The 144,179-nt window shown below is 45.5% G+C and overlaps 2 protein-coding genes across 4 annotated transcripts; both read left to right on the top strand.

Moving 5' to 3' along the window:
* Positions 1–29,165: 29,165 nt before the first annotated feature.
* Positions 29,166–54,664, top strand: ARHGAP11A (Rho GTPase activating protein 11A). 2 transcript variants are annotated; one of them, XM_075532041.1, is made up of 12 exons: positions 29,170–29,765; positions 32,089–32,159; positions 38,407–38,503; positions 39,027–39,280; positions 40,092–40,255; positions 40,424–40,570; positions 45,811–45,885; positions 47,134–47,301; positions 47,789–47,915; positions 49,079–49,187; positions 51,748–51,886; positions 52,177–54,664. In XM_075532041.1, the coding sequence occupies exons 1-12, from the start codon at positions 29,637–29,639 to the stop codon at positions 53,745–53,747; spliced, it is 3,051 nt and encodes a 1,016-aa protein (XP_075388156.1). In that variant the 5' UTR covers positions 29,170–29,636; the 3' UTR covers positions 53,748–54,664. The 2 variants fall into 2 exon arrangements, with proteins under 2 accessions (XP_075388157.1, XP_075388156.1); XM_075532042.1 differs by lacking the exons at positions 47,789–47,915; positions 49,079–49,187; positions 51,748–51,886; positions 52,177–54,664 and adding an exon at positions 47,432–47,761 and having other exon boundaries at positions 29,166–29,765.
* A 4,823-nt stretch (positions 54,665–59,487) lies between these two features.
* On the top strand, positions 59,488–126,956 carry SCG5 (secretogranin V). 2 transcript variants are annotated; one of them, XM_075532043.1, is made up of 6 exons: positions 59,488–59,572; positions 61,506–61,738; positions 109,108–109,257; positions 112,108–112,223; positions 118,702–118,758; positions 125,672–126,956. In XM_075532043.1, exons 2-6 carry the CDS (start codon positions 61,513–61,515, stop codon positions 125,765–125,767), a joined length of 645 nt encoding a protein of 214 aa, XP_075388158.1. In that variant the 5' UTR covers positions 59,488–59,572; positions 61,506–61,512; the 3' UTR covers positions 125,768–126,956. The 2 variants fall into 2 exon arrangements, with proteins under 2 accessions (XP_075388158.1, XP_075388159.1); XM_075532044.1 differs by lacking the exons at positions 118,702–118,758; positions 125,672–126,956 and adding an exon at positions 112,897–113,030.
* Positions 126,957–144,179: the final 17,223 nt, after the last annotated feature.

Raw genomic sequence — 144,179 nt, 5'->3', positions numbered from 1 at the left:
TAAATAATGCTCCTGAGAGTAGCAAGTGAAATCTGTAAAGAGCAGCTGAGACGAGGACGGATGGGCGGCAAGCACCAGTAGCTCAAAGAGAAAGAAAATCTTTATGTGAAATAACAGGCATCTAGGGAAGTGGCCTCTTGGATGCTATTTTTATTTTAAGCATTTCGGGCTAACACAGATTGAGTTAATGATGTTTTCCGTTAGCTCTGAGGCAACTCGGAAATGGCAGGGCTCAGACTAGCAGAGATGCGCTTCCTGCAGATTGGGATAGGATGAGGGGGCCATGCCAAGATTCAGCCGAGTCCTACAGAGGGAAGTAGAATAGTCCAGTGGGGGGCGGTTCTGATTCCACCTTCGGCCCCGGACCATTTGCCCAGTCCTCTCCTTGTCAGTTTCACTAGTTTGAATCAATTGCTCAATTTCCTCCGTGGAGAGGCTTTATTATTGAAGTAACCCCGCAGGCTCAATGATGGAAAACGAGCTATATTCGAGTATGGGATCATTTAGGAATCTTGAATTCCATCTCACCCCTGGTGTTTATGATTTCCATGGGAGAGATAAAAGTGTGTAGGTTCAGAAAAAGGAAATTTCAGAAACCCTACAGGGAAAGCTTGGAATGTTGCTTGCTGTTAAAAAGACCTTTAAAGACCAAAACATAAACTCCAAATGGGGGTCCATTTTTTGGATGACTGGTAATTGTTATTTAGGGGGTTTTATGTCAACCTTTTTAAGTCAATGAAGATTGGTAGAGACACTCTGAAGTCCCAGCCTGGCTTTCTCTTTAGACATGCTTCCTCCACTCTTGCCTTTTATGGAGTTATTTAATTATTATCTTCAACATTCTTTACTTATTCAGCAACCTGCTGCATAAGCTCTGGGGTGCAAGGGGGTGTGACCATGAACCCTGTGGATAACTCTTGCCATGGGTGTTTCTAAGTAACTGTCTTCATTGAGGCCATAGTCTGCAGAGGATCAGCTCCCAGAGGACTGCTCCTAGGCTGGATAAGACTGAATTCCACTATGGGGTGTGAGAAGCCTAAGTCTAGTGGAGACACTAAAATCTACAGCACTTTTCCTAAAAAGACAAATGAGAAGTTTTTAATGAGTCATATTACAATTTTATTTGACCAAGGAAAGAATAGGGGGTAGAGGAGATGGCGATGTCCACCCCTAGATGGCCTATAAAACAGACGTCATCCTTATTAGGTCTTTGCATTGAGCCCTTGGCTTCCGGTGGATGCCATGTCCTTTGACTATGGCACACTTGCTAATCCCTGCTCCCCCACCCCCAGCCCCCGGCAGGTTCTACATGGTCTATTTGCATCTACTCTGGCCTCCTGTGATCTTCACTATTGAATTATCTTACTCTCATTTTCCCATTCACTTCTTCGGCTTTTGTTTAGCCCTCCTTCTGGCATAGGCATAAAGGAATATCAAATCTTTTTAATAAAGACATCTTGTATGCTGTCAGGGCACTGACAGTTCTCTCAGACGCAGGCAGGTACAACAAAACCACGATAGCAACTGAGCAGAGTCAAAATGTCCTCCAGGTACAATGTGACAGGCCACTGTGGGACGTGCCTAGGGCATAGAAAGGAGAGCGAAGGCAATATTCAATAAGGGATGCCTAACTGCCTAGGGAAAACTCTAAGGAGGTGATACCTGAGAGGATGCTTGAGGCATAAGCTTTACCAGGCAAGAGAAGGAAGGAGGAAAGGTCTAAGAAGTTTGCCAGTGCGAAAGTACAACGGGCTGGGGGCATAGTCAAGTTCAGTTCTTTTCTGTAGACATAATCAGAGCATAGGATGTGGGGTGGGGTGTCACAGAGGAAGAGGGAGAGGCAGAGTTGACCCAACATGTAGAGGAGAGGCAGATATGAAGGGCCTTCTGTGTTATGCTCAAGAAGAGGATGCCATTCCCACTATCAGCGAAGTGATATGGGTGGGATTTATCCTGGGGCTGGAAGGGGGACCCACTGTCCTTATAAGAGATGAGTTGGAAAGGGATGATAACCAGGGCTTGACTCGCTGGGACCTCATGGAAGGTGAGGGATCCAAGATGACCCTCACGTTTCTGATTTGGGAAACCAGGTGGGTGGTCATGGCAGGAACGGAGGGGAGAAACCAGATAAAACAAACAAATGGTCTATTGGTGTGTGTGAATTGGAATGAGGACACTATGGGAGTAGCTGGTCCCCCACAACTAATCACAGGTTCAGTACGTGCAATTGTACGATTGAGATATATAAAGATTATAATAAAGTTCTAGAGAAGGAGAGATAGAAGAGAGAGTAAAATGAGTCAGACACATTTCATGGTAGCATGCTCACTTCAGCTCCTCTTGGTGGTACAGGGCAGGAGAGAGAGCACAAGAAAGAGCGATTTGTTGCAACCAAGGCTTACATATCTTTTGGGGGGCCCCTAATTACAGGTAAAGACAAATGTCACAGGAAAGGGTTGTACTATAGGTAATACAGTGATGGGAGGGGGACACTCTAGGGGTGCACCTGCTATAGGAAGAGGAGGGATTGGGGGTATACATGTGACAAGATGGGCGGATCCTAGATTCAGGATGGCTGCCTGACCTTGGTTGCCCTAGAGCTGGAGACTTGATTGAGCCTAAGTTTTCAGGGGAAGCGATCCTCTGTCCCTAACAGCAGGGAGTGAGCCCTACCCATGGTGTGAGAAACAATGGTGTCTGCTTGTCTGGAAGGCTGGAGTCTTCAGGGAGATAACTTGACAATCATTTACCAGTAGTTGCAAGCAGTGTCCTAAGACTAACATATATATTTGGGAGGGGGGGTTGAGTGGGGGAACAGTCTTTTTGTATACCACAGGACACCAGGTAGATGACAAGGAGGAACAGAGGTTATGAAGTACCTGAATAGATAGATAGATAGATAGATAGATAGATAGATAGATAGATAGATAGATAGATAGATAGATAGTAGATAGATAGATAGTAGATAGATAGATAGATAGATAGATAGATAGATAGATAGATAGATAGATAGATATGAAGCAGGGTAGTCATTGAAAAAAATGAGCCCAGAGTTTCTGAATAAAGTTGGAGCCAGTGCACATCCTCTTACAGAAGGCTCATGGGGAGGAGACCAGCCAGTCAGAGTGCAGTGTAGCAACAATGAAACATACAACTTTTCCTCTAGTTCTTAAATGCGTCCCCCCTCCCCCCACCATTATCATGATCCTAATTCTACCTTACACATCTGGCTAGACCAGAGGATGTACACTGGTACAGATAGGAACTGGAAACACAGGGAATCCAGGGTGGATGATCCCTTTAAGACCAGTGGTGTGAGTGGTGATACTGGGAGAGTAGAGGGAGGGTGGGTTGGAAAGGGGAACCGATTACAAGGATCTACATGTCACCTCCTCCCTGGGGGACGGGCAACAGAAAAGTGGGTGAAGGGAGATGTTGGACAGTGTAAGACATGACAAAATCATAATAATGTATAAAGTATCAAGGGTTTATGAGGGAGGAAGGGTGGGGGAGGGAGAGGGAAAATGAGGAGCTGATACCAAGGGCTCAAGTAGAAAGCAAATGTTTCAAGAATGATAATGGCAACAAATGTACAAATCTGTTTGACACAATAGATGTATGTATGGATTGTGATAAGAATTACACAAGCCCCCAGTAAAATGACTTTAAAAAGAAGTTGGAGCCAGTGCAACATACATTTGGGAGTCACCATTGATCAGTAAAGCTGTGGGAGTGGATGACGTCACTGAAGCCGAACATGCAGAGTCAGAAGCTGGGGCGAAGACAAAACCCTGGGACAACCCACCACTGCAGCCAAGAGACATCGGACAAGGTTAAAGGAGAGGGAGGAAAAAAGAGTTCTGTAGTGTCCAGCAAAGTGCACAGCCTCCTGTGACTTTGAGAACCAAATCACTAAGCCACCTTGGCAAGAACGTTTTCAGTGGGTTGATGACCAGAGGACTCGCGGTGCAGTGATTCGGGGCAGGTGAGGCATGCACCGCAGGACACTCTGTCGAAGTTTATTGTGAAAGAGGAGCTGAGGGTAGAAGCGGTAGCTGGAAGGACTGCAGCAGTCCCAAAAGATTGTTTTGTTTTTCTGAGGGAACTCTGTTTGTAGGCTGAGAGGGAAACCAGTGGCAGGGAAGACCCTGGAAATGGAGACGAGAAAGGCAAAGACCCTGAAGTGGGAAATTAGAGGGGCTTCAAGTACAGAGGTGAAGACGCTCCCTCTGGACAAAAAGAGAGTCCTCTCTCCTTCAAAGGCAAGAGGAAGTTCTGGCTGTTCTAGCGCATGCACAACCGTCTTCTCTAAGTGGGATCATTTCTTCGTGCAGTTTATAGCAAAGATAGGAAATGGCTCAGCATCTTCTCATTGTTAAAACCACAGGAATACAAATTCTATGATCAATATTCCAATGCTTTGTGTAGTCGTTTGGATTCCATCAGATCTTTTGTGGAAATCATCTTTAGTTGGAATGATCCAAAAACCAAACAAGCAATAAAAGATCTCTCCTAAGTAATGTCCCTTAGAATTTCCCAGCAAGACTAGAATCCTGAGTTCAGGGATTGCAGGGTTGCTAAGCAACCATGTCACTCTGCTAAAATGGTCAGATACAGGAAATCATCTTACTTTAGGTACAAATGTAACTCCACAATTCACTCTACCCCCTCCTTCCCTTGTCCCCCTCCATTTAGTGGACATTCCAAAAAGTAAACATACATATTTCTTTAACATTGAAATTTGCCAGGTTATTTAGCCCATGATACAAAAAAGAAAGAAAAAGTACTCGTGTCCATTCTAAAACAGAAACTCAGAAGATTGGAAGTTTGTAAGTGATATCATTTAGAAACACTCTCAACCACTACACAGTTACATCAGTTTTTATTAAAGTGGAAAAAAGACCATATTTGCCAGACAGAATTACAATCAAGACTTACGTATAAACATTTTTATGGCTTTGAGAGACTGTTTTCTTGAGCAGACAGCCTAAGAAAATGATAGAGACATATAGGATATATTATTTATGCTGATATTTATTAAAGTTTTGAGACTAATGTACTTTGATAGCACACTGAGACTTATGACATTTAATGCTTACCCTCTGTCATTATCAAAATTTCATTTATTTATGTTTGAGAACAGTATTTATTTTTTATTAATCATTTTATTGGTAGCTCTTACAGATATTATAATAATCCATAATTCAGTTAGATAAAGCATAATTTTATAATTGCTACCACCATCCATTTCAAAACATTTTATTTCTTCTTCAACTCTTTATTCCCTCCCTCCCCCTCTCTGAATATTATATTATATATTATTATTATTGCCATGTCTTACACCATCGAATGTATCATTGAACTGCAATTCAGTTATGCATTCCCCTCAATGAGCTATTAGCAACCCTTTCTCTCCTTTCCCCCCTCTCTCTTCCCTTACCTTCGGGGAATCATTACTCCTGTTACTGAGAATAGTAGTTCTAAGATGGAATGTAATGATTGGAGGAACGGAAGGGAAGCTAATGATTGGATTACTCACTGTAGTCTAATATTTTGCATACATAGTCTCATGTCACCCCTAAACCTAGGCAATTGTCATTTCATTATCCTCAGCTAATTTATAGACCTGCACTCAATAATTGAAGAAGAGGAAAAACTCCTAGGGTGTTGCTCAGGGAAATTACTTGGTACGGCGCTTCTATCCTTAGTCTTAGGAACTTCCAGCAAATGACTGGGCAGGAACATGAACATCAAGTATAGAAGGCACTGACATGGAGAATGGTCCGTTTTGTCATTCCACTGGGAATAAAGTGAGCCATCTCAGAAGCCGGAAAAGAGAAATCCCACAACCATCAAGAAGAGTCACCAGCAAAACCCATGGGCAATCCCTGCTTAAGTGGCAACAGCACCAGAGGTCCCTGCAGCAAGACCATGTGACGGAGCAGTGGGCTTCTCAGCCAACAGATTGAGTTTGAGCTGGAGGTTGGCTTGCAGAGTGGGGTGCCCTGTGGGCATTTATCCAGCTTACGGGGAATTTTGTAACACTTGCTCCAGCAAGATAGAGGCCAAAGAGCCATGTGGCTGAGAGGGTGAGGCCCAGAGAGGGAGGTGCCTGCCAGCATGGCTGAGAAGCACTGCCACAGACCCAAAGACTATGTGCTAGGCCAGATTTACTAGAGCAACAAATCCAGTGACACTCATGCATGTGGAAGCAAGAGCTTTATATCAAGAAGTAATTATTTATCAAGCAAACATCCCAGCCCAGTCCAGATAGTCCCATATGAGTCCATAAGTCTGATACTAATCCATAAATCTCTCAAGACTCATGCAGTCGCATGCGATGTTGCAGAATGCAGGAAGATCACGGGCCAGTGGGTGCAAAGTCTTGTGGATCCAATGGCAGTGGGAGCATCACAGGACTCTCAGAGGTCCCCGTGTGGCTCATCAACAGGAAGGTGAAGGCAGAGAGAGGGCAGGGGGAGGTTCCCAGGACCCTCCTTATGTGGAGGTCACCCCCACAGGGAGGCAGCATCAGGCTGTGACCCGATTGACAGGCTAGACTCTACCCCCTACACTTCAGTTGACACGAAACGATGCAGCTGCCACAGACTGTGTCCCTAATATTTTTTATCCTGCTAACTTCCTTAGTAAATCCCATAACTGTAGGTATTGTCTGTGAGTTTTGAGTGGCCATGGCAACAGATTACCTGGCAACAGAGAAGTAGCGTACTGCAGGAGGGGTGGTTGGGGTCAGATAAGGCAGGATGGAGGGTGGAGACCACTGCCTCATAGGAATCATCCTTGGGCAGATGTCGAGTTGGAGTCTCCTCTCACCTTGTGTAGCTGGTGAAGGCCAGACATAGATTCCACCACATTTCCTCACAGGGTATGTGTTGTCTATCACATTCTTGTCTCTCCCCTATCCCCTGACCACCCCCCCCCCCTTCTCTAGTAGGGAATTGTTTTAACAGTGGAAAAGTAAGTGATCTCTATGACTTGAACATCTTCATTTATCCCAGTTTCTTATGTCCTTCCTAGTATATTCCTGCTAAGCAGTTTCGGCCATTTTTCAAACCTCGCTTTTCATTTTCTAAGACTTTTCTTTGCTTCAAAACCCAGTTAGCACTACCTTTTCTCCACTACATCGTCCCCAGGCAGCCCCCTAACTCCTTGATTGCCCGGCATGCTGAACTGGTAAGCCCTCACAAAGACGATCTTGGCAGTGGACAAGAGATTCTGGAGACACGGAGCCACTGTGGATAAGATGCCAACCCTTTGTATCAAGACTGGAAGTTCTAGGATGACAAAACAGCAATGTGAATAGGATATCTTCAAAGACACCCAGGCAGGGTAAATAACGATGCTTACATTATATCTACTGAATCAAAGTGATATTATTCCTAGATCATGTATTTAAAAAAAACCATGAAGATGAAACAGGTGAGCAGACATTTCATAACAATAAGATCTGAAGTTGACATTTCCTCCTCTGATTTATGAGCGTAGAACTCTCTGATAAGAGCACCAATTTAAGGTGACCACTCGTGAGAATTATGAGTTGAATATATACATATATATGAAACTTGGTGAATAAACATTTCATTATGAATTGGGATTCTTGAAAAACAAGGAGCTAATACCAAGGGCTCACATAGAAAGAAAATGTTTTGAGAATGATGATGGCAACAAATGTACAAATGTGCTTGACACAATGGATGTATGTGTGGATTGTGATAAGAGCTGTATGCGCCCCCAATAAAATGCTTAAAAATAAAAGAATTGGAATTCTGATCTGGTTTTCTTGTTATGGGTTGAATTGTACAAACCCCTGCCTCCTCCCAAAGTACCAGTGAATGTAATCTTACTTGGAAATAGGACCACTGCAGATGTAATTAGGTTAGCTAAGCTGAGGTCCACCTGGAGTACACCCCTGACCGCTGCGGAGTATGTCCTGACTCACGGTGACCGCACGTGTGCAGAGCAGACCACACAACTGGCTTTTGCAAACTGTGACCCTCCAGAAGGAGATCATCAAGGCTGATCCCCCAGGGTCCCTCGAGGGGGTTCAAATGGGCAACTTTTATGTTGGTAATTGAGGGCTTAACCAGTTTCCTGCACCAGGGAGTCCCATGCTAAAGTATGGTGGGGCCTTGGGGCAAAATGGTTGCTGTCCGTAAGAGAACCGGGCAGATACACAGAACGCTACGTGATGATGCAGGCAGAGGTGGGAGTGCTGCACTGACAGGCCGAGCAACGCCGTGGATTGCTAACGTCAGAGGCTGTGATAGTCTGGGTACTTTAGAGAAAGAAATCCACAGAAACTCATGTATAAGAAAGCTTTATATAAAGGGTAAGTGCGCATCAAGAAAACATCCCAACCCAGTGCCACCCAATCCCACAAGCCCAACACTAACCCATATGTCCAACACCAATCCACAAAGTCCTCCTCCATTTCACAAAACCCACGCAGTGATGCCAACTGCCAGAGGAAAGCCGAGTCAGTGAGCATGTAAGCATCTCAGTGCTGGCAGGGTCTCCACGCGACTGCTCCAGCACCCAGGGCTGCATGGGGTGGGTCCACGCGGCTTCTCCTCAGGGATGTCTTGCAGGAAGTGAGCCTTGCCAGCTGAAGTAGGGACCTGGCTAAGGCAGCTTCACCCTGGTCTGACCATCACAAACAAGAGACCCGAGAAATGGAAAGGTGAGGCTCACTGAGCCATTTACCCTTCAATTAACCCCACAATTAACCTCACATGTGTTTATCAGCCAGGTTGGCACAATAAACTACCTCAGAGGCTGAAAGACAAATAGCAATCAGCTTCTCCCCTCAGAGCCTCCTGTAAGAACCAAGCCTGCCAATCCCTTATTACTGAACTTCTAGCCTCCAGAGCTGTGGGAACTGATTTTTGCTGTTTTAAGCCACCTGGTTTTTAATAATTTGTTATGGCAAACCAGGGAATCTGATGTATTCTTAATCTTTTCTACATGAGAGCTCATGGCAAATGTATTTTCACTTCCCATTTAAAGAGATTATTCCTTCTCCAGACAATGGATTTATCTTTTATATCTTTGTGTCTCTAATGCGTAGCCTGGGAATCACTCCACATATTTCAGGTTGTTGGCAATGATTGTTACTCTCTGCTTCCTCTAGGTTAGGGTTTATGCACACTAATCTCTAAGTTAATTTCCTTCCAATCTTTTCCAATAGAGAAGTTTAAATTAATTAAGCAGCACCCATTGAGCTGAAAGTAACTAATTTCTCAGCGTGTGTGTGTGTGTGTGTGTGTACACGGTGTTGTGGTACGCAGTTTTGGATCTGTCTGAACAGACGTTAATTATGGTCCCACAACCCTTCTTTCACTAGATGAAATGGTCTGTGAGAGTCCAATTTTCATCTGCAATGATATTAAGCAGATGTTTAAAATGTGAGAGTCCAATTTTCATCCACAATGATATTAAGCAGATGTTTAAAATGCATTTCATTCTAAGTCAATGTCCTAGAAAAGGCAGGCAAAATTTAAAAAGAAATTGATCTTACAATAGTCTCGAGAACCTTGGCAAATGCCCATGCCTTTGTGATCTACAGATGCTTGCTTTCTTTCCATGATGGGGTGTGCTGTCCCTAAAATTTAATGTGCTCACAAGCACCCACTAGCTAATAAAAGAACGGAGATTTGAAGACAGTGATGCCTGTTTATGTGCAAAAGTGCTCTAAGCTGAGAGACATTTTGTGTTCCTTGACTTCCCTCTACTGGTAAATTCTAACATCGCTCTTACTTTTTGTATTTTTAAAGCTCAAATTAATAGAAATATCAATTGCTTTAAAAAAAACTATAAAATAATGTTGAAAGCAATGACAAGTGTATTCAACCTTTTCCCAAAGGACATCTCTTTCTTTTTGAAATATTGAACATGATTTCTTAGAACAGATAACTAACCTATATAATTTATTTCTAGTGGCCAAGCCTCCCCCATATCCCTAACCCCCATCCTCTGCCTCCACCCCCGCTGCATCTACAGGGGATGCAAGACCAAGGGAATGGAGCCTGGTGGAAGAGAAAGAGTGTATTTGGCCTTAAAAATCGAATTCACCTACAAATTGAAATAGTATCTCACCACATCTTCTGTTTGTCAATGACATTACACAGCTCTCTCACATATAATGTCTCATGTATTTATTATATTCAAAGCATAGGATAGTTATCCATATACCAAATGCTAGAATTGACTCTTCCTTGAAAACAAAAGGGACATGGGGGTCAGCCCTAGACAAAATTCAGACTCATGGATTTGTTGCCTTCAACTGGTCTTTTCTTTCTTCCTGTTTCAACATTGTCCTCTGTCAGCCCCTCTGCCTTCACCAATAACAGATGCCTGATGCTGTCAAGAGCTCCCTGTAGAAAACGAAGCCTCTGAAACACATGTATTCACATTCACCGCCTCATCCCTCCGCATAATTTGTGATTAAAAGAGTGAGGACGAAAGCCAAAGCCACCAGCTCCCAACAGGAAATGATAGAAATTAGTGAGGGAGATGCTTTTACATCAGAAGCTTCCCAGAGGCCACTCAAATGAAATAATGGCGCCTTATGAATAGGGACTGCGCCACGGTCACTGGTGCCTTCCCTCTCCCTACCACTGTCCATTGATTCTAACTCAGAATGACCCTATGTCGGGGATCCCAAGGCTCTACATCCTCACAGGAGTACGCAGCCTCATCTTTCTCCCAAAGGGATGCTGGTGGTGGATTCAAACTGCTGACTTTACGATTAACAGCCCATCCCATAAGCCGTTATGCCACAGGACTCCTCCATGTTCTCCGCAGGGAAAGCGACATGCTTGGCGCTGAGTTGTGGTGTTTGACTGAGCATGGATTTGGGGAGGCAGGCATAGGCAGAGTGGACGCGCGACTCTAGTGTTTGATGGCTGTGGAAGCAGAGACACTCTTCTTAGTTTCCCCAAACCTCAGCTTTCTCATCTGTTAAATGGTCTCCCAATATTGACTCCCTGGGGAGACTGTGAAGATGAACGCCTGGCATCTTACCTACATTAAATAGAAGGACCACTTTTACCTTCTTCCTTGATGGAGTTTCTCAGACAGCAGAATAGTGTACATTTTGGAGGACCTAAGGGCAATGGTTCTCAACCTGTGGGTCGTGACCCCTTTGGCGTCGACCAACCCTTTCACAGGGGTCTCCCGATTCATAGCAGTAGCAAAATGACAGTGATGAAGTAGCAACAAAAATAGTTTTATGGCTGGGGGGTCACCACCACATGAGGAGCTGTGTGAAAGGGGGTGGCGGCATCAGGAAGGTTGAGAACCACTGCCTCAGAGAGTAACAGCACAAATAATATCAATGATGAGGCTCTGCTAATGAGTAAGTTCTTTCCTGGGTGCATGTCCTAGAGACTACTTACTAGAAAGATATGTTTACAAGCCAGGCCCTATTTCAGTTGCGCTCACCTTAGCAATTCCTGTAGGAATATGCATTACGTAGGAGGCTTCATGATTGTCTTTCTTCCTGAGCTCTGAATCTGCTATCAGTACTGCTTGGTGGGTGGCACAAAGGCACAGACCGATGCAGGGCGGCCTTTGCTGCATTGCCAGTGGCAGAGGGCAGGTCAAGCCTTTGAACCAGTCAATGTCCTACACCCAGGGGCTCAGGTGACCAATATCCTTGTGAAGCCACCAGCACTACATTGGCCATCATCCCAGTCTCCAAAGTGTAAAGACACTTCATCCACTGATTGCATTTTCACCATCTCTTGCCTCTCCTTTAGTCTTCCCGGAAGGCTGTAAGGCAGTCACAGCTCCCGCCACACCACTGAGTCAGTCCCAGGGACACAGAAGGCAGGGAGATGAATGTAAGATGGCTGGAAGGTGTTAAGTGAATCCACCCTTGTTTTAGTTGGGGCTAGAACACGGTGGTGGCTCATTTTTCTCATCTTCTACAAATTCCAATCCAAGGTCAAGGCATTGGTATTTTAATGGATCATATATTCTGTAGATGATGGGGATGCACTTTCCTCCAATGACCTTTTCAATATTCTGTAATTTGCTTGACTGATCCTGGAGCTCTGTTGTTTATTGCTTTATTGACCTCCACGGGAGGCACACAGAACAAATAGATCAACGCAGCACGAAGCTCTGCAAGGGAAGCTTGCACAGGGAGGTGGGCTGTCTCCTCACATCAGTCATAAGAATCTAGCAGAACAATAGGGCTGCTGTCCCTTTACCTTTTGATAAGCATTTGAAGTTCAGCAGGGACAATCTTTGTCATTTGGAGGGGCAGGGGGAAGGGATAGTATTTTAAAGCTCCTGGAATAGAGTTCTGGGCACACTTTCAACATTCCATCCATCCGTACAGTTCCCAGAGGACCAGCTACAAGTTGGATATAGGGAGTGGTAGTAATAGGAGCCCTGGTAGTGTAATGGTTATGCATTGGGCTGCCATCCGCATGATCGGTGGTTTGAAACCACCAGAAGCTCTGTGTTAGTCTGGGTTGATTATAGAAACAAATTCATGGACACTAATATGTGTATAAGAAAGAGCTGTATATCAAAGAGTAATTGTATATTAAGAAAACAGCCCAGCCCAGTCCAGATCAAGTCCATAAGTGTGATATTAGCCCATATGTCTGATACCAGTCTATAAATTCCTCTTCAGATTCATGCAACACATGCAATGATGCCAAATACAGGAAGATCACAGGCAAGTGGGCAGAAAATCTTGTGGATCCAGTGGTAGTGGAAGCATGTCAGTGCTGTCATGGGTCTCCATGTGGCTCCTCCAGCTCCAGGGCTCTGGTTCCATCAATATCTTCATGTGACTTGTCAACAGGAATGTCAAGCAGTGAGTCCAAGTCTCTGGCCTCTAGTGAACCATCTATCTCTGTCACACCTCTAAGGGGGAACCGATTACAGGTATCTACATGTGGCCTCCTCCCTGGGGGATGGATGACAGAAGGGTGGGTGGGGAGAGGTGTCGGACAGGGCAAGAGATGACAAAATAGTGATATGTGGTTTGTCGGGGGTTCGTGGGGGAGGGGAGAGAGGGGAGAAAGATGGGGACCAGGGGCTTGGGTGGAGAGCGGGTGTTTTGGGAGTGATGAGGGCAATGAATGTGTAGGTGTGCTTTGCACAGTTGATATGTGTGGGGATTGTGATATGAGTTGTTTGAGCCCCTAATAAAACGATTAATTAAAAAAAAACAACATTACCTTGGGGGAGGGGGAAAAAGAGGACTTGATGCAAAGGGCTTAAGTGGAGAGCAAATGCTCTGAAAAGGATTAGGGCAAAGAATGTACAGATGTGCTTTATACAATTGATGTATGTATATGTATGGATTGTGATGAGTTGTATGAGCCCCTAATAAAATGTTAAAAACAAACAAACAAACATTACTGTCTTGGAAAGTCACAGGGGCAGGTCTAGCCTGCTCTGTAGGGTCTCTATGAGTCGGCATCTGCTCAGTAACAGTAAGCTTCATTTTTAGATACTCATTCAGGGATTCCTGGTAGCACCGTGGCCTACACGCTGCACTGCTAACTGAGAAGTGAGGATTTCCAAACCACTGCTTGGGAGAAAGATGAAGCTTTCTACTCCTGGAAAGAGTTACAGTCTTGAAACCCCTATTAGGTTGTTGTGAGTTGGAATCTCCCCAATGGCGGTGAGTCTGGGTTTTGTGAGTAGTGTATCACTTCCTTTTCTTATTAACCATTGGCGGAGAGAAACATACGTGATGAATAATTCCATCCAAACTTTTAATACCCAGGGTGCTACGGGAATCTGTTTGGGTTAATTTTGGAGACAAAGTGTGAGTTCAGCGGTAGGAAAGCTCACTAAGGATCAGAAGCGCAGCCCCCACAGATGCTGCTCATGGACTTATCTGACCACAGCACAGAGTGCACCCACATTTCTTCCCCAGCCAGGACCACTGAGAGTGTTTCTGCAAGAGCTACCCTCAAAATTAGAAATTGCAGCCTACTCCTTCCTCCTATTGAAAAGTCGCAATGCACAGTGGTGTGTGACAGACACCTCGGAACACTATGGCAACACCAATAACAATGAGCCCTAGGAAGAAGAAAGCGTCCTAAACTTGATTGTGGTGATGGCTGCACAAGTGTTCTTGGTAGGACAGAACTATTGAATTATAGCATATGTAGATGAAATACTGATCAAACTGTTAAAAAGAGACAGTAAAAAACCCTATGGCAATGAAACTGGTTTAAGTTTCCATGCTTATTTGACAGTAAAAAAGCATCTTCTTTTGAATATCCCACAGAGCTAAGGATCTGTGGGCTGTACCTGAGAACTCACTTGTCTATAGTTTCCCTTCTGTTTTTTAAATTTTCAATCTTGTAGTGTTTTCTTGATTTTGTAAAAATAAGAGTGGAAGTTGACAGCTTGTCTTATTAACAGGAATTACTCATTCATTCCCAAAGCATTCATGAATCACTTCATTCTAAGACCTGGATTGTGTGTGGGAAGCAAATAAGAGCCTGGCCCTGCCTTGTCAAGGGAATTACACCTGGAAGAAGAATGTCAGGTATGCAATCAATCACTGAGCAGGCTCATGCTGGGGCAACCATTGAGTCTTTCTTTTTTTTTTAAATCACTTTACTGGGGGTTTGTACAACTCTTATCACAATCCATGCATCCATCCATTCTGTCAAGCACATTTGTACCTTTGTTGTCATCATTCTCAAAACATTTGCTGTCTACTTGAGCCCATGGTATCAGCTCCTTTTCCCCCTCCCTCCCACTCTCCCTCACTCATGAACCCTTGATAATTTAAAAATTATTATTATTGTGTCATGTCTTACACTGTCCGACATCTCCCTTCATTCACTTTTCTGTTGTCCATCCCCCAGGTAGGGGGTTATATGTAGATCCTTGCAATCAGTTCCCCCTTTCTCCCACCTGCCCTCCACCCTCCCGGTATTGCCACTCTCACCACTGGTCCTGAGGGGTTCATCTGTCCTGGATTCCCTGTGTTTCCAGTTCCTATCTGAACCAGTGTATATCCTCTGGTCTAGCCAGATGTGTAAGATAGAATTGGTATCATGATAGTGGAGGGAAAGGAAGCATTTAAGAACTAGAGGAAAGTTGTATGTTTCATCATTGCTACACTGCTCCCTAACTGGCTCATCTCCTCCCTGAGACACTTCCATAAGAGGCTGTCCACTTGCCTACAGATGGTCTTTGGGTCCCCACTCCACACTGCCCTTCATTCACAATGATATGATTTTTTTTGTTCTTTGATGCCTGATACCTGGTAATTCCTTCGACACCTCTTGATCACACAGGCTGGTGTGCTCCTTCCATGTGGGCTTTGTTGCTTTTGAGCTAGATGGCCACTTGGTTACCTTTAAGCTTTTAACACCCCAAACACTATATCTTTTGATAGCCGGTCACCATCAGCTTTCTTCACCACATTTACCTATTCACCCGCTTTGTCTTCAGCTGTTGTGTTGGGAAGGTGAGCATCATAGAATGCCAATTTAATAGAAGAAAGTATTCTTGCATTGAGGGAGTACTTGAGTGGAGGCACAATGTCCATCTGCTACTTAATACTAAACCTATAAATATATGCACATAGCTCTATTTCCCCATCCTCATATATCAATATATTTGCATATGTACATGCCTTTATTTAGACCTCTATAAATTCCCCCTAGCTCTTTCCTCTATTTCCTTTGACTTTCCTCTTGTCCACTATCATGCTCAGTCTTCATTTGGGTTTCAGTAATTCCTCTTGGTTACATTACCCTTGATCACACCCTACCAGGCCTCCTACACCCACCTCACCACCGATTTGGATCACTTGTTCCCTTCTCCCTGGGTTTGTTAACACCACTACCTTTTCCCCCACCTCCCCATCTCCCATGTTCCCCAGCACCATTGTTCCCATTGTTTTCTCCTCCAGATTGTTTATCCTGCCTATCTTATCTAGATAAACCAGCAGAGATAACAATATGCAAAAAAAAAAAAACCAAAACAGAGCAAAACAAAGCAACAAAAGAATAGAAAAGAAAACAACAACAAATGACAAAAAAAAGAAAAGAAAAGCCTGTAAATAGTTCCAGGTCTGTTTGACTTTTAGGAGTATTTTCTGGTAGAATAGGATGAGGTGCCACACCCTGGCCCCAAGGTCTATTTTTGCTATTCCCTTGGAATTTCCTTGCTCTGTTCTCCTTGCTGCTCTGTTGCATGCCCTCAGTGTGGTGGGGTCAGATTGGGCACAACTCCCATACTGAGTCTCCAGTGTTGTCACCTGTAGGGCTATGGGTCAGTGAGGGATGTCCTGTCTCATAGAGGGACCGGCCATATGGTCCTCTCTGTGCATTGGCTGCTCTGAGCAGGGACATCGTCCTCAAGGCTTGGTGGGCCAGGATGTGCTCCACTCTCTTTTCCTCCCCCTTCATTTGCTCCCATGTGCTCTGATCAGATATGTCCCTCCCCCTGCTCTGTAGCTTCAGTGCTGTCCTCTGAAGTAAATTATTCTGGGGGGAGGAGCCACGTAGTTGGGATTGGGGCCAGCCCCTCAGACCTCTCTACTGGTTCCCTGTTTCATGCTGGTATGTTGCATTCACATCTTGGAGCACTGGGATGAAGTCTGGTCCCTCTTTCCTTGTGGAGATGTAAACAATACCCTCCCCTTGGATGGGTTCATGCCCTGTTCCCCTGCTACCCATTTCTTTCTTTTTAAAAAAATCTTCAGTCAAGTTGTAATAAAAGCAGATACTGAGCTGGAGAGTCAGCAAGAGCAGGTTTTTTTTGGGGCGTGGGGGTGGAGGCAGATTTTGGAACCACATCTGGAAAGAGTCGAGGACACAGGGTGGGCAGAGGACTGGTTGAGCTGTGATGCAGTAGCCACACGGTTGAAATAGATGGTGGATCCTGGAACTGGGAGGCCCTTGAATGATTCGGGCCTTTGGACCCTCACCTTGACCAGCAAAGGCATGCAGATAGTTCGCAAGGACATCCAGGAGGGTGGCAGCTCCCTTCCGGGAGAGCACTTCACGGATGGGAGAGCACTTCTCTGTTACAAGCCATGTGAAGGCAATTCTGGAGGTGAGAACTTCAGCCTTAGAGGTGGAATCTCAAGGTCTGCTCCACTACTAATAAGAGCTCCAGGAAAACACATTGCCCTTGAGTCAGTTTTGTCTCCGGGTGAGCCTATAGAACATAGCAGACCTGTCCCTACAGGGTTTCCAACCTTGTCCTTTTAAAGGAAGCAGATGGATACATCTGTCAGGCAATGAGCTTAAATACTTACCTTCAGTTCAGCAGCCATGCACTTGAATCCCTGTGCCTGCACGGTTCCTCACCCTAAAAGCTCCAGTGAGTTCTCAGAGTGCCACTCTCTTAAGCCAGTCCAAATGTATCCCAGACACAATAGATGCCTCCCCAAGTGCTCATCAACAAATGAAATCACGGGTCTGTAGAACAAGTAGGGGCTGGAACAGTGATTCCAGAAGCTTAAAGTGCTGGATCTAATTTGAGAAACTTCCCGAGTCACCTTATTCCAAGCTGGAATGCGGGAGAAACGTTGAGGGAAGTACTTTAGCAAATACTTTATTGACTGATTGAGTTTACAGAAAAGTTGTGAGCTGAGGTGCACTTAATGATATAGGTCATCTAGTGGTACTAATTAAAAGCAAACCGAAGGCAGCAACAACGAGCTCTCATGGGGCATGTTTCACTGTTGTATGTAAGGTCGCTATGAGTCAGAACTGACTCACCAGCACTTAGCAGCAACACTTTCAGAAGCAAATAAGGGAATTCACCGAAGGGAAACAACAAAAAAGGATATTGGACAGAGAGTCATATGGAAAGAAGGTGAAATCTGGTCCATGCTTCACACTCTGTAGAAGGATAAATTCCAAATGGATCAGAGATTTGAATGTGAGAAAGTGGAAGCTCGTAAGAACTAGTGTGTGTGGGGGGGAGGGGAGTAGGGGGGCTGTGTAATTTCCTTTACATCCTTGGGGTGGGGAAAACATTCCTACTTAGAAAAACCCAAAAGCAGTGAGGGAGGAGATTGACTGCTTTAAGAATACTCTAAAGGAATGAAAGCAAAATGCTGGACAACAAAGTGTAAACAAAATTATTTGCAATATATATTACAAAGAGCAAGTATATAAAAAGGCTCCTATCAGTTGTTAAAAGCAAGACATCTTTATGGGAAAAATAGGCCAAAGAGAATGTAAACAAAAAGAGATGCTAGCAGCCCTTAAGCAGTCCAATTCATGAAAAGTTCAATTCATTTAATTCAGTTTGTTCTCCGTTGTAGGGGTTGCTATGAACTTGCATTTGATATTTCAATCACGTTAACAATTTACATGTTATTAAAGACAAAACCGTTGAACAAGATACATTCAGAGAGAGCGAGTATCAGTTCCAGCCTCTTCTCCTGTCCTTGCACTTTCACAATAGGTTATGCCTGGTATTCTGTTTGAATTTTGTTTGTCATTCCGTTGTTTATTTTTAAAATAACAGAAAGCACAGTGTGTATTATGTATTCACTGCTCCACTCCTACAAGATGGGTAGTGTACCATTCATATTCTTTTGTGCCCCCTCTCCAATATATCCTGGAGATCACTCTGTAGAAATTAATCTTTCATACCTATAAAACCTCATAGCACTTCATCATATGCATAATTATTCAAAAAGATGCTACATCTCATTCATAATTATATTTTATGAAGCATCTATGCCAAATATCATTTTCTTCTCATCAAAAATGCAAAACTTTGATAATTCATTCTATTGAAGAAGCTGTGGAAAAGCATACATGGTGTGACAGTTACATAATCTGTCAACTTGAGCAAAGGGGTGGAGTCTACACTGTCAATCAGGTCATAGCCAATAATGCCTCTGTGTGGGCATTGTGGGACACACACTTTCTCTGCTTCATCCTCCTGCTGACAAGCCACATGGATCAATGCTGATGGTGGCCAGAACCTTGGTGCTGGAGGAGCCATGTGGAGACCCATGCCATCGCTGAGATGCTTACACTGCCACTGGATCCGCAAGACTTTCCACCAACTAGCCTGTGATCTTCCTACATTTGGTGTCATTGCATGTGTTGCATGAGTCTGAAGAGGAATTTATAGATTGGTATAAGACATATAGGCTAATATTGGACTTATGGATTTGATCTGGACTGGGCTGGGATGTTTTTTTAACATACAATTACTCTTTGATATGAAGTGCTCTCTTATACACACACGAGTGTCTCTGGATTTGTTTCTCTGTCAACCTGGACTAACACATATGGGAACTCAGAATTGAACAGCTTATAGGAATTTGGCAACATTAAGTAAAATCGTGTGTCCTTTCTAAATCCTTTGACCTGGCAATTCCTCTTGTAGAAAACTATACAGAAAATAACAGCAACACAAAAGCCAGTGCAGTCCAACAAGCTGACAGACTGTGGTGCTGAAGGAGGAAGTTCAAGCTGCCCAGAAAGCATTAGCCAAAATGAAAACTCCAAGAACTGATTGTGATGATGGATATTCAATTTTTAAAGGCGACTTAATAATGGAAGTGTGTGATATGAGGATTTTATATTGAGAAAACTACTAAAAAAGTAAAGAGACCAAAGATGAACAATGGTAAACGTGGGTGAAGAGAGAAGAGTTTTTTCTTAGGGGGTATTGAGTTTATATTAATGGTGGTGGAGTCATTTGGAAAATGATATCAATAATGGTTGCACAACACAAGGATATACTCAATGGCACTGGGTTAAACATGTAGAAGTTGTTGAACTGGAGAATGCCTTGTTGTGTATCTTTTTGCCACAATTAAAAAAATCAAACAATGACTACAAAGAAGAAGAAAATATTCTAAAATTGATTGTTGTCATGGTTATAGAACTTTTCTTTCTTTCTTTTTTTTTTTTACATTTCAGGGGAAAGGAGTGTGGAGGATGTTTTTTATTTTTATGAAGTCATTTTAAATTTTATCTTGCTAAACAATTTCTTGTATTGTTGTCATTGTTGTCCCCACCTCGTCCCTCCCCTCTCCCTGTTCCTACCCCAATCCCTGGGCGTCATGATCTTGTGTAAACCACATTGCTTCTTGCTTTTCCTTATAACAAGGATGACATAAGTATCTTTGTAAGATGCAGTTTGCTCAGCAAAATGTTCTCCAGTTTTTGTTTTTTTAAAATCTTTTTGTTGGGCCTCATAAGGCTCTTATCACAATCTGTACATACATCAATTGAGCAAAGCACCCTTATACATTCATTGCACTCGTCATTGTATGATATGTGGAAGAACTGCCAATAAAATTGTTAAAAGAATAAATTCAAATTTAAAAGATTAAACAAATAGGAGATAAAATGCCTAAGAAGGAACAGTTGTTAAAGGGGATAAATGGGATAAAATCAAAATATAGTCTAATAAAATAACTTCTAGATGAAAAACAAGGCCCCAGAAATTGATGGAATGAACAGCCACTGCAATGTTTTAACAAGCTAATAAAACACTGGAAGCACTTACTTTTCTATGCCAGGAAATTTGAAAGACAGCTCATGACCAACTCACTGGGAAAGATCCATATCTGGGCCCATTCCCTCACTCCCCCCAAAAGTCACAACAGAATGCTCAAAGTATAGAACAATATCATTGATATCACAGACAAGTCAATTTTTGCTGACGATCACCTAATAACCATTGCAATAGTACATTGACAAGGAGCTTCCAGAGGTTCCAGTTGGGTTCAGAAGAGGCTGTGGAACCAGGGACATCATTGCTGATGTCAGCTGGCGGGAAGCAGAGAATACCAGAAAGAGGTTTATTTGTATCTATTGACTATGCCAAGGCATTCCACTGCCATAAGTTGAGAAGACTGGGGATTCCAGAACATTCCATTGTGGTCATGAGAAAACTGTACATAGATTAAGAGGCAGCTGAGCACATAGAACAAGGTAATACTGTGTGGTTTAAAATAAAAACCAAACCCTGTGGGTCCGAGTTATTTCCCCTCCCCATGTTTATTCAATCTGTGTGCTGAGCATAGAATCAGAGAAGCTGGACTACCCGAGGGAGAGTGAGGCATGAGGCTTGGAGGAAGGCTAGTTAACGTCCTGCGATATGCACACGACACGGCCTTGCTTGCTGAAACTGAGGAGGACTTAAAGCACTTGCTGATGAAGATCAAGGTTTGCAGCCTCAAGTATGGATTACAAGTCCATGCCAAGAAGACCCAAATCCTCACAAGTGAAGTAGGTAACATCATGAAAAAGGAGAAAATAGTGACGTTGCTAAGGATTTTATCTGTCTTGGATCCACAATCAATACTCATGGAAGCAGCGGCCAAGAGATCAAAAGATGTGTTCATTGGGTAAATGAGCTACACAAGGCTGATTTGAAAAGCAGGGATCTTACTTTGAGGACTCAGATGCATCTGACCCAAGCCGTGGTATTTTCAGTTGCCTCATGTGTATATGAAAAAGCTGGGCAATGAAAAAGGAAGAGTGAAGAAGAATAGATGCCTTTAAATTATGGTGCTGGCAAAGAATATTGCACAGCACCATGGATTGCCAAAGGAAGAAATAAATCTGTCTTGGAATAAGTACAGCTAACAGGCTCCTTAGAGGCAAGGATGGGTATACTTTGTCTCACATGCTTTGGACATATTGTCGAGAGAGACCAGTCCCTGGAGAAGGATGTTAAGCTCGGTAAAGTAGAGGGACAATGAAAATGAGGAAGGCCCTTAAAGAGATGTGTGTTGGTTTGCGTACTTTAGAGAAACAAATCCACAGAAACTCATATATAAGAGAGAGTTTTTTTTAAGAGAGAGTTTTATGTAAAGGTTAAGTGTGCACCAAGAAAATATCCCAACCCAGTGCTGCCCAAGCCCACAAGTCCAACATTAACCCATATATCCAACACCAATCCACAAAGTCCTCTTCCATCTCACAAAACAGATGCAGGAGGAAAGCCGTAAGCACATCAGCGCTGTAAGCATCTTAGCCCTGGCAGGGGTCTCCACATGGCTGCGCCAGCATCCAGGGCTGCATCGGGGTAGGTTCATGCGGCTTCTCCTCAAGGATGTCTTGCAGGAAGTGAGCCTTGCAAACTAAAGCAGGAAACTGGCTAAGGCAGCTGCACCCTGCTCTGACCATCAGAAACAAGAGACCCGAGAACTTGAAAGGCGAGGCTCACTGAGCCATTTATCTCTCCGCCCTTCAATTAACCCCACATGTGTTTCTCGGCCAGGTTGGCACAGTAAATTAAGTACCTCAAGATGATTGACACATTGGCTGCAACAATGGGCTCGAGAATAGGAATGATGGTGAGGACAGGGCAGTGTTTCCGTCTGTTGTGCATAGGGTCAGACCGACCTGATGATACCTAACAGCAGCATACCGAAAATGTTGGTTTAATGCTATGAACAGAATTATTTATACATCTATGCATTCAAAAAACCAGACTCACCGCCATTGAGTCAATACTGACTCATAGTGACCTCCTGTTGGTTTCTGAGACTATAACTGTTTACAGGAGTAGGAAGCCGAGTCTTTCTTCCACTGAGGTGCTGATAGTTTTGAACTACCGACCCTGTGGATTGCAGACCAACACATAACCATTACACCACCAAGGCTCTTCATATATACATATATAGATATAGATATAGTAACAAATATATGCATATATATCGATACATATAATAATTGATACATATATGCGACCACACATGCAACCACTCACACTAACAGCATATATTACCAACACACAACTCCTGAATTCAGTAAGTTTGTACATGTACCTGTGTGTCTATCTTCTTCATTGCATAGGGTCCCTGTCAGAATGAACTCAGTGGTTTGGGTTTTTATCTATCACTCACTGGAAAGGAAGAGCATAAAGGTCTGCATGTTCTAAGGGAACTGGGCCTTATTCTCGTCTGTGGGTTGCAGGAGAGAGCTTCCAAAAGTTAGTGGACAATGGAATGTAGAGAACAGTATAGCTCCACAAACATTTGGACGCTCCCCTGTAGATGGATGTCCTGCAGTTTATCTGGCCAGGCTTCCATCGCTGGGTATTTGGGCTGTTTCTCGTCATTTGCTATCGCAAATAGTTCCTTGTGCTACATCTTATGATTTTGTCAGCACAGTATATATCTGACACGGATTTCTGCAAATGGGATTGATGGGACATGCCAAGAGTGGAAATAACTGCCATATATTAAATGACTTTGGGGTATTTGGAGGGCAGAAAGAAGGGAGAAACTGGGGGTTGCTTACAATTCTAGTCCTGCTTAATTTACAAAATCTTATGAGAATTAAGTGGCTATATAGTCCAGGTAGACTAGAGAAACAAATTCATAGGCACTCAAATATCTGTATAAGAAAGAACATTATATACAAGAGCAATTGAATATTGAGAAAACATCCTAGCCCAGTCCAGATCAAGTCCGTAAGTCCGATATTAGCTCATATGTGAAATACCAATCTATAAAGTCCTCTTCAGACTTACAAAACAGATGATGCTGAATGTTGGAAGATCACAAGCCAGTGGGTGGGAAGTCGTGTGGATTCAGTGGCATTGTAAGCAGCTCTGTGCTGGCAGGGGTCTCCACGAGGCTTCTCCAGGTCCAAGACTCTGGCTTCATAAGGATTGGTCTATGCGGCTTCTCCTCAGGGATGTCTTGCAGGGAGTGAGCAGAGAGAAAATGTGTCTTCCACCTCCAAGAAGGGAATACAGGAGTTCCCAGAATCCTCAGAAGGCCATGCCCAGACAGAGGCCTCATTGGCTATATCCTAATTGACAGCTAGACTCCACCCCTACACTCTTAATCCTCAAATTGACACAAGATTATGTAACTACCATATACGTCTGTCTGTCTGTCTGTATCTATCTATCCATCTATCATCTATCTATCTATCTATCTATCTATCTATCTATCTATCTATCTATTTGAGGCCATTTTAAAGCATTGTTTTCTGGGTTTATTGTTTGGGGGTATGTGTTAGTCCTGGTAGACTAGAGAAATAAATCCAGGAAGACTCATATGTGTATAAGAAAGTGTTTTATATAAAAGAACAATTGTATATTAAGAAACATCCCAGCCCAGTCCAGTTCAAGTCCATATGTCCAATATGTCTGAGACCAGTCTATGAATTCCTCTTCAGACTCAGGCAACACAGACAATGATGCAGAATGCAAGGAGATTGCAAGCCAGTGGGTGGAAAGTCTTATGGATCCAGTGGCAATGGAAGCATCTCAGCACTGGTGTGGGTCTCCACGTGGCTCCTCCAGCTCCAGGGCTCTAGCGCCATCAGCGTGTAGCTCCATGTGGCTTGTCAACAGGAATATCTTGCAGAGAGACAAGCAGAGAGAGTGTGTCCCACCTCCAGGGAGGAAGACTGGAGTTCCCAGAATCCTCAGGAGAAGATCATGCCTACACAGAGGCTTCATTTGTTACCTGCTTGACAGGCTAGACTCCACCCCTTCGCAAGTTGACAGATTATGCAACTGCCACAGGGTAGAATATTATTCCTGTCATTCTGGTTCTGAGAAGGAAAGTTCAGATAACAAAAACCTACTTCCATGTCAGCATCTTTTAAATATCTTAAAATTATAGTTATACATAACATAAAATTGTCATTTTAATTATATTTATATCTATAATGCAGTCCATATTAGCTTTTCCATTGGATTTAGGATTTTTTTTTCAGATTTCTATATGCTTCTTACTTTGATGCCTGCTAAAGCCTCAAGGGGCCCCTAGATGGTGGTAATAGTTAACACCGCCAACCCACAGGTTGTAGGTTTGAATTCACCCAGAGTTGCCTTGGAAGAAAGATCTGGCAATCTACTTCCATGAAGTCAGCCCCTGGAAACCCTGTGGAGCACAATTCTACTCTGATGCACAGAGGGTAGCCATAAGCTGGAACAGACTCCACAACTAGTGGATAGGAAGACAGAGCCTCCCAGGAAACATTTTTGCAATTGTGTTGGTAAAATATACAAATCAAGGTTCTTAAGTTACAAACCAACAAGCCAAGAAGTACTACTTCAGCGATTACATTGTTTGTGTGTAATGTTAGTGTTAATCTTTGTTTTCCTTCGAGGGCTCAGAAGGGCAACTAGCAAGTGTTCTGGGCTTGGAGCAGATATGCCCTACTTCGTCTTTAGCCACTCCAGGATGCTTTCACCAGCTAAGCAGATGGCTAAGGGGAATGTTGACAATATAGTACCACTGCACAATTTTATTTCTGGAAAATAACATTATTTTCTCTCTTCTCCACCTTCCTTTTTTCCGTTTTGTTTTTTCCTGTTGCGCTTTTTTCTTTTTCTTGTTAGTTGCCAGTATGACTGGGTCAGTTAAAAGTGCCAACCTTTAGGTTAGCAGTGGAGCCAGAGACAATTTAGCATGGTGGATATGAACAATCAACTCTGAAGTCAGGCTGCCTATGTTGGAATCATTTATTCATCATCATAGAGTCAACTCAGACACATCGCGATCCTATAGGACAGGATAGAACTGTCCAAACTAGTCTCTGAGACTGTGATATGGGAGTCGGAGTTCTTACCTTCCTCAGGCTGACTGGCTGGTGGTTTTGAATTGCTGACTTTGTCATTAGCAGCCCAACACATAACCACCACCACCCCCCAAAAAAAACCCCAAACAAAATTCACTGCCATCAAATCTATGTTGAAAATTGCTCCCATGAATTTCTGAGACTCTTTACAGGCATAGAAAGCCTGTCTTTCTCCCAAGGAACGGCTGGTGGATTCAAACTGTTGACCTTGCTGTTAGCAGCCCACCATGTAACCGCTACAGCAGCAGGGCTCCTAAAGCAGAATAGCTTTGTCAGATATTAACCACAACCTTGGGCTGGAGGTGAGTAAAGGTGAGTAAATGTCTCTACTGCATTGCTTCATTTCTAAAATGGAGTAACATTGGCAGTCTCAGTGTGCATTTGCTAGCATGTCTGTACTTGCTTTGATGGAAGCTACAAACCTGTGTATGGATTCATTTAATGTACACTCTACATAGAGATCATGTTATGACTATAAAAGAAGTAGGCAGAAAGTTTTTTTCAGTGATGATTGATGATATGCATTGACCTCACAGCAACTAACAAAAAGGAAATCCATGAAATCTATTTTTTTATACAAATCATTTTATTGGGGGTTCATAACAATCCACAAATCAATTGTATAAGGCACATGTGTACATACGCTGCCATCATAATTTTAAAAACATTTTCCTTTTACTGGTACCCTTGGGATCAGCTCCAATCCCGCCCCTCCCCCCCAGCCTTGTGAGCCCTTGATAAATAATAAATTATTTTTATATCTTTTTCATATCTTACATCGCCTGCTGTCTCCCTTCACCAATGTTTCTGTTGTTCCGTCCCCTGGTGGTGGGGATTGTTATGTGTCAATCATTGTGATTGGTTCTTTGTCCCCCATCTCCCCCTCCTTCCCCCGACCAGCATGATGGGGGCTAGCAGGCAGTTGTGCGTATGCGGGGTTGGCATGCCATAGTGCTAAAGACAACATACTCAGCTTTAAAAGCTATGTCTGAAGTAAGATGAAAAGACAGAGAATATGCTCACCTTCATCTCTGATACACAGGTTAGCATTAACACTGACAGAATTTTCTAGGTGTGGTTCCTGAATGAACCACATCCTACAGAGTCACCCCTATCCCCAAGTTTTTTGCCAAGTTAATTTCAACTAGTTCTTCAGATCACTAGTACCTATGCCCTCTTGGAGAATCAAGGGTCATTTATTTTACCCTATAATAGAATCTTTGCTTTTTAAAAAATTATCATAGAATCTGACCATGGATTGGGTTTTTAGAGCCCAGGTGGCTGCTAACTGCAAGGTCAGCAGCTTGATGGGAGCAAGATGAGGCAGTTCTCTTAGCCATTATGGCCTCAGACATCATAGCAAGCAGCTCTACTTTTTTCTATGGCTTTACTGTAAATCAAACTGGACCAAGTGGTAGTTTTTGTTTTATAAATCATGGAATACAGATCCCTGGGTAGCACAGGGTTTGCCTTAACTACTACCCTGTTTCCCCGAAAATAAGACCTACTTACAGTTTTGCCTTTCGCCGAAATATAAGACATCCCCCCAAAATAAGGCCCCCCAAAGCTACCATAACTCTGGACAGTAGGGGTGGGGCGCAGTCACGCAGCTCACTGTTGGCCGCAGCGCAGCCGGAGCAGACAGGAAGTGCGAGGTCTCTTTTTAATAAAACAATAAATGTGTACCATATTCTTCATGGAAAAATGACATCCCTGAAAATAAGACCTAGCGCATCTTTGGGCGTAAAAATAATGACACTTGTCTTATTTTCAGGGAAACAGGGTAGCCTAAAAGTAGTTTGAGCTCCCAGAGAATAAACAACCAAAAAATCCTTTGCCAGGAGTGACTCAGTGATCCTATAGGACAGAGTAGATTTCCCCATAGGGTTTGTAAATCTTTATAAAAGCATGCTGACAGACTTTCCCCCAGTGGAGTGGCTAATAGGTTGGGACCAGCTACCTTTAAGAGATGGCCACCATGAACATTCTGTGTAACAGCTCTACAGTGTAACACAGTGTCACCATGAGTTGGCATTTAATGGATGGCAATGACTAATTCAGAATCAGGTTAAGTACAATTTTCTCCGTTGATAAACTAAACGTCTCTTAAACAAATTACTTGATTAATGTACCACCTCTTTCCCTTCAGGGCAGAGCCCTTGTCCATTTTGATCAACACTGAATATCATTATTACATAACAGGTGCTCCATAAACAATTGTCACAACAAAGCACCAGGCTTAGCTTCCAAATTGTTCCCCTTTGTTCTTTAGAATGACAGTATAATGCCTAGGAACTTGGACTTCCAAAAGAGGCAAAATGATCCTAAGAAAATGTTCTTTCCTTAAATTCATTCATCCGGCAAATGTTTACTGTAAACATTCAGATAAAATGGTACAGTGGGCAAGGCGGATACAAGTTTACGAGGGGGCAGGGTGGTTGTGTCCAGATCGCAGGTGCTGCAGTGGTTGCAGCGCTGGTCGGTGGTTCTGGAGAGAGATGTGGCAGTCTGCTGTCACAGCTTTACACCCTTGGAGGCCCCACGGGGCAGCCCAGCTCCACCAGAAAGTTCAGAGACTGTCGGCTCAAGAGCAACGGGTTTGGCTTGTAAATGACTGTATTATATGGCTCGCATTTAAACTTCCCTCCCTAAACGAATATTATTGTATACGGACCGCCCCAAAGGAAAAAAAATATCTAATGGGATCGCTAACGTTTGAGAATGGAGAAGTTGCCCGGAAGCAGGCGATGGGCGTCTTGCAGTGCAAACTATCAAGCGACATACGGACGCTTCGGCAATATATCAGCCGGGTGCCAGGCCGTGCCTGGTTTCTAACTCCCAACTCCCGGTGGATGAAGCAAGCTTCTTTCTGGAGCTGTCGCTTCCCTGGATTTCCGAGTCCTCTCCACGATGGCTCTCAAGATTTGAGCGTCACCAGCAGTTGCCTCAAATATGGACCGGTTTCCAAGGTCGAAGTTCCCAACAAAACCCCAGGATTAGGGCCACCGAACTGAGCGTGCGTGGATTCTAACCGCAGCCGTCGCCCCGCGGACCTCGTAGCACCGGTTTTTTCCATAAGAGGACCTTCAGGCCCGGCCGCCGGTAGAAATGAGACGTCCATTACGTTTGCCTGGATGCGCGGGCCCGTCTATAAGCAGCCACACGTTACACATTATGTCTTCAAAAAAAAAACAAACAACAGGGCTATGGAGGGGCAAGTGAAGCTTCGATCTCTCGTCCTGTTTCTCAGGGTTGCCTGCCAGACAGAGCGCTTTCCTCTCGGTTCGCGGCTCTCTCGACAGGCAGCCTCGGGCCACCCTCGGGGTCCTGAATTTGAAAAGAAGAGCGGGCCAATCAGAGCGCGGAGCGCCACTCGGCGCTCCCTTTCGAGCGTCTTCCCGAGCTGCGGGCGCGCGGCCGCGGCGGCTCCGAGAGTGGGCCGGGGCCGCGGCTCGGCTTCCGTGAGCGCGTCGGCATGGGCCGGCCGGGGCTCGGAGGGCGCCTGGCGGAGGAGGGACGGCGCGGCCTGTGAGACGGGCACGGCGGCGGCCAGCCCGGCGGGCACCGGGACTGGCAAAGGCCCTGCGCGGCGGCTGGTCCGGGGGCTGGGGCGGGGCGGGGCGGGGCCGTTAGGGGACGCGGAGGCGAACCGTCCCGCTGAGCCGGCCCAGGTCGGAGGGGAAGGAGACAGGGCTGCTTGACCGGCGGCCAAGTGCAGCTGGCGACGTGAAGCGGGTTCTTCGGAAGTGTCGGGAAGGATTCCGGGAGAGCGAAGTGAGGGCTGTTAGTGACAGGAAGGGTCGGTGACCGGAAGGAAAGTCGGGGGAAGTGAAGGGAGGGGGAAGCGTGGCCGGATCGAAGGGCCAGGGGAAGAGGGTCAGTGTAAGTGAGCCGAGGATCGGGAAAAGAGCCGTGGACCGGCCGGGGCCCGGGGGCCAGGGCCGGAAGACGTCCGGACGTGCCCCGAAGGCGACTGTGCCGAGCGGAAGCCTGAAGGTGTTTGGAAGTTGGAATACTTGCTGGCAAAGAAGGATTAAGTCCCGGATCCCGTCTCCGAGGGGGAGAGAGGTGTCCGGGATGTGGGATCCGAGATTGGTAAGGTTGGCCGTGCTGCAGCATCTCCGGGCTGCCTATGGCATTAAGGTCAAGGGTGGCCGTGGGCCCTGCGATCGCCGGAGACAGGAAACAGCCGCCGCGGAAACGGGGGTGAGTCCCGGGGAAGGGTTTTTGGGTAAAAAGGGGGATGTGCCCTGTACTGGTTACCAGGTCTTGCTAATGTTCATTCTGCGAGCATCCAAAAGAGGACGTGAAGTCGATTTAGGTGTGTAATTTAATCCAGATGGTCAATTGCTGAAATGTAAAAAGATGCTTTTTATATTTTCCCGAATTGTTCGGTCATTGGTAGAAGGTCAAAGAGCTTGTAAAGGAGCAGAGAGCTTCATCTTTCATCTCCAGGAGTGGCTGGTGAACCTCCGACTTTTGGATTAGATGCCCACTGAGCCACGGGCTCCAAAGAGCCTGTTTACTGTATTTTGAACTTTCTATTTTTTTCAATCACGTGGTAGTGAAGCTAAATTTACCCAGCATCCCTCTGTTTGAAAGTAAGTCTTCTAGTACGGTCAGCGGGTCAGTTCCTTTTCTATATCAGTAGATGAAGCCTAATAGATCATTAGAAATAAGCATCCAGTAATACCACTGTCTCACCAACCTGGGAAAACAAGCTTGCTGTTCGGCCTTGTCATACATTTGAGATGTAACATTATTTTTCAAAATGAGACGCCCTAATAAAAATGATCGAAAGGCTGTTAATGAATGTCTGGTTGGCCCAAGTCTGGAGATCTTGTATGCGATTTGAATAGCCCCACCACATAGTCAGGAATTTCCTTTGTGAAAAATACAGTTAGTGGATATAAAGAATTTTGTTTAAAATATATTAGATTTGAAATAGATGCCTATTACTTAGAGGACTCTATGGGAGTAGAAAGCCCCATCTTTGTGGGGTGGCTGGCGTTTTCCAAGCGCTACCCTTGTGTACATTATCACTAGCCACCAGGGGTCCTTTGAGAAGAAAAGTAGCAATAATTTGTATACCTCTTAATATAAATTCTGGAGAAATTGTTTTCTGTTTGCCACCTAGTGACAGCATGTATATTTATAATTTTAAAGTACGAGGTCTTTGGATTCTAAAAGTGTATAAGATCACAAATCTAGCAGGTTTTTGTGAGTATATGAACATTTTGTGTACATGGACTTCTAACTTCTTTGTAAGAAAAACTGACCCCTTTAAATTCTGATACCCCTGTGTCTGAATTTTGCTGGACATCTATCAGACTTGAGGTCTAGTTAAGTTTTTGTAAGCCGTGGTTTCCTCGTTTATAAACAGGGAATAGTAGTATCTCCTTGGCTTGTTTAGGGGATTTAAAAACAGTGCCATCTGTAGCTAGGGCTAGTTCTGTGCCTGCCACATGCAGCTTGTTCAACGAATGATTCTTGCGGTCTGCATTCTGATAATCTTGCTATCTAAGTTGAGGCGCCCTAGTGGTGCAATAGGCTAAGAATTAGAAAGTTCTATTCAAACCCATTACCCGCTCCACAGGAGAAAGGTGCCAGTCTGCTGCCATTAAGATTGACAGCCTCGGAAACCCTAAGGAGTAGTTAGTTGTGCTCTGGCTTACGAGGGTGGTCAGGGACTTTTTGGTTGATTTGGGCTGATAGCAACCCATGCAACCCATTTTCATAACAACTAAGTATGGCTGCTTAGAGTTTTCCAGAGCCAGACGCCCAAAATGTGCCAAATGGAACAGCAGGTCTTCCTGCTTCTGGGAATGCTCAGTCTGGGAGAAGCCATCACAAAATGACTGCCTTTGATGGAGGTGTGGCTTTTCCTTCTGCAGACCATGCGGACCCTCAGGAAGCTTGAGTCACTCCCTTCAGTAAGGCGGAGACTCCAGATACTTCCACCTCAATCCTGTCCATTAGCATAACAGAATGCCCTCCAAAACAGCAGTATAACCACTAGCATCAAGGCTAGAATTGGTACTTCACAGAAGGGATTCTGGCTAGAAGGGCCATAGCCAAATTGTGGTGCTGGCAAAGAATATTGAAAGTACCATGGGCTACCACGCAGAAGTAGAGCCAGAATGCTCCTTGGAAGCAAAGGTGATGGAATTTTGTATCATGGACTTTGGGCACGTTGTCAGGAGACCTGTCTCAGGAAGAGGACAACATGGCTGGTAAAGTGGAAGGGCATTGACAAAAAGGAAGACTCTCCACACAATGGATCGACAGGGCCGCTGCAACAGTGAGCTCAACACAAGAACCACAGTGAAGATGGGATAGAAGAAGCAGCCAGTGTTTTGTTCTTTTGTACTTAGGTTTTTAATTGTTTTGGCTGGTAGTTTATTTCTGATATATATGCACATATATAAATACATATATATGGTTTCCTGGGTTTTAATTTGCCTAATGTTTAAGAAAGCTTATGCCTAATATTTATTTGTCTTAAAGTAACTGAATTTTCCCATTTTAGGGTAAAGTATTTGGAGTGCCTTTTAATACATTGCCCCATTCTATTGTACCAGAATATGGACACATTCCAAGGTGAGCAGAGTGTGGAAGGAAGAATAAAATATTTCAAATTGGTTTTAGAAATAATTGATTCATATTCACACGTTTCAAGCTAGCAAGTGATTACAGCACATACACATATTGTTTTAAAATGACTTTGTTTAGTTTTACATATCAGTATAACTTGGTAATTTTTACTCATTCTAAGGATGCAATGATTGGAAATATAGAAATGTTAAGCTGGTTATTTTCTATTAAATCTATTATTTTTTTAGATAAATTTTTACCATATTAAGGTTTCTAAAACCCAATAATATGTATTGTTAAATTTTTGTAGAAACTTTAGATAGAGGAACATTTAAGCTAAGAAACTAAAGTATTTGTGAAAGTAAATAATTTAACTCTAGCTTTTTTGTTACATTTTTGGAGTGATTGTATCAAATTACTAGCAAAGTGACTTAACAATACCTTAAAAATTCATTAAAAAAACTCATGCTATCTTATTCCCTTTTTAATATTATCTGATTCTTTGCTCATCTAACATAAGGTTTAATTTATCTCACCCCGTGTGATAACCTACTCTTTATTTATATGTTTATGACTTTAACAAACAGATTTATTCTCCTACAGGTTAGAAAAGTAGAAGGCTGAGTTCTGGGAACCAGTTCTAGGGGAACTATTTCTTGATCAGCTCTGGGGAAGGAAGGTCCTTGTTTTCTCTTGGGCCTAGGAGTTTCTCAGCACAAGGACCTGGGTCGAAAGAATTGCTCCACTCCTGGCTCTCTTTTCTTGGTGGTAGGAGGTCCTTCCTCTACTTATGTCTCGTTTTATCTCCTGTAAGATAAAAGATGGCAAAAACCACAGGTCAAAGAAATTTTCCTTACATGAGCTCAATCAAGTAAGGATGTTATACCCCATCTGAATCCCCTTTCAATTGAGTAGCTGATCACATCCAATCACATCATTTTGTAACTGCCATATTAAATAATTACGTAACTGAGAAGCATAGTCTGGCCAATTTGACACGCTTTCCCATTAAAAACCAACCTCATTGATACTGAGTCGATTTTGACTGATCGTGACACTGTAGGTACAGGCTAGGGCTGCTCTTTGGGGTTTGCAAAACTGTAAATCTTTACTGGAGCAACTTTCTCCTGTGGAGAGACTTGAACTGCTGACCTTGTGGTTTGAAGTCCAACACATAAACCACCAGACCCCCATGGATCCGTATCCATATTTAGGGAGCTACAATTCAATCTATGACAGGAAGTGTGAACATCTTTGATTTGCTAAAAATTTTAAAAATTCAATTTAAATTGAAAAAATTTTAAAATTCATTTGTGACTCACGCTAACCCTAGTAGAACTGTCCCTTTGGGTTTACTAGACTTTAAATCTTTCAACAAATGGAAAGCCTCCCGTCTTTCTCCTGTGGAGCTGTAGCCACAGACCTTGTGGCTAACAGCCCTGCCTGTAACCCCGGACACCACTGGGTCACCTTTCCCACTCACTAGAGACTGCCTATTGGTCTGGAAGCATATGAATTCAGCAGCACTTCTCTTGACCTTACCACCATTTAGTGCTGGCCTTTCTGTTTTCCGGCACTAGGCTTTCCTGCTAGCCAACGCTAGCTAATCTGTAATGATTCTCCAGTGGACATTGAATAATCAGCAAAAAGGCCAAGTTTGATCAAAAGCTTAGCATTTGTTCAGGGATAAAGCTCAGAAGGCAGGAAAGGATGATGGGGAACAGGAAACCCAGGGAGGAAGCGGAAAGAGTGTTCTTGTGGGGAGTGAAACATGTCACAAAAGAAAACCATTTTCCTTTATATAAACTTTCAACGAGAAGTTTTTAAAAACTGAAAATATTTATTGGTGATAACAGCCCCCAGAAGTGGAATTGAACCACACCAGGGATGACCTTTCAGCCAAAAGGTCGACAGGCCAGTGGACAGTAACACTCATTAGGGACACACTCCTCAGAACAGTCCACATAGGAGACTGAAAGGGTGGTACGTGTCCGGAAACAACCCAGCAAGTGGGTGACCAACAGGGCATTAGGAAGAGTGGTATCACATTGAGGGGACAGCAACCAGTGTCATGAAACACTGTAAACTGCTGAGTGAAAAAGAACCCACTCACCCTGCAGGTCTCACCCCCATGTTAGAATGCCCAACCATTTAAGATCAGTAAGGGAGTAGGAGATAAAGAGAAATGGAAACTGGAGACACTGGGAGGAAATACATCGAGGGGATTAAAATGGATGAGTTGAAACAATGTATAAATTGTAAACTGATCGTCTACTCAGTAAACCTTCACCTAAATCACAACAAAGTTACAAGAGCCTACCCTGCAAAACTTAAAACCAACCCCACAACAGAAAAATTAATTCTGCTTTTACACAGACCATGGGAATCGATGTAAGCTTCTACTGCCAACACTACTGAAGGGCTCATACAGTTCTAACCCTCTGAATGAGTGTCCTGGTCCCACTGCTTTGTCACCTCACCCCATGTCTAGCCTTTTCCCCTCGAGTAGTGTCCCCGAGGAAGGTCAGCTTCATGGCGATGTGTCAGGGCCCCATCAAAGGAGACCTGCTGCTGCTGCTTTAATGCTCTCTGATGGTGCTGTCTTGAATTCTTAATCCAGAACTTGAATTTACTAAGTGGAGTTTGATGGCCATATGGGTATCTACTTTTAATTTGCCAATGTACTTGCAATGCATACGGTGCAGCTGGGCCCGTGTATGGGGGAAGCCAATGAGATGCAAAGTGATACCAGGCTGCTCCTTAAAATTGAGGCATTCTCTCGGGTGCTTTGGACACTGGGCTCAGGCATAGGGACAATTGTGAAGGTGACGCAGGACCGGGCAGCTTCTCATTCTGCTGTGATTAGCATCGCTTTGGGTTGGAACCTACCAGAGGGCACCTAACAACAGTAGCATCACTTTGGTCATGTGATGAGAAAAGACCCTCATTGAGATACACTGATGTGGTGGCTGCAACAGTACAGCAAACACAATGATTGTGAAGATGGTCCAAGACTAGGCAGTATTTCTGTCGCTCGTGAGGTTGCTATGGGTTGAAACTGACCTGATGGTACCATACCCAGCAGCACAAGATGACTGCTAAGTCTTGTTAGTTGCCATCCAACCCTTGGCAACCCATGTAGGACAAAAAGGTGACAAAACCACCATTTTCTAGGCTGTAGTCCTTACTGAGTGGATCACCAGGGCTACTTCCTTTGCGGCTGCTGGTCGGTTTAAACCAGCCCTGCGGCCAGCTGCCGAGTGCTTCCTGCTGCTCCAGCAGGCCTCCTTCCCTCACGGCTAAGTCAGACCAAAGCCCCACCCCCAAGGAGATGATTCCATCTTGCAGCGTCCCCATTAAAAGATTAAATCTTTGAGGGCGCAAGCAGGCTCATCTTCTGAGGAGCTGCTTATGGGTTTGCACTTTGGATTTTGTGGTGAACAGTCTATCGCCTACGGTATATACTCTAATATAAGCCAACATGAGTATAAGCCAAGGTACCTAATTACCTGGGGAACCAGAAAAACTGATTGACTCAAGCATAAGCCTAGGGTGGAAAATGCAGAAGCTATTGGTGAGTTTGAATAATCAAAACAAATGAAAATAAAATTACTAAAAATTGAGACATCAGTGGGGTAATGTATTTAAGTATTTATTTTTAAATAAAAACATCAATAAAAGGACAAGTCATTTAACATTAGCACAGTAAGAGGGAAATAGGTTCAACAGAAACAATAAGGTGTCAACAATGATATCTTGAGAGTATTCCCTCAGCTCAATCGGCAACCAAGCTAAAATGTAAAGAGTTACTTCAAAATTCCTCATCATCATCCTTATCCCAATGCAGAGCTTCAGCTGGTGTGAGGTCATCATAGACGCTGTCCTCACGGAGATCGCCGTCATCACCTTCTCTGCTGTCACTTTCATACAAAGCGCAGTCTTCACTGCCATCCATAGCAGTACTAATACCACATTTCTGGAAGGCACGTTGCACCATGTCTTCTGGAATGTCTTCCCATGCATCTCGAACCCACTATGTCAGGTTTCATGAGATTTCCTCCTTTTGTTTAGTCGGGCTTGACCAGATGACATCCATTCATGCCACTGACCCGTGTATAAAAGGGACCCCAGTTTTTCAGCACATTTTTTTGTGCTGAAAAACTCAGCTTATACACGAATATATATGGTAATTCCCAGTGCCAAAAGGGCTCTTTCACCTGAGAGGCTACTGGCTACCAAACTGGGTGATGAAGATCTGGAATGGTCTGTCATCACAGTGACAGCACTATTGGACCCTTGACCTTAGAGTTCAGGCACAGCTTGTTTTACAGCATTCTGCAGATGGTTGAGGTTTTTTTTTTTTTTGCAAGTTGAGGGTTTGTGGCAACATTGTCATCAAACAACTCTGACTCAGGGCAACCATAAGGGTTTCAGACAACTTAAAATGGCTGCGGTCTTTTTTGAAAAAGAAACTTTATGGTGAATTTGTTGGAAGTCCACAGAGAAAATAATTAGTTTTACATTAAAAAATTCTTGGAGCATCCTGCTCCAACCTATCTGATGCAATCTTCTCACAGTGCAATGTCACCCATTCCACATCCCCGTGGTTCTGCCTCTCCCTACACCCCAGTCCTCTGAACCTTATCCCCTACGCACATACTGCCCCACTGATTATAAAGGGCTGATTATTCTAACCATTTCCAGAATTGAAGGGGGACCACAGGCCACAAACCCAGAGATCCCCCCGGTCTCCATCCAGCCAGCAAGACTGGTCTCATGAGTTCTAGTCCACATTTCCACCACTATCCACAACCTTCCTCTGGGCCTTTGGCTTGAGAGTTTTTCCTTGCTGCTATCGATTTTTTTTCCTGTCCTCACTCATAAGGTGTATTGCCTTCCCTGCCTCGGGTTATCACTTTGATCCTCTAGCCCGATGGTTCTCAACCTTCCTAATGCCGCGGCCCTTTTGTACACTTCCTAATGTGGTGAGCCCCCAACCAGAAAATGACTGTCATTGCTACTTAATAATTGTAATTTTGCTACTGTTATGAATCAGGCAACCCCCGTGAAAGGCTGCCTCCCTCTCTTCCCCTCCCATCCCTGGTAACCACCAAAGAATGTTTTTTTAGTGTGAAAATCTGTTTTTGTTTTCTTTTATAATATTCTCACACTATTTGACCTTTTGTGATGAACTCAGCATAACAGTCTCCTTTTCATGACCAGCAGTGTTTGTGAGTTTCAGTCACTCTGAACCCTTGCCAGCATTTATTTTGTGTCTTTTTATTGTTGTCGAACTCTGCTGTTAATCCTGGGCTGAAGATAACCTACACTTTAATTGGCATGTCATCAGAAGCATGTATTAAAGACCTTGTCCCAACACCTTGTCCCGTTAGGAGGTCTTTCTCCCATTTGCCCTGTGGGTGCAGAGTCTGACTCAGCGACAGCTCTGTGTGTCAGATAAGGCCGTGCTCCATGGAGTTTTCATGGCAGCTTTTTTTCTGGAAGTAGATCGCCAAGCCTTCCTTCCACGGTGCTTTTGGGTAAGCTCTGTTATCAGCAGAGCTTGTTGACCATTCAAGTCAGGGACTCCTTAGAATAAGACGGATAACATTCTAGGAGACAGTTGAGGCGGCGTAATTATGAAGTGTGGAGGCAGTAAATAAACAAATCTAGTACTCTGAAGAACAATGCAGAAGAGATATAAATTACATTGAAGAGCTCATTGAAGTTGCATGAAGGTGGGGGTGGGCGGGGAAGAGGCCTTGGAGGCGGTAACCTTTCACCCCAAATCTTGACCATTTGTGACATTAAAGGTTCTGGAAGGAGAGCCAGTACACCATTCTCACTGTCTACTATCACTTCAGCTGACATCGTGCATTTACAACAGTAATAAAAAGTCAACTCTCCTACAGTTTGTGCATTAATGACTTGTCTGTCAGTAACCAACACCAGCGTGCAAGGAGAGATTCACTCTGGCTGTGATGTTAGGTTACATGTCAGCTGGTTTAGACCATGGTTCTCAGTGGTCTGGCAGTTATAAAGTAATTGGGAATTGTTTAAGTGATGTGTTGTCATCCTTCATTCTCGTATAATGCCGATTTTCCCATAATGGCCTGGTCTTTGGAATGTAACCATGTTGATAAGTGAGAGCCCAGGTTACTGGGCTGCTTGTACACTTGGGCAGGAAGATTGCTAAGTTGTAGGGCTTGGTAAGACAGGTTTCTGGTCAGCTGAAGAGATTTCTCCCTTTCAGCTTTCTTGTCGATGCTTGTACAACGTTAGAAGCGCATGTCCATACGGAAGGACTTTTTAGGAAATCAGGATCTGTTATTCGTCTAAGAGCACTAAAGGTAAATGCATTTTTAATGATAATTTTCTTTTGTAACATCCTCTGATTGTAATTTTGTGATTGAAATATTTAGAACAATTGTACGAATAACTAACTGAAAGTTTCCAGAATGCTTTCAAATTATATACCCCATTTCTATTATGTGAAATGAAACAAATGCTACAATTTCCAAGAAAAGGTTGTAAAAAAGAAAAAACCCAGAAGAAAAGGCTGCACTGTTGTTACAACACTGCTGTTGATGCCTGCTCTTGGTGGGCGACCCCTGCGTGGAGCAGAACTGCTCTGCGACTTGTCAAGGCTGTGATCCTTCAAGTGAAGGTGGCCAGGCCCAACTTCTGAGGCACTTTTTGGCTAGATCGCCACTTCATCATGTGTGCCATTCAGAGAGCCCCTGCCAAGGAGTGTTATGTACTAAAACAAGAGCTGAGAGATTTTTTTATTAAAGGAAGCTCTGTAAGAAAGGTTTTAAATTGTAATAGACTCTTAAGCTGAAAATTTGCTCAAGATTATTGCATTTATTTCAGAATAAACTGGATCATGGGGAAAGCGGCTTGGCTTCTGCACCACCTTGTGACATTGCAGGACTTCTTAAGCAGTTTTTTAGGGAGTTGCCAGAGCCAGTTCTCCCAGCTAATTTGCATGAAGCCCTTTTCAAAGCTCAACAGTTAGGAGCGGAGGAGAAGACTAAAGCTACAGTGTTGCTCTCCTGTCTCATGGCTGACCATACGATTGACATACTGAGATACTTCTTCAACTTTCTCAGAAATGTTTCCCTCAGGTAAGTGAATTGTTTAAAGTCCTACCACATAGTAGTTTAATTTTAACCAACCAAATAAGGATTTACCCTGAAGTAAAATTTTCTTTGGGATAGATTTTCTACAAGGTTATTTTTTCGTCATTGAGTCATCTTTGACTCCAAGTGCCCCATGTGGCCGAGTAGAACTGCCTCATGGTTTCTTTGTCCCGTGGAACCACTGGCTGAGTTGAATTGCTCATCTTTGTGTTGGCAGCCAAGTGCTTCGCCATTGCACCATTGTCCCTTCCTGGGCTCCTTACCCTCCCTGGTCTTTAAAGCTGTGTACTAAATGATTTCATATTCCCTTGTCAGCTTAGAGTTGCCATTATGAGTGCTTTCCTGGCTTATTGCCATTAGGAGGATTCTTTGTCCCCTGGAAGTCTTTAGATTACTGGTTTTAAAATATATTTTGCTTTTTCAATGTGCCTTACCCTACCTACTCCCTTCCTCGCCTCTATTTTTCACTTCTCTCTAATGTTAAGAGAGTCTCCAGGCCTCTAAACATGGGCTTGAAAATCAGATAAATATGTTCAATTTTATACAGAAAAGCAAAGTATGACTTTTATAGTTTTGTGATACATTCGTAAACACACAGAAGCTTGTGTAGTTCTGGTTCAGCCAATCATGAGGTTCCTGTACTTTGACTTGTGTCACTAGTGGAATTTTTCCCTGAACCTTTTGAAGCCCCTTGTATGACTGATAGAATACAAATTCATAAAAACGTGCTGAATACATGACTTTAACTCTGCTTTCATCTTTGGCCTCATCTTATAAAATCTTCCTCTTTCTTAAGATCCAGTGAGAATAAGATGGATAGCATCAATCTTGCAGTAATATTTGCACCAAACCTCCTTCAGACAAGTGAGGGACATGAGAAGATGTCTGCTAACACAGAAAAAAGGCTCCGATTACAGGCTGCGGTGGTACAGACTTTTATTGACTGTGCATCAGATATTGGTAAGTTGTCATTGCACTATTATTGAGTGACAGGATTCACTTACATGAGGGAGGTGCCAGCTTCTTCCATGTTAACATGAAGATAATTGTTTAAAAATGCTAGTATGTATTAAGCATTTTGGGGAGGTAGAAAAGATAATTGTGCTTCTTATAAACATTTTCGTTTAGGACATGTACCAGATTTCATCCTGGAAAAGGTACCAGCTATGTTGGGTATTGATGGTCTCTGTGCTGCTCCATCACTAGAAGGCTTTGAAGAAGGTGAATATGAATCTCCGGGTGAGTGTAAGAGAAAGCGAAGGCAAAGTGTAGGAGGTAAGTGGCAGTCTATCTTACGGAGACATGTTTTATCTAAGATCTAAAATACCTTCATATAAAACCTTATGTTAAAATGGGTTTGAATGTAACGAAGTATACTCCATGGTGCATGTCTTGTGGGTGCTTACAGTATAGCTATAAAGACATGTCATGCTTGCACTTAAAAATGACAATGCAGTCTAACAATGAATGTTACGTCATTAACACAAGCATCACATGTGTTCAAGGGTTGTCATTAGGGTTGCACTTAAAGCCTGCCTGAAGAATGGGTAGAATCTGGGGAAGTGGGTGTGGCTCACAGTGTTGGTATCAGGCTGGGAAGGATGCTGTGGTCGAAGGTCCTGTGTGGGAGGAAGCCGTCTATATCTGTCTGGGCCGTCTGACTTGAGTGAAGAGCCCGTGGAAAGAAGGAGGATTGTATGCCATGAGCCATGGTAAAGACTGGGGATTTTAAGTTGGATACTGGTGATTCATGGATGGTTTTTGACGAGAGGAATAATGCAATAATGAGTCTGCTTGGAAGAATTGAGACATGGAGTAAGAAGAGTCGGTCAGGAAAATATCGCAAAAAGTCAAGTATAAGATCAGGGTTTGAAGTACCCTATATACTCGTGTATAAGCCAAGTTTTTCACATTTTTTATGCAGTTTGTGGTAAGAATTAGGTGCCTCGGCTGATATTTGGGTCAGCTTATACTTGAGTATATACGGTAGGTTCCCTTTTACAACCACGTACACAATGAACATCTTCAATTTAGCACTTTAAACTCAAAATCTTAGTGATCCTAAATCTTTGCTTTTTGAATTATACTTTCTATTAATAGGACCACATTATCTAGACACTCAGGCTTTAAAGCACTTTAAATCCTAACACTCTTTCCCCATCATTTGAAACAACGTTGGTTACATACACAGCTCAAAAAAACCTCACAGCCTCATAGTGACCCTACAGAACACGGTGGAACTTCCCCTGCGAGTGTCTGAGGCTGTAACACAAATACACACACACACACACACACACACACACACACTAAAGAAAGGCTTGCAGTGTTTCTTTTTCACACGGTGGAACTTCCCCTGTGAGTGTCTGAGGCTGTCATACACACACACACACTCACACACACACACACACACACACACACACACATATATATATATATACACACACACACACACACACTAAAGAAAGGCTTGTAGTGTTTCTTTTTCACCATGATTGTCCTTTCAATGGCTCCACCACTTAGTGACTTTGGCCTTGGGGCAGTTTGGTGCTCTGGCTGACTGTGGCTCTCTCAGGGAGACATAACTTTTCTGGAGTAGAAAGCTTCAACCTGTTTCTGAGGAGTGGCTGGTGGGAAGAGTACACGAATCCAGCAGTTTCCTTACATTCTTTTTTTAAAAATAATTTTATTGGGGCTCAAATACCACAATCCATACATACATCAATTGTGTAAAGCACATTTGTACATTCATTACCCTTATCATTCTCAAAACATTTGCTCTCCACCTAAGCCCCTGGCATCAGCTCCTTATTTTTCCCCTTCCTCCCTGCTTCCTCCTCCCTCATGAACCCTTGATAATTTATAAATTGTTATTTTCTCATATCTTTCCCTGTCTGATGTCTCCCCTACCCGCTCTTCTGTTTTCCGTCCCCCAGGTAGGAGGTCACATGTAGACCCTTGTAATCGGTTCCCCCTTTCCCACCCACCCTCTCTCCACCCTCCCAGTATCGCCACTCACACCACTGGTCCTGGAGGGATCATCCACCCTGGATTCCCTGTGTTTCCTATCGATGCTTATCAGCTTTCTTCACTACATTTGCTTATGCACTCACTTTGTCTTCAGTAATTGTACCGGGAAAGTAAGCATCATAGAATGCCAGTTTAATAGAACAAAGTATTCTTGCATTGAGGGTGTACTTGAGTGTAGGCCCAATGTCTATCTGCTACGTTATTACTAAACCTATAAATATATGCACATAGGTCTATTTCCCCATCCTCATATATAAATAAATATACATATGTACATGCCTTTATTTAGACCTCTATAAATACCCTTTGTCTCCTAGCTGTTTCCTCTATTTCCTTTGACTTTTCTCTTGTCTCACTATCATGCTCAGTCTTCATTTGGGTTCCAGTAATTCCTCTTGTTACATTACCCTTGATCACGCCCTACCAGGCCTCCTACACCCTCCTCACCACTGATTTAGATCACTTGTTGTTCCCTCTTCCCTGAGTTTGTTAACACCACTTCCTTTCCCCCTGCCTTCCCCTCTCCCATGTCCCCCGGGAACTGCCAGTCCCGTTGTTTTCTCCTCCAGATTGTTCATCCAGCCTATCTTTTTTAGACAGACTTGGTGAGATAATAACATGCACAAAAAGAAGACAGAGCAAAACCAAGCAACAAAATAAAACAACAAACCAATGACAAAACACAAAAAGAAAGAAAAGCTTATAGTTAGTGCAAGGACTGTTGGTTTGCCTCCGTACATTCTTTTAGTATGCAACCATTCTAATTCTCCTTTTCCAGTTGTCCCTCCTTCCTTAACACAAATTCACACCACCACCCCCGTCCCCCAAGGTTCCTATAGACTTTTTGAGGTGCTATTGTCAATTTAATCCCATACAGATAGTTTTTAAAAGAGCTCAAAGCTGACCTTTTTCTAGTTAAGCTTAATTTTAACTATTATTATTTGGCTTTAAGATCACCTCAAGAAATTGTTTGTAAGTTTTAAAGATTATTCAGGAAAATAATTTCTAGAGCTCATCCAGCCACCAAGGCACCAGGAAGTCTATGAGAATTTGAAATTCTGTTCTATTCCATTAGCCCATTTTGAGCAGTGTCTTCTCTAGAATGGGATTGGAATACTTAGTGGCAGCTGGACACCATCCAGTTCTAGTCTGGTGGCCGGGCAGGCGGTTCTGCAGCCATGAGCCACATTCCCGACTGCACGTGGCCAGGTGAATAGACACCATTTATTGTTCCTTGAGTGGCTGCATACCAGCTTTTCCAACACCAGGCACTACACAATAAACTGAGAAATCAGAATCTCTAAGCACCGTGTTACACCAGGGACCTATGCTGTCCCGTGAAACCCAAAACCTCCAAACCCACCACTTACTTTTTTCTTATCACTGTTTTAAATGTATCATACAACCTTTGCAGGTTACTGACAGCAATTACACACATTGACTGTACCCCTACCCTCATCTAATGAGATTTTTCCATCACTCCTGCTTTCTTCTGGTAACAGCTATTAAACTTGGGTCTGTATACATTTATTTGTCTCCTCTTGCCTTTTCTAATTGGCTTCACTCCGGGTAATGTCTTCAAACTCCATCCGTACTGTAGCATATAAGCCTTGATTTCTCCTAGTGGCAAAGTAGTACTTCATCATTGGTATGAGAGGTCTTTAAATGTGGAGTTCCGTTATTGTAGTCCTGGAGACATTGCTGTGAAAGAAAAGGAATAATTCTCTTACCTTTGGATTACAGTTTTCATGAGCTTTTTGAAGCCCCTTTGTATCACATAGTGCTTATGTGCTCATTTACTGGTGGGCATTTAGGTTTGCAGCTGTGAGCTGTTGTAAATAGTGCTGCAGTGAACATTGGTATGCAAGCGTCTTTGAGTCTCTGCTTTCAAGTCTTGGGTGTGTACCTAGGAGTGAACACCATACTCCTGAGCTGGCTGTGCCTTTTGGGTTCCAGTTTCCCTACTTCACACTAACATTGTTTTTTTCCCCTTATTATTCATTGCAGCCCTCCTAGTGTATGGAATTTCATGGGGGTTTGGATTTGCACGGTTCTGATGACACTGAGCACCTTTTATGTGTTTGGTGCCCATTTAAATGCCTTCTTGGGTGAAATGTTTAGTCAACTCCTTTACCTGTTTTTTGTTTGTCTTTTTGTTGGTTTATATTTCATTTGGTTGTTAGATTCTTGTTAGGTACATGGTTTCCAAAGATGTTCTCCTCACCCTAGTAGCTTATCTTTTCACTTTTTTGGGTAGTCTTTGGTAAAGAAAGGTTTTTAATTTTTATGAGGTTCCATGTGTTTAGTCTTTCGCTGTATGTGCTTTTCCTACTATACAGCCCGACAGCATTGATTAAAGCTAAAATTGACACATCTGGATTCTTAATGAATTCAGGATTTGTTTTGTGTGTGTAGTGGGACGCATGGATCTGGTTTCATTTTTCTACATGCGCAACCAACTTTCACACCACACTATTGAAGAGGTTCTTTTCCCTATTAAAAAGACTTACTGTACCACCCCTGTTAACAATCATTTGACCACATGGAGGGGTTTCAAAGAGTTCATGCACAAATGGAATGATAGGATAATAGAATTTCTTAATGTTAGTTAATTTCCTAATGTTGGACCATCCTTGCATTCCTGGAATAAACCCCACTTGGCCATGATGTATGACTTTTAATATGCTGTTGGAACCTAGTAGCTAGTATTTTGCTGAAGTTTTTCACATCTAACTTCATAAGTTATATCGGCCCATCATTTTCTTTTCTTGTCGTTTCTTTGTCTAATATGGGTACCAGAGTTGTTTGCTTCATTGAATAAATTAGTTAGTATTCCTTTCTTCTTTGTTTTCTGAAAGAATTTAAACAGTTTTGGGGTTAGGGTAAGTACTACAGACCTGGATAAATAGTGTTGGTGGTAGGTACGTTGTTGGGAGATTTTGGTAAGTAGTGTTTAGCTGTTGAATACAAAATGGATGGTCTGTTTCATTTCTTATTTTGGGTATTTGCATCTTTTGTCGGTCTAGCCAAAGCTCTGTCCATTTTATCCACAAAGAACTGACTTCTGATCTTATCAGCTATTCGAATTCTTCAAAGAACTGTCCAAATTTTACTTCCTCTGTAAAGCTTTCTCTCACTGCCGTTTTCCCTTCACCCTAATCAGCAATGGTTACCTCTCCCATACCCTATGTCTATTATATATATATTTGTGCTACACTTCATTCCGTATCTATGCCTCTTCTCCTTTCTTTGAGGGGTTATGGGATTGAAAGTGAAGAATGGAATAAAATCATAGCCCTTAGATTTCTATTTTGAAAGAATTTCTTTTTTTTGAAATAGTTTCTTTTCAATTATATATTCAGTGACTTTAAAATGTATATGCTGATGTAAAGTGAGATGTTAAAACCACAACTTACAGTATAGATGATATTGAAAGATAAATGTTAAGTTGTGATTGATTATTTGATTACATATGCCTTGCATTTCAGATTTTGTTAGTGGAGCACTAAATAAACTGAAATCTAACAGAACGCCCTCTTATACGCCTCAGCAAGAAAGAATTGGTAGGTATTGTATATCTTTATGTAAATTATTTCCATATAATAATCACCTAACTTAATTTGGTTTAATCAAATTCAAATATTTTCTATAGAGATGTTATACTATGCTATCAGACTAGCTCAAAATTTCTTTTCGTCTGATGTTACTTTTTAGTCTAATGGTGCTTTTCTCCTGCTTGTAACTTGAATACTATTTAGCAAATAAAAACAGCTCCGGTGGATTCCCTATCTTTATACTCCTAAACAAAGTATGTGCATACCCAACTTCATTTTTGGGTTTAAGACAATTTTTTTAATCGTTTTGTTAGGGCTCATAAAACCCTTACCTCAATCCATACATACATCAATTGTGTAAAGCACATTTGTACATTCTTTGCCCTCACCATTCTCAAAACCTTTGCTCTCCACTTAAGCCTCTGTTAAGACAATTTTTATCATAGTTTTCTTGTGACTTAAAAGTATTCACCTTAGTAGAAAAACAAACTTATCTTTTATTAAATTTTCCATATTAAAGAACTTAATGGAAGTTGGCACTCAATTCTGATGAAGCACAAACAATACTTAGATCCATTCTTTTTTAACTCTTTAATCGTGTATCTCCTGTGATCACTTGATGGCAATGGTGGGAGCGAGCCCTGGTTGTCTGGTGGTTCTGCAGTGGGCTGCTAACCCCAAGATCTGTGATTGGAAACCACCAGGGGTCCCTGGCGCTGTAGTGGTGTCGTGGTGGTGTGAGATCCACATGGTTGGCAGTTCCGAACACATGACCAGCAGCACCATGGGAGGAAGGCTGGGCTTGCTACAACCCCACAGAGAAACCTGCAGGGGCTCACTATGAGCCAGCGTAACTTGATGGCAGAGAGTTCTTTCTTTGAAAGGAGTGACAGTCTCAGAGCCCCATAGGGGCAGTTCTGCCTGCCCTGTAGGGTTGCTATGAATTGCAGTCGACTCGATGGCAGTGAGTTTTTGCCCTTTTTTTTTTTTAGTGTTATGTCATCTTTTAGTCTTACCTGATTTAAGTTACTGTGCTTTAACAATCTTGCCTCTGTTTAGTACTTCATTTTAAGTAATTGCATGGTGTTAATTTAGTTGCATAGCATGTATTTGATATTATAAACTCATCTTGTCTCTTTTAGATAACTATTAACTGTATGAGAAGAAATTATATAAAACATTCGCATTTTGTCAGGTCTGGAGGAAATAACAATTTTTTAAACTTAAGGCTTTTTCCCCGTCTTTTTTTCTTTTCAGCCCAGGCATCTGTGTCACCAATGATTCTTACGCCAAATGCTAAGCGTAAACTGCCAGAAGATGCTTCTCACGGTTTCTCAAGTAAGAAACGGAAGTCCATCAGGCACAACTTCAACTTTGAGCTCTTGCCAAGCAGTCTCTTCAGCAGCAGCTCTACGCCAGTATCAGGTAGCAACTAGAATTGACCGTAGGAGCCCAAACTGTCTGTTTTCTGTGTTTTTCCAATCTCTGGATTTCTAAAAGAAAGTCTTCCCCTTTAAAATGCCTTCGCTCCTGTGTCTACTCATCCCATTCACAGCAGTCATAGAGCACGTGATAGGACCAGCCCCCTCTGCTTGGCCTCAGTGCTCCCTCTCCCTCCAGAGTGCAGCAACGCCCACCCACCCTTGCACTTGGAAAATAGCTGAAGGCAAGTCTGCGAAGTCATGCTTAATGTGACTTTTTATTGGCAATTGAAAGGAGAAAAATACATTTTGTGTTGTATTGAGTTTGGTTAGATGGCCCCTGAAGCTTCTGAACAAATGATGTGATTTTGTGGTTGATTGGGGGAAAGTACATGAAGGTCTTACATTTTAAAAATTGCTGTTGTTAATTGTTCATACTTTGAAAATAAAGTAGGTTTGTGTGATATTACTACATGTGATTTGTTTTACAGTTCACTTTGATACAAGCCCAGAAGGGTCATCTCAGAGTTCCCCCACTCCCGTAGCCATCAGTGGAAACCAAATTCATAGAGGAGTCCAAAGGAGAAGCAAGCGAATTGCAGGGAAGAAAGTTGCCAGGTAATTTATCTGGAACATTTTGTTGTCATTGGATGGACCCCCACACGAGGCTACAAAACGTATGTGGAAAATGGAATTATCTTTTATAAGCCTGTGTGTGTGTTTTCATAGAGCACCCATGTTACATGTTTTATTTTAACGTTTTCCTAAGTGCACTGTGTCAAGTTTTATTATACGTTGCTGATCACAATTTCCTGTTCATATGGAAACTTTGTGTGAGATAAATATCAGCTTAAGTCAATAAAACAAAACACAGTTTCAGTTGTTTATTTTGATTACCAGAAGACTACCAAGCTACCTATCTATCCATGACTTCATGATCATGATTTATATCTGTGGTATAACTATGATTAAAGCAACGTTACTGGATTATTTATATACTCATAAGCAGAAGACTTTAAAAATGAGCAGAAGATATGATTGACCAGTCATGTGGGAGGATGGGTGATTGGAGCTGAAACTCACTTCTAGGAATGTCAGGAGATGTGCAGAGTATATTCATGAGCATGCTCTGCCAAAATGGTTTTATGTAATTTCATCATTTCCCCTTGTTACATGTGAAGATGCATCATTTTATTTATATATGTATATATGTGTGTGTGTCTAATAAAATGTGTTATTAATCCCCTTACAGAGAATCATATTTGAACCATGATTTTTTCCTGTTTCTAGCTAAACAATTACTTGTCTATATTCACTGAAAAGTTTTCTAACTTAGTCTAATTTGCTTGCTTAAAATCCCTAGTTTGCATATAATTTTAAATTCCTCTATTAGTTTAAAGCAAATCTAGTCTAATGACTAAATAAGCATGATAGACAGGAAAGATCTTACAGTAAAACCTTTGAAAGCTAGAACCTTCAGAGAAGGAAAATTAAATTGTTTTTTATTTAAAAAGGCAGTAGAAATGCTAAGGCTGCCTTCTAACAAACTTAGTGGGGAAAGGCAATCCTGTCACATTTCAGCTCTCACAGGTTTCACTGTATAAGTACATTGTGTTCATATGTGGTATTTTAAAGTTTAACTAATTCTAGAAAATGATTTCTCTCTTCCATTATTAGCAAAATGAATTGCTGTTGATTTTCCCTCAAATCTCATGTGTCAAGTGTTTCTCTGGTGCACTGCTATAAGAATAAACTGACATGTGTAATTCTACCCGGTTTAGGGTAGAGTCAGGAAAAGCAGGCTGCTTCTCACCTAAAGTCAGTCGTACAGAAAAAGTTCGAAGATCTCTCCGCTTGAAATTTAGCCTGGGAAAAAGCAGCAGAGATGTAGTAAGTGCCTTTCACCATTCCCTTGGTGAAAACAGATTATTTCAATATTGTGCTTATATTGACATAAGAATATCAACTTTATGCAAAAGGGCCAACTTTACCTGGCTATTGGTCCATTCTCTACTCCCCTTTATAGCAAAATTCTTTTTTTAAAAATCATTTTATTGGGGGCTCGTACAACTAACTCATCACAGTCCAGCCAGCCATCCATTGTGTCAAGCACATTTCTACATTTGTTGCCATCATCATCCTCAAAACATTTTCTACTCGAATCCTTGGTATCAGCTTCTCAATTTTCCCCTCCCTTCCCCACTCCCCCTCCTTCCCAAATCCTTGATAATTTATAAATTGTTATTTTTTCATATCTTACACTGACTCATGTCTCCCTTTACCCACTTTTCTGTTTTCTGTCTCCCAGGGAGGTGGTTATATGTAGATCATTGTGATCGGCTTCCCTTTTCTCCCCCACCTTTCCCTTATCCTCGTGGTATCACTACTCTCATTATTGATCCTGAGGGGTTTCCAGCTCTGATCTGTACCAGTGTGCATCCTCTGGTCTAGTCAGATTTGTAAAGTATAGTTGGGAGAGGAAGAGGAAAGTTGTATGTTTCCTTGTTGCTGTACTATACCCTGACTGGCTCATCTCTTCCCTGCTACTCTTTTGTAAGGGGTGTCCAGTTGCCTACAGATGGGCTTTGGGTCTCCACTCTGCACTCCACCTCACTCACTATGATACGAGTTTTTGTTCTTTGCCTGATACCCGATCCTATCGACACCTCGTGATCACACAGGCAAAATTCTTACACTGGCATTGATATCCCCGGTTCCTCTTTGTCACTTTGCTTAAATGTATTCCACTCAGCCTTTCAGCAGAAGGAATTGTTCTCATCAAAGTCACCATGGAACTCAGCATTGTTCAAGCCAGTGGCCAAATGGGGTTAAGATACAAGAAATCGAGTTTCAACATATAGAAATCTTGGTGACCGAATAGAACTTCCCCATAGGGTTTTCTAACTGTAATCTTTTGGAGAGAGATCATGAGGTCTAGTTTGACTCATGCTCAAACCACCAGTCGTATGCTCAGCAGCCGCGTGCTTCTGAGTTGTGCCGCAGGACTGCTGGCTCAGTACAGTCTTGGCGCGCTGCATCGCCCAGCAGCCTTTGACAGGGCGGCTCGCCTCTCTGGCACACGCTCTGCCCTTTGTCTTAGGACACTGCACACCCGCGCTTTCTTCCTCCTTCACTGGGTACTTCTCGGGTTCCTTTGCCCTGGGAAGGAAGCTCTCGGGGTTCTCTTTTCTGCCTCCTTTTACCCAAAGTGCCATCTTACATACTTGCTTAAGTCTTCAAGCCTTCCTTACTGTTCTTCTGAACAACTTGAGTGTGTTCTTAGCATCTGCTGATTTGGACTTTCCCAGTAGAAGTCTCAAATGTAGACTGTTCCTACAGAGCTCTTGCTACACATGCATTTGTTTGCTGTACTGTTCCCCCGTCCCCATCCAACCATGCTTCCAGCAGATGTCCCCATCTCAGTTTCAGAACTTCCATTCTTCTAGTCAGGCCCCAAACCAGGCAGTAAGGAATTTTGCCTCCTTTCTGATCTCCTTGGGAATCCTGCTTCACCTTCTATTTTTACAGTGTATCCAGATTCTGACTAGGTCCTGCTTGCGCTACTTTTTCCACATTCTCTAAATTCTGTCATCTCTCTTAGATTACTGTATAAGCTCCATCAGCTCCTACTAACAGGTCTATCTGGTTCTACTGTTGCTGAAGTATTGCAACCAAAATTATTCTTTCAGACCCCGAGTTAGATCATGCTACTCCTTGGAATTCTCCAGTGACTCCCCATTTCCCCTGAATAAAAGCCACGGTACCTGCTGTGACCTGGAAGCACTGGACGGTCTGTTAGTCCAGGCCACCGCTTTGGCCTCTTCTGGCATGCATTACCTCTTGCTCACTCTGCTTTATCCCTTCTGCTCTTGCTGTTTGTCAAACAAGCCTGACCTTGTTCCAGCCTCAGGGACTGCACTGGTATTTTGCACAGCCTGGAAGGTTCCTCCCTCATAACAGTAGCTCTCACTGTCACTGATTTCCTCCGATTTCATCCTCCTGATCTGGAATTTAAAACTCCACTCTCACCCTTCACCATAACCTTCTTATCCCGCCTTACCTTTCTCTGTAACATGGCTCACTGTATGGTATAATTGACTATGTATCTTATGCTTGTATCCTCTGGAACATAAACTCCTGAAAATACGATTTGGGTCTGTGTTTTTACTCTTTGAAAGGCCTTGGGACACAGTAAGCCCCAGAGTTTGTTTGGTGTTTGATTGATTGTTTTGTTTTAATGAATGGATCTGAGAGCTTTTATCTTGATCATAAAATATCAGCTTGTAGTTATCAACAGCAATATTTGTGTTTGTTGTAAAGTCGTTTCACATGTCTCTTATTGTTAATCAACTATAGAAGATCTTGGTAACTACAAAACTTTTGTTTTAATATGTGGAATTAGCTAGGTTTATTTGTTAACCAATACTTTCTATTTTTCTTTTCTGTACAGAATGGATGTTCTGGTGTCAATAGGTCTGAAAATGTTGGTAGGCGACTTGCAAATCAACAAAGGTTCAAAAATGGGATTGAATCTATAAAAACAGGCCTACTTTTTAGCCCAGATATTGGTGAAAGACTTAAAAAGAAAGGTACGGTTGGTTATGTGATATTGTTAGGGTTTAATTTTTGCCAGAAATTAAAAATTGGTTTGAACATGAAAAGCCTTAAATTAGTAGTATATTTCCACCGGCAATTCAAGGATGTGTATAGATGTAAATAAGAAAATATTTTATACTTTCATATTACTAATTTCTCTTAGTATAGATCAGTAATTATTGGAATCAAATGCTTATGGTGCCATTATTTGTCACGTGTTTGGGTAACATTTGGAGCAAGGTTAAATATAAATGAGTAAAAGTATTCAACTGCTTTATTTTAGGTTCACAAAAGATCAGTAAGTCTGAAGAAAACTTATTAACCCCCGAGCGGCCAGATGGAGCAAACTACAGGATGTCTTGGACAGGACCCAGTAATTCAAGTTTCCAAGGAACAGATGCAAGTGATATATCTCCAATAGTAGGACACCTGGAGCTGGAACGCTCTTCCTTGGAGCCCGATCTTGTGGCTGAAAAGATGCCCGTTACTCCCGGCGCACTCGCCTCCCCCTGGGTGTACGGTGAGCAGAACCGCACCATGACTGGAAACACCCCTGCTGGAGATGAAAGTAACTTGGCCACCGAGACGCTAGTGAAAGTTCAGAAAGCATTTTCTGAATCTGGGAGTCATCTTCATGAGTTGATAAATCACAGGAAATCATCAGAAATTAATGCAGGGAAAGTGACAGTTAATGAAGCGCCTTATGTCGAATATAGCCCAGAGAGAAAGCTCTTGGAAGCTCATGATCTGACTGTGATAGAGTCAAAGGAACATTGTGAATACCACTCTAGTAAAGATGAAAACAGTTTATCTGAGAGAGACTTCTCACCATGCCAAACTCAGACAGTGGGCACGGAAGCAACTGTCAAATGTTCTGCAGCTCAGATGAAGATGGTCCACGAGAGCAGTGCTTGTCCAGCTATCCCAAATGCTTCTCCAAGCAAGCTTGAATTCCTCGCTGATGAACAAAAAATCCAGAAGCCAGAGTCTCCAGAAGATAAGCCAAGTACTCAGTTAAAAGAGGATGAGAATGTGATTAAAGAAAATGTACCAGAGCACGAGGCTTCTAGGCTGGAGGTGACTAACTCATCCTCCGTAGAGGACAGTGCATGTAATATGTCAGAGCTCAGGCCCACGGGAATGGTCAGAGCACAGCAGTCACAGGGGGGCCTGTGTGAGAAAACGGTTTCACAAAGTGTACACAGGACGGAGCATGGGAAGGTTTCAGACCACATACAATGGTTTAATAAACTTTCTTTGAATGAGCCAAATAAAGCAAAAGTTAAGTCACCTCTTAAGTTTCAACGTACCCCTGTTCGTCAGTCTGTCAGGCGGATTAATTCTTTGTTGGAGTATAACAGACAACCTATAAGGCATAAGTCAGTGGGTCTCGGAGATGCTGCTTCTCCTCTGGTGAAAGCAGTGAGCTGTGACAGCGCTCTGTCGTGCATAGAAAATGAGTCACGAAATTCCTCTATTAAAAGTCATACATCAGGTCTTAAAGAACAGAGATCAACGTCACAGGAACAGCCAAATGTTAATGCGACCTCAGAATTGAGCATGGAGTTAACTAGTAAATCTTTCCCAAAGATGAAGAGGCACCGAGACACAGTTAATGCTTCTTATGTGTCTACTAGAATTTGTAAACAGGAAGTGATACCTCATGACCACATTAAGGTTCCCTTGGATGACCTGACTAATTATGATGTAAATTCTAACACTGGCTTTTCTTTGGGGAAAAATAACAGAGTCCTTAGAAAAAACTCAGAAAGAGAAAGGCTCTGGTATAAAGGTTCCCCCAAAAATCCTATCGGAAAAGTCCAACTACTGCCAGGTAAACCTATAGACTTGTAATTGATGAATGATGGTGTTAATGTAAATAAGGTGAGCAATCAGTGAAGTGTCTTGTAAAATAATCCACGTGTTACATTTGTAGCTCGGGATGATCATTAGGTGATAGGTCTTTCTTGGAAATATTTTGATTCTACTGCACAAGCAACTTGGATTTTATACTTGTATAAATGACTAATTTTTTAAAAATGATGGCAGTATCTAAATTACTTTTGATTTTATTGTGATCTCTCAAAGCAGAGATTACTCTGTCCTATTTAATTTTTTTTTTACTCTGTCTTTTTAAAGAAATTATTGACTGGATTCATCAGTGATTCTTTTTAAATATGCATGAATGTTATCCCTGTGTGTTCTAGGGAGAGTGGCGTGTGCTATGTCTGTCTCTCGATATCCCTCCAATGTCCAACAAGTTCCTTCAAGACGCCTCTAGACGTGTAAAGGGAAAAGATTGCTCCTGCACATGTTTATGTCTTGGCTTATATGAAATTGATGTTTATTGTCCTTGCCAAAATTGAGCTGGCTCAATAGTATCCTAACACTTTATTCCTAGTTGGGGTAGTAGGCGTATTTGGTTTGTATTGTGTGCACTGTTGAGATGATCTAGGAATCATGACTAACGTCAGGCAGCATATGGTGAGGCAGAGCAACGGATGACTTTTAAGCCATACCATGTTTACAGTTGATTTGCACAAATATGTTTGTATCTGACTTGTCCAACATAGAATATTAAGTTATTTAAGGAGGAGGAATAAATAAACTTGGGAAAAGGTGATATCTTACATGCAGATGCTTATTTTTTGATTTTAAAGTAGTTGATGCACCCTCTGTACACTTCCCTGGGGTAAATGTCTGGGATGCTTTTGTCTTGTGTATACATGTTATTTATTTAGCGTAGATATTAAAGACAATTTTCTGGACTATGACTTGCTTCAGACTTTAATTTTGAAATGCCACTTGTCAAGCAAATTTGCTAAACTTAGACTTCAAGTTCTTGAATGGAAATGTTTGATGCCACTGAGCTGGTTCTGACTCGGAGTAACCCTATGTCCGATCATTGAAACACTGCATCCTCACAGTTGTTAACTTTGAACCCATTGTTGCAGCCACATTGTCAGTCTCTTTTGTCAAAAGTCTTCCTCTTTTTCTCTCTGACTATCCCTTTTACGGAGCATAATGACGTTTTCTAGGGATTGGTCTCTCCTGACAACATGTACAAAATATGACATCATCCTTGTCCTAAAGAAGCATTCTCTCTTTTTTAATCATTTTATTAGGGGCTCGTACAACTCTTTTTTTTTTTAACATTTTATTAGGGGCTCGTACAAGTCTTATCACAATCCATACATCAATTGTATAAAGCACATCTGTACATTCTTTCCCTAATTGTTTTCAAAGCATTTGCTCTATACTTAAACCCTTTGCATCAGGTCCTCTTTTTTCCCCTCCCTCCCCGCTGCCCCCTCTCTCATGAGCCCTTGATAAATTATAACTTATATTTTGTCATATCTTGCCCTATCTGGCATCTCCCTTCACCCCCTTTTCTGTTGTCCGTTCCCCCAGGGAGGAGGTCGCATGTAGATCCTTGTAATCAGTTCCCCCTTTCCAAGCCACTCACCCTCTACTCTCCTAGTATCGCCCCTCAGACCCCTGGTCCTGAAGGTATCATTCACCCTGGATTCCCTGTGCCTCCAACTCCTAAATGCACCATTGTACAACCTCTGCTCTATCCAGACTTGCAAGGTAGAATTTGGATCATGGTAGTGGGGGGGGGGGAAGAGGGGAGAGAGGAAGCATTTAGGAACTGGAGGAAAGCTGTATTCATCGGTGCTACGTCGCACCCTGACTGACTCATCTCCCCTAGACCCCTCTGTGAGGGGATCTCCAGTGGCTGACAAATGGGCTTTGGGTCTCCACTCTGCACTTCCCCCTTCATTCACTATGGTAAGGGTTTATTTTTGTTTGGTTTGATGGGGTTTTTTTTGATGATGATGCCTTATACCTGGTCCCTTTGACACCTCGTGATCACGCAGGCTGGTGTTCTTCCATGTAGGCTTTGTTGCTTCTGAGCTAGATGACTGCTTGTTTAACTTCAAGCCTTGAAGGCCCCAGACGCTGTGTCTTTTGATATCCGGGCACCATCAGCTTTCCTTGGGGCACTGGGTTGACGTCTGGGATCTCCTGTGGAGATATAAACAATATCCTCCCCTTGGGTGGGTTAGTGCCCCGTGCCCCCGCTGCCCATTTTTTCCTTATTTTCATTTTTTTTCCCTTTCCCCACCTCCTCCCCTGTTGTCTACCATGTGCATCCCTGTATTTGATCTGGTCCCTGCCATACTACACGGTCCTCATCCCAAGAATGTATACAGTAACTTTTTCCCTATGCCCCTTTTGCATTTTTTTTAATGCTTACCTCAGCAGACTCATGTTGTACTTGTCCTTTTGTGCCTGACTTCGCTTAGCATGATTTCCTCTAGTTCTTCCCATGCAGCGATGTGCTTCATAGGTTCATCACTACTTTTCAGCAATGCATAGTACTCCATTGTATGTATATACCACAGTTTTTTAATCCAATCGTCAGTTGATGGAAATTTGGGTTGCTTCCAACTCCTTGCAATTGTGAACTGTGCCGCAGTGAACACTGGAAAACAGATGCCCCAGAAGCATTCTTACTGTACCTTTTCCCCTGACAGAATTGTTTATTCTTTTGGTGGTATACGGCATGGTACTTTCAAAATTGTGTAGCAGCACAATTCAAATGCATCGATTCTTTCTTCTGTCTTCCTAATCACATTATCCAACTTTCACAAACATATGAGGCAATTGGAAACACCACGGCTTGTGTCAGACGTACCTTAGTCCACAAAGTAACGTCCTTGCTTTTCAATTCTTTAAAGAGCTCTTGTGCAGCAGATTGACCAATACATCTTTTGAGCTCTTGATGGCGGTGTCCAAGAGCCTTGATGGTGTATTCAAGCAAGATGAAATCCTTGACAACTTGAGTCTTTCCTCTGCTTATCATGGTATTACATCTTTAAGAAAATAGGATGAATGATAGAATATATTCTCTAGGTCATGCAGGACAGAATAAACTGGCAAAATCACCACTTCAGATCATTCCACAGGTCAGTTACTAGAGTGGCACATCCAGATGTTGCACACCTCCCTGCTCAGGGTAACCAGAGCAGCACTGAGACATGCCCCCATCATGTGTTACTGTATCAGGTGCTGCTCGGCAACCATCTGTTTTACTTCAAAGCTGTTCCCTGCATATAGTCATTCCCCTGACTCACAATTAGTATTTCACGATAGGTGATTGTGACTATTCATAATAAATATGTTTACTTGACATCAAGTAGGTTGCAAGCATATCAGACCTGGTAGTAAGCAGAAAATACTCATGTTTTCTGAGATACCTGTTATCTGGCTTATAGCGGTTCTTAACCTTTAGACCTATTACATTGAAATTGTACAGGGGATAGACTAGAACACAGACTAATTCAGGAAGAAAGTGACATTAGCTGTACAAATCTGAATTCGCCTTTTTGGAGGGATGCATCAATAAAGATTTTTTGTGTGTGTGTGCAAGAAAACACTACCCCATGTGTCACTCCCCTTTTTGGTTAGCTGCAAGGTGCAGTGAGGAATGGGAATATGAAAAGGCCTGGGGTCTAAGGAAACATCAGCAAAGTTCAGTTTTAGGGTTGATCTCTTATTTGTTCAAATTGTATGACCCTAAAATGATAGAATCAACATGTGTCTCAACCTTCCTAATGCCGTGACCCTTTAATAAAGTTCCTCATGTGTTGACCCCTCCAACCATAAAATTATTTTTGTTGCTACTTCATAACTAATTTTGCTAGTGTTATGTATGGGGCCACCCCCAAAGGGATCACAAGTTGAGAACCACTGGCTTAGAGGATACTTTTTATGATCCAATTTGAATTATTTTAGGAGCAACAAATGGTACAATCACCTAGAACTTAAGAAGTAGTTGTCTTGGCAAACTCACAGCCCTCTTGTAGATCCCAACTTATGGTGACCAACTTCCTCTTCCACTGGAGCAGCAAGTGGTTTTGAACTGCTGACCTTTCAGTTAGCAGCCCAATGCACTATGCCACCAGGGCTCCTTTGACAACACTGTAGTAAATGTTGGTGTGTAAGATTTTTTTATACTCATTAGCCTTTTATATAGTTAATAGAAGATTTTTAAAAATAGAATTCCATGCGGAGCATAGACATTTTGGAAGATTTTAGTCATTTCCACCTACCCCAAAAGCAGTCCATTGTAAATGACTCCATATTCCTTAGCCCAAAAAGAGGGTCAGGCTGAAGTAAAAATTAGAATGGAAAAAGACGTGTGTGAGTAGTAACGATTAGAACTCAGTATGGTCTGAGCCTAGAACCATGGGTAGTACGAATTCTGATGGCTTCCCAAAGCGAGGATCTGCATCTACAGAGCAGTAAGCTCTAGGAAAGAGCCTTGCTTGCCTAAAAGCCAGATGGTCCTTTGTCTCGTGAGTGAATTTGCCAGCATTCTTCATTGCATTGGCTACTGGAGTGGCACAGAGTGAAGCACTGGACTCCCAGGCAGAAGGTTGGTGATTCCATTGCACCCAAAGGTACAATATAGGCGTTTAAAAGGTCTCGGCCTGGAAACCCCTGTGAGATTGTTCCGCTGCACGTGCGAGGTTGCGCTGGGTGGGAATCTATGGACCTAACAGCGCTCATCGCCTAAAGTCGCTGTCGGTAAAATGCTGCAAACCATCCAGTTAATTCAGTATCTTCAGACCACCCAGTACCCCATTCCCAAATTTGAAGTACAGCGTATAACTTTACAGCATGTTTTTTACATTTAAACACATTTCATGTTCAAGGTTGCATATACCAGGCGCTCTGTAATATAATCATCAATTAAAAAAATCTATTTTCTGCAGTGTGCTGTTTAAGCCATGGGTCTGGGTTGGAATTGAAATTTGTCTTGGATAATTGGTATGGAGGCTTAGGTACAATACAATAAATCTAGAGGTTTTCAAATGATCTTTAGCATGTGTCCAGCAACCTCTGAATATTTTCCCAGTGTTTTTATTTATTTCTTTTTAAATCATTTTATTGGGGGCTCTTACAGCTCTTACCACAATCCATAATCCATTGTGTCAAGCACATTTGTACATTTGTTGCCATCATCATTCTCAAAACACTTTCTTTCTACTTGAGCCCTTGCTATCAGCTTATTCCGCCCCACCCCTCCCCTGTCCCAGTGTTTTACATGGATGCATGTGCCTCCTCATTGCCAACACTGAAAACTCGTAGGCCCTCTCCAAGCCAAGATGATTTTCCAGGCTGTTAATAAAACTAAAGCAAAACTCACTGCTATACAGTCCGTTTTGAATCCTAGCGACAGAATAGACAGTAGAACTGCCCCTAGGGGTTTCAGAGACTGTCTTCACTAAACTAGAAAGCCTTCTTTCTCTGCAGCAGAGACTGGTGGATTCTAGGCATCACCCACTGCACCAGCAGGGCTGTTCTAGACGGTGGCAAAACTAGAGACAGTGCTTTTTCAGGGGGAAGTGGGGGCAGGGCACGGAAGTAGCAATCTGGCTTATTGTCTTTGGATAATTGCTTGTGAAAGGGGCAAATCTGTTCCAAGGGGTCGATGGGGGAGAATCCACCCTAGGGTGCGGGGCCCAGCGGCCTCCACCTGCTGGAGGCGGGGCCGAGGCGGAGCTAAGATGCGAGGGAGGTGACGCAGGAGGCACCCAGCTCGCCTGGCTCAGACCGACCCCGACAGAGGCCCAGACGCTGAGCAGCAACCCCAGGTCTGTCTCTAGGTGAGTCCTGCGCTGGCCGCGGCTGCCCCTACTGCTGCCCACCGGAGACACGCGTCTCCTTGGGGTCGGTGGCTTCCTGTGGAAATCCCCCGGCGGGGGGTCGGGCCAGACAAAGGATGGATGGGGATGGGGGCTTGGCTCTGCGTCAGGGGAGAGAGTGCCTGGAGGAGGAGATTGAGTGGCTCTGTCACAGCAGAACCGGGGATGGAAGTAAGACACACAGACATCTTGCATTCGGGCTGCAACGAAGAAAGATGGAGCAGGCGAGAGGCTGGTGCTGCCTCGGGCCTTCTCACCGCAGCCGCAGCCGCAACGAACTGCTTTTGGACCCTTTATCGCTAGAAGTGACCAGAGAAGGCCTTACCCCGAGGGGAATAGATGGGGAGAGAGTGAGCATTTCTGTTTCCAGGAGGGAAATACATGGCTTTGCAGCCACTAGAATGCCGGTAAGAGAGGGGCGATCAAAGAAAGGGTTGTGGGGCTTCTGCCTGAAGCATCCACCCTAAGCAGGCGCGGGGGTTCAGAGTGAGGCCTGCTGGAGGGGACATTGCCAATGCCAATATGTTCCTATGGGGCGCTGTCAGTGCCTGGCGTTGGGCTCGGTCCGCATACATGTGCTGGCACAATTACCTTCCTAGTCACCGTGGAAGGGGAAAATGCACTCACTTGCAGGGCTGAGCAGGCTTAGTTCATCCCCCTGCCAGATGGTAGGCAGTGTGTGTGTGTGTGTGTGTGTGTGTGTGTGTGTGTGTGTGTGTGTGTGTGTGTGTGTGTGTGTCCTTTGGATCTCAAAGGTAATAGATGATTGATAAGAGCAAATGTTCCACCAACCCTGCCTTTCTGCCCTTCCTTCCTGAGGAGCCATGGGGGTGATGCGCAGTAAGCATTGGGATGCTGACTGCAAGGTCAATAGTTCGAACCCACCAGCTGCCCTACAGGAGAAAGACGAGGCTTTCTTCTCCCGTAAACTTTGCCTCTCTGAACCCCCCTGGGAGAGTTCTACCCCATCTGTGGGTTGCTGTGAGTTGGAATTGACTTGATGGCAGTGAGTTTCTTGAGTGAAATCCTTCCTAAGGGCCCCAGTGGTCTGCTGGGGAAACATCAGACTGCTAACCACCAGGCTGGGGGTCACACCCAGCAGCTGTTCCCAGGGAGAAAGATGCAGCTGTCTGCTCCTGAAAAGACTTGCGTGTCCCAAAGTCACTGCCAACTCTGGCTCATCGCAACTCCGTCGGTAGGGTGGAACTGCCCCAGTGAGTTTCTGAGATTCTAACTTTACAGGCATGGAAAGCCTCGTCTTTCTCCCATACAAAGCCCCAGAAACCCTGCAGAGGAGCGCTGTGAGTCAGAATCGATTTACTGGCAGGTTGGAGTTGGAGGCGGCTTGGTGGTGCTGTGGGCGAGGTTGTTAACCACCAGGCCAGAGGTTCCAGTGTGCCCGCTGCTCCCATAGAGTCACCGTCTTGGCACCGCTATGCCGGGTCGCTATGAATTGGAATTGACTTGATGGCAGAGGTTGTTTGGAAACCCCTTCCTCCCCTGAAACTGGGACAGCCCTAAGAGGTCACGGTCCCTTTCCTCTCCCTGCCTCAAAATTGAAGCGAGCCGTGGGGTCTTTCCCTTCTTTTTTGTGAGAAAGAGCTGGTGAGAATGGTTGGGTCTGGGTAATGAAGCACACTGCGCCATGCAAGGAAAATGGAAAGCCGGCGAGAAGTGCTGGTCAGCTGACCTTCCCAAGAATGCCTGGACAGAGGGCAGGGGGAACCTCAGCCCGGTTTGCCCGTTTAAAGCCTCCCCCTGGCAGATGTCCTGCACAGACAAGACAACTGAAGACAAACGAGCCCTTGAACTGCCTCTTGGGGTGAGGGCGTGAGTGTGCACTCACCACTGCCCATTGCGCCTGACGGGCTTACACTTGATCTTTCTCTCGCAGGTTCAAAATGGTCTCCCAGAGGGTTTCTCTCCTGCTCTCCGGCTTACTGTTTAGCCTGGCACTTGGTTGGCCCCCGGCATCTGCTTACAGTCCTCGGAGCCCTGACCGGGTCTCCGAAGCGGACGTCCAGAGGCTGCTCCACGGCGTGATGGAGCAGCTGGGCATTGCCAGGCCGCGCGTAGAATACCCAGCTCACCAGGCCATGAATCTTGTGGGCCCACAGAGCATCGAAGGTATTGACTACAGTCTGCCAATTTTGAGTCTCTATTAGCATTTTAAATGTTTATGTTGAAATATGTCTATGTTTGAAAAATTCTGTGTCCTCTCTGGTTTTCTTTTTCTTTCTGGTTCTGCAGTATCTGCAGGTCATGCCCACAGAAGACTCTAAGTCTCATGAGGGCAGGCACCTTTACTGTCTAAATCCCAGCTCTAGCCCCAGACCTGAGCACAAGGTTTGGTAGGTGACATATACATAATGGGTGCTCCCTCCTGGTTGGCTGAAAGAAGTACCATCTACGGATAAATCTGAAGCCAGACCCCTTCTTAGCCCCTACTACTCCTCTTAGGGCAACTCTGCCCAGCTGGTGGCCTCTCGGAGTCAGGGCCAGCCAGAATTTGTAAAAGTGCCCAAAAGGCAGGCCCTGCAGGATCTTGTTTGGTTCATAGGGCCAACTCCATACCTAGGCAAGAGAGCTTTGAAGCTGGCTCCTGTGAGCTTGTGGTGGTGCACCAGGGAGGAGTCTTCATTCCATGTCTTTCTCTGCTTCCTTTCTGATTCTGAATGATCTCCTCCTCCACTGAGGCAGAGCCCCAAAGCAAGAGCAAGACTCTTTCATATTAAACCCCAGGGAGCACTTCCTTATAGTTCAAGGGCTTGCCCCCTGGCAGTGGGCCCTAGGGACAGCCCATAGGGGGACAGGAGTATTTCCTTCACACAGTCTCAACACACACACCCAGCTCAATGTCATTCCTTATGCCCTGGTGTCAGAGTGGGTACGAGGTGGGCTGCCACCAAAAGGTAGGCAGTTCAAAACCACCAGCGGCTTTGATGGAGAAAGAGGGGCTTTCTATTCCCCTGAAGAATGACAGTCTCAGAAACCCACAAGGGCAGTTCTCCCCTGTCCTCTAGGGTTGTCACGAGTCAGAATCAACTCGGCGGTGGCGAGTTTGGGTTTATGGTTTAAAGATGCGTAATATTGCCCAAGACTGCTATCTCCAAACACCTGCTTTCTGCTCTGGGCTCCTGTAAATTTCATGGGTGTTCATGAGGCCTGGCTCACATGTCTGTCCTGATACCCGGGTTTTTAAGCCATGGAGCACAGCAAACTCTGTAGGATTATTGTCTGTGTCTGTTGACAGTTGATTTCAGGAAGGAATTAAGAGAGATGTTTTGAATCAGCAAGCGTGCGAGCCTGGCACAGGGCTCAAACCAGAACAAATCCGCAGGGCTTCCTGCCACCCTCTTGGGAGAGAGTGCACATTTTTTTTTCAAGTGTTTCTTTTTTTTTAATTAATCTTTTTTTAAAACAATTTATTGGGGCTCATACAACTCTTATCACAGTTCATACATATACATACATCAATTGTATAAAGCACATCTGTACAGTCTTTGCCCTAATAATTTTTTTTCTCTTTTCTTTTTTTACATTTTATTAGGGACTGAGAGTGCACATTTTTGCCAGTGCCTGTCACCTGCTGTAGCTAGCATGCCCGTCCCTTTCAGAGCAGCTCATCTGACCACTTAATACCATTCATGCTTGGTTAGTCACCTTGCTGTTGGCCTGGAGACGACTTTACAGGTTCCTATTAGCACCTGGAGGCCTGATCTATGCTAGAAAAGAAACAGCAGCTCCCTGGGCTTGACAATCCTGTGATTCTCCAGCGCCTCCTGTTAACCGCAGATGGTTGGTTACCACACACGAGAGCTAACCAAATAGTGGGTGATTCCAGCCCTTCCGGAGGCACCTCAGAAGAGAGGTCTGACCATTTGCTTCCAGCAAGTCACAGGCATGAAGACCCTGCAGAGACTAGCTCTACTCTGCAGTCCATACGGACTCCCTTGAATCAGAATCAACCTGGCAGGAACTGGTTGCTCTATCTGCCACTGCGCAGGAGCCTGGGCCAGCTCTGCCCTGAAGGTTCACAGGGATGGGCTGGAGTGGGGTGTGTTGTTAGTGGTCCACGGCGTCCACTCTGAGTCATAGTGAGCCTCTATGTCAACAGTTCTCAACTGTAGGTTGTGACCCCTTGGGGGGGGGTGTCAAAAGACCTTTTCACAGGGGTTGCCCGATTCCTCATAGTAGCAACATGACAGTGATGAAGTAGCAATGAAAAGAATTTTGTGGTTGAGGAACTGTATTGAAGGGTCGCGGCAGGAGGAAGGTGGAGAACCCCTGTCACGGTGGATTCGGACTCAGAGAGTCTGTGAGACTAAGTAGCAGCACCGCCAGACATGGTTTTTCAGGCTGTCATTTTGTATGGAAGCAGATGGCCACATTGCTCTCCCAAGCACTAAACTAGCCGTTAGCAAAGGCTTACCCACTGCACTACCAGGGCTCATCTGTTATAGGTCTTGGCCCTCTTAGCTCTTAGAAAATTCACTAGGGCATGGCCTACTGACAGACTGGCAGCTCACTTCTCCAAAGCTAGACCCACCCAGAGCCACTGCCATAGAGTTGATCTAACTCACACTGGCCCTCAGTAGGGTTTCTGAGACTATAAATCTTCAAGGAAGCAGATAGTCTCATCTTCCTCCTGTGGAGCACCTGGGTGTGTTTGAACCACCAACCTTATGATTCGTATCCTCGTGCTTAACCCACAGTACCATCAGGGCTTCTTTGTCAAAGGCTCAAGGGTGTGTATATCCCTTCATTTTGCTAAGGCAGAGTCTCATATAATGTAACCACCAAGCAGTAACTATCCTGTCACCTTTGTCATCCAGCAAGGAAGTGGTATCCCCTTATATCCACAGGTCCCCTCTGTAATCAGAGAGAGGATTATGTAGCAATTCTACACTGTAAAATTCTCTTTACTGCAGCCTGGCTGAAAGCTAACAGAAGACAGTCTTACATGATACAATGTTATGGGGGAAAGAAACAATAACCTGCCCTGGACGCCAGCGTTTATTTGATTGAGAGTCTTATTCTTATGCATGTACTATGGATTCAACTAATCCACTTATTTTGTCTGGCAGTGGGTTTTCTGGTGTTTGATCAGGCTGATTTCCAGACTTTTATCCATTGATAAACATACAAGTGTACGCCGTTTCTTCCATCTCCCTTCCAGCAGGTTCAGCAGAGCTTCCAGAGTCAGACTAGAAAGCAAGGCCGTGTGATCTATGTCCAGACAGTTAGGCTAGAACGAACGGCCTGGTGTTCTACGCCCAACATCTCAAAGTCCAGCTAATGAACACCCTGTTGATGGCAACAATCTGATCTGAAATCCAACAGGGAGATAGCGCAGGGCCAGGTACCATGGGAGTGGAAACTGACCTGAAGACGGCTAACAACAAGAACAACAAAACTTTGTGAGGACAGGCCCAGGAGGGTCTCTGTGATTCATTGTCACCGCCTCAGACGTGACACGCGGCGCACAGAGGACAATCACATACCTCTCTGGTTGCCGGGTCTGCTCTGATTCAGTTAGCAATATCAGCCTTGCAGTTCGCTAACTCCTTCATGAAGATTCTCTCCGTTCTAAGAAGATCCGGTGGTACATTGGCTCATTGCCTGGCTGAGAGCTGAAAGTTTGGGGCTTCAGTCAACCCTGTGGTTGCTCGAAGCAGTGTGCTTCCATGAAGATCGCAGCGTTAGAAACCCAGGGGGCGGTTCCCCTCTGCTACACGGTTGCCTTGAGGCAGAATCAACTCAATGGCATGAGTTTGGTTTGGGGGTTATATTAGTTCTTAAAAATAGAATTAAAAACTAACATTTTAGTATACGAGATAGCCTAAGGAAATCACAATCTGGTTATGGAGGTCGTCTGTACCATTTAAAAAGAAAACTCTCCTTTGATGCCATCTTCCTTTTGTACCCTTTTTCTTACTGTCCCATTTTTCTGCTGCAGCTCTGGAAACAGGTCTAGACTCAGGTCAGCAGGGCCCTCCCTAGCATACCTGTTAATCCTGGAGGATTTCCGAAGTCGAGGAGCTTGCTGGTCACCGGAGAGGAAGTCATTTGCCAAAAACATCCTGAAAGGATTGGGGGTTAATTTTTCTTCTCCCTGGGCATTATATATATATTCTTACCCCAACACATGACAGAAACACAAAGTAAAGACAGTTACACAGGGACCTACTGGGTGGTTGAGATCAAAGCGGATGAGGGAGCGTTGACATCTTTGTGGAACATTTCCATAATCTCTTCATCCGAAGCCCACTAGTATGGGCTGTGTATTTTTCCCCTCCAACCTTGTTTCCTATTATTTTCTCTGCTCTTTGTCTGATTGTTGAGCCCTTTATGAGGTCGATGCACTATAAACATTTTTTTGGTGGCCTTTTGCTTTTGTTATAACTTTTTGCCCTGAATTAGGTGAAAGTTGACAGAGCAGACCGGGTTTCCATTCAGTAACTCATACAGTCTGTTTCATGACATTGACATTGCCAGCAATCCCGGCAATGTAACAACACCAATCCCCCTTCCTGCCTGTGTTTCTCGTTTCTGGTCCTCCTTTCCTAAACGTTCTGAACTTTGTTTGGGGGTAAAGACGGCTCTTATCTCACGTCGTTGTATTTTTAAGGAGCATGTGCCGTGTATACCAGGGGGTACCATCCCGCACCCCCACCCGGCCACCCCACACTGAATTTCACTGGGCAGAGCGGAGCTTTTGTAGTCGCATTTCTCCCACTGGGCGAGCATCGAGCAACTCGCTCTGAGTTAGTGACATCTCCTGGGAAGGTGCGCTCTGGTTACGTGGATTTTTTTGTGGAAGCAGTTTCACTGGAACCTTGTTTTTTGTGATGGCCGATACAAGAGAATAGTGTGGGGCTGTGAAATTTTGTTTCCTGCTCGGGAAAAATGCCATAGAAACTGCTGTGGTGTTGAGCACAGCTTACAAGGACAGCGCTGTGGGAAAAACCCAAGTGTACGAGTGGGTTTCTCACTTCAAAAGAGGTGAGATATTGATTGATGACAAACCTCATTCTTGACTGGACGAAAATGGCGACGTGCATTTGGAGCTCATTCTACCAGGTCAGATGGTTAACCACACTTTCTATTTAGGGGTTCTGGAAATATTGTATAGCAGTGTGCAACAAAAAAGACCTGATTTGTGGGAGACGGAGGACTGGTTTTGCCACCACAACAATGCACCTGCTCAACAGCCATCTGAATGTGCCACTTTTGGGCAAAAGAAAAACAACCCCAAACAACCCAGCATGTCTTCCTTGCCCACACACCCGACTCACCTGACCTCACTCCGTGCAACTTCTTTTTGTTTCCGTGAATGAAGAGGATCATGAAAGGACAGCAATTTGATGACTTAGAAAGGGTGAAGGAAAAAATGAGGGAGGTGCTGCTGTCAGCCATCCAAGCAGATAACTTTGAAAAAATGTTTTCAAGAATGGAATAGCAGATTTGACAAATGTATTAAGTATATTGGAAAGTCCCTTAAAGGTGATAATATTGTTTTGTAAAAAAAATTAAATACATAGCTTTGAAAAACTATTCCAGTTTTTTTTTGGGGGGGTGGCACCCCCTCATATTGTGCCCTGCAGAGACCAGTTGTTTGGCTGAAAAATTGAGCCACGGGGTTGAGTATGTGCTTTGGTGGCGAGGAAAATGGGAGCCGAGTACTGGCCATGCCATTTCCTAGCTGTGTGTGATCTTGGCAACTTTTGTAAGCCAACGTGTACTTGTGCTGATGGGGATTTCAGCCCACTGTTGGGCACCGTTTTAAGTCAATGGTTTGCAGACCAGCCTCCTATCACTGGGTGGATTATCGACCAAACTAAAAAGCAAACCCATGGCTTTCACATTAATTCATACTCATAGCGATGGTATAGGACTGAGTAGAACTGTCTGCTACGTTTCCCAAGGCTGTGCCCTACATAGAGGCTGATTCCTGAGGATGATCCACAGCAGGTTTTGAACCTTTAATGACTTGTTCTTGAGCTCGTGTTTGATGACTCGCCCTTCTAGCAAAGCGGTTGAAGTATCCAGTTCACCTCGTATTTCAGCATCGCTCCTTTTCCCCAAGCCCTCATTCCTCACTGGCCCCATGACCTAGCATAGTGGCTACTCTTCAATTATTCCTCAAAGCAAGTAGAGCCACCAGCTGGCAGGCAGCCTAATTCAAAAGCTATTCACTTTATTTGAAGTTTAAAACTTAATGGTAGTTCCCTCTACAATTTTAGACCTCCATATATTATAAGTAATATATTAAAATCTATTGATATAGCGATTCATTCACTATAAACCCCCAGACTCCAACCTCACTGCCATTGAGTTGATTTCAACTTTAGCAACCCTATAGGGCAGGGAAGAACTGCCCCTATGGGTTTCTGGGAGTGTAACTGTCCGCGAGTCGAAAGCCTCGTCATTTTCCCCGAGGAGCTGCTGATGGTTCCAAACTGCTGATCTTGTGGGGCTCCTCATTAATTAGAAGCATTTGATAATTTTGAGTTATTTTAAATCTGTATTTAATAAAAGCTCGCCGCCGTTGAGTTGATTTCTGCTCTTAAGTGACCCTGTATGAAAGGGTAGGACTACCCCTTTGGGTGTCCCAGACTGTAACTCTCTCTTCACAGGAGTAGCAAGCCCTGTCTTTCTCCGAAGGAGTGCGGTAGTTTTGAACTACGGACCTTGCAGTAACAACCCAACTTGTAACCTACTGTGCCTACTGAGCTCCTTTTAAATCTACCAAACACTACAATAGTAAATCCCTTGGAGTTCTAAGATTTTTTTAGTAAAATAAAGAGAACCATTGTTTTTCTTAATAAATATTGCGTGGAGGAAGAATCCTTTGTAAGGCCTGTTAGCCAGCCTTTGCCCTGCCCGAAAGGGATGCAGTACCGTATGTCTCCTCACGGTGGCACCAGTTGCTTCCCATTTGAAGGATGAAGGTCAAGCAGAAGTGAAAACCGAGGAACAATATCCCAACCTCTCTTAGTTCCTGGCTACGGATGTCTGCAATTCAAGGAGAGAGTAGAGCTAACTCTTGACCCAGGCATCCTGACTAAAGCAGGTTTCTTCTTGTTGTTGTTAGATACCTTTGAGTCGATCCAGCTCATAGTGACCCTGTGTGCCACAGAATGAAACTCTGCCGGGTCCCGAGCCAATCTCCCATTTGTTCTTGTTGCAGCCACTATGTCAGTCCGTCTTGTCCAGGGCCTTCCTCTTTTCCCCCACCCCTCTGCTTTACCGAGCACGAGGTCCTCTCCAGGGCTGAGCTTTGTAGATTTCATGTCCAAAGACCAAGAGATGAAGTCTCACCATCCTTGCCTCTAAGGACCACTCTGGTGGGACTTCTTCCAAGACAGATTGGTTTGCTTTTTTGGCAGTTCATGCTACTTTCTATATTCTTTGCCGACACAAGTTCAAATGCACCGGATTTTCTTCAGTCGTCCTTGTTCAGTGTACAACTTTCATATGCATATGACGCCATTGAAGAGGCCATGGCTTGGGTCAGGCGCACCTTAGTTCTCTAAGTAACATCCTTGCTTTCCAACACTCTGCAGAGGTCTTGTGCTGCCCCCATGAGGATTCATTGTGGATCCAAGCAAGACAAAATCCTTAATGACTTCAATCTCTTCTGTTTCTCTTGATGTTCCCTATCGGTCCAGCTGTAAAGATTTTGATTTTATTGACATGGAGTTGTCATCCACACTGAAGACCTGCAGTCCTTGATCTTCATCAGCAAATGCTTCAAGTCCCGCTCACTTTCAGCAAGCAAGACTGTGCCATCTACGCATTGCAGGGTGTTAACAAGCCGTCCTCCAATCCGGATGTCTCATTCTTCTTAACATAATCCAGCTTCTCTGACCATTTGCTCAGCATACAAATTGAATGGGTCTGATAGGAGGGTAACCCCCTGCTACACGCCTTTCTTGATTTTACACCACGCAGTGTGCCCTTGTTCTATTCGCACAACTGCGTTTTGATCTGTGTATGGGTTCTGCATGACCACAGTGAAGGGTTCTGGAATCCCCGTTCTCCTTAAGGCTGGTCATAGTTTGTTATGCTCCACACCGTTGAGTGCCTTGGCATCATCAATGAAACACAGTGCACATCTTTCTGGTCTTATCCTCTTTCAGCAATGGTATCCTGTACATACTCTCTTTTGAATCTGGCCTGAACTTCTGACAGATCCGTGCTGCCACCTCTACTGGATGATCTTCAGCAACTTTTTACTTGCATGTGGTATCAATGATAGTGTTTTATAATCTGCTCATGTTGTTGGGTAACCTTTTTTGGTAATGGTACAAATATGGACTCCTTCCAGTTAGTTGGCCAAGTAGCTTTCCTCCTGCAGTCGGCATCATAGTGTGTGTTTTGTGAGATGGAGGAGGACTTTGTGGACTGGTGTTGGACATATGGGCTGATGTTGGACTTGTGGGCTTGGGCAGCACTGGGCTGGGATGCTTTTCTTTTCTAAACATTTTATTAGGGGATCATACAACTCTTATCACAATCCATACATACACCAATTGTGTAAAGCACATCTGTACATTCTTTGCCCTCATCATTTTCAAAGCATTTGCTCTCCACGTAAGCCCTTTGCATCGGGTCCTCTTTTTTTCCTCCTCCTTCCCTGCCCCCCCTCCCTCGTGAGCCTTTGATAATTTAGAAATTATTATTTTGTCATATCTTTCCCTGTCTGACGTCTCCCTTCACTCCCTTTTCTGTTGTCTGTCCCCCAGGGAGGAGGCCACATGTAGATCCTTGTAATCGGTTCCCTCTTTCCAACCCACTTACCCTCTACCCTCCCAGTATCGCCCATCACACCCCTGGTCCTGAAGGTATCATCCACCCTGGATTCCCTGTGCCTCCAGCTCCTATCTGCACCAGTGTACAACCTCTGCCCCATCTAGACTTGCAAGGTAGAATTTGGATCATGATAGCTGGGGGGTGGGGGGAGAGAGGAAGCATTTAGGAACTAGAGAAAAGCTGCATTTTTCATCGTTGCTACATCGCACCTTGACTGGCTTGTCTTCTCCTCTAGACCCCTCTGCAAGGGGATCTCCAGTGGCCAACAAATAGGCTTTGGGTCTCCACTCTGCACTCCCCCCTTCATTCACTCTGGTAAGATTTTTTTTTCTCTGATGATGCCTGATAACTGATCCCTTCAGAACCACGTTATCACACAGGCTTGTGTGTTCTTCCATGTGGGCTTTGTTGCTTCTGAGCTAGATGGCCGCTTATTTACCTTCAAGCCTTTAAGACCCCAGATGCTATCTCTTTTGATAGCCAGGCACCATCAGCTTTCTTTGCCACATTTGCTTATGCACCTGTTTGTCCTTAGCGATCGTATCATGGAGGTGTGCACCCAATGATATTTTCTTAATGTACACTCACCCTTTATATAAAACTCTCTCATATATGAGTTTCTGTGGATTTGTTTCTCTAAAGTACCTAGACTCATACAGTGGCCATGAGTCAGAATCGACTCGATGGCAGTGGGGCTTCGGTCCTTTACTTGTGAAGAAGACACAGAAAACCAGCCCAACTATGGAAACAAAGGTCTCGACCCCTTTGGGAGTTAAATGACCCTTTCACAGGGGTCGCCCGATTCATCACAGTAGCCAAATTACAGTTATGAAGTTGAAATGAAAATAATTTTATGGTTGGGGGGGTCACCACAACATGAGGAACTGTATTAAAGAGTCACGGCATTAGGAAGGCTGAGAACCACTGCTCTTTGTGAAGGTCTCACTAGCAAGACAGATGGGTGCCTGGGTAGACCTTCCTGGAAGTATGTAGAGCCCAGAGCAGGTGAACAAGCTTTTATTTTTCTATGGAGAGTGACTTGCTTACATCTATAAAAACAATGCTGTGTATTTTATAGATTGTGGATCTCAAATAGTCTTCATGCTTGTCCTGCTCACAGGGCCATGCCGGGCCTCTCCATCACATCCTTGAGACAGGCAAGGGGCCGGCGCAAGGACTCCTAGCTGCACTTTGTAAGCTTGGAAAGAAGCTTAGAGAACAGTGGTTTACCTCGGGACACAGCTAGTGTTTGCATGTGGGTCCTCAGCCTGCGCCCGCCCCTGGTGTTCTGCTCTGTGCAGCACATCCCACTGCTGGTTACAGTCACAGATGCAGATGGGGTTGATTTGAGATCAGACTGTGAAACCAGGGTTCTCTGTCAGGAGAGTCCCCCACCTGAGCTCAGGGTTGATACGCCTGTGAATTTGCTTTCATGGACTCTTTGTGGATCAGCATTTACGATGAGGAAATTGCTTGTCTTAGACTCTGTGTCTGCCTTGGTTTTTTTTTGGGGGGGGGGGTTCTGGGGGGGAATGGGGGATGGGTGTCAGGGCTCTACTACCAGAGCAGGGCAGATAGTAGACACTCTGGGTTGAAGTGACTCACTACACATACTCCTTTCAAACCAGACGAGCCTATGAGAAATCGACACTGAGACTAGTGTCGTTCCTATCAAGATTACCCAAGTGGTTGGATTCATTTGGATTCGCTTTCACTGTTGTGCTTGTTGTTGGGTGTCATCCAGCAGATTCTGCCTCCTAGCAAACCTGTGGGGCAGAGTTGAACTGGCCCGAAGTGTTTCCTTGGATGACATCTTTTTTTTTTTTTAATTTTAACAATTTATTAGGGGCTCATACAATTCTTATCACAGTTCATACATATACATACATCAATTGTATAAAGCACATCTGTACAGTCCCTGCCCTAATCATTTTTTTCTCCTCTTTTCTTTTTTTACATTATATTAGGGACCCAGGATGACATCTTTATGAGAGCAGGTCACCAAGTCTTGGGACTGGGGTGGGGAGGGGGCTCGAACTGCCAACCCTTTGGTTAGCAGCCAAGCGCCTAGCCAGTACTCCTTAACCCACTGCCATCAAGTTCATTCCAGCTCATAGCTACTCTGTATAGGGTTTCTGAGGCTTTAAATAAATCTTGTTTGTTGCTCTATAAGGTTATCTTTATTCAATTGGTTGATTAGTCTACTTCACAAAGAGGCTTTCTAAATCTTTGCAGGAGCAGCCAGTCTCCTCTTTCTCCCTCAGAGCGGCTGGTGGATTTGAACTGGGGACCCTGTGGTTAGCGACTAAATGCTTACCTGACAATGTCATCAAAGCTCCTACTTTTCAACAGTAAGAATGCAAAATTAATTATTAAAAAAAACTGTACCTGCTTACTTAGGACTGCAGGTTCATACAAAGCACCTGAAAGCATCCTGGAGCTCCACGAGCCTGCCCTAAGGAGGCCAAAGGAACGTTCTCTCGTCTACCTTACATCGCTCCTAACTCCTAGAGAGCTTTGGGGAAAACAGCTTTTCTTTTATTTTCTTACCACCCCCTCCTTCATAGCACTTCCATGAGCGGCTGGGCATGGAGATGGATCTGGGCATGGAACATCCTAGAAAACAGGATAGCAACCAAGCACTGGGGCTTGGATGGTTCTCACCTGTGGAAGCGTGGAGCTCCCCCCACCGCCCCAGGGTTTTCAGCAGCTGATTTCTCTCAAGGTGCCTCCGGGTGGGCTTTCCGTTAGCGCCTGAGGGTATCTGTCATTTGTGCCACCCAGAGACTCACGCCGCACTGCCATCAAGTGGATTCCGACTCACATCGCCCAGCTAGGCTGGAGCAAGTCGAGCTGCCCCAGTGGGCGTGTGAGGCTGTAAGTCTTCATGGGAGCAGCTGGTGGGTGTGAAGTGCTAATCTTGTGGTTGCCCAGCCCACTGGGAACACACTCTGCCGCTTAGGGACTCACCATAGGGGCTAACAACTCCTCTCTCTCCACTGATCACATCCGTATTCTTTATCTGGACTTGGGGCAGCCCAGCAGGATTCCTCTTGCCTCTGGGGGAGCCTTTTCTCAAGAGCCTTCTAAGTTCCTTGTACAAATAAGCTTTGGGCTGGGATCCTCCCAGGTGTGCTGGTTCACCTGAGACCCCGAGTATGTTCAAGCTGGACCCCGTCCCCCTCTGTTTCCATGGCCTGGAGATGGCACAGGGCAGCAAGAAGTGGGTGGAGCCCCCAGAGAAGCTACAAGGAGCAATTTCCCACAGATCACTCACAAAGTGGATCATGCACATGTACTAGTCCCCAATTTGCAAAAATCCTTTCCTGGACTCAGTCTCCTTGGATATAGCCTCGGTAGAGGTGAAAATGTTTAAGGGGCCCACAGGGGCCTGGTGGGGAGCCTGACGGGTGAGGTGAGGAGCCAGCGGTATCCAAATGCGATGTCTGGACCGAGTCCTCTTCTGCCCCACCCATGTAGACTTGGACAAGCTTGCGATATTTAGCTGAGAAATGATAATGAAGCCGGGAGTTATGGTCAACCGCATGTGGATCCGGGCAGGTGAGGTTTCAGGAATGTGACTCTTCAGGAAGCAAACTGCCTGACAAGATGCCCGCTTGTAACAAATGTGTGCAAATATCGTGGGCACCGCAGACTCCAAAAAGTGAGCGATGGCAAGAGGCTGGGAGCAGACCGGAGGGTTGGCACCACAGGGAAACTGAGCTCGCAGGTTTCTTTTAAGTCCCATTTTCATATATATAAATCATTTTATTGGGGGCTCGTACAACACTTCTCACAATTCATACATCCATCCATTGTGTCAAGCACATTTGCACATTTATTGCCATCACCATTCTCAAAACATTCACTTTCTACTTGAGCCCTTGGCATCAGCTCCTCCTTTTCCCCCTCCCTCCCTGTCCCCCCTCCCTCATGAACCCTTGATAATTTATAAATTATTATTATTTTGTCATATTTTACACTGCCCAATGTATCCCTTAACTCACCTTTCTGTTGTCTGTTCCCCAAAGGAGGTTATCTGTAGATTGATTGTAATTGGTTCTCCCTCTCTACCCCACCTTCCCTCCACCCTCCCGGTATCGCCACTCTCACCACTGGTCCTGAAGGGATCCTCTGTTCTGGATTCCCTGTGTTTCCAGTTCCTATCTGTACCAGTATACATCCTCTGATCTGGCCATATTTGTAAGGTAGAATTGGGATCATGATAGAGGGTGTGGGGAGTGGACAGGAAGCATTTAAGAACTAGAGGAAAGTTGTATGTTTCATCGGTGCTACGCAGTACCCTGACTGGCTCATCTCCTCCCTGTGACCCTTCTGTAAAGGAATGTCCAGTTGCCCACAGATGGGCTTTGGGTCCCTCATCTGCACCCCCCCCCATTCACAATGATATGATTTTTTCCCCCTTGATGTCTGATACCTGATCCCTTCGACACCTCATGATCACCCAGGCTGGTGTGCTTCTTCCCTGTGGGCTTTGTTGCTTCTCAGCTAGATGGCCGCTTGTTTACCTTCAAGCTGTTAAGACCCCAGACACTCTATGTTTTGACAGCCGGGCACCATCAGCTTTCTTCACCACACTTGCTTATGTATCCATTTGTCTTCAGTGATCATGTCAGGAAGGTGAGCATCATGGAATGCCACTTTAATAGAACAAAGTGTTCTTGCACTGAGGGAGTACTTGAGTGGAGGCCCAATGTCTGTCTGATACCTTAATACTAAGCCTATAAATAGATGCACATAGATCTATTTCCCCATCATCATATATAAATATATTTACATATGAACATGCCTGTATTTAGACATCTATAAATGCCCTTTCCTCCTAGTTCTTTCCTCTGTTTTTTTACTTTCCTCTTGTCCCACTATCATGAGCATGCATTTTTGACCACAGGGTGTCATGTGATTTCAGTAGAGGATACACCACCTGTGTGTCTGAGGGTGGTGGGGACCTTGGATAATTTAATGGAAGGCACAGGGGCAAGAAGCCTCAGAAGACAAGCTGTGCTGCCTTGGGCACGTTCCCTATGCTCCGGGAGGTCCTGGGTCCTGATCTGAACACATCCCGCCCATCTCCTCATAGCTCAGATTGGCGGCCAAATGACATAAAGCTGTACATCCTAATGGGACACATGCTGAGCCGCCTTCCCAGACTCGCTCATCTTTCCTCAGGCCTCATGTGTTCCCAGGTGCAAACAGCCCTCAGAGATGACAGGTGGTTGTGTCCTCCCCAGCAGGCTGTGGAAGAACAACCCCCAAGAGTCCCGTATTAGATCTTAGAGCAGCGGTTCTGGTTCTCAACCTGTAGGTCACGACCCCTTCGGAGGTCTAATGACCCTTTCATAGGGGTCTCCTGATTGATAATAGTAGCAAAATGAGAGCTATGAAGGAGCAATGAAAATAATTTTTTGGTTGGGGCCTCAGCACAACATGAACTGTGTTAAAGGGTCGCAGCATTAGGAAGGTTGAGAACCACTGCCCTAGAGGAATCAGATTCCCAGCAGATTGAATGAAAGGCTGGGCATTCCCGTCAATGCTGGTGATGGGAACTTAGCATGCTCCTGAGGCTAGAAGCTTCCTGGAAAGCCTGATGCGCAGCAACTCTCCCTCCTCACGCACTCTCCGTCCTTGCCCTTGTGACGGCATACATGTCACTTCTGCCATGCAATTGGTAGTCAATCAGTGGGGAAGCCCACGGTGACGCATGCTCGGGGGAGCACAAGCAGTATCAGGGTAGAAGTGGTGCCGACGGATTCACAAGCATGCTTTCCAGTAGCTGCCCCTGGCTGGCATCTCTGGGAGCGTGGGACCATCCTGTCCTGCACCAGACATCCATCAGGATGCTCTCGGTTGCCCTTGAGTGGATTCTGGCACACAGTGACCCCCCACGTGGGCAGGGCAGATCTGCAGCAGGGCGTTTCCACGCCTGGGGCCTTTCTGAAAGCACATCTCCAGGGCTGTCTTCCAGGTGTCTCTGGGTGAGGTCCAACTGTCACCTCCCAACCAGGAGTCCATGCTGGACTGTTGGTATAACTCAGGGAGTCACCTGTGGCAATTGCCCCTCACATTTTTATGTCACCATGATTGAGTGCCTACTTGTTGGAGGAAACCAGCCTCCGACAACAGAAGGGCCAGTCGGTATTTAAAGGTGATAGTAAAGTCATAGAGGAGAAGAAAGATAGGAGAGAGAGAGAGAGAGAGAGAGAGAGAGAGAGAGAGAGAGAGAGAAATAAAGGAGTCAGATACCTTTTATGGTAGCATACTCACCCCAGCTCCTCTTGATGGACCACGTGGAACTGGGGGAAGAGAGAGCGAACCTTTACTATGTTGGGGCATTTAGAGGTAGCCATAAGACATGCATGTTCAGTAGTTACATGTGCCACAAGGTGGGTGGTACTACATTAAGGTCCCTGAGCTCATTGGTGAGGAAACCTAATACCTGTATTGGGGGAAGGCATGAGGGGGCTTGGGAAGAGATAGCAACAGGATGTCTGTCTCCATAGAGAGATAAAATCAGCCATGTGCTCACTTTAAGGCTGCATCGCTGTTAGGGGAGAATCGGGGGAACAGTATTTAAAGCAGGATAATGTACTTGGACTTTACCTCTAACTTACCTAAGTGGCGGCTTTCCTGCCGTGGAATACCAGCTGTCCAGATTTCCCTCTGTCACAGTTAGGGAACAGAGTCCTCGCCGTATTCCCCCCCCTCACCACCACCTCCCCATTCGTTTCCCACACCTGCTCGGTACCAGGTCTTGCACATTTGAAAACCCAATAATTATCTTGTCCAGTGGATTGAACGTAGGATATTTTATGCAATGGACAAGCTCCAGGCACGCTCTCCTTGTATCCTCTTGGTAAAGGCTAATTAGACAAAGAAATCGAACAGTCGCCTGGAGCATCAGCAATAGAGTAGGGTGGTTTTTTTTCATGCCTCCATGTCCTGGCTGCATTTTTCCCTGGGCACTTCTGTGTGGACTCCACCAGTGTACAGATGCGAGAGCGAGAGCGAGAGCGAGAGCGAGAGCGAGAGCGAGAGCGAGAGCGAGAGCGAGAGCGAGAGCGAGAGCGAGAGCGAGAGCGAGAGCGAGAGCGAGAGCGAGAGCGAGAGCGAGAGCGAGAGCGAGAGCGAGAGCGAGAGCGAGAGCGAGAGCGAGAGCGAGAGCGAGAGCGAGAGCGAGAGCGAGAGCGAGAGCGAGAGCTCTCGAGAGCACACCATGGACTCTGTTGGCAGGCAGGGCCTGCTCAGTGGCTGGGATACAAGCTGCCTTCTGGCGATCAGCTAAGTGGAGTAGCGGGCCCATCCTGTGTGTGCCGTCTTGCTCAGCCCTGAGCTGTGCTCTCAGTTTCTGTCGCGGAGCGTTGTGGATTCGTCTTTTCATCTTCGTGTCCCTTGTAAGTTCAGTTGTTCGGGTGGTGCGGTGGGTTAAGTGTTTGAAGTACTAACCTAAAGGTCCGTGGTTCAACCCCTCCATTCGCTGTCTGCTCTGGTAAATATTGACAATCTTGGAAACTATCCCTGGGGGGTTGCCAGGAGCCAGAATTCATTCAATGCCAATGGGTTTGAATGTGTGTGTGTGTGTGTTTGTGTGTGTGTGTGTGTGTGACACCCTGCTTGTGTCTAAATGGACAGAACAGCCAGAAGAAGCCAGTCTACTCTGTCCTGCAGGGCCACAAGGCTTCAGAATTAACTTGGTGGCAGTGGGTTTGGTGGAGGAACTTAAGTTCCGTGAACACACATTGCCGTCCTAGTACAAGCCCTGGGAGCAGCAGACAAGGGTTTCTATTACTCAGGGCCCTAACCTCGCCCCAGGAGACTGCCTGCCTTTCACAGCCCCCTGCACCTTGCCTTCCGGGGTCCCCAGCACGTTCTCGTTGCAGAGAGAGTTGCGGTTGTTGTTGCTAGCTGCCACGCACAACAGAGCCAAACCCCGCCTGGCCTGCGTCACCTTCACCCTTGGCACGCTGGAGCCCACTGTGGCAGCCACTGCGTCAGCCCTTTCTCCTGGAGGGTCTTCATCTTGGTCGATGGCCCTCGGCTCTACCAAGCTGGACGGCCTTTCCTAAGGACAGAGGCTGCCCCAAGGCTGCAGACAGTCTGGATGGCCGCAGCAGCTGTGGTGGGGCCGTGGTGATCGGATCTTCTTCTGTGCCCGGGCGAACAGAAATCAAGATGGGATCGGAGAGGATGCAGGCAGAGGGTTCTGCGGTCATTGGGCGGCCACCGAGCCCACATGAGAACCGAGGGACTGCGACTCTCGCGGTGCTTAACACGGTGCAGCTCCACCTCTTCCAGGTAGTTGCTTAGGGTGACGCAGTCGATTATCCGCTCCCAGAGGGTCGGCCGGAACCCTCGAGAGCAGCTGTGGTGCCAGGGAGTGGTGGGAAGAGGGATTTCTCACGGCAGGTAGCCAGCGCCCTCAGCCCTACAGGCATGACGGAGCGCTCACGCATGTGGCCGTTGCCTTGATCCGTACCAAAGCTTTCCTTTGCCCGAGAGGCAGAGGCTGTGGTGGAGGGGACAGTCCCGCTGCCTGCAGAGGCCCAGGGGACCACTCTGGCGCCATCGTTTTGGGGTGACAGCCCAGCAGGCCTGCGTCAATAAGCTTTGCGCGATTTGGACCGGGGTGAATGACTTATGTTTCCCTCCGGATGCTGCAGGAGTGGACAGGCCTGCTGCGCAGGCTTCCTCCGCTGGAAACTCCCCGAGAAGCCTGGCTCCTGAATTGAGCCAGCGGGGCTCTCTCCTCCTGCCTTGTGCTTACCCTCGCCTTCTTTGACAAAAACAAAAAACACCCTACAGCAGCCCATGGGAGGGCCCTGTGCTGAGTCCGTCCAGGCTCTGGGCATAGTCGCTGAAGTGTGCAAATATATGTCTGCGAATGTTCCCGAAGGGACGGGGATAAAGCAGTGATCTTGACAGCAGTTGATACATTGTTCCAATATCGGAAGGACATGGTTTTGGGGATTTTGGGTTTTTTTGCACATGGAGTCAGTGAAGAGAATGCTTGGCAGTTGGCTCCTCTTGAACTACATCTGTGTACAGCGCACTGGAGCCTGGTGAGCGCCTCCTGGCATTTCTTACAGGCCGAGTTTGGGTGCGTAAGGGCCTGGGTTGTGGGTGGCAGAGGTGTGTCTGCAGCCAGGGAGCGGTCAGCTAGCACCCAGGCCCATGGCTCTGATAACATTGGGTTATCAGTGTCTGCCTCCCCACCCAGGCCATTGTCCCTACTTGCTCAGGACTTTGGTCCATGAACTAACTGTTGACGCCCGCTTGTGGGTGTATGTGTGTGTGACACTAGTTTTCCATTTCCTGTTCTCACAACTTTCGGAAGCAGATTGTATATGCCATTGGTTACATTGCTCATTTCATCCTGTGTATGATACTTCACATCTTTTTACACTTCATATTACACCAGGATCCCTTTCTTTTATCATAAAATAAATATAATCATCACTGTTAAACATGAGCATTGATCTTCAAGTTTAGACGAGTTTAAACGTATTTTAAACGTAAACATTTCAGAATGTTAGACATGCAGTAGTTTGCCAGCCAATCCCATCTTACTCGACAGCGCCCCTGCAGGACGGAGCAGAATGGCCCCTGTGGGTTTCCAAGCCTGTCCATCTTCGCAGGAGCAGAAACCTCACCTCGCTCCCTTGAATCAGGCATCAACTCCATGGCAGTGAGTTTCAGTGAACTTCTTTGCACAGAAATCTCTGTAGATGCTGATTAAATTCTCTAGGGCATATGTTTCTATGAAAAGAATAATTGGGTCAAGCTGTGTGCGTGATTTGGAGGCAGAATTTACTCTCTGTTGGCAAATAGCTTTCCAGCAATGTTGGACCAATGCCTTCACCTCTCTTCTCTCTGGAGTTCTCCTGCTTGCTCAGAGAAGAGATTTTCTTCTGGCCTTTGAATCTGACAGTCAACTACTCTAAACGTCATCTCATTAAAAACAAAATTGAACATCTTTCCATCTTATTTTTGTTGCGATGGTGGAAACCCACCACACATAAACTCGGGAAGCACAGGGTCCCCCCTTTAAAGCGTTCAACTCACCCACCTTCCCGTTCCCTTTGGACATTCATTCCAAAGACTGACCCAGAATCCTGCGACCTGCAACTATTTGTGTCTGACTCTATTTCTGGTCACACTTCAAGGGTTGTCCCTGTGGACATGACATCACGCGTACACCAGCACGTCACTCCTTTGTGTGGCTGAATGCCAGTCCACTGAGTGGATGGGCCATTCATGCATGAACGGATGAACTTGGGGTTGTCCCCACTCTTGGGCAATTGTGCAGAGAGCTGCTGTGAACGTCTCCACACCAGTTTGTGTCTGAGTTCTTTGGGATGCCTGCTTGAGATTGCCATTGCTGGGTGATATGATCATTCTGTTAATTTTGGGGAGAACTGCCAAGCCATTTGCCTGGGCATCCATTCATTTCACATTCCCACCAGCCGTGCACCCACATTCCGATGCCCCCACATCCTCACCAACATGAGATAGCCATCCATTGTAGCCGTTTGGTGTCTTCATTGCTGAAGTGCTTGTTAAAAACATGCGGTGGTTCTTTATTAGCTCTACTTGTGTCTAACTGCTTTCAGGTGGTTCAGCACTGGGCTGTTACCCACAAGGCCAGCAGTTCGAAACCACAAGCAACTCCTCAGAAGAAAGACGGGGCTTGCTACCCCCGTAAGCAGTTACAGTCTCGGAGACTCACAGGGGCAGTTCTACCCTGTGCAGAAGGGTCCCTATCAGTGGACATGGACTTGGTGGACGTGAGTTTGGTTTGGGTTTTCTTTCATGTAGGCTTATCGCTGAAGTTTTCTAAGCTTCTTAAGAGCAATGAAGAGTTTTGGAGGAAGGGTTGGGAGATGACAAAGTAGAAGAAAACGCGGTTGAATGAGTTGGGGGTCACATTGACTAGAATGAACTCAGCCGGAACTCAGAAATAAAGAGGGAAGGAAAGCCGTGGGACAGCCAGAGGGGGACATGCTGCAGAGATCAGCTCAGAGAGTTCCTGTGAGTGACCACAAGGTGGCGCCATCGGCCTGAGACGATTTGACTGCTCTGGTGTGGGAGGGTGAGTGGAGGGATCAGGAAGTGATCCTAATGTGGATGAGCGGATAAGGCTGTTGGGTGGTATTCATTCACACACCTAGCTCACAGGCTGGGTGCTGGCAGTTACCTGGTGATGGTCACTAATAAATGAGTGTGTGTGTAGAAGGGTGAGAACTCCAAGACAAACCCTACATAGAAGACGTACGTATGTGGTGTGTGTTCTGATTCCCGGGATACAAGACAAGGCTTTCAACTACTGTACAGAGTTCCAGTCTCAGAAGCCCACTTGTTCACAGACTCAGTCAGGACGTAAGCCTAGGGGCCCAATCCTTTGCCTCCTCCCATGCTTTACCCAGCACTGTTGGATAAGTGTGGGCCTGGTAACTGCTAGGTGAGCAGTTCAAAACCCCCAGCCACTTGGTGGGAGAAAAATGAGGCTGTCTGCTCCCATAAATCCTCACAGCTTCAGACCCCCTGGGTAGGGTCGCAGTGAGGGGGTATCAGCTGGGGGGCAGTGGGTAAATGCAGTCCCCAGAGTTTGCCCTTTTCATTTTCCAAAGTGAAAAGGCCTGACTCTTCTTTCTCTTGTAAATCATTTTATTGGGGGCTCTTACTGTTCTTATCGCAATCCACACATCCATGTGTCCAGCACATTTGTACATATGTTGCCATCATCATTTTCAAAACATTTTCTTTCTACTGGAGCCCTTGGTATCAGCTCCTCATTTTTTCTTCCTCCCCTACCCTTGTGAACCCTTGATAAATTATAAATTATTTTCATATCTTACACCGTCCGCTATCGCCCTTCACCCACGTTTTTGTGTTGTGTGTGTGCGTGTGATATATCGATCATTGTAATCGGTTCCCCATTCCTCCCCCCACTTTTCCCCTACCCTCATGGTATTTCTACTCCCATTACTGTTCCTGAGGGGGTTATCTGTCCTGGATTCTGTGGGTCGAGAGCTCTTATCTAATGTCAGTGTACATGCTCCCCTCTAGCCTGATTTGTAAGGTAGAACTGGGATCATGATAGTGGGGTTGGCGGGGGGAGGCTATTAAAGAACTAGAGGAATATTGTGTGTTTTGTCTTTGCTATACTGCATACTGGCTGACTCGTCCTGTCCTTGTGACCCTTCTGTGAGGGGTGTCCAATTGTCTACTGATGGCCTTTGGGTCTCCACTTTCCCCCTCCCCCCTCGCATTGATATGGTTGTTTTGGGTCTTCTGATGGCTGATACCCGATCCCATCATGGACACCTCATGTTCACACATGAGAAGCTGGTGCTTCTTCTCTGTGGGCTTTGTTGCTTCCCTGCTGGATGAGGGTTGGCTTTTCACACAGGGAGACTTGGCCGGGGCTGGAGAGCTAATGGGTTCCTAATTTGCTTTGGGAGTGTGAGGGTTAAGATGATGACAGGTGTAAAGCCTGAGGTGACAGTCCTCAGGCGGCTTTTGAGAAGCACCAGGAGCAGGCCCAAGCTTGGTGAGTTCTGATGCTTCGACCATTTGGAAAGCTACCAAACGGTGTAAAATGAGGCGCAGGGTCTCAGCCATGTCCCATGGGAGCAAGTGAGGGGGCTTCAGACGCTTCAGACAGAGAAGACTTAAGGCTTCTCACTTCACATTAGGACGTCCTTCCTCTCTAAGACCGAGACACCAACAAGATCCCAGGGAACGTGAGTTCTGGGAGATTCTTTTGTGGAACACAAATCCTGCTGAGCGACACTCCGTCTCCACGGCCTCAGAGAAGGGAGCTCACTTGCGTGATGGATCAGCACTGAGCGTCTGCCGCAGGGGAGGAATACCGAGGAGGGCAGAGAGACGGGAGCCACAGTCTAACTCCAGAGGCTAGGCACAAGTCCATCAAGGGGGTGGCCATGCCAGACGCTGCCACCTGTGCCCAGGGACAGGCCGGTGAAGGGGCCAGGGCCAGTCTCTGTGTCAAACCTTCTCTCATAGTCCTGCATCTCCCTCTGCCTGTCAAATGGGGGAGGGGACGTTGACACGCTGAAACCCTTTGGGGTTTCCGGGTGAGCAGCTTTTCAAGATTTGCAGGACATTTTTGTGGCTGTACCCTCCCCTTCCATCCCCCCAAATCTCTTCACTAGGAAACAATTGCCTTGAAATGAGTGAGCGGTTCGCTCCATCTGGGTGGCTTTCCTGACACTAGGCGTGCATGGAATCATCCTGGCATCTCCTCAGGAAATCTGTTTCTAACATCGGGGACATGTCAGCAGCTTGGGCTGCGGTCCGCAGGGTCAGAAGTTCGAAACCACCAGCAGGAGGGAGACTGGGCTTTCCACTCCTCAGTTGTCACCTTCTCGGCACCCCACAGGGGCTTGTCGCTCTGAGTCAGCAGGGCCTCGATGGCGGTGAGTTTGGTTTGTTCTTTTTTTGTGTGTCCACAGCAGCATTGGGTCTTATATATTCAGAAAGCAAAACCCCAACAAGGTTCGGGGTTGAGTGGGGGTGGGGGTACTCATTCAGGGAGCTTGTTAAATGCCGGTGTTACTTCATTTTGTCTGGGCACATTGCGATTTATGGAATTCCTGTGGTGACAAGGAGGAAGAGTCGGGCTGTTAGGTTGTAAGTTCCTTTAGGTGAAACGGAGAACTGTTGGCCTCTGATCAGAATCGCCCCTCCCGTGGGTGGGAAACATGACCCGGCCCTTGTGCCATCCCACAGTCATTTTGTTCTCTGTGGCAGTTTTACTGTCCTTCGGAAATGAGCCTTCTGAAATGTTAAAATACGAGGGGGTCTTAGAGCCCTTGCGGGGTTTACAGCCTCTCCTGAAAGGGTGGTGGTGGGGGGCTCTGGGTCGAGGGTGGGAGAAGCAACTGGTTATTCCTGATGTCACAACTAATCCCATCATCCAGGCCGCCCTCCCTGTTTTGAATCATGGCTTTCAAACATCCTCAAAAGCTCTTCCCCGGTAATTCCAAAACTCTGAACAAATCAATCCTAAGAAAAAATAAACAAATATGCAGAGGGGCTGAGGGATACTTGGGATATGGTTTTAATTAAAATTTTTAAGTTTCCCTTCTCAAAATCTTGTATGCACCATTAAATATGAAAAAAAAAATCAACAGCCTTTGAGTAGGAAGGCAAACAAGACCATTAACAGATCTTGGACAAAATGGTCTCTTGCCTCCAGTTTGTCTTCACACCGACCCGAAGGAGCCAGAGCCATTGCTTCAGCGTCCTAACCTCAGCTGTCTACTGGATTTGGCATAAAAACAAGACAGAAAGCAAAACACCCCCATTGCTATTGAGCCCATTCCAAGTTAGAGTGACCCTTTGTAGTGTTTCCAAGACTGTGAATCTTTACCCAGGGAGAGAGGCTCATCTTTCTCCTACAGAGCGCCTGGTGGCTTTGAACCCGTGACCTTGAAGTTAGCAGCCCCGTGCCTAACCCACAGCACCTAATTCCAGGGGTCCTGGAATTAGGCATCCGTAGGAGTGTATCACACAAGATGCAGATGCATACTCTACTGACCAGCCTGGGAAGCAGTGGGCCTGCTCACTGCTACACCTTGTTGTCAGAGGCCGTGGAGTTGGCTCTGATGCCCAGAGACCCCATGCTGTTACTCAGCTGGTCATAAAGGCAAAGGCATGAGACTCACCTAGTGACCACTCTCCAACTGCCACTGTGGGTGGTTGCCCACAGCGTCTCTACCTTGTGGCTATGCAGCCTGTCAACTGTCCGGATCCATTTACTTCCATTTCCGCTCCACTGGCCCTTCTGCTATTTCTGTTTGTTGGCCCCTTAATCCCAGGGAAACGAAGTGACCATTTATGAAGTGCTATGTTTGTTCTGGTTAATCCTCTGGATGAAGGATTATTATCACCCGTGCTTTACAGAGGAGGGGACAGCATAGTCACACCGCCGAGCCCGCACTCCTGACCATCTGCGCTTGGTTGGGACCCACTCAGTCCACTTTGCCTGTCCAACGTGGCTGCTGAACTCTTGCAGCACGCACGATGCGTTCAAATCGCAACGAGCAAGAAACATAAGCTACGTCCTAGATTTCAATGGCTTTAATATAAGACAGAGGGGGGAAACAGGATGCGAACTGTTGCATCAACAATATATGCATATTGATTGCAGGCTCAGATGATAGATACTTTGTTGGATATAGTGGGTCAAATGAAAAAAACACATGGTGAAAAGTAATTTGGTTGGTTTATTTTTGCTTTCCCAAAGGAGACCGCCAGATGATTGCACGTTACATTGTGGGCGGCTCACCTTCTGTTTCTGCTCGACAGCGCTAACGACAAGCTGCTCCGAGAGAGAGAGAGGAGAGAAAGAGGCTGAAACATCCCGGGCCATCACTGGCTCTCATGAGCAACTTTAGTTATTTATTTAGTTGGGGGTGAAGGGGGCCAAAGTGGCAGCCAGACTTTTTGATTAAAGTAGGTCTTGAGTTTGTGGATTTGAATTAGTTAAGTAAGAGGGGTTAATTTTTGAGGTTGAAAAGAAACATGCAGGTTGGTTCCAGGGTTTTGTCCGTGTGTCTGGGTAGATAGGACCAGACGCGTCCCTCTGAGCCCTCCTCACATGAGCTGATACCTCTTTGCACACAGCTTGGCCTCCACACCGGACTATTGGGACCCAGCTCCATGAACATCTCGTTGGCCCTCCCCAAGTAGCTACGTTTCTGCTGTCGCGTTCTTCAGGAGAATTTGCAGGCAGGGATTGGATGGGCACAAAAAAGGAGAAGCAGAGCGACTATGTGAGTGAGAGGGGACGACAACAGGTCAGAAAAGTATGACCTAGGGCTCGCACACAATGGAGTCCGAACAGCCCACAGAGGCCACCACTCCCCCTCGCAACACACACACACACACACACACACACACACACACACCCTCTGTATCTTCCCATCTTAATAATGGAATAAAAACTTTATTTTAAAAGGTTTTATTCACTTTCTTTAAAGGTTCACAGGGGAGCAAAGAGGAGCTGATACCAAGGGCTCAAGTAGAAAGACATTGTTTTGAAAAGGATGATGGCAACATATGTACAAATGGACTTGATACGATTGATGTAGATTATTGTGAAAGCCCCCAATAAAATAATTTATATAGAAAAACTACAAATCATATAAGGGTAATCACTGCTGGAAACTCACACACACAGAAAAGAATGTTGTACAAGACCATTGTCCAAAGCAAATATTTTGCCAGCTATTTACTAAAGGACACAGACTGACTGACAGCAGCTTTGGGTGGAGAGGGGGAAGTGGTTATTGTTCATTCGTTGCTGCTGGGTTGACTGCATCTCATGGCGGCCTGATTTATAACAGAGGAAAACAGCGCAGGGCCGGTCTTCAGGACCCCTGCTGTGCGTCAGCCCATGGTTGGGGAGATTGTGTCAGTCCACCTCATTGAAGGTTTCCTTCATTTTCGCTGACCCTACACGTCACCAAACGCGATGTCCTTCTCTAGCGATTGGTCTTTCCCGAGGAAACGTCCAAAGCAAGCAGGCCAAAGTCTCATTTCTAAAGAACATCTGGCTTTGTTTCTTGTGCGAACGATTTGTTTGTTCTTCTGACCATCCACGCCGCGTGCAGTCCTCTGCACTCCAAGGCATCGCTTGTCTCCCTCTTCTCACTGCCCAGCGCCCTCATCTATACCCGGGAGACCATGGAAAAAACCCTGGTGTGGGTCAGCTGCACCTTTTAAGGTGTCGCCTCTGCCTGTAGGACATCAGCTTGACCATAGGGAGTAGGGATGGCAGCTCAGGTAGAAACCGAGCTGTAGGATCCTATGTGAGGAAGTTCTTTGCCGCGGCTCAGAAGGCCTTCCCGGGCCCAAACTGAGTCTCATCGTCTTATTCTATAGACTGATGGACTCAATGCCAGGCCAGCTGATAGCAGGGGACGCTGGGCTGGTACAGGAGCACCAGGTGCCACCCCCCCCACCCCTCCATCCCTCCCAGAATGAACCCACCACAGTCTCTGCCACCCCTAAGTCTCACACTTTGACTCAGCCACATGTTCCCAGTGACTTGCGTCCCTGATAAACCCAGGCTGCTTGGCAGCGCTCAACCATAACAGAAACCAAATAAGAACGTGGGGTCTCCGGGAAGAGCTGACTTTCCCTGTGGTGGTGACGTGCTGATGTCATCTATCAGCTCTCCTAGTCATTGCTGCCCGGTTTTCCAAGCTTCTAGCAGAGCTGCAGCCATTGAGTCGCCTCCGGCTCTGGCGGGGATCCCATGTAAGCCGGATGGGACTGTGCTCCCTAGAAGTGTCAATGACTGATGGGTTTTTCGTGGGAGTAGATGGCCAAGACTTTCTCCCAAAGTGCTCTGTGTAGACACGACTCTCCACCCTTTTGCAATCTCCACCCTTCTGCTTGGCAGAGGAGCACGCTAAGATGAGCAGCCTGCTCTGGGAAGCTGGCCCCTTGGGCCCTCGATCACGAACTAAGGTGTTGACTTACACTGGGCTCTGATGTAGCTGCTGCAGCACCTCCCTGTCAGGACGGTCACTGCCATTGTCCTCTCTGCTTACCCAAGAGCTTGACATAGCCTGGGTGCAACTCTAGTTGGTACACTGACCACAACGCCAAGCTCACTGCCATCCAGTCCCTACTGACTCATAGTGACCCGGGTGGGTTTCCAAAACTATCGCTATTAGTGGGAGTAGAAAGCCAAGTGTTTCTCCGGCGGAGCTGCTGGTGGTTTTGACCTGCCGATCATGTTGGTTGCAACCCCAATGCATAATCACAACACCCCCGGGATGCCTCCGTTGGTACACCAGAGCACCAGAAATGATTCTGTCCAGGAATTCTCTACAGTGCAAATGTGTGTCCGAGAGCAGAGTCGTGTCCGTTAGTGTCCGTTGTCATGTTTGTGGAGAGCCTTACCCAGAGTAATAATACACAAAATGTAAGGCCCAGGCCCTACGCTAGACCGTCCTCCACAAAGAAGGGGGCACTGGGGAGCACTGGAGAGCAGGGGCAGCAGGATTCTCCGTGAAACCTGGCAGGCAAAGGATCCCGTCTTGGCTCTCTAAATACCACAAATGCATGGCTCTCCCACACGGGCATTTGTTTCCACCGTTTGGTGAGCTAGACGTCCTAGTTCAGGCTGCCAGCTCTGAGAGACGACTCTTTCTTCCTCAGCTCTGGCAGGGGAAGATCCTTGTCTCTCTTCAGCATCTATTTCTTGGCAATCATGTGATTTGGCATCTCAGTATCTCCCCTTCATCTCTGCTTGCTCAATCCTGGCTGAATTTGCTCTTTTATATCTCAAAGGAGGCCGATTTAAGACAAAGGAACGGTAATGCTGCCTGATTAACATAACAAAGAAAACCCTTTCCCAAATGGGATTCTAACCACAGGTATCCAAACATCAAAGCCATTGCCAAGGAGTCCATTCCAGTTCACAGTGACTTCATTCCACAGTGACTCCCTGGAGGGCTTCCAGAGGGGGAAAGCCTTCTGGCAGCAGACGGGGCTGGGGTTTGAGCTGCCGACCCTACAGCTATCAATTTCATGCTTAAGCACCGAGACTCTACGGCCTCTCCACCACAGGTATAATCCCCTTGTAGCAGCCCTATATAGGATTTCAGAGGCTGTCAATCTTTAGGAACATATAGCCTTCTCTCCTCTCCTTCCGAGTGGCTGGTGGGTTTGAATCACCAACCTTGTGTTTAGCCATCTGAGTCTTTCCCGACCTTGCCCCCAGGGTTCCTGAAACCACAGGCATAGGGCTTAAGGGCTCCCTAAGCCCTACGTACTGGTTTACAACATATTTTTATTTGGGGGTAGGGGTATGGGCAATTGCATTTATAAAAGGGCCCAAGGTCATGTTTGACTAGCCCACAGTTTTGTCCATGCCTTCACCTAATCCTAACCCCCTTCCCAAATTTGTTCCTCTGTCCCATTGCCTTTCAATTATAATCTATCATTTTAGCTTCACTCTGACGCCCCTGCCTCCAGCTAGACCACATGATCTCATCAGGAATTATGGAACAGAACTCCGAAGATGGTCCTTTTCCTCACCGCCAAAACCTGCTCGGCTCCAGACCAGTGGTCCAGACAAGCTGCCTTTCAGGCAACAAGGAGAGTTATGCAAAGGGGCTGGCCCGGCTACTGCAAAACATCTCTCCTAACTGACCTCCTCGCACCCTCCAAAAGTCACTGCTGCTCTCCAGAGACCTCATGTTCAAATGACTGTATTTTAATTTGGGAGTGCATGCACGTGCACGCATGTGCGTGTGTGCGTGTGCCCGGGCGTGCATGTAAACGTGTGTTGGGGAGAGGTGGGGCTTGTGGTCACTGCAGGGAAATCAGTTAAATTCACAAAGTAAAACTTGAACTTTTGCAAAGGAGTAAAACCAACACAGCCAACACAAACACCACATTTTGGGGGGGTGGGAGGGTGAGGGGAGACGCATATTCTCTCTTATTTTTTTCAACAGCAGTCAGTGCCTAAGCAAAATACCTTAAAAGTGAACTAAAAAGCTTTTCTAAAATAAACAGCTCTGCCTGTGATCCCAAATTGGGACCACATGGAGATGCAGAGATTCAAACGAACGCCCTTCGCTTGCGCTGGGCGCTGGTGCCTTGATTGTTTGCGTGTCCCGTGTAGATGCTGATAACACGGCCTGTGGTCCCCGAGGAGCTGCGAGGTTTTAGCTCCTCCTATCGGGGAAGAGGGGAGGTGCGGGGGTGGGGGAGAGAAGAAGAAAGAAATGGAATGAAAACAAATGCCTTTCAAGACAAAATATTCCGACAGCGAGTTCCATGTAGCTCATCTGCCAACGAGCTCCCCTCCCTTCTCATCCCCCCTGCCCGCAGCGGCCAGCACAGAGCGGGGCGTTGTCCACGCAGGTTGGTGAGAAAGCCCTAGGGAGGGACCAGGCTTGGGACAAGTGGACAATTCTGGCAAATGGCCTGTGCCAGCACCCTGCCCTGCATATGCCAAGTTCGCAGATCTCACCGTTCCTTTGTTTTCCTCCGTGTACCAAGTGCCGTGTGCTTTGGGGTCACTGTACAGAAGGGTAGGGAATGGGGTGCGTGTGACATAAGCCTCCCCTCTTCTGTTGAAACTAGTTTCTGCCACTGGCAGCTAGGAGAGCGTGGAAGTGGTCATCAACCACCTCTCAGTCTTGCATCTTCCTCTTTGTCCTCAGTGCTCATGGCCTCTGCCACTCAGCTGCTACTTAAGTCAGATACGCATTTATGTGGGCAAGGATTGGTCCTAAGAACTCTGGTGATAGAGCGGGGTACAAGCCGGGCTGCTGATCACAAGACCAGAGAAGCTGCAACCCACTGGCTGCTCCTTGGGAGGAAGATGACGCTCTGCTCCCGTACAGATTGCCGGCCTCCGAAACCCCAAAGGGCCGCTTCACGCTGTCGTACCGGGTCGCTGTGAGTCAGGGTCGACTCCGTGCCTGTGAGTTGTGGCCCTGGAGTTTAGTTTGTCCCCGATAACTGGATGGCCGACTCCTTGCATGAGGGATGAGGTCACCGGGGTGGGGAAGAAAGAGACTTGCCCTAAATAAACAAGTAGGGTGCATTTTCAAATGGCAGGGGGCAGCATCTGACCTCTTTTAACTTCACAAGGGGAAAGGAGAAACAGACTCCACATCAGCCCGTGGCAGTTTTACCAATTCTGACATTTACCAGCCCTCCCAACACATGATGTGTCTCTACTGGTTTAATCATTCACTGTCAAGGCCACACTGAATGCAGACAGCACTCACGAGTTTTATTAGGGAAGCAACTGGTTACAATTCATGATCAGGAGAGCTTGGGATACAGTTCTTTTGTCTGGGCTGCCTCTTCCCAGTTGTACCCTTAGGCATACCTTTCTGGCCCTCGGCCACTTGGCTTAGGAAATGTTAGAGTTTTTTTGCTTTTTACCTCTGCCAATAAATGTCCAGAAGGCGCTCAGCTGTCACCCCCAATCTACACGCACACCTCCTGCCCAAAGGCACTTCACTTCCTCCTTCCATGGGCCTAGAAACCTATTCCTCTGTTTTGTGCCTGGGACACTGAGACGGCTTTCTCCGTGCTCTCCCTCTTCCCCGGGGTCACACGTCTCTGTCTCCCGGGTCGAGTAGTTTCGGTGCCGCACAGAGCTCTTGGGGTCCAGGACGTGCCCTGCTTGTGGCTTTTCTTTCTTGACAGCAGTGAAAACCTGACCCCCCCCCCCCACACACACCCATTCCACACACACCTCTACATCTGAGATGGCTCATTTTAAACCTCTGGGCTGGCCAAACCCTAAGCCTGGGTTAGGAATTCCATACACCCTTCTTACTTAGTCCCACTCCGCTTGGGTGTCCAGCACCACATCTTTTTTTATATATATAAACACTTTATTAGGGGCTCATACAACTTTTATCACAATCCATACATATACATGCATCAATTGTATAAAGCACATCCGTACATTCTTTGCCCTAATCATTTTCAAAGCATTTGCTCTCCACTTAAGCCCTCTGCATCAGGTCCTCTTTTTTCCCCTCCCTCCCGCTCCCCTCTCCCTCATGAGCTCTTGATAATTTATAGATTATTATTTTGTCATATCTTGCCCTGTCCGGCATCTCCCTTCACCCTCTTTTCTGTTGTCCGTCCCCCAGAGAGTAGGTCACATGTAGATCCTTGTAATCAGTTCCCCCTTTCCAACCCACTCACCCTCTACTCTCCCAGTATCGCCCCTCCCACCCCTGGTCCTGAAGGTATCATCCGCCCTGGATTCCCTGTGCCTCCAGCTCCTATCTGCACCAGTGTACATCCTCTGCTGTATCCAGACTTGCAAGATAGAATTTGGATAATGGTAGTTGGTGGGGAGGAAGCATTTAGGAACTGGGGGAAAGCTGTATTCTTCATCGGTGCTACATCGCACCCTGACTGACTCATCTCCTCCCCTAAACTCCTCTGTGAGGGGGTCTCCAGTGGCCGACAAATGGGCTTTGGGTCTCCACTCTGCACTTCCCCCTTCATTCACTATGGTAAGATTTTTTTTTTATGATGATGCCTTATACCTGATCCCTTCGGGATCACGTGATCACACAGGCTGGTATGCTTCTTCCATGTGGGCTTTGTTGCTTCTGAGGTAGATGGCCGCTTGTTTATCTTCAAGCCTTTAAGATCCCAGACACTATCTCTTTTGATAGGCGGGCACCATCAGCTTTTTTCACCACATTTACTTGTTCACCTGCTTTGGTTTCAGCAGTTGTGTCGGGAGGCCAGCACCACATCTTATTAGCAAGCGACTGAAGCCCCGTGGGGGGTTGAAAACACATTACATTTGCAGAACCCCACCGAGGCATTTGAGGGGGGTCACGAGGATGGACTAAAAGAGATGCATCACATGATGCACTGTGCCACAAGGGGCAAAGATCAACATGGTGTTCTCAGCCCTCGAAACTTATCAGTAGGCGCAGCTGTCAGTCAGAAGTTCAGCTGGTTTGAGCCCCTGGTTCCTCGCTGCTCCAGAGAAGCTGGTGATTTGAACCTACCCAGAAGTGCCTGGCCATCCACTGCCCGAAGGTCCCATGCTATGGCCCAGTTTTACTCTGCGCCTGCCAAGGGGCAGAGTCAACTTGACGGCCACCAGCACTGACTCTGCTGCTGGGGACACCTGTGCAGGCTCACTGCTTGCGAGGCACTGAGCTGAACGGACCGGCACACGAGCTTGGTGATCCTCGGCGACAAGCACACGACCCACAGGCTACAGAAGAAGGCTCTGGGAGGTCAGGATGATAGCAGATCCCTTACCTGGGAGGCAGAATGCGGCTTGACCCCAGGGCCCTAGCACCAAGAAACTGCCAAAGTTCTCTCTGGAAAAGATGCGTTCTTGCCTGGGAGGGAGCCCCCGGAAGGACACTCGGTATCTCTTTGTAATGATGTTTGACTCATAGGGCTTTTCTTCCTCTTGAAGCATCAAGGCCAACAACACCAACAGTGATTCCTAATCCAGAAAGCAGACTTTGTGGACATTGTGCTTAATGATTTCCATCTCTTCCTTTTAGCTCACTTTAATTATTGATGTTGAAAAGCCCCACCTTGGGGGTGGGCGTTTCCTTCAGGTGTTTTCCCAGGAAGAAGGGCCCCCTTGTCGTTCCCCTAGCCACGCTCCTGGATTCTCTCCACGTTGTTTCAGCAGGCAGATGAAACTGCCTCCGTGGATCCCAAGAAGGAGGAAGGCAAGGCGTGGATGATCTCAAAAGTGACTGCTTTGGGGCAGCATTTGTGTTTACCTCAAGTTCAGATCAAAACAATGCTTTCAGGGCAAGTCAGCGCGCCCCAGGAGAGTTCTTCAGGATCTCCTGGGCCCTTGGAATTCCTGGGTAGTGCACACGGTTAACATATTCATCAGTCAACCACAAGGTTACAGGTTCGAGCCTACCTGGAATGGAATAGTGGTTCTCAACCTTCCTAAGGCCATGACCCTTTAACACAGTTCCTCCTGTTGTGGCGACGAACCCCCCCCCCCCAAACAAATTATTTTCGTTGCTACTTCATCACTGTCATTTTGCTACTGTGATGAATCAGGCGACCCCTGTGAAAGGGTTGTTCAACCCCCAAAGGGGTGCGGCCCACAGGTTGAGAACCGATGACCTAGAGGCACCTCGGAAGAAAGGCCTGGAGATCTGTGAAAAGCCACAGCCATCGAAAACCCAGCAGAGCACTGATCTGCCCATGGGGTCGGCATGTGCAGGAATCAAATCAGTGATCAGGGTGGGGGTTCCTCTCGGTCCCCTGGTGCCCACCCTGCTCCCCTTCTGTCTCAGTGTCTTTCCTACTTGGCCTCTAGATCAGTGGCCGGGCATTTCATCTGCCCCTCTTCCTAACTCCTGCCAGAGACAGCCTGTTCCATTTCTCCACATTCTTCCTGCATTTCCTCACCGACTCACCCCCTTGCACCTTCATCTCTGAGAGAGACGGGCTGAAGGCGACCAGGTATTGCGTTGAATAGCCCATCGGAATGCTCCGCTCTGCCAGAGCGCTAGCACCAGGAAAACTGGCCATGGCTTTCTAAATAATGTATCGAGACTGGCGGGAGGAGTGAAGGACGAGACCACAGTGTATTTTTAGCGTCTGCCGCTGGTGGTCACATTAAGTGAAAACTGCTGGATCCTTTTCCCTTCAGCTGAATGGCTGGCATTCAGGAAACTGTGCCCACTCCCTGCCAGGCTCCCCTCATGGAACTCCCTTTTTACGAGGTGGGTGACTGGCTCCTTGGCACCAGGCTGCCCCGTCACAATTCTTCTTTATTGCCCAGCTCTGATGCCCACTTGTCCAGTCCCACGGGCAGCCCCGGCACGGAGCGGCTGGTGGGCGTGGGAGTCTGTGCATGAGATGTTGCTGGCTGCAAGCTTGTCAGGGTGTGACCAAATTGTGAGGCAAAGTCTGCAGGGCAGAGATGTGTCTGCATGCTGTCACCCTCTGGCACGGGCCGCAAGCAGACACGAAGAACCGCATTAGCGAGGACAATGCCTGGCTTCCCATCTCAGGTTCATCCCTCAGGGGCCTGGCCGCAAGAGGGGGCGAACTCTCTTGTCATGGATGCTCCGGGTCCTAAGAGGGCAAGAGAGAGAGAGAGAGAGAAAACGTCTCCAGGGAGTTGGGATCAGAATGCCAGTCACCATTGAGCCCATTCCAGATCATGGTGACTGGCTGTGTGTCTGAATAGACAATGCTCCCGAGGGCCTATGAGGATCCCTTGTGGGGGGAAAGGAAATCACTGGGCCTCGAGGTACACTTGGTTTACAGTCCTTGGGTTTACAGCCAGGGACATCCAAGCTTTGCAATCAGGCCTCATAGTGTTGACAGAATCTTCTACCAATGATTGCCCCAGAGCTAATCTTGGGAAGATGGAAACGTATGATCAAGGGTATGAATGGGCTTGGGAAGGCCCTGTGGAGGATTGGTCTCCTGGGACCCTCCACGGAGGGGACACTGTGGGGACTCCAGTTTCCAAAACAGCACCAACGTGCTTAGTGGCTCACTGCAAATAAGGACTGCCCAGCCCTCGCGCTCTCGCTTATAATTCTGCAGTGTTGCTTTCTGTTCTATGGGCCTCACTAGAAAGTTCTTGAGAAAGAAGCGAAGCCAATGTGAAACTGTTGAAGCCATGATATGACCCAAAAGGAGAAGGTGGTCCCAGACTCGATTTGTTTTCTTCATAAGCAACCAAACTTGACCTTCTGGAACAATTATGCCTCTGGTGATAACCAGGAGGGGTTCCTGAATCGTGGCGTGATGCCATCAGACTCCAGGTTGGCTACTGATTGTCCCTTGTGCCTTCTAGGTGGACGTAGTTCTCCCTGAGTCTCACAGAATTCATCTGGATGAGAAAGGGTGGAGTGGGAGCCTGCTCTTGGAAAATGTGGATGAGCGTTTCTTGCAAGTAAAGTCTGCAACAAATGGACTAGCCCTCTGGCTCCATGGCTCCAGCTCCTGCATCCCCTCAGCCTTTAAGCAGCCTCACTCCTTATCACCTGGATGACCATAGACCAAGAGGAGGACCCCTGGCATCTCCAAGGGCCCATTTAATCTCAATTACATATGCAAATATAATTTCTTATTCATTCTAACAAGACCAGCTCTCTCCTTTCCCAGCCCCTCGCTGCTGCAAGTGTGCTTTACCTGGGAGCTTGTTAGAAAGGCAGTATCTCAGGCCGCTCCCCTCACAGATGGAATCAGAATCTGCATTTTGACAAGATCTCCGCCCACCCCCCACCCCCACGCCCACCTTGTGCGGATCACAATGAGAGGAACCTGCCTGGGGAACGCTCCATGGAGAAGTGGCACTTGAGATAAATCTTGGAAAGTAGGGTCCATCTGTACAGGCGGCAAGAGACAACTGTGATGAGTGAGGAGACCCCACTAGGTGTGAGCATGGGATGCTTGAGCATCCGTGGTGAGCGGAGCCACAGGAGGGGGAAACTGGACAGGAGAACAGGAAAAAGTCTTTGCAGATTTTCATGCACCAGTCAGTAGCACCCAGGCCAAGATGGAAGCGCTCTGGCTCAGAACACGTCAGCTCAGCTCCCCTTCCCTTCTCCCTCGTCCCGCTCCCAGCATTGCTTCTGAGCACGCGACTGATGGGCACGTCATTGCCATAAGAACACAAAGCAAGTCTATCAAATGGTTTGCTATCTCTTACTGGTAACGAAATAGCTGTGTGGTGCCAATTCTGTTTTATAAAGCAAAGGCAAAGTTTATATAAACAGAACGGGGCTTAAAACTTTTTTGGCAAGAATTACATATTTTCCATTTAGGCTAGAAACATTTGTAGAGTACTGTGACTGTGATGGAAATGGATAAATAAACCATAATCACAGGATAAGATTAATTAATTGCCTTTAATAATGTCAAGGATCCCTGGTGGTACAGTGGGATATTGGGCCACTAACCACAAGGTTGGTGGTTCAAACCCACCAGTCACTCTAAGGAAGAAAGATGAGGCTGTCTGCTTCCATAAAGATTTAGTCTCAGAAACCCTAAGGAGCAGCTCTTCTCTGTCTTATATTGTTGCTATGAGTCACAATCAACTCGATGGCAGTGAATTTTGAAGTAATTTTAAGTCCGTAAGTGAAAGATGATTTTACTGATGGCATTATCTTTTCAAAGCAGTTGGCCTTCTAGACTTTGCAAACATCATGAATTTTTTTTAAATTGTGATAATATACATCCAACAAAGCACTTTGAACTATTTTTAGTGCACTCGGTTGTATTACGTTGCAGTTTGATCGGCACCCTAATCGTGTAGTAGGGAGCATAGGGGTGTGTTCATCGCAGGCTCAGCACTTCAAGCCCACCGGTCTGTGGAAGAGGTTGAGGCTGTCTGCTTCTGTAAAGCTGTTCAGCTTCAGAAATCTTAAGGAGCAGTTCTGTCCTGTCCTATAGGGACACTGTGAGTTAGAATCGACTCAATGGCAGAGAGTTCATTTGCTCTGGGTGGGTGATTGTACTAGATTAACCATGTTGTGCGAGCGTCCCTACTGTCCATTTTTAAAACGGAAATTTAGCACCCTGCATGCGATAATGCTTTGTTTTCCCTTCCCACCGGCCCTTGGTACCACTAATAAACTGTGCAATTGCCTAGACTAGATATCTTATGCAAGTGGTATCATACAATCGCTGTCCTTTTGTGCCCGACTTTACTTAGCAGAGCATTTTCAAGGTCCATCGATCTTGTAGCATGCACCAGTATTTCACTCCTCTTCGTGGAAGGAGAGCATTCTACAGTAGGTTTCTGCCACATTCTGTTTCTCCCTCTGACTCGTGGTGGTCACCTGGATTGCTTTCACTTTCTGATGACATGGTACATAATGTTGCAATGAGCACTGAGGTACAGGGATCGGTTTGAATACCTTCTTCTAGCAGAATTGTCGAGCCATCTTGTTATGGTTTAACTTTAGGAGAAACAGCAAGCTCTTTCCCATAGTGGTTGTACCGTCTTATATTCCCACTAGCAGTGGCTGAGGATTCAAATTTGGGCACCTCCTCACCAACACATCTTTTCTTTTTTCATTGAAATAGTATGTTATCGGAGCCCTACTGGTATAGTGGTTACACATTGGGCTGTTAACCTGAAGGTCAGCAGTTTGAAACCACCAGCTGCTCCTTGGGAGAAAGATGAGACTTTCTATTCCTTTAATGAGCTACAGTCTCAGAAGCCTACAGGGACACTTCTACCCCATCCTACAGGGGTGCTGTGGGTTGGCATTGACTCAAAGGCAGTGAGTAAGTAGATATATTAATGGGTGTGAAGCCATATCTTATTTTGGTTTGATTAACATTTCTCTAGTGACTAATGGCATTGGGCACCTTTTCAGGCACTAATTGGCCACTTGTACATCTTCTTTGAAGAGAAGACAATTCTAATGTCTTGCCCGTGTTTTAATTGGCTTGTCCGTAACTTTTTGTGGGAGAGGGGTTCTTTATATGTTTTGAATATTAAATCCTTACTCGGTATCTGGTTGCCAAATAGTTTCTCCCATTCTATATGTGGCTGTTTAATTTTCTTGATAAAGTCTTTTGATGCCCAATTAAAAATAATTGTGTGTGTGGGTGTGAAGCCCAGTTGATCTGTCATGTCTTTAGTTACTTTTGCTTTCATGATCATATCTAAGAATCTCTCGTAAAAATCTCGGTCCCAAAGTAACACTCTTATATTTTTTTCCCTAAGAGTTTCATGGTTTGGGTTCTTATATTTAGGTCAGTGATCCAAGTTGAGTCAGCGCTCCCGTATGTTGTAAGGTACAGGTCCATTTGAAAACTCTTATTTCTCTTCAGGTTGAGGCTGGCCTCATCCTAAGCCTTGTCACCCAAAACTTGTCAGGTGAACCTGATGTGCACCCCTGGGTGGAAATAAAGAAATGTATGGGATTCCAAAACTAACCTTCTACCCAGTTTCCAACAATCACATGGATTTCCTGTCCAGCCAGAAACCTTTTAAGGTTTTCAATCACCACAATGGTACATGCTCTTCTGCTTGGTGTTAGGCTTCTTTCCTGCTCGCCAGCCCCTCTGCCCTGGAACGGTGCTCCTCCCCCACAGGGCACACCCCCGGTGCCCTCACTCGTGGTTTTGCCTTTTATCACCTATAAAGATCCATCCTGCTTTTCAGGATTCAATGCACATGTCCCCTTTTCCTTGGTGAGTGTTTTGGAAGTGCGTTGGGTTCTTGAGTTCCTGTGTCATCGATAGTGTCACCACAATGAACTGATGCACAGGCGTTAGACTGTGTGGGTCGTAACGAGCTATGGGGAATGCAGAGAGGAATGGGAATTCCAAGACATGTCAGTCATTGTACTCGTGTAGACCCTGCACACAGACTGAGAAGCAGCAGATGGAACAGAACAGGGGGATAGTGTGTGGTTTCAAATCAGGAAAGGTGTGTGTCAAGGTTGTAGCCTTTCATGATGTTTATTCAGCCTGTATGCTGAACAAATACTCTGCGAAGCTGGATTATGTGAAGAAGAGTGTGACGTCAGGACGTCTGAACAACGTGTGATAACGCAGATAGAACCGTTTTGTTAGGAGGCCTGACAGCTCTTAACAAAGGTCAAAGAACACCCCCTGCAGTGTGGATTATAACTCAGTGTAAAGAAAACAAAAGTTCTCACAACTGCATCAGTAAAGAATATCATGATAATTGGAGAAAAGTTTGACTCTTTTAAGGATTTCATTTTATTCAGATCCAAAGTCAATGCCCATGGACGCCACAGTCAAGAAACCAAACAACATATTGTATTGTGCAAATCTGCTGCCCCAAACCTCTTAAAGAGCAAAGATGTCCCAATTCTACCTTGCAATTCTGGCTAGACCAGAGGATGTACACTGGTACAGATAGGAACTGGAAACACAGGGAATCCAGGACGGATGATCCCTTCAGGACTAGTGGTGTGAGTGGTGATACTGGGACGGTGGGTTGGAAAGGGAGAACCAATTACAAGGATCTATATGTGACCTACTCCCTGGGGGATGGACAACAGAAAAGTGGGTGAAGGGAGACGTTGGACAGGGCAAGATATGACAAAATAATAATTTATGAATTATCAAGAGTTCATGAAGGAGAGGGGAGCTGGGAGGGAGGGGAAAATGAGGACCTGATGGCAGGGACTTAGGTGGAGAGCAAATGTTCTGAGAATGGTGAGGGCAATGAATGTACAAATGTGCTTTACACAATTGATGTATGTATGGATTGTGATAAGAGTTGTATGAGCCCCTAATAAAATGATTAAAAAAACAAAAAAGAGAAAAGATGTCACGTTAAGTACTCAAGAGTGCCCAACCCAGGGCATGGTATTTTCAGTCAAGGGCAAGCTAGGCAATGAATAAGGAAGCCCGCAGAAGAATCGATGCCCTTGAATCATGGTGTTGGCACAGAGTATGGACACTGACATGGTCTGCCAGGAGAACAAACATATCTGTCTCGGAAGATGGTGCCTTGGAAGCGAGACTTGGTCTCGTGTACTTTGGACAGGTTTTCAGGAGAGGCCGGTGTCCGGCTAAGGCCATGATGGTTGGTAAAGGAGAGGGGCAATGAAAAGAGGCAAGCGCTCCAGGAGGTGAATTAACACACAGACTGCCTTACTGAGCTCAAGGATGACAACCACTGAGGTCGCAGCACAGACTGGACCGTGCTTGGTCTTTACCCACATGGTCCTGATGAGTCAGAACTGACCCCATGGCACCTACAACACCGTAACAATGGCCACAATGAATCATGATCACGTGCTACTGGCTTATAGTGTTTGTCTTCAAAAACCAACTAGAGTGAGTCATCCTGAGAGCAGGAAGTAGGTCTTTCACATTTATATTTTCTCTAATGCCCACAGTATTCTGTAAGAGCTCATCTACATCATAAGTGCATTACAACTCTCTGCCTTATAAATGCTTGTTTTGATTTTATCGCTCACTCTTTAGACCCTAACTCTGTCAACACAGTTCATTATTGGCCCTCAAGCACCTGGCTCAGATTATATAATATGTGCCCGGTAAATATTTTAAGACATCTAATAACATCTTATGTAAACCAAGAGACCCCAAATATGACATTTAACATATAATAAAGACAAAAACGCTATTGTGTGTAAATTCCACTGTGTCATTTCTACTTATAGCTCAGTTAAATTTTGAGATTTCAAGTTCTCAACAGTCAATGGCTACTATCTCAAGACATATTTTTATTGGATGGAATAATCAGTGATTTTACAATGTGTGTTTAATCACTCATGCTGTTATGTAACGTGGCTAATGTAGCAAACAGCATCCACAGTACCAAGGCATGCTGGGCGACTTGGTGTCAGGTCCAAGGGATTGGCACAAGCTCAACATCCTGCCAAGCCAGATGACTAGCTCCTGTTAGCCTCCTCAACGACAGCATTTTCACATTGCTGTCTGAATGTCATTCCTTTGCTCATCTATAGACTACAAGGTTCTGGAGAGGAAATGGTACCATTTTCATACATTTATCTATTTTCCCCAGTACCCAGCTCGGAGAGCATTTTAAAATGTGATGTTCCTAAAAGTGGTTTTCAAGGAGCTTGTGTTAGAATGGACTGCCTCCTGCTAAGCATCTGCTGCTTCCTAACAAGCACTGCATTCTGTTTCCTGGTGCTTGTGCACAGAGGTAAACAGAGCCTTGGCAGGACTTCTACAAGGGAAATCGTGTTTGCTTTTCTCGTTAATTACGAATGGAGTATTAACAAATGCGTTCTCTCTTGAGCCAAATTGGGCAATTCCTGGAACAACTTTCCAAAGTTGAGACATGTATTGACACAACAGAGAGCATGCCCGATATCAAGCCAATGGCTGCTGTAGCACACGATTGTGCAAAGCTTCCAATATATTGATACTAAATGCATGCACGCAGTCGGCTCCACCTTTTGCAGGTGTTGGGTTAGCGTGGGATACAAATACGAACCCCCCACAGACCCTGACTGTCACCCGCCAGTACGGATTGGACAAACCATCAGGGATACGTCGAAAGGTTACAAATGAAGGGATGGCCAAAAGTTTGCCAATCCCACACTATCCACAGAGTGCAAGGAGTAGAAATTAAAATGTAACTTGTCAATTAATTTATTTTGCTTAGCCCCCCCCCCACTAATAATGTATTTTAAAGTGAAGAACGTGTGCCTCTGAACATGACACAGAGACAGCAGCATAGCAAGTAGTGACGCAAGGACAAAATCGAGACCGATGAGCACTAATTGGTAGCAGAGTTTGAGAGAGGCCTGTGGTCCAGTGGGTGAGTGGTTGGCCGCTTACCCAAAGGTTGGCAGTTGGAAACCACCAGTTGCCGTGCGGGAAAAAGACTCGACTGGAGTCTTTTGTAAACAAGTCCCGTCCTGGAAACCCTGTGAAACATTTACATTGTCCTCCAGGGTCGCTATGAATCAGAATCAACTTGGTGGCAATGAATCTGATTTGTCAGTGATTCACATAGAGCCATCAGCCGATGATGATTCAGCTGCAAAAAGGATGAATGAGGACGTAAAAGAATGGTGCTGAACTGTAGAATAATTTCTTCTATGGAGGAGTTTATGGACTATATGCAAATGCACTTTATTTTAAACATTCACACAAAAATTTACAGGAGTAAACCATCTGGCAAACCACAACAGAGATACCGTGTTTTAGATGCAGAAATGTTGCCATCTACCCTCTCCCATCACAAAACAATAAAAAATAACAAATATAAAACAAACACCCAAACCTCCTTGATAGAGTCTCTGTTGGGGGCTACAGAAATTCAGAATTAACGGAAGTAAGGTTGGGATTTTTTTCCTTTATTTTTTTATTGTTTTTAAAAATTGGGAGTTAAGACATATATTATATCATTGTATAACTCAATCACAACAAGCAGTGTTGTACAATTGCTAGCACAGTCACTTGCCAAATATTCTTTCCCTTCCATGACTACTTGACATTTGTCTCCCTTGTACCCTCAACCCCCACTCCCACCATTACCACTGTACCCTCCCCACCCCAAATCCTTATTCTACTTGCTGTTTCTATAGGTTCATCAATCCTGGGTTACACGTAACGAAAACACGAAAAATATATAACACAAGGACATAACACATCTGAGATAGACTCCAATATGAACAAACCAAAAAGTCAAAAATACAAACAATGTTGAAAGGCAGATCAGGTCCGGCATGCATCAGAGGAGGGAGCAACTGATATAGTTTTAATTGTTCAAGTCAGGCTTATGCCTTTGCTCCTCTGTACCCATTTATCCAATGTATTCTGATCAGTAACCACGTTCCTCCCATCCCTCTATTATGGATAGAGGGAGATCACCAGAGACTTATTTCCTGTGGAGATCTCACAAATGTGTCTGGGGCTCCCACTGTCATCCAGAGCCTTCTGCAGACTGGATTCTCACCGTTTAGGCTCTGACACTAATCCTTCTTTTGGCTTTGGGTTATATGATTTACATTCCATTGGTGACTGATGATGGTGCGCTTCTTTCTTGTGGACTGAGTCGACATCTCACTTAGATAGCCACTTGTTTGTCTTTTCAAGGCTAAACTTTCATCAGGCATAATCAGTGAAGACACCCGGAAAGTCACCTCAAAGAGATACGCTGAAGAGGTTTCAAAGAGTTGGTGGAGGGGGTCTGTCTAAATAAGATAGACTGGATCAACAACCTAGAGGAGAAAAAAAAAAGACGACGCTTCTGGGGGGACATGGAAGAGGGGAAGTGGGGGGAAAGGAAGTGGTGTTTACAAACCCGAGGACAAGGGAACAATAAGTGATTCAAATCGGTGGTGAGGAGGGTGTAGCAGGCCTGGTAGGGCGTGATCAAGGGTAATGTAACTGAGAGGAATTACTGAAACCCAAATAAAGGCTGAGCATGATAATAGGACAAGAGGAAAGTAAAAGGAAATAGAGGAAAGTACTAGGAGGCAAAGGGCATTTATAGAGGTCTAAATACAGGCATGTACATATGTAAATATATTTATATATGAGGATGGGGCTATAGATCTATGTACATATATTTATAGGTTTAGTTAAGGAAGCAGATGAACATTGGGCCTCCACTCAAGTAGTCCCTCAATGTAAGAACACTGTATTCTATAAACTGGAATTCCATGATGCTCACCTTCCTGACATGATCGCTGAAGACAAAGCAGGTGCATAAGCAAATGTGGTGAAGAAAGCTGATGGTGCCCGGCTATCAAAAGATACAGCGTTTGGGGTCTTAAAGGATTGAAGAGAAACAAGTGGCTACCTAGCTCAGAAGCAACAAAGCCCACATGGAAGGAACACACCATCCTGTGTGATCATGAGGTGTCGATAGGATCACATATCAGGCATCAAAGAAGAAAAAAAAATCATATCATTGTGAATGAGAGTGAGTACAGAGTGGAGACCAAAAGTCCATCTGTAGGCAACTGGACATCTCCTTACAGAAGGGTTGAAGGGAAGAGACGAGCCAGTCAGGGTGTAGTGTAGCAATGATGAAACATACAACTTTCCTATAGTTCCTAAATGCTTCCTCCTCCCCCACTATCATGTTCCCAATTCTTCCTTACAAATCTGGTTAGACCAGAGGATGTACACTGGTACAGATAGGAACTGGAAACACAGGGAATCCAGGATGGATGATCCTTTCAGGATCAGTGCTGAGAATGGCGATGCTGGGAGGATGGGGTGGAAAGGGGGAACTGATTACAAGGATCTACATGTGACCTCCTCCCTGGGGGGCAGACAAAAGAAAAGTGGGTGAAGGGAGTGGGTAAGATATGACAAAATAATAATGATTTATAAATTATCAAGGGTTCATGAGGGAGGGGAGAGCGGGGCAGAGGGGAAAAATGAGCTGATAACAAGGGCTCAAGCAGACAGCAAATATTTTGAGAATGATGATGGCAACAAATGTACAAATGTGCTTGACATAATGGATGTATGTCTGGATTGGGATAAGAGTTGTACAAGCCACCAATCAAACCCAATCAAATGAATTTTTAAGAAAAGGGAAAAAAAGTTGATGGACATTTTTCATTATCTTTTCATTTCATTCTTCCACAAATATTTTGAAGCACCTTCATGATTCCCAGGACACTAAAATCTACCTTATTCTTGTTGAATATAATAATATTGCCTACTGGTTAAAGATATTTTTTAAAATAGGTCAATCCAAAGGGGAACTTTTTTATCCAAAGCAAGTAAAAAAAAAAGTGTCAGAGGCACATATTGGCACTGCCCCAGCCAGGTGAGTCAGTAACCTCATCCAATTAGACTTAAAATAATATGACTCTATTAGCAAACTCCGAGAGCCCAGGTAGTGTCATGGTTAAGTGGTTGGCTGCTAGCAGGAATATTGTCTGTTCAGTCCATGTAGCAATTTCACATAAAGATAATAGCCTGGAAAGCGGTCTGGGGCAGTTCTACCCTGTCCCATGAGGCTATTCTGCATCAGGCCTTAAGTCCATGGTGTTACAGTAGCCTAATCAGATTCTGATTTAATATGCACTAATTAATCTTTTCAGGGTATTTTCATTAAAAATCATTTTATTGGGGGCTCATACAACTCATTACAATCCATCCATCCATCTACTGTGTCAAACACACTTGTACGTTTATTGCCCTCATATTTCTCAGAGCATTTGCTTTCTACTTGAGCCCTTGGTATCAGATCCTCATTCCACCCCCCTTTCAGGCCCCCTTCCTTCATGAACCCTTGATAATTTATAAATTATTATTATTTTGTCATGTCTTACACTGAACGATGTCTCCCTTCACCTATTTTTCTGTTGTCTGTCCCCCAGGGAGGAGGTTATATGTAAATCAGTTGTAATTGGTTCTCCCTTTCTACCCCAACAGCCCTCCACCCTCCCAGTATCGCCACTTTCACCACTGGTCCTGAAGGGATCATCTGTCCTGAATTCCCTGTGTTTCCAGTTCCTATCTGTATCAGTGTACATCCTCTGGTCTAACCAGATTTGTAAGGAAGAATTGAAATCTTGATAGTGGGGGTGGGGTGGGGAGGAAGCATTAACGAACTAGAGGAAATTTGTATGTTTCATCGTTGCTACACTGCACCCTGACTGGCTCATCTCCTCCCCGAGACCCTTCTGTAAGGGGGTGTCCAGCTGCCCACAGATGGTTCTTGGGTCCCCAATATGCACCCCCCCTCATTCACAATTATTTGAATTTTTGTTCTTTGATGCCTGATACCTGATCCTGTCGACACCTTGTGATCACACAGGATGGTGTGCTTCTTCCATGTGGGCTTTGTTGCTTCTGAGCTAGATGGCCACTTGTTTACCTTCAAGTCTTCAAGACTCCAGGTGTTACATCTTTTGATAGCCAGGCACCATCAACGTTCGTCACCACATTTGCTTAGGCACCGCTTTGTTTTCAGCAATCGTGTTTCACGGTATTTTCAATGACCTCATCTGCATGCAAACTCTCGACAATGAATAAGACCAAAGAAGAGTTGATGCTGTTAAATGATGTTTGGGGTGAAAGATATTAAATATGCCATGGACTTCAAGAAGAACAAACAACATCTCTGTTGTAGCAAGTAAAGCTCTTAGAAGTGAGGGTAGGGGGACACACTCTCTCGTACTTTGAGAATGGTATCAAGTAGGATCAGTATTTGGTACAGGGGAGGGTGTGTGAAAAGGGGACGATTCTCAAGGATAGACACAGTAGCTGTAACTTTGTACTCCAGCATAGGAACAATTGTGAGATGGAGGACCAGGCAGTGTTGCCTTCTGTTGGACATAGGCATTTCTATGGGTCGAAACCAACTCGACAGCATCTAACCACCACAATGCTTCGATTTGACCTCCATGAGTAGGTAGGTCCACATACAGGTGTGAGGGCCCCGAGGTTTCAAAAGAGTTAATGAATACAAATTCTAAGAAGTGGTGCACTCTTGTGCTGCGAAGAATACAAATTCTAAGGGGGTTCGCTCTTGTACTGGAAAAATAAGGCTCCTGAACTTTAGATGGCTGCAGCTTCAAGAGACAGAAGTCCAGAGACGGATGTGTGCACTTGTCTAGCCAACAAGTAAAGGAAGTTACACGGTACAAACTGTTCTTCTTCACTGCTGTGCTTTAGAGCTCGGAGATGTTTTTGGTATGCACGAATGACTTCAATATTTTATAGAGGAACGAAGTAAGACTTATATAACAACTAACGTGGGATAATTGGTTCACTGTTTTACATACACCTATACACCTGTCTGTTGGTTTCTAGAATTCTGGTGGCCTGTGTTGCTGTGATGCTAGGCGCTTTGGCATCCGTATTTCAAATGCCACAAGGCCATCTGTGTTGAGTAGGCTTCCGTTGAGCTGGCAGACGAAGACATCTTAAGAAAGGCCTGGACGTACACTTCTGCATATTCATCAATGCAACCCTTATGACTGACAGCCAGACATTGCCCAGCTTGCTGCAGGAGGGATCACTGATGCTTGTCATGGAGTGTCAGTGGGGGTGAGGGATACCCCCGGTAAAATGGATTTTACAATAGCTGCACCTGTGGATGCGGGCATGGTGGTGACAGTGTGAATGACACACTGTGTTCATAGGGTCACCAGTCAAAGTCCACAAATAGCACATGGTTTAAGGAGTCCGTCTGGAGAAGAACTAGAAGCAATATTCGGATGTTTGATTGTACTTCTGGAGAGACCACAGCTTTGTAAGATAGGGACAAGAAATGAACCGTAAAGGCAAGCAACTACGATAAATTTTACTACATAGATATTAAAAATTTATGTTAGCAAAACATAGGCATAAGCAGGATACCTTGTCAGACAGTATGGGGAAATGTTAGCAGAAAATGTGACAGCTAAAGGCTTGATATCTTCATTGTGTAAAATGGTATAATAAATTGATAAGGGAAACCACTGACGTTCCAAAAGTCTATGGACAACACATTGGGGGAAAAAGTGTGTGTGTGTGTGGGTGGAGCTGATATCAAGGAGTTCAAGAAGGAAAGAATGTATTGAAACTGATTGTGGGAGCAATTGTACAATACTGCTTGATGTGATTGAACTATGGAATAAGATAGCTGTATTATTTCCTAATAAAATAGTTTTGAAATTTTTTTAAAGGAATTAAAAACTAGTAGATAAACACATGGAAAAGTATTTGATCAAGCTGGTAATCAAAGACATTGAAATAAACTAATTTTTAAAGACTTTTAAGTAAGCAAAATTTTTTTTTTAACTTTTAACAAAACCCAGTGCTGGTGAAGATGTTGTTAAAATGACACTCTCCTATTTTGTTACTGAAGTTTTATAAATTGGGATGTTTCGGAAAGCAATTTGGCAATCTAATATTAAGAGCCATAAAAATGTTTATAGCATTTGACCCAGTAACTTGACTTCTGGGAATCTTTTCTGAGAAAAGTTAATCCAAAATATGGGAAAAATTAAAAAGCCTTAGAGTAAATTGGGAAATGCTAAATGTCTCACAAAGGGGGAATGGTTAATACATCATGGATTTTTTTTAAATGGCTAGAAAAACCACTGGATTAAAAAAAATGACATAGTCATTTATAATTGTGAGAATAGAGAACAGGCAACCACATGGAAATATGTTAATGTTCTAGTGTTGACGGAAAAGAATCAAGCTGTGTATAAAAAGATATGCCAAGCAGGAAATACACTGAATTTCAAGTGGTTGAGCTAAAGTGGCAAGATGATAGGCCAATTATTTTCTTATCTACTTTTTTGGTTAAGTTTTATTTCAACCTGCTCTTGTGTCTGGCTGGCAGTCATCTCCCTTTCTCATTCCCACACACGTCCATATCCAGTTTCTACAACCTAACCACCTGGACTGTGAAATTCAAGTCCCAACGCATCCAAGAAGCCTTCTCCATCACACCAGCCAACTGAAACTCTGCCGTTCCTCTGTTCCTGTGACACTGTGTTAGCAGGTCTAACGTAGCATGCGTTCTGTTTGCCTGGTGTGGCAATGGTGTACATATTGAATGTGTCTGTAATCCCACTAAATTTTCTGGAAGGGCAGAGCCTATTCCATCTGTTTTCCTTCTCTGAGCAGGGTGCTTTGTACTGTGTGCCTTAGTCAATGATAGCAGAAATGATGGTAACTGAAACTAACTCCTTCTGACTGTTTGGCAGGTGGAGCTCATGAGGGTTTGCAACACTTGGGTCCTTTTGGCAACATTCCCAACATAGTGGCGGAGTTGACCGGTGACAACATTCCTAAGGACTTTAGTGAGGATCAGGGTTACCCAGACCCTCCGAATCCCTGTCCTGCTGGAGAAACAGGTAATGGGCAAGCTCTTGGGTTCCCTTGACAATAGAGGCTTTGGGAGGAAACCAGAAATTTCAGCATCAGTTACTAATATTTCAAGGAGTCCTTATTGAGTTTTGGTGTTTAGGTAAAACTTATGTGTTATTTCCTCACAAAGGTTTTACTTTCCATCTCTCTTCCTCTTCCAGAATATTGATGCTCTTGTTTTGTATTTACTACTTTTTTCATAAAATTGGAGACAATTTTTTTTCAACTCTTCCGTGGTACTTTTATTTTCCTTAATCAACATTTCAACTCTATCACATTTAGTGTCTGGCTTAAAATGTTTATTTGAATGGAGGTATCCAGAGAGGTAAGAGGCTGGTTAAGGAAAAGGCTGACATTTTCCCTACTATTCATGTATTCCTCTTGTTCTCTCCCCTGCCTACCCCTGAAGGCAAAGGAATGGCAGATTAGTTACGCTCAGACTGGGCTTTGAACAGCTTGCCTTGATGGGTAACAACAGTGGTTCTAGACTTAAACTACATGGCTTCCAACCCAACAGCAAGTTAGGTGATCTTGAGCAAGTCAACTAGCCACTTTGTACCTGGGGTTCCTCCGATGGGAAATGGGAGTTGTCCTTGGAATTCAACAAAACTGCACAGCTCAAGCCAGGCGCCCTGTGGGCTATGTGTTGAACTGCATGGTCAGCAGTCAAACGTACCTGCTGCTCCATGGAGAAACAGGAGGCTTTTTTTCTCTCTCCTAAAGATTTACAGCCTTACAAATCCACAGGGGGGTAGTTCTAATCTGCCTGGCAGTGTCACTATGGATCAGATTCAACTCGATGGCAGTGAGCTTTTTTTTTTGTCTTTTCTTTATAATTGGCTAACGTTCCTTGGCCTCCAGTAAATAATATACCTCTTCTGTTGGTCTTAGTTTAACCTTTAGCACCAGAGTCATCTTTTACCCCAAGTCCAATAGTAATGAGAGATGATATTTATTAACTTCATTTACATACAAGAAAATAGACTCTTAAGAGAGTAACTTTTCCAAGGTTCTCCAAGTATCGTGGAACTGGGCTGAGATTCAAACCTAGGCCCACATGATTTGGGACTGTGTACTCCGTCTTCTGACATACTATCTTAATCTGACCTTTGTTACAGTACTGACCTCCCAGCTTTTCCTAAACACAATGTGGGCTCTCGCTGAAAGCACCTCCTTCTGAACAAGCATGCTCCTTCTCTAGTTTAGGGTCTCTATTTCCCATGGGTCCATGAGCCTTTATCTTAGGACAGAACAACCAAAGTGGATGGATATGGACAAACAAAGTGGGTCCAGGGCTGCCAGAAAGCCTGAATCGCTGTGCAGGTCCAATCACGTTTCATCTAGTTGTTTGTAGGCTTTTGGATGGGTGGGAGGGAACAACAATCTACTTGGAGACCTGGTTAAATTGAGTATGCATGGTGGGCTGCAGTGGCTCTCAAAGTGGGGTACCAGCACCAGAAGCCATGGCATCACACGAGAACTTGTTTCAATATCATTATCAGACTCTAACCCAGACCTAAGGAGTTACAGTCTTGGAAACACTCAGGGGCCAGTTAGAACCTATCCTACAGGGTTGCTATGAATCATCATAGACTTAATGGCAGAGAGAGAGAGAGAGAGAAAGAGAGAGAGAGAGAGAGAGAGAGAGAGAGAGAGAGAGAGAGAGAGAGAGAGAGAGAGAGAGAATAGCCCAGACCTGCTCCTGGGTGGTGCAACTAGTTAGATGCTCAGCTGCTAACCCAAATGCTGGAAGTTTAAGTCCATCCAAAGACACCTTGAGTAAGTGTAGGCATTTAGGAAAATTGACAATTGAGAACTCTAGATAGTAGAATTCTAGACAACCAATATGGAGGCAGAGTTAGTTTGAGGCAACTAGTACTTGGACTGGTGCCCTAGACCTCATGGATCAGAAGGTCTGGAAGTGGGACCCAGCAATTTTTTTTTCCTAAGCCTGGCTCAGGATTCTGAGGCATGCTGAAGTTTGAGGACCACTGGCATAGTAGAATGGAAGAGAACCAGAGTTTGACCCAAGCGATTTGAATTCTGATCACAATGATGGTGTCACTTTCCTACCTTGAGCCTCCTGTAAAGCGCAGACATACTCCGTGTCTTACAGAAGTGTCCCAGGCGGCACATTGTGAGGACACATGTCACCGATCACTATATAATCACGTACTGCATACTGTACACGGAGGGGACACAAGGGAGAGCAAGCAAGGTGGTCTGAAAAAGTCAGATAAAAACCCCAACCTGAGACCTTGTCATCTCACATGATATCTTCCGTTGCCTTTAGTATCCTTCCACCACTCCAACAGATGGCTCAGTCTTTGTTCTACCCACAATTTTCATTCTAAAGAGGAAGCTGCTAAATATAGGGTGGTGGTAAGAAACTACACGAGCCGTGCCGTATACCACAGTTCTGCAACCCAAGCATAAAACCCTGACCTCCACCACCTGCCCCTCACCCCCGGCCCCTATGACACAGCGTCTTCTGGATTGTGGGACACTCGCTTTGGGCGCGGCAGCAGAGTCAAAGGATCCACCTCTCGGCCGCAGAAAAGGATGTGAATTCCAGGGTGCATTTCCAGATACAGGATACCCTGGTCTCTGGCTGAGAAATTGGTCCCATGGTGTGCTAAGGAGGAAAGGGAAATGGGCTTGGTAAGTAGCCAGTCATCTCCGCCTCAGGTAGGAGGCGAGCTCCAGAAAGAAGAGAGTTACACCAGCGGTTGCGAATCGATTCCGACCTTTGGGTGTCTGGTTGTTTTAAATAAACTAACTCTGATAATAAAGATAAATGCCGTGGCCGTTTCTCAAAACCTTTTGGCTGTTTGCAGTAAACGATGATGGATGCCTAGAAAACACCCCTGATACAGCCGAGTTCAGTCGAGAATTCCAGTTGTACCAGCACCTCTTCGACCCAGAGCATGACTACCCAGGCTTGGGCAAGTGGGTAAGTCCAACTCCAATCCCCAGTAGATCCTACACTCTAGCATGTGGAAGGTACTGATGGCAGTGGGGCCCAATATGGGTGGGGAAATAGGAAAAACATTAGAAGCTGAATTTTTAGAAATCTCTGGCTGAGAAGGCCTTTAACCCATTGCTATTCCAAATCACATTTATGTATATGCATGAAGAACAGCCTGCACCATCCTCGCCAGCTTCAGGCCCCAGAGGCTTCTACTGCCATCTAGTAGCCTACAGCCTGTGTTGTAACATAGTCTAAAGCCTCACCAGTGTCTCTTGAAACGCGTACGTAGGCTTCTATCTAAAAGTGCGGCTCTTTTTAAAAGAAATAGTTACTGAGATCAATTGCAAATTTGATCTATCGACTCAGGGGAGGTGATCTCGGCAGAATCAAAGAAAGAAATGCCAGGACTTCAGAAACAGACCTCCTTCTACTTTCCCAACAGAGGAAGACACTTTCCAAATATGTACTAATGAACTTGCTCTCTGTCCCAGGCAGGAGTCTATGGCTGTCAGTTTTTTTTGCGGGGGGGGGGGTGGTTGTTTATAAGAACTTGGAAAGAGAAACGTGACCACTTAGAATAGGCTTGCTAAAAAAACAAGCCATGACAGTCCACTTGTATTCTTTCATTTGCCAACGTTGTTCTTTTACTTGGCAGCTTGCAAAGGGAATGGACGTGAACATGTGCACTTGTACTTCAGCTAAACATTGGACATGATCTTTCGCGATTGCCTTCTAATTGGAAGGGGCAAAGAGAATCAGCCTGGGTGATCGTACATCAGCAACAGGGAGCTTGTTTACAGAGCCTCTATCCACAAGGAGGGAGATTTCCCATGCCATGCTACATGTCTTGTCCCAGTCCGCATTTTTATCAATGTTTATAATAAAAACGTGGAGCTTGTACTTAGTGGATTCTCAGAGGATGGCGTCAAGTTGGAAGGCATAGCACCAGATGACAGAGTTGGGATTCAGTAAGACTCTGACATGCTAGAACAGTGAACCAAGCAAGATCGAAATTGAATGGGGATGTATCTGTGTTCTTGTGGTTGGGACCGTCTCCTGTGTCTATGCAATGAAATTCTAAAGCCACGTGAGCAAAGTGGGAAAATACTTAGGAGTGTTAGTTCACAAATCACATGAGTAGTCTCTGGAATGAGTGAATGAGTGATAAATGAGCAGATATTCCAAACTACATAAACCTGCCAAAGCCCATAATTCCTTGTCTGTTCGTGACTGGCAGATGGCGAAGTCTCAGCCTGAACTACCTGATTGCCATTTAGGCTGTGTTAAAGCAAGATGCTCTTCCTCATTAATGACAATGTTCATTTTCTGAGCATCTTCCATCAATCGTGCACAATCAGTTCATTATGCTTTCAACATGCACGGGCTTATCTCCAGACAACAAAGCAACACCTCTACTCGAATTAGTTTTGCTTTCTTTAATATGCATTGGAATCCCCGGGTGGTGTAAATGGCGAATGTGCTTGAGTGCTAACCAAAAAGATCAAAGAGTCAAGTCCACCCAAAAGCACCTTGGAAGTCTACTACTTGTTGATCTACTTTCAGAAAAAAGTGAGTCACTGAAAACCTTATAGAACCTGGTCCCTCTTTCCCGGTGGAGATATAAACACTACCAGACTTCAACTCCGTGCACCAAGATGTAAATGCAATGTACTGGCATGAAGCAGGAAACCTGTAGTGAGGTCTGAGGGGCCCACCCCAATCCCAACTACGTGGACAGCCGCCCCACCCTCTAGAAGAACTCGCTTCAAAGGATAGCACTGAAGCTACAGCTCAGGAAGAGTGACATCTGATCAGAGCACACGGGAGCAAAAGAAGGGGGAGGAAGAGAGAGTGGAGCGCACCCTGGCCCAGCAAGCCTTAAGGACAATATCCCCGCTCAGAGCAGCCAATGCACAAAGACCATAAGGCTGGCCCCACTATGAGACAGGACATCCCTTACCGACCCGTAGTCCTCCAGGGGACAACACTGGAGACACAGTGTGGAAGTTGCACCCAATCTGATCCCAGCACACCGAGGCAAAACACTAAGGGCGTGCAACAGAACGACAAAGGGAGCAGAGCAAGGAAGTCCCAAGGGAGTACCAAAAATAGACTTTGGGGCGAGGGCTTGGCACCCCATCAGATTCAACCAGAAAACACTCTTACAGGCCAACAAACAGTCCTTGAACTAACTACAGGCTTTTCTTTTTTTTGTCATTGTTTTTTGTTGTTTTGTTTTGTTGCTTTGTTTTGCTCTGTCTAGTTTCTGTGCATATTCTTATCTCTGCAGGTCTATCTAGATAAGGTAGGCGGGTAGACAATCTGGAGGAGGATAAAACAGAAAGCCTTAGAAAGCACAGTTCTAGTCTGATTCACACGAGGCTGCCACGAATCAGAGTTGGCTCAATGGCAACTGCTTGGTACAATGAAGTGATCTCCTTCTCACCTTGTCAAAGCAGGTCTGTTGAGAAGACTGGTTAATGAAGCCATTTTCAAGGCTTCCAGTAGAATTTAACTTCCAGTAGAATTTAATAAACACGTTGGAAATGACCAAATTGAAGCAAGAGGGTTGTCTAAAAGTCTGAGTGAGGGGGAGAATTTTAGAAACTTTTCTCATCCCAATTTTTATTACCTCTCTTTGAAAACTTAACAATTTGTGTCGCCAAGTTCCACACACTGCGAAGCCACCAAGTTCCACACTCTGAAGCCTTCTGTAAGAGCCCACCCTCCATCCCTTGTGCTTCCCTTCTCTAAATATTGAGTTTTCTCTCAGTTGTTCCCATTCATTGTCTACATCAGCGCGAAAGACTAGAATTTAGAACTCTATGCAAAGGCAATGCTACTACACATCAACGGTCAGAGAATGCTTACAAACCCTTTATTATCTGTGATCATGTGTTTGTTTAAACTTAAGTTTCCTTAGTTTATTTTCTCACTACTTCCTCGTAGTAAAGCATGACTTACATGGTCTTCACATGAAAGGGTGAATTAAGGCTGCCTTGCTTTCTCTAAACTGGGGCCCACAAGCCTGCCCCAGTGTTTACATGGACTGATAGCAGCAAGCCTGTCCATTACCATCCTTTACTTTAACAGAGGATGGGCATCTTCCACCAATATTGCATAAAGACCTCACTCTGCCTTCCATATCTTGCACAATTGAATTGCACTCAAGGTCCTGACTCCTTATTTGCTTATTTTTCACATTCCCTGAACTCAATCTTTATTTGGCAGTGCCGCATGGATGACCAATATCAGAGTCTGTTTTGTTTCCCATGTTCTCTTTCGGTGTTAGTATATCAAGACACATTTAATAAACTCACATCATATGCCTACCAGTGCCCGTGCTAAATGATCAGTATACAAACATGATAAATAATAAAAATCAAACCCCTTGCTATTAAGTTCAATTCTGACTCATAGTGACCTCAGGAGACCCAATAGGACTGCCCCGTGGGGTTCCAAGACTAAATCTTTACAGAAGCACAGCCCATCTTTCTTCTGTAGAGTGACTGGGGGGTTCCAACTGCGGATCTTTCAGTTAGTAGGGAAACACTTAAGTACTGCTTCCCAGGGCTCCTATGAATGATAATAGTAACGAATATTGGTTGAGCACCTACTATGTTTCAGGCAATGCGCTTAATACTTTAGATGAATGACTTTCTTTCATCTGCTCATTCCTATCATTGTCACTTCACAGATGAGAAAATGTAGGTACTGGAAGGTCTAGTCACCTGCCTGATACTCAGACTGATTATTGGCAGAGCTGGGATGTAACCAGATCCCAGGGATCTTTAAAGACAGGATAAATCCTTTGTCTTTTCCTGGCTCATCCCTTGTGCTGGGCCCTAAGCTAGTCACTATTGAGTTCTATACAGGACCGGTTGCCTTTTGGACAACCTGTATGTCCACAGCATCGGGCAACTATACTCAAAGTCTGGCTTTGTTGATACCTGTTTCCTTTACATGCTAATTGCCAAACGTTAGTGCTTTTTCTTTCCGCAAGTTCTACACCTTTCCATTAGACGCTGGTACTTAAATGGGAGGAGCTGACCATTGCCAGAATCTGAGCCACGCGTGAAATGAGGAACGAGGATCCTGTCTTACTACTGCAAAAATCAGGGTTCAGAAGTGGATGTGCTGCGGCTGCTGTTAGGAACAACTATGGTTGGCATAGTGGGTTATTGCGAACCATAAGGTTGGCAGTTCAAATTCAAAAGCGACTCTGTGGGAAAAAGATGAGTCGTTCTACTCCCATAGGATTTATAACCTCATAGACCCATGGGGGAATTCTACTTTATTCCAAAGGGTCACTATGAGCCGGATTCACCTCGATGACACTGAGTTTGCTTTGGAGTGTTTTGTTTATTTTGTGTGAGTTGTTGCTGACACAAACAGGGAAGGTTGTGCCCAGATCTCCCACCCCATGGCAGCATAATGCCTTGGACCCCTCGGGCCCTGACTCGCACCTTGCTATCCGTCTAACCCCCTGCATTCATATTTACATTTCAATCCAAGCCAGAGCCAGCTTCCAACAGCTTCTTCTTCTTCTTCTTTTGTTTTTGACCTGGAAAAATAAGATGCGTTGTGCCATTTAACAAGGAAGTTTAGAGGCAGGGCAGGGTGAGCGGATTAATGTCATCAAGAATCCTGATTTCTTCTACCCTCATGCTACCATTTTTGGTGACGATTTTATCTTCAAGCAATCACGAGGTAATTATGGAAATTCTGAGCATCAATCCCAGCCACACCTACATCCGGAGAAGGAAGACCGCTCTTGGACTGAGGATATCTATTTTTTTCTTTCATCATTTTATCAGGAGCTCTTATAGATAGTATAACAATCCATAATTCAATTAGGTCAAGCATCGTTGTACAATTGCTGCCACCATCATTTTCAAAACATTTCTCTTTCTTCTTGAGCTCTGTGATCGGCACACAGGTGGCAGAATGGCAGTAGGGGAGCTCCGAACACTATCCGCATCACTTAGGCAGCAGAACAAGGAGCCCTGGCGACACAGTGGCTAAGCCCATGGACACTAACCCAAATATTTGGCACCAGCTCACTGTGAGAAAAAGATGTGGTGCAGTGGTTACGAGTTGGACTGCAATCTTCCTGGTCAGCAGTTCAAAACCACCAGCAGCTCCTTGGGAGGAAGGCTGGGCTTTCTACTCCTGTAAATAGTTGCTGTCTCAGAAACCCACAGGAGGGGTCTTTATGAGTCAGCAGTGAGAATATTCACGGGCTCCTCTCCCATGTGAATACAAGGCCTAGTCTGTGGCCAGTGCCCCAGGCACCTAGGTCAACCCAGGAAGTTGAGGTTGGGCCAGAGACACGCATTGTGAACTGTGGTGGAGATGCATCTGAATGGACAGGAGACGCTCACTGGAATGGAATGGATCATGAATCTCATTCTCGGCATTTGTCATTCTCATCTCCAAATCTACCATTAAAAAAACCCAACTTTTAACCAGACAGTTCAGTGGATACAAAGGTCCTGTAAACCGGTTCCATAACAGGTCTCTGTCATCTCCTTTAAAATAAAATTTACAATCTGTATCAGGGACTTTTATTTAGAGTATGAATCAATTCTTTTCTACATTAGTTCCCCCTCGGGGTAAAACGCAAATAAGTAAACCAACACAACTAAGCACCCCCGCCTCACCTCCTCAGTTTCCCTTCTCCTGTTCTGCCTCCAGGTTAACTATTCTGTCCTTTCCAGTCTCAGAAGAAGGGAAATCTGTTGAGCATGTGTCTGATATTCCAGAGCTCATCTAAGCCCACTGTGTGTTCGAAATACAGCAATATGTGGCAGTACTTACACAAACTGCGGTCACAGAGCTCTCCCCCGCTCACCCCTGCAGCATAACTTTCCTTTCTGCCAAGACGCTTTCTGGCAGTTTTTAAAAGGTTCACTCTATTAAAAATGTTATAGACCAAATGGTTTTCCGATTGTCTTGACTGCGCCGCTGACTTCAGTCACAAACGGAATGGCTGCAGAAGTTGGCTGTCTCCTTTATTTATGCGGCGGGTTGTTGTTCCTAGCTGACACCCCCCCCCACACACACACCCCAGAGACCGTCAGGGTGTACCGTGGGTGAACAGGGAGTGCGAGTGAGGCCTCCAACGAGATGAAACCTTGGCTCTAAACCAAGGCTGCCCCAGGCGAGGGAAAGGGCTGCCAGCGCCCCGTGGTTGAGCATGTCGTGTTTTCCTGTTTACGTGATTGCCCATGACACCAGGCTGCCCCGGGCCCTGCGGAGCACTTTACCAAAAGTGGCACGGCCACCAGCTTCTTTTTCCTGCGGTTGCTCTTTCTGACAAGACATTCTTTTCAACTAGTTTTGTTTCCAAAATATGTGAATGGGGAGACCCAGGGGGAGACCAAGGACTGCTTTTAAATCAGCTCTCACCAAATGTGGTCCATCCGTCTGCATCCGTGTTTTCTTCTCTCCACTCCAGAACAAGAAGCTCCTCTACGACAAGATGAAGGGCGCGCAGCGGCGCCGGCGGCGGAGGGTAAGGGACAGACAGCCGGCAGGGTGGTTGTGGGGATGCCTGGAGCTTCCTGAGGGGGGTCATGGTCAAGCTATAGCCCCGCTCTCCCCTACTCCACACTGGTGTTGGAAATTAGCAGAATTCTTTCCAAGGAAAGAATTCTGAGCAAATGGAAAGGTGGTTCTGTGTAATCAGCCACACCGAGACAATGACCTTGGGGTGCTACTCAGGTTTCCCCAAGCTTGGATTCACACGGTTTTTAGTGGAACCCCAGGTCCATAGTATATTCCATCACCTGCACTCCACCCAGTCAACGTGTGCTGCATCTCTCCCATTGGTGTTGGACATCCGGTTTGTTCATGAGGATAAGTCTTCCTTCAAAGGGCAGGAGGGCCAGTGGGGTTACCTGCTCACGCATCTCCATCAATTCTATGAAAAACAAAGGCGGGGTGGTTGTTTATCTTCAAGCCTTTAAGACCCCAGAGGCTATAGCTTTTGATAGCCGGGTATCATCAGCTTTCTTCACCACATTTGCTTATGCACCTGCTTTGTCTTCAGTGATCATGTCGGGAAGGTGAGCATCATGGAATGCCAGTTTAATAGAACAAAGTGTTCTTGCATTGAGGGACTATTTGAATGGAGGCCCAATGTCCATCTGCTACCTTAATACTAAACCTATAAATATATGCATGTAGATCTCTTTCTCCATCATCTTATATAAATATATTTACAAATGTACATGCCTGTATTTAGACCTTTATAAATGCCCTTTGCCTCCTAGTTATTTCCTCTAATTCCTTTTACTTTCCTTTTGTCCCACGATCATGCTCAGCCTTCATTTGGGTTTCAGTAATTCTGCTGGGTTACATTATTCTTGATCAAGCCCTACAGACCTCCTACACTCTCCTCACCACTGATTTTGGATCGTTTGTTGTTCCTTTGTCCTGGGGGATGGACAACAAAAAAGTGGGTGAAGGGAGACATTGGACAGTGTAAGACATGACAAAATAATAATAATTTATAAAATTATCAAGGGTTCAGTGGGAGGGAGGGTAGAGAGGGAAAGGAAAAATGAGGAACGGATACCAAGGGCTCAAGTAGAAAGCAAATGTTTTGAGAATGATGATGGCAACCGATGTATAAATGTGCTTGACACAATGGATTTATATAAGAATTGCAATAAAAATTGTATGAGCCCCCAATAAAATGATTTTAAAAAACAAAACAAAGTGAATGAAGGGGGAAGTGCAGAGTGGAGACCCAAAGCCCATTAGTCGGCCACTGGAGATCCCCTCGCAGAGGGGTCTAGGGGAGGAGATGAGTCAGTCAGGGTGCGATGTAGCAACGATGAAAAATACAGCTTTCCTCCAGTTCCTAAATGCTTCCTTCCCCCCAACTACCATGATCCAAATTCTACCTTGCAAGTCTGGATAGAGCAGAGGTTGTACACTGGTGCATCTGGGAGCTGGAGGCACAGGGAATCCAGGGTGGATGATCCTTTCAGGACCAGGGGTGTGAGGGGCGATACTGGGAGAATAGAGGGTGAGTGAGTTGGAAAGGGGGAGCCGATTACAAGGATCTAGATGTGACCTCCTCCCTGGGGAATGGGCAACAGAAAAGGGGGTGAAGGGAGACACCGGACGGGGCAAGATATGACAAAACAATAATTTATAAATTATCAAGGGAGCATGAGGGAGGAGCGAGCGGGGAGGAAGGGGAAAAAAGAGGACTTGATGCAAAGGGCTTAAGTGGAGAGCAAATGCTTTGAAAATGATGAGGGTAAAGAATGTACAGATGTGCTTTACACAATTGATGTATGTATGCATTGTGATAAGAGTTGTATGAACCCCTAATAAAACATTTAAAAAAACCCAAAAGAACAAAGGTAGGGCGCAAGCAAGTGGTAACTTGCATGGTCTGTGCAAGAATTTTGAAGGAATTGGAGGCCAAAGATGGAGTGAACAAGTCTTATTCTGTTTTAAATCTTGGCCTAACTAGATGCATGTGATCCCTTCTGTTTGTTTACTGGATGTTGAATTTCCCCGCGTGCTGAGTTCTTACCTGTCCTCGGGCGGCCCTGCGTAGGACTTGGGTGTGGGTGCTCTCTGCAGTTTGCTCCTATGGTATTGTCTGGATGCTGAATTTTCTTTGGGTTCCTAATGCATTTGTGTCACCGAGACTTAACAAATGCCCAATGTCCCGCATTCTGCTAATCAACTGGTCCTTTACTTGACAGAAAGGCCTGGCCACTTGTCATCATCTTTTCCTGCTCAGACAGACAGGACAAAACGAAAGCCCCCAGCTTTTACACGGCAAGGGCGGGGGTAGTGGTTCAGTGGTCAAGTGCTTGCCTCTCCTGCGGAAAACCTGATGTCAGTTTCTGCCCAGTGCACCTCATATACGTCCACCAGGCACCTGTCAGGAGAGGCTTGCATGTTTCTCTGATGCCGAGAAGGCTTCAGCAGCACTTCCAGAGTAAGACAGGCCCAATGGTCTATTTCTGAAACATCAGTTGGTGTGTGAAAGGTCTTCGCATCACAGGGTTTGATACCATTGCGCCTGGGACACGGTGAGTCAAAGTCTGATTGGATAGCAGCTAACGACAAAGGACATCTTACTTGGTAAAGTAGAAGGCGTAACAAAAGAGAGGTAAGCAAGGAGGTAGGTGGCTTGTCGCCATGCCGGCAAGAATGGGTTCACACATAGCAATGACTGTGAGGCTGTCGCAGGACCAGACAGTATTTCCTTCTGCCGCACATCGCATCCAACAAGAGCAACAACCATGGTGACACAGTGATATCCTAGGGGTAACAATCCTTTTGGTTCAAACATGCAAGAGGACACTGATGGTTCATTCAGAGTAGCAAGTGCCTGATTCCTGGTAACATGGAATCCCAATGGCGGTCATTCTGAACCATTTTGCCTAATCCAGTCAGACAGTGTTGGAAGAAGTGTGGATTTCCTGGCCTCGGTAGTAATCTTTGTTTCCTACAGCAGAAGGTTCCAGGCTCCCATGCTTCCTGAAAAAACCCAGATGACCCATAGTCAGTTTTCTATTCAAGAAACAACGTTTTGGTGTCTGGAAACAGATCTCTGGGAGGTTTCACTGGGCTAATAAGGGTTTCTTTGGGGGTTGGGGAGCGGTGGGCCATGGTGATTACAGCTTCTAGTGGCAGATGATGGCAGGAAGGGTCTAAAGGGTATGATGTGGTCTTGAGAGAACATCAAGAAATTCTGTTCTAGGAAGTCAGAATAGACATAATTTACCAGCAGGACCACCTGATGATCCCCCCCATGGTCCAACATGACCTGTATTTCCAAACAAGACCAATGGCTGACCTAGAATCAATAAGCTCTCATTGTCTCTACTTCCTGGCCCACTATCCCTCTGTCTTGACTTGGTGGATGACTGTAGGTCACAATTTAGATCACTGTTCCATGAGACCACTGATTACCCAAACTCCGAATTCTGGCAAAGACACATGTTATCAAAGATTCCAATTTAGCCTCAGCTTCCTCCACAGAGGAAAAGAAGGGTCGCTTTGGCCCAGAGGTACCCAGTTCTTCCTCTTTCCCAGCATCTACAAAGACCCATGCTCTTGCCCTTAGCCTTGGGCTCCTCATGAACCCGATGGAGAAACAGAGCCACTTCCTCCCAGGAGGAGGCCTCAGGTGATTAAAAACCTCTTGCATGTCCCTCAAGTCCACAAATCAAAATAAGATATTACAGATTTCTTTTTTAGAAGAAAAATGGTAAGCTTCCTCTCCAGTGAAGTGCAGCACCTTATGTGGGGTTTCAGAAGATCCAATCCCAATGGTTCCGACAGATGAAAACCCCTAGGCTTCTGCATGGACTGGAGGCCTACACTTGGCTGCGCCATGGATAAATCATTTGATCCAGACCTCCGCATTTTTATTTCTCCAGTCTCTTATCTGAGTGAGAAAACAAAACAAACCAAAAAAGACCTGTAAGCGCCTTGAGATGTTTCAAGGATAATTAAAACCAAGTATCCTTATTATTATAAGAGAAAGATGCTGCTGTCTGCCCCTGTAAAGATTTAGTCTCAGAAACTCTATAAAGGGCCGTTTTGAGTTGGAGTCTACTCCAAGTCTTGGGTTGGATTTGGTCTTCTCATCATTATTAAGATTGAGTGTTGGGTTTGAAATAATAGTTAAAAGCACTTATCAAAAAAGGTTAAAACAATTGCTCCTTTCCCTTCCTCATTAATCTGCTTTCCCTACCCTTAAACCTTTAGAATGTAAACAAAACAAAACAATAAAACCCTTAGGAATTTCTCCTATAAAAGCCTTCACCAAGGTGGCATTCTCCCCTAAAGTTATAACAGAGGCCCAGGTTTTATGTAACTTTTTTGCTCTAATTCAGTTACTTCATGAATTAAAGGTCAGCAAATCTTTGTTTCCTTTGCAAACTTTGAACTCTTTAGTTGTATCTTGTCAATATGTAAGATCTCCCAATTATCTTATTTAGGGGACAAGGAGCCCTGATGACATAATGGTGGGCTACTAACCACAAGGTTAGCAGTTTGACACCACCAGCCTCTCCACAGGAGAAAGATGAGGCTTTCTATGCTCGTAAAGAGTTACAGCCTCAGAAACCCAGAGGGGGAAATTCTACCCTGCCCTATAGGGCTGCTATGAGTTACCATTGACATGATGGCTGTAAGTTGCATTGACTTGGGCCATTTAGTGGTAACATTCTTGTCTTCCATGTGGGAGACCTCTCTTGACTCCTGAAAATGCACCGCCCACACAGCCGCCGTCCACCTGTCATTGGAGTCTGTGTGTTGCTATGGTGCTAAACAGGTTTCAGTGGAGCTTCCAGACTAAGAGAGATTGGGAAGAAAGGTCTGGTGATCAACCAGTGAAAATCCAATAGATCACAAGAATCTAATCTGCAACCAATCATTGGGGTGACAAGGGATCCTATGTTTTGTGTACAGGTACCAATGAATGTGCCTTGGGCTGGCTCAACAACAGCTAATAACAACATTGATCTTATTAAATCCTAACCAGCCTTTTAATCCCATGCTTGATAAACTTGAGAATTTCATATTCCCTTTTAATATATTTGAAGTTTCAGGGGGAACTTTATTAGTAAAATTCAATAAAAATACTTGTGAGGTTAAATATGCTTTCTCCAGGCCCACCTGCTCTGCCTACCCAGAGATACTGCTAGGATTTCTCTGGGGTAAGCCAGGCGCTTGTTGTTGACAATCCACAATATGGAAAGATTTTTGTTTTCTACATCTTGTCAAGATGAGGCCCCGTCAAGATACTATCTTTTTGTGACATGTCACCTTTCACCCTTGGTCATTAGTTTTCCACTTGTTTGTGAGCTGGGCCTTTCTTGGTTTCTGCTTTCTTGTAACCCGTCAGAATACATAAGGGCATTCACAGCCCAGGCGCCAGTTCTTTTCAAAAGGGACATGGCAGCCCCAGCGGCAGGGGAGATCCACCGATGTACTGTCTCTGCTAGCGCCTGGGGACTTGGAATGCCCTTGGATAACTAAGCATTTGTAAATACAACTTCCTTCTTATATTTGTGCTGAGTGATCGGGAATCATTTTTAATAAAGTAATACCTTCAAAAACGTAAGAAACTTTATTTTGCCTGTTGGCGACTACGTTGTGAAATTCCAACGACTAGTTTCAAATCTAAACCTCAACGAACAGCTAGGTGTTGGAGAGGGAATGGGATAATAAAATACCATGGCTCACTCAGAACACTGACCCGTGAAAGATTTCAAAGAATAGAACTGGAGTTCAAAGTGAAAGAGCCTTTCAGCCATCATCCTTTCTTCAGCTTTTGGACTTGACTGAGGGGAGAGGGAAATCACTGCTGTCCCGGCCGATGAGTCCTCCTTCACAAGCAATAGCAGGCAGGAAACAATCCCAGCCACAGGGACCATCTGTGGCCAGTCTTCAGATGCCAATTTCTGCATGGCCCTTCCATGTTGTCTTCTTCTTGAAAATATTTTATGAGTTTCAGATGCCCTTTCTCACCTAAACAGGGCTGCAGACTAGGGATTCTCTTTCACCTAAGGCTTCAATAGCTAAGTTAATAGCAAGAGCTTATTAGCTGGTTTATTCCATATCTTTGCACCAAAACAAAGCAAACCAAAAAAGAAAACATCAACATTGAATGACAGAGAAGGAACGCTATAGTTGTGTGGCGAATACATGTTGTTGTTGTTGTTGCTGCTGTTCTTAGATGCCATTGAGTTTGGTCACCCTATGCACAACAAACAAAACACTGCCCTATCCTGCGCCAGCCTCACAATTGCTTGGACTCATTGTGGCATGTACTGTGCCAAGCCATTTCCTTGAGAGCCTTCCCCTGTTTTGCTGCCCCTCTACGCTACCAAGCACAATATCCTTCTCCGGGGACTGGTCTCTCCTGACTACCTGTCCAGGGTCTGTCAGATGAAGTCTTGCCATCCTTGTCTCTAAGCAGCACTCTGGCTGTGCTTCTAAGAAAGGCTGCATGAGACAAGTACATGAGACCCATCTATTTGTCAGTGTTTCTCAAGCCACCAAGGTATTAGTTAACCTGCAGGAGTAATCCTTTAGCAGGTGGTAGGGACCCATTAAGGCTCTCTGGTAGCACTGTGGGGTGGCATCGGGCTGCAAACTGGAAGGGGGGATCCAAACGCACCAGTTGCTCCGTAGGAGAACGATGAAGCTGCCCACTCCTGTAAAGACAGACAATCTCAGAAACCCTACCTAGGGTTGGGGAGAGTCAGACTCGACTCAATGGCCATGGCTTTGGCTTTGTTAGGCACCCCATTCACCTTGCTAAGGCTGGAAGCCAGGAGCAATTCTTCCCCTTCTGTTGTGAAAGCTGTGTGTCCGACGGTCACGTGTGCTATCAAATGGAAATACAATTCCTTTCTTTCTTTCTTTCATTCCTCCAGAGTGTCAATCCGTATCTGCAAGGACAAAGACTGGACAACGTCGTCGCAAAGAAGTCAGTTCCCCACTTTTCAGAGGAAGACAAGGGCCCAGAGTAGAGTGAGCCTGGTGGCGGGAAGCGCACTGCTCACTTGGCCACAGTAGCGCTTCCGCGCATGCGCTTTAAAGCCCTGCGAGCATAGTTCCCCCGTAGACGCTCGAGGTGAAGAGCATTTCTTCTGATAGTGTCAGATCATCAGCCACCCTGCTTCTGCTAAAGAGGACGCCATCTTTTGCATGTCTGTGGGCCTGCGATGACCATTAAAACAAAACGTCACGTACCAACGGCCAATAAAAAGCTATGTCCTCGGGTTTGTTGCAGTCTCAGGTCGTGTTTAGGACTGTACTATTTGGACTAGGTTGTCAAAAAGCTGGCATGTGATTTTTTTTTTAACCATTCAGTTTATCTAACCCTTGGGACCTGTTGCTGGGCTGTATCTTTGCTTGTTTATGTGTTTTTTAAAGTAATTTTTAATTGGTAGGTAATTAGCATACCCTTGTATGCACAGGTCTTTGAGTTCAGTTTGGCAAGTTTGACCATTGTACACCCGTGGAACTAGAAGCCCAAATCAAATAGGGAATATTTCCACCACCTTACGAAATTCCTCCCTGTCCCCTCTCTCAGTAATCCCTCTCTGTCCCCAATAATGAACTGCTTCTTGCCTTCGGTCATCTAAGTTAGTTTTGCCTCGTTTAGAATTTCATATCAAGTGGATCATGCATACGCATGCGTTTGTATCTGCATCTTTTCCCCTTTAAACATAATGTTGAGATTGTTCTGCTTAGCTATGGTTCATTCCTTTTTATTGCTGAGTGGTATTCCATAGTCTGAATATACTACACCCACGGGGCCAGTCTTTACATTGTCGGAGTTTAAAGGAGGGAGGGAGGGAGGGACCTTGATGATGTGATGGTCATGGACCACTCTGGACACTTCCGGGACAGCCCCTCCAGGCCTGTGGGTTACTGAGGCGGCAATGCCCCGATCGATCTGTTCTTTGTATTGCTTGCTCTTTCTCCATTGCTGTGTCCCCTCTGCTCCCACTGTGCCTGCTTGTGGCATTTCTCTTCCCAGTCTTTGCTTCCTGTGTTGCCAAGGAACCCCGAGAACCAAACCGCTTAGAATCCTGTAAAAATGAACCGCCGACTCTTACGGGGACCGTGACGTTGACTTAGACTCTTCTAAGGTCTTTTTCCGTCCGCTTTGTTTTCTAGTCCCTTAGCCGTGGACAGTGCTATACATTAATAAATGCGTCTGCAAGCATTTGTGTGTGACACTGTTTATTTACAACATGACAAAAGCAACATCGTTCACAGGTGCCCTTCACCATATCTGATCCTAAAGCGAGCGTGGGGAAGGAAGTGCTGCTGCTCTTATTATCCGTATTCACAGATGGTACACCTGAGACCCGGCTTACACGAAAAGCCGAAACTGGTTCAGATGGCCAATGGTGTTCATGATCTTCCACCTTGAGGCGTAGTATTTATCCATGAAGCAAGCACTGGCCTTCTGTCTTGCACCAAGCACAGGAGCAGACATGAAGGTGGCTCAGACGGCTACCACCAAGGCCTCCCTACAGACTCACGTCTCTCTATGAGTCTCTCAGGGGACACCAAGTGGGTTACTTCCCCCTGCTCTTAAGGTTTGGAATGGCAGACGCACCCTCCTACCTGCTGTCCTGAAGGGGACGCCCTGCCAAATCCAAAAGATGAGTTCAGCGAAAGGATGGCAGGTGTCAGCTCATTGGTGAGATTATTGCAGTTTGCTCTTCAACACCTCCCTGGAAAAAAGCCATTGGTGTTCGACTCATAGCTCCTTGGCCTCCATCTCCTTGTCTTCAAGGTGGAGACTGCAAGGAGAAAGCACACGAATCAGTCTTGACTTTAATTTTGGTAAGGGCCCATTAAACTGAAATGACTGTCTAATGGAAATGGCTTGACTGTATCCAGTTACTAGGTGATTGATTCTGTGACACAGAGAAAAAGATGTGCAGCTTCAACATCGCGGGAGGGACTCAGCAGCAACTGCTCCACACCACGCAGCATGATTCCAGAGGCCAACGGTACCAGAGCCCTAGAGCTGGCAGAGTCTACCCGATCTTGCCTGTGGTCTGTAGCGGTTTTCATAAGACAGCGAAACGGTGCGAATCACAACCTGAGGGGACTGCCGGCTCTTCTAAGTCTTCAGTTTCCCACCTTTGATGGGGGCCGTGGTCTTCTGTCGCTCCCTATGAGTGGAGAATTTATTTGAGTTTCCGAGTAACAGTCTCAGACACCCACGGGAGCATCCCTACCCTGTCCTAGCGGGGCACCGTGAGTTGGAATCAATTGGATGGCAGTGAGTTCTTATTTGCTTTTGCTCAGAGCTGCTGGCTTTCCAGGCTGTACTCTCAGTTTACAGCAAACTACCTGCTCCTATAAAGTCCAAAGCCTATCTTTTGATCTGGCTGAGGTGCTAAAGCCAGAAGACTTTAGGTCATGAAGAGGGAGCAAAGTCCCTCCCATGGGCACTGGTAAGTAAAGGAAGAGGAGGTAAGACCAAGGTGCCTGGGTTTGGCCTGTTTGTGCACAGGTGGGCTCTCCATCTCGCCTTGCTGTTCTCTGAGCAGCAGGTTGGAATTCCCAGTTGGGAACTCCCTGGCCAGTTGGCTCGGAGTTGGGTTTAGGCAGAGGGTTCTGGAGGAGAGTAAAGGGTCGGGGAATGGGAGAAGCAAGGTCATTTTGATTCTTTCTCAGCAGTGCCTTCTTTTCTGAGGCTCCATCTCCTTGCCGTGGCTCCTGCCAGGTGACCCGAGCCTTCGGCTTCCAGTCGCATGGTCCCGCAGCCTAGACAGATCATGGTTCTCGCCATATTGTCACTTTCTGGTTGTTTCACCAACCCTGGTTTGGGTCCCTGGCTCTCCCACCACATGGGTCACACTTTTCTTGTTTCCTCGGTTTGAAATCGTTAGTGTTTTCTGTTTTCCTAATTGGATCCTGACCAATAGAGACACGCATCTATAGGGAAAATCAAGGAGTAAATATTGTGGGAAATGTTTGGAACAATCATTGTGGAGAACACGACAGGACATTGCTTCTAGATCTTGAATGTGAATCACGGGGGGGGGGGGGGGCGGGTATTGTTCAAGTGCATACCCTGACTCAGTAGGTCCAAGGTGAGGCCTTTGACTTTGTCTTTTCTACAAGTTCCTAGGTTATGCGGATGCTGCTGGACCCCGAACAGTGCTTTGAGTAGCAGGCTACCCATTACTGTGGTTGATTTTGACTTGTAGCAATGCTAAAGGACAGAGAGGAACTTCCCTATAGGGTTTCCCAGAAAACTCCCCCCAAAACCAAACTTACTGCCACCGAATCGGCACTGACTCATAGTGACCCTGTAGGACAGGGTAGATCTGCTCCGGAAGGTTTCCAAGACGCTAATGCTTTATGAGAAGAAAGTCCATCTTTCTCCCTCGGAGTGGCTGGTGGTTTCAAACTGCTGACCTTGCAGTTAGTAGGCCAACGCATAACCACTAAGCCACCAGGACTCATAGGGTTTCAGAACGGTACATTTTGATGAGCTCAAGCAGCCTTGTTTTCCTTCATGGCCCGGTTTGTGGGTTTGAATGGCTGACCTTGCTGGTAACAGCCCAGTGTTTAACTCCCTACACCACCAGGTCTCCCTCTGAAGAGCAAGGAGCTAGAGGATGATGATGAATGAAAGTGGTTGAATTGAACGGCGCCATAAATCCCTTATGAACTTGTCAGGGCTCTGTCAGGATTGCTTGATAACCTTATCCAGCCACTCAGCACCTTGAGAAGAAAAAGCAGATGAGCTGGACTCTGGGAGTGAGATCCATGGATTTGGCCCTTGGTGGAGAGTCACAAAGTCAAAGACTCTAACACCCCAGAGAAAGCAACACCGAGGAATGCGGTGATAGGCTCTGTTGTGGGTCGGCTGAGACTGACGCCCGAGAGAGGGCAAGAGAATGTGGGCAATGATGCAAACCAAAATGCACTCCTGTTCATATGAAGAAAACACAGACGGACAGGTCAGGGATCGGGAGTCAGAGGGAAACTGAGTTTGGGGTTTTTGACCAAAGGAAGTGCTTAAGTGATAGTAAATGATGTCTAAGTTGTGACATTTGAGTGGATGCATGCAAATTATAGTATCAGTGAAGAGTATGGAGCTTACCAGGGACTTGTAGGAGCACAAACAAATTTGTCATGGAGGAAGTATAACCAGAATGGCCCTTAGAAGCGAGGATGGAGAGACTCCGGACATACCAAGATGGGTCAGTCCCTAGAGAAGGACATCATGCTTGGGAAAGTAGAGGGGAAGGGCAAATGAGGAAGGCCCTCAAGATGGGCTGACACAGTGGCTGTCACAACGAACTCATACAGAGCAAACCTTGCGAGGACAGGACAGTACCACGCAGTGTTTTGTTTGGTTCTACACTGGACCTCTGTGCATTGGGACCAAATTGATGGCACCTAACGACAACAACAAGTTATGACTTATAGGTAGCGGTTGGAGCTGGACTGTTCTGATGGTGCAGTGGTTAGGCACTTAGCTGTGGAACCAAAAGATCGAGGGTTCAAACCCACCAGCCCTCTGTCAGAGAACAATGTGCCTGCTTCCATCAAGTGGAGAGCCTTGAAAACCCCTATGTGGCAATTCTCCTCTGTCCTCCAGGGTCGCTGTGTGTCAGGATCCACTTGACTGCTGCAAAGGGTCAAGTTGGGGTTGAGTTGAGGAGATGTGGCCTTTGGGAGGTCGAAAATCCTTGAGGTCAGAGCACAAAGACAGAGAGCATTAGGAATGTGGGAGGTGAAGTCTTCAAGTTAGAGAGGAAGGCTCAGGCGAAGGGAAGTTCAAAGTTGCCCAGCAAGCCTTTAGAGTGTGGGGTAACTCTGAGATGCAAGAACTTCTAACAGACAGTAAAGAATGGGGGTGCGTGTGTGTGCCCAAAGGAGTGCCTTGGTGATACAACCAACACGCTGAGCTGCTGCCTGGAAAAGCTTCCATGTTTGCGCCCATGCAACGGTGCCTCTAAAGAAAGTCCAGGCAATCCACTTCCCCCCAAATTAGTCACTGAGATTCCTTTGGAGGTCAGTGCTATTCTGTCACTTACGGGTAGACGTGTGTCAGAATCCAGTCACAGCTGTGGATGAGTGGTCCTCAACCTTCCTCATACCGCGACCCTTTCATACAGTTCCTCGTGTTGTGGTGACCCCCCAACCATAAAAGTATCTTTGTTGCTACTTCATCACTGCAATTTTTCTACTGTGATGAATCAGGCGGCCCCTGTGAAAGGGTTGTTCGACCCCCAAAGGGGTCGAGACCCACAGGTTGAGAACCGCTGCGGTAGATGGTCATACAGGGCCCCTCCCCTCCTAGAAGAGGTCTGTGCTTTCCTAAAGACCTGTGCCCCTCCAAAGATTAGACCTCACTGCTAAGAGAAATAGGCTGAGCCATGCCAGCGATCGCCGAGGATCATAAAAGCTCACCCCGAGAGTCTTTATAACAAGAGGGGGAAAGAGTTACCTTATCATCTATTTGTTCCAAAGGAGATTGCAATAGAAAACAGTCACGGATGGTTTCAAAATCCACTGGGTGAAAGACAGAACAAGGTGAATTCCCAGTGGCTGGCGCAGGCCAGCAGCATGTGGACCTTCTGCTCAATCTTAAACATCAAGAAAAAGGAGACAAGCAGATTTTCTACTGATCCCTGGTGGGATCAACATGGAGCAATGTCAACGGAATATTATTGCCAACACCACTTAGTTAAAACCTCCAGATTTAACTACTTGCTAACGGAATACACAGAGGTAGGAGAACTTTGGAAGCAATGAGGATGTAGTCCACAAAATCCAGCATGTGGGAAAATCAACAATGCAAGTGACTACGTTTTCCAACAATTAAATGACAAGGGGGAGAAAAAAAATGCAGGGCACTGTTACTGCTTTTAAAAGACTCATAGATTAAAAAATAAGCTAAATACAATCTGTGGGAAGTACTTGAATCCTAACTCAAAAAAATTTAAACACTAATGATTGGAAAATTGATTGGACAATTGGGGGGGGGCTAGATATTTGTTTGATGGGCAAGTGTTGCGTGGTACTATGGGGGAAACATATTTCCCCCTTTCTCCCTCACCTCACCTTCCCTCTACCCTCCCAATATCGCTATTGGGAGGAACCACTGGTCCTCAGGGGTTCATCTGCCCTGGATTCCCTGTATTTCCAGTTCCTGTCTGTGCCAGTGTATATCCTCCGGTCCAGCCAGATATATAAGGTAGAATTGGGATGATACTGGGGTGGAAGAAGCATTCAAGAACTAGAGGAAAATTGTATATTTCATTGTTGCTACACTGCACCCTGACAGGCTTGTCTCCTCCCTGCAGCCCTTCTGCAAGGGATGTCCGATTTCCCACAGATGGACCCTGGGTCCCCACTCCACACTCCCCCTCATTCACAATGCTGTGATTTTTTTGGGGTCTTTGATGCCTGATACCTGATCTCTTCGATGCCTTGTGATCTCACAGGTTGGTGTGCTTCTTCCAGGTGGGCTTTGTTACTATAGCTATATTTTTAAAAGGATCCTTACAGTGTTATTTGTAGATGAAAGTATGTGCTACCTGGGATTTGCAGTAAAATAATCGGTGGTGGTGTTTGAGAAGGCAGATTGCAGGTATCAATGAATCGAGATTGGCCATAAATTGTCATGTGTTGAAATGGAGTCACGAGTCCATTGTATTTCATTGTATTTCACATGTTTATTGTATTTCTACCTCTACATTTGTGTGTGTGTTAAGTTTTCCATAACAAAACTATAAATAAGTTTTCGTGATCAGTGGAACATATATATCACTCACCAAGCATTTAAGCCTGTTAGGTTTCTCAGGAAGCTGCTATTCCAGTTGTGCTCGGTGTTCCTGGCTGGCAGGGACCGTAAAACTGTGAATCTGAAGAGACAGACCTCACACTACTTATTTATTCCCAAAGCTTTCTTGGGACAGAGGTGCCCCATATGATTGTCTCAAAATCTATATTCCCTCAAAAAATTTTTGCCCCTGGAGTTCAACATAACTCTCATTACTGAAAACACATGAAATCAGCACAGAGACCACAGCAGAAGATGAGACAGTCGTGAACGAACGGGTTATAAGTTATAAAGGATGAATAGAGCAGGGCAGACACTGCCCTGGACATGACAAGGCAGGGCAATGAATCAAACTTTACTGGATCCGAGTGTGGAAAACGTGAGGTGGCAGAATGGGAGACTGGCAGAGTATTCCCAGGTCACTGTGGAAGTTAGTAGCAGGAGGGTCTATAGGAAAGAAAATTTGGTTGTAGGAGAGGGCAGGGCTTGATCTGGGTGGAGAGAAGGAGTGTTCGTGGGGACACTAAGGAGACATGAAGGCACTAGAAATGAAGACCTCTACCAAGCTGATAGACTCCAGAAAGACTTTTATTCCTTGGCGACATCTGGACCTTCATCTAGAGCAGAAACACGCTGGTTTTCCTGGGACTTGGGGAGAGTCTTCCTTCCCTCACTTCTCGGGGGTCCTTCAGTCTTTCCCTAATGGCCCCGGCCCGGGGTCTCTGAAACTGAGAAGGTGGTCATAGCCACATGTGGAAAGAAAAGAAGAGACCCGCTGTGCAGTAGCCCGAAGGAAGGCATGTGGTACTAGCACCATCAGCTATCAATCCCGATTGAACTCTCACTGTGGGGCCTGGCCAGCTGGAGGCTCTGGGGAGCACTTACGCAGCGTGAGGATAGCCCTAGACCAGGAGGAGTTTACAACGGGGCCATTTTAGAAGATCATTTCTCCTGTTCTTGTTGCTGGGAGATGAGAGAGAGAGAGAGAGAGAGAGAGAGAGAGAGAGAGAGAGAGAGAGAGAGAGAGAGAAATTATTGCATGTTTTCCACAGTTAGTCAAAAGCCAGCTACCTTCTCCTCCACCTCTCAACACATACAAAGTGAGCCACATGCCATACCAGCAGGCTGGGTCTCAGAAGGATGACTCTTTACAACACAATTGCCCCTAATGGGGCAGACTGTCCAGGCCTTGGATTCCAAAGGGACCGATGCTGAACTTGAAGCATTTCTGCTGAGGGGCTGGGGGTCTGTGCAGGTTGGACAGCTCTCCGGAGGGGATATGCTCTTAGAAAACTGGTGTCTTCCACTTGATCCACAATCCTACACTCATGGCCCCATAACGAGGAGCCACCTACCTGTTCCAAGTCTTTTGGGTCAGAATATGATGCCTTTGTCTAGCATCCAAGGAGGACCTTTTCTCTTTAACAGGGCAACAGAGCCACTGTTTCCCCCTCCCCTTTCCTTTGAAATCGTCCAGGGATACCAGGCTTCATCTCTCACGGTTACAGGTACCGACCCTAGCCATGAACCCAATGTCTGGGGAGCAGAAGTCCCCAGCTCTCCTGTATCTGCTTAGAACAGCAGTTCTCAACCTCACAGGGGTCACCCAATTCATCACAGTAGCAAAATGACAGTTATGAAGGAGCAATGAAAAGAATTTGATGGCTGGGGGAGTCACCACAACATGAGGAACTGTATGAAAGGGCCATGGCATGAGGAAGGTGGAGAACCATGGGTTTTGAACCCTATGTTGAGCATCGAGGTGTCCCTGCCTTGGCCCAGTGGGTCAGTTCCATCAGTTCTTAAAAGCAGGTCCTAGAACACCGTTCGTAGAATCGATGGAAAGATGGATGCGTCTTGAGAAAGCTTTCCGACGACTTGGGTGTGCATCTGGATTTGGAGGTGCCTGACTCTGCGAACCGAACTTTCTGCTTCTCAAGGAAAAGCGGGGTGTTTGTTACCAAGACGTCTTGGGCTGTCGAGCAGTTCTCCCCAAACTGTTTGGTGACTTAATTGGAGATGAATCAGAAGCATATGGAACAAATTTCCTCCTGAAATATACATGGGTTTGGCATTTAAAAGAAACTGTGTTGAATATAGCCGATTTGGTGGCCAGAAGGCCCTGTGAGAAGTCAGGGACCACTAAAAATTACCATAACTATTTAGTGAAAGCTTGATTGCTAAAGGGCACAGAGGCGGGAATTGGCAAGAGATTTGTAGCTGTCACACCTCGGCTTTCAGAGTTTGTAAGCGAAGGCAGAGCGTTTGCGAAGATTCTAGTGGAAACATGCCCTGGGATATGGGTTTAGATGCATATTCACTTGCAAGTTATCAAGAAAAACAACAACAACCAACTTTTCTTTTGGGAAAATGACTACAGGACAGACTGAAAAGCCCATCCTGAGAGCCTGAATGCTCCACCAGCAGATGGAACTGAATGCGGCAGTCAACCTCCCCATAGTCATTCCTCCCGATAGAAACCCAAGACTTATAAGCAGGAAACAAAAATATTTGTAATTGCTCTTCGAAGAGGCGACTGAGCACACGAGGAGTGAGGAACATCTTAACAAAGCCCATGTAGTCACTGCAGCGATTTCCCCACAAGCAGGCTCTCCAGCCATTCGAATGATTTTCTCTTTGGGTGTTGGTTGGACACACCAGATGACCGTGGCCCGTGCCAAACACTGCTCCACGCCCGGAGTCTGGGAGTCTTAACGCACAGTAAGATGGGTAAGGCGTTGAATCTCCCCTCATGTTGTTTATGGCCTCTGTGATGGCCTGAAGTAAGACAAACAAAAACCACTCTTCAAAGACTATCCACTCTTACTGGGTCCTTGACCTACTGCTCACCATGTAACAGAGCCATTAGGAGCAAACACTTTGTAATTAGATCGACGATTCACTCACATGTCGTGGGAACGGGAGCAAGCGTTACCTCCTTATTCATTTTTTATTCACCCTCCTTCATCTGCCTCACCTTGGAAACCAGGACCCGCCTCACCTTGGGAGGGTAAGTTCCCTGCATCGTAGCACCTGTGTTAAATCTCGATGGAGATGTCAGGTTCAGAATGAGTCAAGGGTCAGTCCAAGGAACAAGCTAGTTACCTTGGCTATTTCCTCTAGAAAGGGGTTTTGTGCAGGGAAGTAAGTACCTAGAAAATCATTGGGGGGTACCTAGAAGATTTGGAGGGGGGTGTTATGGCTGGGCTTAGCCACTTTAAACTCATTCCCTATAGCTGGGATCAGGAGGCAGAGGGTGGGGGCACTGGCACCACCACATTCGATGTGGCATCTCCAAGTTAGTGTTTTGAGACAAGAAGGTAGGAACTGCTTCTCATAGTTTCTCTCTTGCATCTTCAAAATCTCATGGGAGTGCATCGATTGGGTGTTCTAGTTTGTATATAGAATTCTACCTGCCAGGGGTGGGGAGGGGTCAGGTAAATGTAAATCAAACCCAAGCATTATTGTTGGTGATGACAGAAGCCATCCTTCTCCCCTGTCAGAGACAGAACGGAATGAAGGGGGGTGGGGGGAGTCAAGATGGAATCTCGCCTTTATAATTTTTCAGCATGTTCTGGTTTGGGGGGTTGAATTTGCAGGTGGGCAGTTAGCATGCTTACTCTTCAAAGCTTTCGGAAGCTTTCCCTTAGGATCATACTATTTTTGCTTGGTCTGACAGGGAAGTATGCAGTATATTTAGATGGTGCCAGTGATCCAAGAAGGTCAAATTACTTCACAGTTTGTTAATCATGTTCTAGTAGATTCTGAGAGACGCTAGTCTAGTAACAAGAAGTTATTTTGCTGTAAAAGCAGAGATGTGACAAGAGCCAATGGAAGAGTTAGAAAGAGAAGCGGGCCTTCCCTGCACTCTAATCAGTTTACTGCTCCCCCACCTGCGCCTCTAGTACCACCACCTCCACCTCCACCTCCACCATCACCACCACCTCCACAACCTCCTCCACCACCTCCACCTCCACCTCTACCTCCACCATCACCACCACCTCCATCCCCACCTCCACCTCCACCTCCACCATCACCACTACCTCCACAACCTCCTCCACCTCCACCTCCATCCCCACCTCCACCTCCACCTCCACCTCCACCTCCACCTCCACCATCACCACTACCTCCACAACCTCCTCCACCTCCACCTCCACCTCCACCACCACCTCCACCTCCACCTCCACCATCACCACTACCTCCACAACCTCCTCCACCTCCACCTCCACCACCACCTCCACCTCCACCTCCACCTCCACGTCCACGTCCACGTCCACGTCCACGTCCACCATCACCACCACCGCCACCGCCACCTCCACCTCCACCTCCACCACCACCACCTCCACCTCCATCCCCACCCCCATCCCTACCTATAACTAATCCAAGTCTCTTTTTACATATATAAGATACACCAAATACATCCATATATTAATTATATTGGTTACATTGTATTATCTTTCTCACCCCTTTTCTGAGTTGTTTCTCCCCTACAGTTCCTATCTAATCTTTGGAATTGCTGATAACAGTTCCATCCCTTGTAGAGAGTTCTTAAAAGAGTATTATTCACAAGGCGGATTGGTATTTCTAGTTAAGCTACACTTATGTTTGAGGATATGGGATTTGGGGGATCTTTACTGTAAGGTTTAAAGTTTATTTTATGGGAATGGTTTCAGGGGTTCATCCAACCTTCATCGCTCCAGCAAATCTGGAGTCCAGGAAAATCTAATATTCCCCTCCCCCCTTTGATCAGGAGCCTTCTAAGGGATCTTCAATCAAAATGGTCAGTAATGGTAGAGGGGCACGATCCAGTTCTCCTGCTCTCAGGGCCAACGAGGCAGCTGCTCATGGAGGCGGTTAGTCACCCATTCCATATCCTCTTCCCACTGGTGATTCTTCCTTCTCCATTGTTTTCCAAGAGAATAGAGACCAACTGTGGTGCCTTGTGTGGTCACTTGCATGGGGTCAAACCCACCGGGTTTACAGGTCAAACTAAGAGGTGGAACAGAGGCACTAAACAAGTTATTAGGTTAGTTAGCTGGGAAGTCTCATAACATCATGACCCTATGAGGTCCAGGTAGGACAGCAGGGGCCAGACCAAACCCAGGGGTACATATGGTGGCCAACTACAAAGGGGGGGGAAGAAAGGGAAAAAAAGATGTGTGGTGGGGGAATAAGGCACTGACCCACCGAAGGGGAGGGTATTGTCTGTGTCTCCACAGGGAAAGAGGGACCAGGTTTAATGCCAGTGCCAGATTAATGCAGTGTGCTGACAAGGAGAGGGGAGCCAGTGCTGACAAGGAGAGGGGAGCCAATGGAGGGGCCCCCATACCAGCTACCTGGACAACTGCCCCTCCCCCCAGAAGAATTTCCTTGAGAGGACAGCACTGAAGCTGCAGGTAGGGGAGATGGGCATGTCTGATCAGAACACACGGGAGCAAATGAATGGGGAGGAAGAGAGAGTGGAGCACATCCTGGCCCACCAGGCCTGGAGGATGATATCCCCCACTCTGAATAGCCAATGCACAGAGTGGACAATATGGCTGATCCCACTACGAGACACACCGTCCCTTGCTGGTCCAGGGCCCTAAGGGGGACAACACTGGAGACTCAGGGTCAAGACTTGCCCAGACTGACCCTGTGACACTGAGGCAAACTAAAAGTTTGCGGCAGAGCAACCATGAGAGCAGAGCAGGGAGCCCCCAAGGGAGTACAAAGGACAGACTCTGGGGCCAAAGCATGGTACCCCATCGGACCTGACTGAAGGACATGCCTAGAGATCAAATATCAGACCTTGATTTACAGATTTTTCTTTCTTTAAAAAAAAATTTTTTGTCTTTTAACTAATTTATTCTTTTATGGGTCATTGGTTTTCCTTTTTGTAGTCATTGCTGTGTTCTCATTTGTCACCTACCTTGTTATGGCTTGATTTTTGGTACACATTGTTATCTCTACAGATCTATCTAGATAAGATAGACTGGATGAATAGTCTGGAGGAGAAAACAATGGGACCAATGGGGGAGGGGGGATATGGGGGAGGGGAGGGGTAAAGAGGTGGTGCTGACCAACCTAGGGACAGGGGAACCACAAGTGATCCAAAATTGGTGGCAAGGAGGGTGTGAGAGGCCTGGTAGGGATTCAGCAAGGGCAATGTAACCGAGAGAAATTACTGATACCCAAATGAAGGCTGAGCATGATAGTGGGACACGAGGAAACTAAAAGGAAATAGAGAAAAGAACTAGGCGACAAAGGGTATTTATAGAGGTCTAAATACTGGCATGACGTACATATGTAAATATATTTATATAGGATAGAGAAGTAGATCTACGTGCCTATATTTATAGGTTTAGTATTAAGACAGCAGATGGACATTGGGCCTCTACTCAAGTACTTACTCAATGCAAGAACACATGGTTTTATTAAATTGGCATTCCATGATGTAGACCTTCCTTACATGATTGATAAAGAAAAATATGAGCATAAGCAAATGTGGTGAAGAAAGCTGATGGTGCCCAGCTATCAAAAGATATAATGTCTGGGGTCTAAAGGCTTGAAGATAAACAAGTGGCCATCTAGCTCAGAAGCAACAAAACCCATGTGGAAGAAGCACACCAGCCTGTGTGACCACGAGATGTTGAAGGGATCAGGTATCAAGCATCAAAGAACAAAAAAAACATATCATTGTAAGTGAGGGTGAGTGCAGGGTGGAGGCTCAAAGCCCACCAGTAGGCAACTGGACACCCCTTACTGAAGGGTTGTGAGGAGGAGATGAGTCAGTCAGGGTGCAGTGTAGCAATGATGAAACACCTAACTTTCCCCTAGTTCTTAAATGCTTCCTCCACCCCCCATTATTATGATCCCAATTGTACCTTACAAATCTGGCTAGACCAGAGGATGTACACTGGTACAGATAGGAACTGGAAACACAGGGAATCCAGGACAGATGACCCCTTCAGGACCAGTGGTGAGAATGGTGATTCCTGGAGGGTGGAGGGAATGTGGGGTGGAATGGGGGAACCGTTCACAAGAATCTATGTATAGCCTCCTCCCTGGGGGATGGACAGCAGAGAAAAGGGGCAGGGGGGAGATATCGGACAGTGCAACATATGACAAAATAATAATAATTTATGAATTATGAAAGGTTCATGAGGGAGGATGAGGGGAATGGAGGGGGAGAAATGAAGAGTCGATATTAAGGGCTCAAGTAGAAGGCAAATGTTTTTAGAATGATGATGGCAACAAATGTACAGATGTGCTTGACAAAAGGTATGTATGTATGGATTGTGATAAGAATTGTACAAGCCCCCAATAAAATGATTTAAAAAAATCATGGCCCCAGACTTTAGATGAAGAAACTAAATCCCAAGATATGTTTGATTGCTCAGAAGCAGCCTCAACAGTTACTCTTTTGTTGTTGTCATTATGAAGGAGCTTCTAAAAGTTACAGAAACCTCCCATTATCTTTCTCCCCCGCCCCCACCACTATCTTTAAATCTCATTTTCCTCCCAACCTTTTGAAGGCCCTTCAGACACTTATCACGCGACTTTTGCCAATTCAACTTTAATGACAATAATCGGCAGGAATCTTTTTAAGAGATCTGAAGAGCAGACCAAGTGCAAGCAGCCAGGCAAGCAGAGATGGCGGGAAAGAGATGCTATGTCACAAGAAGAGAAGATTGCCAGAAAGTCAAGGAATGGAAGTTCAAGAGACAGGACCTTCCCCCCAGAGCCAATAGACAGAGAAAGCCTTCCTCTAGAGCCACTGCCCAGCCTTCGGACTTCTTACTTCTGACAGTGAGAACATAAAGTTCTGTCTCTTATAGCCATCTCCTCTTGATACTTCTGTTATATTGGCATCAGATAACCGAGACCATGTCACATAAAACAAAGGGGCTTTGTCACACCAGTTGGGCCGTCAGCGGCTAACTGAAAGGTAGGCTGTTGGAACCGACTCTGCCGCTGCACAGGAGAGAATACTTGGCAACATGGTTCTGTAAAGATTACAGCACTGAAAACACCAGTCTGTCCCATGGACCCACTGTGAGTCCAAATCGACTCAATCACAAGAAGGGAAGACAAATAATAGGACGATTTATATGTATTTCATATAAATACCCTGTTTTTCAGAAGCACCTTTGCTTGCTGAGAATGGCTTTCATTTACCCTAGCCTTTCTGTGATGCTTCGGCGAAATGACACAGAGTTCGCGGAACACCCTCGTGCTTATGATACAGGCAACTGCGCACTGACTGTGAAGGGAACCCACTCGCGGAAAGGAAATCTGACTTCAGAGTGGTGTTTGTTTGTTTGTTTGCTTATTTTGAGAGAAGGCGCTACAAGGAGAATGGGCTCATTTCAATGCAGTATTTTATAGAAGAAAAAGATCAAGGAAGAGCTGGTCTTAAAACTGTCAAAATACGAGAATTTGATGGGACGAGAGAAGGAACACAGAACCGTTGGACATGCAAAGATAAAAGAGTTGGATCCCGACATGTCTATGTAATTTCCCAGAAATGGAAACTGTCCTGGCAATTTGGAAAGAGATATCGAAAAACAATATGCATTAATGCTGAGCTCTTCTTGCAGCAATGAACTTGGAAGGCTCTGAGCACACATGGCATAATGATCGTGTGATTCATCTACACATGGCCTTATCCATAGTGACTGACGAAAGGAGAACGCTTCATAAAGCATTAAACAGAAAAAAATAAAAAGGTGCTAAACTGTGTTTCAGAAAGACTTTGGGAAGCTTCTTAGGTCATTGGTAGAGTAAGAACTCAGCATCTTCAGCTCACATTGCTGTCGATCACATATGTAATCGCCTCTAATTCTCCAACAGCTCTGTGATGTCGGTGTCATTGCCCCTGTTTTCTCTGACAGCTCAAGAGCTGACTTGTCCAAAGTTGCGTGGGTAGTTGAGCACAGGTGCAAACAGCATTGTTTCCACTGCCCCAGCGGTTCCCCCAACAGGCTGCTTATCGCAAGCATCTGGAGAGCTTTGTAAAAATACAGATTCTTGGGCTCCAGCCCAGGAAATTTTGATTCAATAGTGCAGAGCAAACTCTGGGAATCTAATTGTTTAAATTTTCCTCCCAGTGACTCTGATACGCACTTAATATGAGAAAGAATTGCCCACAATTACAACCAGAGATGGTGTGAGAATGCATGAAGATAAGTGTGCATGGGAGCAGGGAGTAGAAGACAGGGACTCCCCTGCTTTATGCTCCAGCTGTACGCTGCCTGCTAACAGACACCGGTCAGTCTTTTTCTTGAGGAATTACTGTGTGCCAGGGAACCAGCTCTGTCTCATAGGCACCCTCGCTGACAGAGACAAACTGTCCTACAAGGCTTCTAGGTGGTCATCTTTATAGTAATGACAGTCACCAGCTCCTAGCAATCAACGCCCGGGCCAGCAGGGCTCCCCCACCTTGAATACTTGGTTTCATAAGCTTCTACCACATCTGAAAAACATGCTTTGGCTTCACCTGGATCTAGTCCTAAGACCCTGATTTTCTTAACCAGCCCACCTCCTCACAGGTGGTTCCCAGATACTCTTGTGCTTGGGAAATGTGCTTTCAGAAGCTTCGACAGCCCTGATAATGCCGCTGCCACACCCCGTGTCTGCCAGACAAATTAGGACGAGATTCTTAGCCTTTCAATGGTAAACAGAAGAAAAGGCCTTTGGGCTGATAGCTGCTCTTGGGCATTTATGTGATTTTTTTTTCAAGAGGAAAATATAAATGAAAAGGATTGCAACATCTGGATCATTCTTGGCCACAGACCCAAATACACTTTCTCTTATTCAATAATACCTTCTTCTTTTGTGCCTGAGCACCCCAGGTTAAGAAAATGAAAATATTTTCCTACAACAAAACGTAAGGTTTCCCAGAAACATAAGGGGCGTCTAGTCATGGTGGTTGTCAGTTGCCATCGAGTCCGGTGGAGCCACGGTGACCTTTGTATAAAAAAACCAAACTCATTGAATTGATGCCAATTCATAGTGACCCAATTGGACAGGGTAGAATTGCCCCCTGTGGATTTCTGAGACTGTAACTCTGAAAATCAGCAGAAAGCCCCTCTCAGTACCAGTAGCTGGTGGTTTCGAACCGCAGTCAGCAGCTCAGTGCATGAGTACCACACCACCAAGGCTCCTCTGAGCTCACTATAGTAGAACAAAACTTTGCTCAGTCTCACGCCCCTTTCACGATTGCTGACATGCCTGGGCCTTTCCTTAGGCGATTGTGTTCATCCATCTCTTTGCAAGGTTTAGCAAACTCGATTTTTTTTTTTTTTAAGCTTAGAGTCTTGCCTGGCGATGGCCAGTAAAGGAAGTAAGCTGTCGTCTCGCCATCCTTGCTTCTAGAAGAAGTCGTCTACTGCATTTCTGCTATCTATATTGGAAGAACTGTGTAGACAGGGAATAGCGCGTCTCAACCAGTACTCACTTAGAGATGATCACATGCTCCAACGTTTTACAGGCGGCACGACTTTGAAAGAACTCTTCGGCAGTGCTTCTGATGGCTCTTCCTGGCCACGCCAAGTGGTACAGCAGAGGTCCTGGTGCTGATGGGGTTTTACAAAGAAGATCAGAGAATGGCCAGAGGGACACTTTCCCTCTCCCATCTGCTATCTCTCAGTAGGCCACAGAGGGCACAGGGTGATGACAAGAGGACATGAGGTCTCAAAGCGGAGAGGGAGGCTGGGTGAGAGTCTAAAGGAGCCAGGCAGGGGGTAGGAGAGGCTGGAGAGGGAAGAGAGGGAAGAGGGCCATGCAGCTGCAAGGTCCAGCAGACGGAGGAGAGTAGGGTTCCTGTCCAGGGCAGGCAGTGAGAGACAGCAGGTACCTGTTACCTACCTGTTACCGGCAAGAACTCCGTAACGGTGGGGTTGGGGACTGCTCTGCCACATGGATCCTGAGACACACAGTTGTCCTGTCCTCTGGCCTGCTGTGTGTCAGGATTGGCTCAATGGTGGTGAGTTTGGATTGTCCGAGTATCATGCTAGATGGTCCCTTCCTTCACAACGTGTAGAGCAGCGGTTCTCAACCTGTGGGTCGTGACCCTTTGGGGGGTGGGGTTTGAATGACCCTTTCACAGGAATCCTCGATTCATAACAGTAGCAAAATTACAGTTATGAAGTAGCAACAAAAATAATTTTATGGTTAGGGGGTTACCACCACATGAGGAAATGTATGAAAGGGTGTGGCCTTAGAAAGGTTGAGAACCACTGGTGTTTATCAAGGGTTCATGAGCGAGGGAGGGTGGGCGAGGGAGGGGGACAAAATGAGAAGCCCCAAGGGCTCAGGTAGAAAGAAAATGTTTTTAGAACAATGACGGCAATAAATGAACAAATGTGCTCAACACAATGGATGTACGTATGGATTGTGATAAGAGTTGTGCAAGCCCCCAAGAAAATGATTTAAAAAAATAATCATCATACTAAAAAGAAAACGAAGCAGGTTAACAGATAATTCACACGTTTGGCAAATGCTAAGGAGATAGGGCTTTAGGCAAAGGAAAGACATGATTGGATGTGAGAGGTTAGTAATTTCCACCAGTTGCTGTGTGACACCAGCGGGGGGAGCACAGAGTACAGAATGAAGCGCAACCG

This window comes from Tenrec ecaudatus, chromosome 14, assembly GCF_050624435.1.
Source record: "Tenrec ecaudatus isolate mTenEca1 chromosome 14, mTenEca1.hap1, whole genome shotgun sequence".
Lineage (NCBI taxonomy): Eukaryota > Metazoa > Chordata > Mammalia > Afrosoricida > Tenrecidae > Tenrec > Tenrec ecaudatus.
This window is presented reverse-complemented; position numbering and strand designations above follow the sequence as displayed.

Bases quoted from the DNA above. Each gene is read 5' to 3' on its own strand.
- ARHGAP11A (XM_075532041.1), top strand. From the start codon at position 29,637: ATGTGGGATCCGAGATTGGTAAGGTTGGCCGTGCTGCAGCATCTCCGG. The intron at 32,160-38,406 runs GTGAGCAGAGTG...TCTCCCTTTCAG, and splicing joins GAATATGGACACATTCCAAG to CTTTCTTGTCGATGCTTGTA. The intron at 47,916-49,078 runs GTAATTTATCTG...TACCCGGTTTAG, and splicing joins GCAGGGAAGAAAGTTGCCAG to GGTAGAGTCAGGAAAAGCAG.
- SCG5 (XM_075532043.1), top strand. From the start codon at position 61,513: ATGGTCTCCCAGAGGGTTTCTCTCCTGCTCTCCGGCTTACTGTTTAGC. The intron at 109,258-112,107 runs GTAATGGGCAAG...GGCTGTTTGCAG, and splicing joins CTGTCCTGCTGGAGAAACAG to TAAACGATGATGGATGCCTA. The intron at 118,759-125,671 runs GTAAGGGACAGA...TCATTCCTCCAG, and splicing joins AGCGGCGCCGGCGGCGGAGG to AGTGTCAATCCGTATCTGCA.